General features: G+C 43.1%; 3 protein-coding genes and 3 long non-coding RNA genes across 9 annotated transcripts; 2 read left to right on the top strand and 4 right to left on the bottom strand.

Moving 5' to 3' along the window:
* Window positions 1–3,597: 3,597 nt before the first annotated feature.
* LOC134431798 (uncharacterized) lies at window positions 3,598–5,610 on the bottom strand. Its single transcript, XR_010031106.1, has 4 exons — window positions 5,528–5,610; window positions 5,096–5,405; window positions 4,638–4,755; window positions 3,598–3,978 (listed from the first exon to the last, which is right to left on the bottom strand). It is a non-coding gene; the product is annotated as an uncharacterized LOC134431798 (long non-coding RNA).
* Window positions 5,610–6,999, bottom strand: LOC134431799 (uncharacterized). Its single transcript, XR_010031107.1, has 3 exons — window positions 6,976–6,999; window positions 6,294–6,357; window positions 5,610–6,001 (listed from the first exon to the last, which is right to left on the bottom strand). It is a non-coding gene; the product is annotated as an uncharacterized LOC134431799 (long non-coding RNA).
* A 48,532-nt stretch (window positions 7,000–55,531) lies between these two features.
* Window positions 55,532–72,544, top strand: LOC134432063 (chromosome-associated kinesin KIF4-like). Its single transcript, XM_063180456.1, has 29 exons — window positions 55,532–55,664; window positions 55,743–55,857; window positions 56,511–56,701; window positions 56,944–57,033; window positions 57,991–58,157; window positions 58,323–58,417; window positions 58,600–58,719; window positions 59,723–59,898; window positions 60,370–60,431; window positions 61,387–61,522; window positions 61,961–62,019; window positions 62,198–62,303; window positions 62,942–63,007; window positions 63,275–63,457; window positions 63,840–63,943; window positions 64,149–64,293; window positions 64,765–64,857; window positions 65,317–65,400; window positions 65,972–66,085; window positions 66,262–66,417; window positions 66,993–67,087; window positions 68,122–68,251; window positions 68,936–69,106; window positions 69,449–69,556; window positions 69,732–69,809; window positions 69,892–69,990; window positions 70,624–70,773; window positions 71,540–71,656; window positions 71,814–72,544. The coding sequence occupies exons 1-29, from the start codon at window positions 55,542–55,544 to the stop codon at window positions 71,820–71,822; spliced, it is 3,342 nt and encodes a 1,113-aa protein (XP_063036526.1). The 5' UTR covers window positions 55,532–55,541; the 3' UTR covers window positions 71,823–72,544.
* A 1,107-nt stretch (window positions 72,545–73,651) lies between these two features.
* LOC134432567 (transcription initiation factor TFIID subunit 9-like) lies at window positions 73,652–76,394 on the bottom strand. Its single transcript, XM_063181409.1, has 5 exons — window positions 76,311–76,394; window positions 75,884–75,995; window positions 75,161–75,242; window positions 74,467–74,591; window positions 73,652–74,060 (listed from the first exon to the last, which is right to left on the bottom strand). The coding sequence occupies exons 1-5, from the start codon at window positions 76,392–76,394 to the stop codon at window positions 73,909–73,911; spliced, it is 555 nt and encodes a 184-aa protein (XP_063037479.1). The 3' UTR covers window positions 73,652–73,908.
* Window positions 76,395–76,889: 495 nt separating this feature from the next.
* LOC134431784 (uncharacterized) lies at window positions 76,890–121,870 on the bottom strand. Of its 4 annotated transcripts, none has more exons than XR_010031096.1 (5): window positions 121,521–121,870; window positions 109,921–110,017; window positions 95,821–95,933; window positions 94,798–95,112; window positions 76,890–78,024 (listed from the first exon to the last, which is right to left on the bottom strand). It is a non-coding gene; the product is annotated as an uncharacterized LOC134431784 (long non-coding RNA). The 4 variants fall into 4 exon arrangements; XR_010031093.1 differs by lacking the exon at window positions 76,890–78,024 and adding an exon at window positions 83,199–91,597; XR_010031095.1 differs by lacking the exon at window positions 76,890–78,024 and adding an exon at window positions 83,199–91,597 and having other exon boundaries at window positions 121,541–121,870.
* Window positions 121,293–143,139, top strand: MELK (maternal embryonic leucine zipper kinase). Its single transcript, XM_063179975.1, has 18 exons — window positions 121,293–121,361; window positions 121,505–121,775; window positions 122,281–122,382; window positions 122,661–122,746; window positions 123,175–123,291; window positions 123,806–123,949; window positions 125,465–125,533; window positions 126,622–126,714; window positions 127,776–127,874; window positions 130,769–130,837; window positions 131,360–131,458; window positions 132,461–132,547; window positions 133,907–134,035; window positions 137,379–137,604; window positions 139,376–139,469; window positions 139,903–140,071; window positions 141,653–141,756; window positions 142,857–143,139. The coding sequence occupies exons 1-18, from the start codon at window positions 121,293–121,295 to the stop codon at window positions 143,032–143,034; spliced, it is 2,205 nt and encodes a 734-aa protein (XP_063036045.1). The 3' UTR covers window positions 143,035–143,139.
* The last annotated feature ends 419 nt before the right edge of the window (window positions 143,140–143,558 follow it).

Raw genomic sequence — 143,558 nt, 5'->3', positions numbered from 1 at the left:
GCATTGCTGTGAGTGCAGTGGATGACCTTGTGTGCTGCAAGACATGGCAATGCCTCTGCTAGGCTTCTGAACAGCCTTGTGTGGGGGGGCCCTCAAATAAATAAATAAACACCCTTTCTCACCCTGCTGCCTGCAAACCTCCCTCCATCCATGATAACTCCTAGCTGGATACCTGCTCTCCCTCCCTCTCTCCATCACAATCCTCAACTCATCAGAAGCCTCAATCTCAAACATCATCTTGGACACTGGGCAGATGCCTCTTAAGACATGATGAATCTGCTGAAATTTGTTGTGCTTGACACTGTTTGGAATTCCAGGGAGTCTCACTCCTCAATTAAACAACAAGAACAAAAAAAAAAAAAAAACAAACAACAAAAAAAAAAAAACCCCAAAAACCCAAAAACACCTTAATCCCCACAAAAAAAAAAAAAAAATACAGAAACCACCAAATAATCAAAGAAAGCAACGAAAACCAACCAAAAACCCCAAAAAGAAAATCTAAGAAACCAAAAATTCCACCAAAAACAATCCAACCAAAAAAAAAAACCAGAGCAAAACCAAAAATTACAAAGGCACCTTACCACCCCTAAACACAAAACCCAAAATCACAAACCTAAATATTCCCTGTGTTCTATGCTGTTTTCTTCACAGAATCTTCCAAGCCTCTGTGCTTTAGGTGCCCAGAAACACCTGCTGAAAACAAGCTGAGACGAGCTGAAAGAGCCTCTTCGCTGAAATGAGAGGAGAGCTCTTACCCCAACACATCCCAGAGAGGGAATGAAGCCCCTCAGCCACGGCTGGGGTTAATATACCCCTGATGGTGCCTGCCTCTCGTTCCCATGCCACCCAGGAAAAGGGAGGGGGCTAATCCCACCAAGCCCTCAGAGCAGCTGCAGCTGTTTAGCTCTGACTCAGATTCAAGGGGAGTAAAGGGCTTGTTATAGAAGAAAACTCTTCAGAAAAATAGCAGTACTTTCTTTTTTGCAACAACTACTTGGAGCAGAAGAAGAGAAAACTGGCAAGATATAAAACTTTGTGGTAAGGTTACATAGCTGGATAAATTGGGTAATTGAGTAATTTGCTGTTACCTTATATAATTATTCTGTGTTTAACAAAAGCCATCTAATAAATTCACACCCAAAACTCCAGCAGCCCAACTGGCCCTACCAAATCTCTATGTTCATGCATACAGTAAACAAAACCAAAATCCCGGTAATACCGATCAGAAGTCTATGAAAGAAACCTATTGAAATTAATCCTACCTCAAATACAAAACAACCCATCCAAAGTTAGCTTCACTCAAAAAACAATTTACACAGAGTTAATAACACCAAGAAATAAAACAACACACCATATACCACCAATGAATACAACAGTGAAGAAAAAAAAAAACCACTTTTTTTTTTGTTTTTTAAACTAACTTCTTTTATTAGCTAGAACAAAAGATTTTGCCAGGACTGTAACAACAACTTCTTCTCCTTCTGAAATGTCCCTTCTTCTTCCCAAATTCCTTAAAACTTCTGAATTTACATCCAAGCAAAAAGCAAAATTCGTGCACTTGTGCATTTGATGCTCCTGTCAGATTCTCTGTTTCCCTCCACATCTTCTTACACTTTCAGTCTTCACGCTGTCCTGCCGTGATGAGTTTGACGGAAGAATTGGTAAACGTTAGGAGAGGATTTCCCTGCCTCCCTCCCCAAAGCTGGTTTCCTTAGTGCATTTCACTCAATCCCAAGCCGGCAGTGATGCACGCTCACCTCAAGGCTCACAGCTGCTCGGCTAAACTCGGCTGTAAACGGCTAAACTCGGCTATTGTCGGCTGCATTCGGCTGTACTCGCCTCTTCGGCGCGGCTCGGCTCGATTCGGCCGAACTCGGAGCCGCTCTCTGCGCTCGGCGCGGCTCGGCTCGCTTCGGCCGAACTCGGAGCCGCTCTGTACGTTCGGCGCGGCTCGGCTCGCCTCACTTCGGCCGAACTCGGAGCCGCTCTGTACGTTCGGCGCGGCTCGGCTCGCCTCGCTTCGGCCGAACTCGGAGCCGCTCAGTGCGCTCGACGCGACTCCGCTCGGTTCCCTGAGGGTGGGCAAGCGGCGCCGCCTCACGTTAAACTCGCCCGGCTCGGGGCTCTCCTGCTGCCGCGTCCCGCGGGCGGCCCAGCCATCGCACGGACACGATCGGGAGCGCGCCGTGGCACAGGAGCTCATTGGGCTGTGACCGCACTCGCGCTAATTAGCGCGCACGAGAGCAGCGGGCTCGGTTCGGCTGAGCTCGGCTCGGTTCAGGCAGCCTCGCAAGCCTGGCCTCGGTTCGCTCGAGGCCGTCAGGTTCCGCCGGTCTCGCCTTGGTTCGGCTGAGCTCGTTCCATTCGGCCGAAGGAGGCGTCGTTCGTTCGTGTTTTTATAAATATCTTTCTATATTGACTGTATATTTCTATATTTAGATTTATATTTCTATAATACTTCTTTTATTCAAAATAAAACCCCCATCTCTAGCCAAATAATTACAAAAAACCACCTTCTTTCAAACGATATTGAAATATTTTTATATTTAGTATAATTATATGCACATTTATATTTAGAGTCTCTTTTGATGCAGTGTATTATTAATTACATATAATATACATCAAATTCTAGAAATGGATTTAAATTATTATTTATGTATCATTTCTACTGCTACAACTAATTTTTTCTTGTTTTTAAACTTTTTATATATATATATATATCTGTATTTATTTATGATATATTCCTATACTTACATTTGTACCTTCATATTATTTGTATTTATAATTTTTATAATCAAAACCCTGCCTATTGACAAATAAAAAAAGCCTGTTTTATGTAACGATTTTAAAAATATTTTCATGTTTATAATTTTCATATTTATATTTATAATTTATTCTATATTACATGAGAACACACCTGCTCCTGCACCCCAGTGGGACTCCCTCTGCTGGGGACCTTGGGGCGCCCCAACGGCATCAGAGCCCCAAGTCTTCACCCCCTTCTCCTCTATTTGGAAACTACACTACCACTTCTTTCTGGAAACAAAGATATTACCTAAATCCTCTCCCAATGTCCCAGACAGATAGATATTCAGTTATTAGTTGGCTGGGCAGCAGTTTCTTAAATAGAATGATAAACAAGATGTGAACACTTTAGCTACAAGCAAATAGGCAAATCTGAACAAGGTACTGATGGTCAGCCACTGAAGTTATTTTGAAGCAATTTTTTAAACAATAAAATACTGATACCACAAAAATAAAGCAAAAAGCTAACTACTGGCTAAGAAAAAAGTAACTTTTGACAGCAACAACATTCCAACCACACAGGCTTTTTCTCGATGTCATACCTTATAACTACCTCTCTTGGGAATTCTCATCATGTATCCCAAAAGGAATAAATACCTTAGAGCGTCCTAAAGCAAAAAGTAGCACACATGAGCTCCTCACACTCCCAGGAGGCCGGCACAGCGTGCACTGAGTCTGCAATGAATTCTGCTCAGTGAGGGTCTGCAAACAAAGGTTCAACTGATGAACTGAACTGATTTTAAAGGGAGGTTTTCTAAGCACTGAAGCACAACAAAGAACAAGCAACAACAATTCTTAAAAAAATCTGCAAGTTTTATTTAGCATATATGCGACTGATTTCCACGCTGTGGCTTCTCACTTTGATTTGTCTGTAGGTTCAGGAAGATGACAATGCACACTCTGCCTTCCGTGAGCCCCCCACAGCAGCTGAGTGCTTCTCTGTGTGCTCAGATCATCAGGAACTGGATTACACATGCCTGGATGGACTGGAACTGCTCTGCTGCAGATTCAGGAGACGATGGCAGAGAGGGGCTGGCCGAGGCGTCGTCCCAATTCCATTTCTGTGTGACGAGAAGCGGTTTGTTCCCAACAGCTGCAACAATCCCCAGCTCCCTTCCACGGTGAGTACCGATGGCACACAAATGGCAGCCCGAGGAAATCGTGTTCTGGGCTCTAAGTGCTTGGGACAGGGTCTGATTTGTTGTTTTGTACCTGTATGATGATTAGTACAACAGGGCTCTGATGGATGACATGGCAACACAGAACTAAAAACTCCTTGACAGGATTACATCGACTTCTAGGAAAAGACAAAAGCTTAGGACCCTTCTGAAATCTACTTTTAATCCAAAGCACGGGGATTGTCAGCATGCTGCACCTTCCAGCTTTTCAAAGCAGCTTCCCTCTGAAGACCAGGAAACATTGATTTCTACAGAAACAATGGGCAACCCCCAGGCTAATCTCAGCACTACTGTTTAATAGGGGACCTGCCAGCGTGCCAGTCCAGCTTCAAGTGTGCTTTACTTCAGTCTAACATCCCCACAAAATTCTTCTCACATCTTCCAACCCTGAAATCTTATTTTCCCTAAAGCTTCTCTTCATTAGCAATTTCCAAGTAACACGGTATTTTTACAACATTCAAAAATGTCATGCTGGACTGTGCTAGAGAGTAATTTGCAAATATAAGCTTAGCAAACTTTGAATTGCCTTGTCCAGAGAAAAAACCTACAAGTGAACACCTACATCTGCCTACAAAGAGCTAACAAGCCCCTGGCAGCTGCCAGCATCAAAGCACAGCGGATGTTACTAATACAGGGTAAGGATAACAATATCACCTTCTGTTCTCTCCAGCTTCTTTTCCCTGCAGTCGTATTTTGCTTCTTATGGTTTTTGTAGTCTCTGTATCTTCTTGGACAGCACTGAGCCCGACGACAAGGATACGAGAGTCTTTCCCTGCCGGGCGGAGAGAACCAGGAAAACAGTTAAAATAAGAACAGGGCAGTTTGAAATTCATACTTGCAACGAGAAGCAGCGCCTAACCAACAGAACAAAAGTAAACAAAGCATGACACCTCCCTGAGGACAGAAGACTTATAAACTCTCCAGGATTTACAATTCTAGTGACCAACCCCTTCAGGACAGCAGCCAAGTGTCCCATGGGGTGGTGCTGCACCAAAGAACCATCTGAGAGGTTCCAAAGAGTGAAATGCACAATATTTTGCAAAGACAAAAAATCTTGCAAAATAACAAAAATACAATAGATGTAAACTACAGGGCAAGAGTACAAGTGTTACCTTTGGGAGCAGGAACCATCCAGGTGAGCACCTGATAACTGGATCCTCACCAGAGTTTGAACCCTTCAGGACACAGAAGGGTTTTCCCCAGGAATTTCACAGACTGAGTTTTGACAGAAGCACGCTCGCCGGATCCTCAGAAACGTTGCCCATTCTCCAGGTGTCTGGAGAGAACTGCAAATGGCTCTCACGTAGTTGGAGCTGGTTCTGTAAGGTCTCAGGGTGAATTTCACCAGATGCAACCAAATTGGGCAACTCCCAGTGGGACAGAAGGAACCCAAAGCTTGGGTAAGCAGAGCTGCAGCAAATACTGAGGAAACAAACATAACAGCGTAAAAAATAATAAACCATCCTTTTTTTTCTCTTGCTTTTGTTTTTTTTTTTTTCTTATTCAGATCAGCATAGCAATTAAAGAGAAGGTGGAAAACTCACCATTACTGAACATTTCATCATCTGTAAGCTGAGCATCCTTAGCAAAGAGGACTCCAAAGTTAAAATTCACTGATCCCTGGGAAATAAAGGCAAATATCGTATGGTAAACAATCAAACAGCAGACATAAAAATTTGTTTCCTCTAAGGACTTTCAGGTATGTATGTATCTTTGCATTACACATTAGAACATACACTTTATACCATCACCTAATACATAATAATTTACCTTTAAATTTTGATAGTATAGCATGAATTTTTAACTTAAACTGGTGATCTATTATTATTCAGTTGGTGCCTAAAGTTATTTCTGCTGTCACGTTCAAAAAAACATGAATTTTTTTTACTGGAATGAGCAATTGATTTCAAAGTCATCACAAGCCCACCAAAACACAAAGCTGGGTTCACTGGACGGGTCTGTGAGCTAGAAGTAGTTAGGCTTGTACTTCCCTCTTGTTCTTCCAGAACCAATAAATCCTGTCAACAAAACCAGGATCTTTAGCCCACTGCTGTGAAAAATTCTACAAGGATGATGGTTTGATTTGTGTTTAGAAGTTTTGATTTGAAATGGCCAGTCCAATGGATAAAGACAGTTTAAGTAGTATTACATTACTATTATTATTATTTCTATTATTATTTTTACTATTACTACTGCTATTTTTATCACCTGCTACTGGAAGAAACAAACCAGTAGTACCTATACTTAATTACTCTTATTTCCAGGAAATAATAAAGAAAAGGAACCAAACCAAAAAAAGTCACTTCCTACCTTTTATATCAAGGGATGAAAAATTTCTCTTGGGCTCTTCTCCATTTTATCAAGACTCATAGCACTGAAAGGCAAACAAAACAGTGCTTTATAGAAGGGCAAGTGCACGTTTCAAGGCTGAACCACCAACTGATTGCAGTGACAGCAGTTACAACATGAATCCTTCCTAGAGCCTCTGTGAAATGGAATGTTCTGTGGAACTGCCGTTTCTTTCCCAAAATACTAACTTCCAACACTTCCTAATCGTATTTTGTATTTTAAAACAAAAGAAGATAGTGAGGCTCTGTGCGGAGATCAGGTTTAAATTTATTTCCTTCTAAAGCACAGAGCTCTGTTCCATCACCCTTCCCTTCGGCTCTACACTGAACCATGGTGAGCATTTGAGGAGTGCTCAATAATCAATTCTATTTCTCTCTTTTTCTAGTTCTCTCTATTCCTAAATAATTCAAGACAAGTCAAATGAAAAATGACAAGTTCAGCATCCAAGTCACACTTTTTCCCTTGGTCTGCTCAAGAACAGGCTCTAAATCCACTTATTGCTGTCTTCAACGATTCAGACTTGCAAAACCATTTTTACATGTTTTACAGGTTTATCATAAAACCCACAGAACACAAGCTCTGAATTACAGGAAAAGGTACACAGGCAAATATGTAAAGGGATAACTTATTTGTAAATACATACCTTGATAGAGATCGCACTGAGAACGTTTCTGTGGGACTCTAAGGGACGCATGTTTTCTGAGCACCCTGTAAACAAGAAAAGCTACGATATATTACAGGACATCCCCACTTTTTCTACATATTCAAATAAGATTTTTAATAAAAACAATTCAGTTAAAAAAGAAGGAAGAAAACCAAGCTAATTTTACTCAGCTGTATTTACTGCCGATTTAGAGAAAAATGCCGGGCCACGTCGGCCGTTGTGTCACACGCCACGCCGGCAGCAGGGCCTGCCGGGAGTTGGAGTCTCGGGCTGGCAGCCACTCATGTGCCGTGATAGCCGTTGCATCACACGCTGCGCCGGCAGCAGGGCCTGCGGGGAGTTGTAGTCTCGGGCTGACAGCCACGGCTCCGTCCCCTGCCACCGGGAGCTGCAGTCCCTCCCGGGCATCAAACGGGTCCTTCGCCCCAGGGCGGGGAAGGACCTGAGGCAGCACCGCTCCTCCCGAATGCCCTCTCTTTTTCCCTCCAACTCTTTTTCTTTTTTTAATTCTGTTTTTCACCCCTTTCTTCCCTTCTGCTCTCCTGCTTTCTTTCCTTTCCTTTTTTTCTCCTTTTTTTCCCTTCCCTTTCCCTTTCTTTTTCTTGTATTTCTAATCTTGGTTTTCCTTTCTAGCTTTAGAATAAAAAAGCAGCAGTAGTAACTTTCAGGCTACCTGGGAGTAAAAAAAACCCCAAAACTATAATGATTGAAAGAAAACTATTTATTCCATGGGAGCCTGAAATTTTCTACTGCTGCACATGACACAGAGCTTTTTATTCCTTCTTATATATAGTTGATATTTTATACTCACTTTATACACCGCCCCCTGCCGTCTGCACCGGCGCTCTGCAGGCAGAGCGCTGCGACGTCGTTTGGTTCTATTTAAATAAACTCGGCTAAATTAGGCTTGGTTCGGCTTAGGTCTAAAATCGTTTCGGTTCGGCTTTTCGTCTAAATTCGGCTTCTCCGGCTCTTCGGCTGAACTCGGCCCGGTTGGGCTAAAGTCGGTCATATTTGGCTCTTTGTCTAAATGCGGCCAATGTCGGCTACACTCGGCTATTGGTTACACTTGGCTATCATCGGCTCTTCGTCTCAAGTCGGCTGTGTTTGGCTACACTCGGCTCTTTGTTTCAAGTCGGCTGTGTTCAGCTACACAAGGATCTTCGATGAAACTCGGCTGTTGTCGGCTAAACTCGTCTCTTTGGCTCAACTCGGCTATTTTCGGCTGCACTGGGCTCTTCGGGTAAACTCGGCTGTTTTCAGCCACACTCACCTCTTTGTATCAAGTCGGCTGTTGTCGGCCACCCTCGGCTCTTCGGCTCTTCGGAACAATTTGGCCCGGCTCGGCTCCCTCAGGGCGGGAAAGCGGCCGTGAGAGGACCCTGGCACAGCAAGGCGTTTACCCAGATGCCTGTCACAAACCCGCTGAAATACGCCCGCCCGCGGCGCCGCTGAGCCCGCGGCCCGTATCAGGTACACTTGAAACGCCGCAGAAAATACCACCGGGGCTGCGCCGGGGTCGGTATTTCCATGCAGGCAGTCCAGTTACACCCACCCCGGTCCTCCACTTCCCCGCCCTTTTCGCCGCCCTGTTGAGAAGGTCAATTAAAAGTCCGCGACATCTGCGACGCGCCACTCCCAAGGCGGCGGCCTCTCGGTGCAGGGCTGCAGTACCGCGCTCTGCCCACAAGGCAGCAGCACTGCCGCCCGCCCCAGCCGGGGGCGCAGCGCGCCTCGGGGCTGTGGGCAGGGAAGGCGGCCAAAAAGAACAGGGGCGATCCCCGCCGAAAACTGCTCTGAAATAAATGCCCCAAAACAACCAGGAAGAGGAAAAATAAACTTCTGCCTCTAATCTAATAGGATAAAACAAAACAAAACCCCAACAATTTCTTTAAAAAAAAAATTAAATATTTTAAAAAATGTTTTTTTTATATTAATGTTCACATTTCTATTTAATAATGTATATTGATGTACACTGTCCATTTATACATTTGTTTTTATGAATACATTTTGTGGAGAGTATTATTAATAATTGGTTAGCTGAGAAAGGCCACACTGACATAATGCCACTGGTTAAGCTGAAGGAGAAAAGTCAGTAATCAGCAAGCTGAAAGGAAGAGTCAGCAGTGACCTTGCTGCAACATGAGGATAGGGAGTTGAGATTAGTCCTGAATATATCCTAAGAATATGTAGAAAGTATCAAAAGTAGAACCATAGGAATGTAGAAGTAGGCGTAGGTGCTGATATGTAAGCTGACCAATCCTGAGCTCAACTTTTGCAATATGTATGAAGCTCATTATTAACTGTATTTAACCCGCCGTACTGATCAATAAAATCGAGCCTGTGATGATCAAATTGATGTCCTGGTTCCCTTCCGCCAACAAATGGTGGAGAATGCGGGCATAACCGAATCTCTGCCCTTTTTCTCGGATTAAAAGAAAAAGGGATTATGCCACGGTCGAGGAAGTTGGGTTTGGGTCCTTGCAGCTGGGATGGTGCCGGAATTTGAAGCACCCTTAAGGTTCACAACTGTGACTTAAGCCAATACGTGTCCGCCGGAGCCTGGAGAGCTGCAACAGGCGCGCTGATTAATAGGTATGGATAGGCAAGCGGCATATGATTTATTTACCGCCTATTTAGAGCGGCGTGGGATAAAAGGGATAGATTTAAAAAAGGAGTTACCAGGGTTATTAGCTTATGGCCATGCTAAGGGTATCTTTTCTAATCCTCATACAGTTCATGAGTTATCAGAGTGGAGAAAGTTTGGGGAAATATTGTGGGATACAGTACTAGACGATGATAAGTCAGCAAAGAAATTCGGGAAGTTATGGCAGGTGGTGTATAACACGTTACTTCAGCAGGTCTCTGAGAGAAAGGCAGCAGAAAGAGCAACAGAAGCTCATAAGAGGAATATAGGGTATGGTCGTGAAGATGATCCCCTGGCACCTTCTGTAACTAAGGTACTTATGCCTAAGAGTCCCCAGCAAAGTGGTGTGGAGGATTTCTCTATAGGCGCAGTGGAACCGTCTGCACCTTTCCTGTCAGAGGGGGAGGGCGAGTCGGATGGTGGGGGTAAGAGCAAACCAGCTTTGCCTCCGCCACCAGCTTCAGGCGGGTTGGATGGTGGGGGTGGGAGCAAGCCAGCTTCGCCTCCGCCGCCAGCCTTGCCTCCGCCGCTACCCCTCAGTGAGCCGGCTCCGGTTACAGCTTCGGTGGGGGAAGGGCCCATTTCCCCGCCAGAGCCGGCTCCAGCGGGGGGGCGGATTGCCCCCCGCAGGCCGGCTCCGCTTGAGTCGGCTCCGGTTTCACTGTCAGCTCCAGCGGGGGAGGGGGGGCCCCCGCTTCCCCCGCACGAGCCAGCCTCTGCTTCACTGCCTTCCCCGCGCGAAAACTCGGTGTCTGCACCGAAGCGCCAGCAGCATAGCACCCTTAAAGAGCCAGATCCCATCCCAGGGGCACACCGTGATCCATGGGGGGAGATGGCTAAACAGAGGACGGAAGCTTGGGCTGCTTTGGCGAAAGAAGTAATGCAAATGGGGGATGGTGAAGCGGTGGAAATAGCTTCTAGTCTTGCATGTCCAGTTACATACACACCACAGTATGATGCACAGGGGAACCTTACACATAATATAGCAGAATATACTCCCTTAGATTGGAAGCTGTTAACTCAGCTACGTTCTACGGTTAGTCAGTTTGGAGTAAAAAGTGAACCTGTTAAGCAAATGTTAGATTATCTTTTTAATACTCAGGTTTTATGTCCTAATGATTTAAGAGGAATAGTTCGGTTGATATTCACTCAGCATCAGCAGTTATTATTTAACGTCCATTGGCACGCGTTGGTAAATGAATCGGTTGCTGTACAACGAGCCCAGGGAGACCCATTACATGGGGTGACAGTAGAGGAGCTGATGGGCTTAGGGGCATTTTTATGTACAGAGGCACAGATGATATTGGGAGCTGATAAACTTTCAGAGTCTATGTGGTTAGTGCGTGCTGCAATAGACATGGTTAAAGAGCCAGGAGGGTTACCGGCTTATATGGGTATTAAACAAGGTAGGGAAGAATCATTTGGAAATTTTATCGATAGAACAGCTACTGCTATAGATCGGGCTGGTGATGCAGGGCGCTATTGAAGCAGGTGTGCCTTGCAAAATAGCAATCCAGCAACCCAAAGAGTGTTAGCTACTTTAGGGGCAAATTGGACTATTGAGGAAGCATTAGAGCGAATGGCATTAATGCCAACAGCTTCACAGGCATTTATAGCAGAAGCCTTAAAGGAATTAGGATTAGGGTTGCAAAAGCATAGTCTACTCAAAATCAGGTGTTAGCTGCTCTTGCTCCTCTCCAAAGCGGCTCACTGGCAGTCACGTAAAGAGGCTCGAGACCATTCATCAAGTGTTACCGATGTGGCAATGAGGGACAGACACAAGTTACCGCCGTGACATCGGAGACACCAGCTGCTGCCGTAACATTGCTGCTACCTCCTGTCTGCAACCCGCAACAGCAGGGAGCCTCGGCTTGGACTTATCAGCAGCAGTAGACGTCACACTAATGACGAACCAGCCTGAGAGGATACCCACTGGAATAAAGGGTCCTCTTATACTAAATGGACAAACATGTGGAGCATTATTGCTGGGACGTTCCTCTATAACTATGTTGGGATTATTTGTTTTGCCTGGTGTTATCGATGCGGACTTTACAGGGGAAATACAAATTATGGCTTACACCCTTTATCCTCCGATTAAAATTACAAAAGGACAACGCATTGCACAATTGGTACCACTGTCACAAATGACATCGGGAATACAATCATTTACTGGGCAAGCACGGGATGAAAAAGGTTTTGGCTCTACTGGTGTTACACTTTTAACTGTGGATTTACAAAATAGACCAAAACAAAAGGTTGAAATTACCTATGGGCATCAAAGCATAACCCTTTATGGATTATTGGATACAGGAGCAGATACTAGCATCATTTCTCCAGAAGCCTGGCCACAACATTGGCCTCTATTTCCCTCATCAAACATGCTCACAGGAGTGGGAGGATTTACATTGGCAAGCAGGTCGCCGTCTTTGTCTGTGTGCATTGAGAATCAACAAATATCTGCTGTGTTTTCAATTGTTCAACTGCCTCCTACAGTTTCCTGCTTAATTGGAAGGGACATTTTAACACAATTGGGAGTGGTGTTAACTAATCAGCACCCTTTGGGGTAATTGCCATTGCTTGGACTTTCCCCATTCCACTCACCTGGAAAACGGATACACCGGTGATGGTTAAGCAATGGCCACTAAAAGGGGAGAGTCTTATGCATGCCCATGAATTGGTACAGGAACAATATACAAAGGGACACCTGCGACTGTCCACAAGCCCTTGGAATACACCTATTTTTGTAATCAAAAAGAAATCAGGGAAATATCGTTTGATACATGATTTGAGGGCTGTAAATGACCAAATGGAACCAACGGGGGCCTTACAGCCTGGTCTTCCAAATCCAGCTATGATTCCAGAACACTGGCCACTTTTAATTATTGACCTAAAGGATTGGTTTTTCACTATTGGCCTGCATCCTGATGACATGAAGAGATTTGCTTTTACTTTACCAGCAATAAATCGTGGGGAACCAGATAAAAGATTTGAATGGACATCTCTTCCGCAGGGCATGCGCAACTCCCCCACTTTATGTCAGCTTTATGTTGATGCTGCATTACAGCCACTACGTCGTAAATGGTCAGCAACTATAATATATCATTACATGGACGATATTTTGTTTGCACAACAACAGCCATTCTCCTCTTTACAGATTAACACCATTAAAAATACTCTTGCTGCATATTCACTTGTTATTGCTGCAGAGAAAATTCAGACTACAAAACCCTGGAAATATTTGGGATGGACTTTGACGGATCAAATAATGATACCACAAAAATTGGAATTACAATTGGACATTAAAACTCTACATGATGCACAGAAGTTGCTGGGAGACTTACAGTGTCTGAAGCCTATTGTGGGAATACCAAATCACTTATTAGAAGCCCTACGGCCTTTGTTAGAAGGCGTGGACCCTACTACTCCTGTACACCCGACAAAAGAGCATCGTCTTGCCTTGCAGCAAATTAGTAACTGTGTACAGCAAGGGTATGTGTCTCGTCGACAACTCGACCACCCCATTGACCTTACTATCTGGAATAGCCCTTGCCACTTGCTTGGTGCACTCTCTCAGTTGCAAAAGAAAACGGGGGAGATACGGGTGTTGGAATGGTTATCACCACCACTACAGCATAAGAAAACAATATCTTCAAAAATTGAACAATTGGCTGCATTAATCAAAAAGGGGCGTCTCAGAATTCTTGAAGTGGATGGTAGAGAACCTGCTAATATTAGATTGCCTATGGAAAAAGAAACCTTGGACTGGTACTTCATAAATTCAAAGAATTTACAAGAAGCATTATTGATGTCACCTGCTAAAGTAGAGACTAGTAAATTAGTGCCTAGAGTTTTGCAATGGATGACAGAATGGAACTGGATTACTCGACCTTTGAGAGAAGAAAACCCCATAGAAGGAGCTATTACAGTTTTTACAGATGTGGGAAAGAAATCAAGGCGTGCTGCTGTTACCTGGCAAGAAAAAGGACAATGGAAGCATCAACTCCTCACAGCAGACCCTGCAGATAGCTTACAAACTTTGGAATTGTTAGCAGTAGTATGGGCGGTGTCCAACTTACAGGAGCCTTTAAATGTGGTCACAGACTCTATGTATGTTGCAGGAGTAGTCAAACGAATAGAGGAAGCAGCAATTAAGGAAGTGAATAATAAATGATTGTATGAGTTACTGATACAGTTAAGGAAAGCTTTACGGGAAAGAGCAAACGGTACCCTTAAGCAGTATATTGAAAAACATCAAGATTTGACAGATCCACAAGCATGTTTGGCTAAAGTTTTGTATGTGATTAATCATTTATGCATTTTTGGGGAAGATGATACCCCTCCTGCAATGAAACATCATCCGAGGTCAGGTCAGGAAAATACTAAGGAAACAGAGGTCTGGGTTAAGTATAAGAACCCAAGTTCAGGATTATGGGAAAAACCTGCAAAGGTATTATATTGGGGTCGGGGGTATCTTTGTGTTTCCTCACCTACAGGGCCTTTGTGGGTGCCTGCTAAGTGGACTAAACCTGTTTTTGATGCAGCCTCTGGTGGATCGCCTTACGGAGGAGGACAAGGAGCGACTGGGGAAGAAACTGCTTCTAGTCCTACAACCACTACTGTTTCAATTGAAGGGGTACTCGGAAGCAGTGGACAGAGCACTGACACGTCACTATCGGACGGCCCAGGAGTTGATTCGTTTCATTGACTCATTATCAACTTTTCATTTAACAGATCCAGCGAAACTACATTGCCTTGACTGTCACAATCCACATTGTGCTGCCTGGATAGCTCTACGTTGTGGGGGTTGTAAAAGAACTTTTTGGATAGAACAATCATTATTACGGGATTTGTGGTGTCATACTTGTGAACACGAGCATACGTGGGAAAAAAGCTGGCAAGATGAATTGTGGAGACAAACGGGGCAAAACGCATATATAGCTTTAAATCTTTATGAGTCTCCTGAACAGAAGGTTCTTGCTTATTATCGATGGGAAATACAATGTATTGTGAATAGAATTAAGGTTCAAAGTAAATCATGTATAGTTTCTATAAGGTGTAGGAAATTAGTGCCTTTAACACAGCATTCAGTTGTAGGACCCTTCCAAGGGGATCCTGATAGAGCATTAGATTGCTGCATTGATAAGTTGCAAAAATTAAGTTTGAAAGTGGCAGGACCAGTGAAATTAGGAGCAGCAAGATTGAAGACAGATAAGAAAAAGAAGGCAAAAAGGGAACGGTCTCATTTGAATAAGGGTTATTAATTTTCTATGATTAGAACACTTTTACAGTTGTGGGACCCTCAGGAGGATATAGTTGTTGAGGAGGATAACGAACAAGAACTACGATTACGAAATAAGATACACCTTGTGTTAAAGAAAGACCTTGAGCTGTTAGCCTCATATAGTAAAAAGGCTGAAGAGGCTTTGCGATCACCACCATTGAATTGGTTGCTTTGGATTGAAGAACCAGAATTTTATACTGGTCCTTACTTACATTCGCTTCCTTGTTATGTTTGCAAAAAGGATAAAGATAAATGCTATGCATGGGTAGCTTTGCATTGTGCAGATTGTAATCAGGTTTATTGGTATTCACAGAGGTCATTGGGATATTTATGGTGTACATCTTGTTTTGGAAAGTGGATTCGAAATCATATCTGGGTTAGAGATCTTGAACAAAGTACTGGCCTGCCAGGACGGACAGGATTACAGCTCTTTGAGAGTGCAGAACAAGTGGTTATAGCATATCTTAGGTGGAAGTTGCAGGAAGAACTTAGAATATTTGAAATTACTAAAGCCTCACGCATCATAGCAGCTCGCTGTAAAGCTGATTTGCCTTCAAACTTACCTCATGCTATACCTGTGAGCAAGGATGCTGATTTAGAATTAGATCAGTATATTCAAAAATTGACTCAGCCTTACAATAGACAATCTAGCAAACCAGGGAAAAGACAGCGAAGAAAGGAAAAACAACGCAAGCAGAAGGAAGAAAAGGAGAAACAAAGCAAGCAGAAAGAAAAATGAGGTTTGTTTTTGTTATACTGCTCAATGCTGTAGCAAGTGAAGCAGTAGGAGTAACACACTTTAGTCAACCAAGGGAAAATTTATGGGTAACACTTGCTAATCAAACTAACCAATCATCACTTTGTCTTAGTCTTGGAGGAGTCACTAACCCATTCCGAACATGCCTGGTGGGACTTCCGGTGTGGTCTCCTGGAGAATTTTGCAGTTTGATAAACAATCAAACCTTATGTATGTCTAACATGTCAAACATCACATTGCCGGTGCAACAAGGGTATACTGCAGGTCAGAGTGATGGCTATCGTCAATGCTTACTAATCCAATCACTTAACACCTCTTTGCATTCTCCTCCTGAAGAATTGGATCTTTTTGGAAGTACAAATGCCAGCATATCTAACACTACAGCTGGTGGATGGTTTAGCTTCAAACTTTCGGGTGCTCAGAATTTAAACCAACCTAAAGAAACATGGGCCACCCTAGATTCATCCCTGAATGTGAGTGAATTCTCTCCACAGCATTACAGTCAATGTAACGGCACAAATATCACAGCGCCAATGAAATTACCCACAGGAATATTTTTGATTTGTGGAGACAGGGCATGGAATGGTATACCAGCTAAACCACAGGGTGGACCCTGTTTTTTGGGAAAATTGTCATTGTTTCATCCTAATGTGTCCTTGCTGATGCAGCTGAGTCAAAATTCAAACAGGAGAAAACGTAGCATACATGACTTAGACTGCAGCAAGATAGGAGATCCACGGTTTTGGGGCACATTCAAACAGGTGGTGGTTTCAACTATCTTACCAGGAGGATCTGCCAATAAAGCCATGAATTTAGCAAAACAATTAGGATGCTGGGCAAGGGATGAGCTGAACAAGACATCACAAACTCTAGACATGCTAACTGCAGATGTGCAAAGTGTTAACCATGCTGTTTTGCAAAATAGAGCTGCTGTAGATTTTTTGCTCTTAGCACAAGGGCATGGATGTGAAGAGTTTGAGGGAATGTGTTGCATGAATCTGTCTGATCATTCGGTGTCCATTCACACTAAGATAAAAGAATTACAACAGGGACTTCACAAACTTAAGGAAGAAGATGGTTTAGGAATTGACGAATGGCTTAAAGGCTTGGGACTCGGACCGTGGCTGAGGAACCTTGTGATCTATGCTATAGGACTGCTGGGTGTAATTTTACTGTTTTTGCTTATTTTGCCTTGTATCTTTAACTGTATCCAAAACATGGTCAGCTGTACAATAGCAAAAACATGGCAAACTAATCTCCTTGCACAGGAAGAAAACGGGGGAAATGTGGAGAGTATTATTAATAATTGGTTAGCTGAGAAAGGCCACACTGACATAATGCCACTGGTTAAGCTGAAGGAGAAAAGTCAGTAGTCAGCAAGCTGAAAGGAAGAGTCAGCAGTGACCTTGCTGCAACATGAGGATAGGGAGTTGAGATTAGTCCTGAATATATCCTAAGAATATGTAGAAAGTATCAAAAGTAGAACCATAGGAATGTAGAAGTAGGCGTAGGTGCTGATATGTAAGCTGACCAATCCTGAGCTCAACTTTTGCAATATGTATGAAGCTCATTATTAACTGTATTTAACCCGCCGTACTGATCAATAAAATCGAGCCTGTGATGATCAAATTGATGTCCTGGTTCCCTTCCGCCGACAACATTTCTATTCCATATTGCATATATCCCTAAAATTTAAATTTATTTTTATATTTTTATACATATTTTTACATAGTAATTATATATTTCTGTTAGGATTTTTACTTCTGTAACACTCACAGTACTCAAAATAAAACCCCTGCCTCTACCCCATACATGGCAAATAAAACCCCCTTTCATTTCAACTGTATTGAAATTTTTTAAAAAAATATTTTTCAAATTTATATTTAAAATGTTTACTGATGTATGATCGATTTTGCATTTATATTTAGCGATTTCTTTATAAATTTTTATTCTATGTTACATGTGTTCCTATCACTTATATTTTTATATACTTTTATTCATATCTTTATATATTTATTATATCTTTCTGTGTTAGGATTTTTACATCTGTAACACTTACATTATTTAAAATAAAACCAAATTTAAAATAAATTAAAGCCAAGAAGAACCTCAGTCTTCTCAACTGTATTTAAATATTTTTTAAAATTCTATTTTTCAGGTTCATATTCACTTTTACATTTAAAATGTATACTAATGTATACTCTTATTTGTATTCTCCATTACATCTCTTCCTATTATTTATATTTACTTATATTTTGTGTTTATATATATATTTATATCTTGATTTTATATCTCAATATTTAGAAATATATAACAATAATATCTACATTCGTATTATTTAAAATAAAAACCCTGCCTCTAACCCAATAATAAAAAAGACCCCAACCCTTTCTTTTAAAAAATGTTTAATAAGATTTATCCTTATGTCTGATTTTTATATTCATATTTGTATTTATAATGTATATTAATGTCTATTGCTTACTTATACATTTATCTTTACCAATGTCAATTTATAAATAAATTTATATTCTATATTACATCTGATGCGACTCGTTATTTATATATTTTTATACATATTTTTATACATTGATTAAATATTTCTGCATCAAGATTTTTACTTCTCTAACACTTATAATATTCAAAATAAAACCCCTGCCTCCACATAAATGAAAGCCAAAACGTTCCCTTTCTTTTAAACTATATTTACATATTTTTATATTTATATTCCCATATAATGTTATTTATATTCTATACTACAACTCTTCATATTACTTACATATATTTATATATAAATTTATATTCATACTTTAGCAATTTCTCTTTATATATTTATTATATATTTCTATCTTAAGATCCACATTTCTATATTACTTATATTATTTAAAATAAAACTCCTGCCTCTAACCAAATAAAAACCAAGGACAGCCCTTTATTTGAACCAGATTTAAAATTTAGGAAGTAAATTTATTTTTCAAAATTATAATGATATTTATATGGATATTTTTATTTATTTTATTCATAGATATTATATATATTAGAGAGAATACCTTCTAATATAATAATAGATATATATTTTCTGGGGTTTTTTTTACTTATATTTATTTAAATAAATAAATATATACAAATATATATACAAAAACAACCTGATACGAGACTAAGAACTTTTCCAACAGATAACCACAATACTAATTTCAGACTTGGAAAAATATTTAGGCGTAATCACTACCACAAAATTAACCCAAAGTAGAAAAATTACCAGAAAACCAACAAAACAAGCTAAACTCATTTCTGAGCACCATAGTCCTTCCTCACTCACAATATGCAATTAATTCTCTCCTGCCATTTACATCCCCAGCATCATGCCATACTGAGCATTCCTGGCACCAGAAGTCACTCGGAGCCAATTAACATCCAACTTTCCCTTCCTCAGGACTGTGTGCTTTCTGTGTCTTTATGCACACAAGGAGCAGCTGTCAGACCCACCTCTCAGCAGCCTAACAAGCACTCAGATGTTCTCTCCAGGTTCAGGGGCTGCTCACAGTGAGGCAGCTTTCAATCCAGTCAGGATTGCCTCGCTTCTTCCCTGGCAGTAGCCTTGCACAATTACCTCAGCTGGAAGTCAGACCCCACTCCCTGAATTCTCATCTCTGCCTTCAAGTAATGCGTTGTGTGGAAGACTGTGCAGCAGTTTCTGAAAGAAAGTGATTTCAGGAGAAATGGGAAATTCATGGTCTCCAGTTTCTCAGTTAGTTGGTGAATGTCAGGGGTCATCTAATAACAGCACCATCAACAGTTTCAGCACTACCTCTGTGCAACCAACACTTGTTAGGACATGAAGTACAGTGCTGTCATGGCTAAAGTGAAGTGCTGTCATGGCTAAATGCTTTCAGGGATCAGGGAAATGGGGAGGAAGCAGGAAGGCAGGAGATCAGGAGTTTCACAGTGCCTCTCACCATAGCTCTGTGCCAAGTACTTGACACTGGCAGGGGTCTGTGCACAAATCACAAGCAGGGCAGGGCTGCTGGGAACTGCCTTGAGCCGTTTGATTTTCCAGCATCAGCCTCATTCCATGGTTACGGCAATGGGAAGATGCCACCAGCTCACATCCCAGGCAGCAGACCAAGAACTCAATGTCACAACTCACTTTATCAGTTTTTTGCCCAATCACACAAAGCAAAAGCACATTGACAGTAGCTCTATCCAACTACTGTAAGCACAGGTGCCTTTGGTTAAACAATGCTTGCTTATTTCAAATACAATACCTGCTTGTGAGCCTTAAACACAATGCACAGAGCTCCAGTATTAAGCCTAGAACTTCCTAATATCTTGCTAGATAAACTTTCTGTAGCTTAGGGAGTTATTCTAGGCAAGTGTTAATACACAGACCATTGTTCTATTTGTCCTTGCTTTTCCACAGTTTAAATAGTTTTTCTGCTGACCAATCTCATGGCTGCTGCTCAGCTCTGATCACAGTTCTGCTGTCTCTGAGGCCTGCCTTTTGCAGCTTTCCCAAACCCCTCTGATTTTACACATTCCCACAGTACTCAGTGCTGGATGAACCCTAGTGCAGAAACAGAGGAAGCAGGATTTAGAGTGAGTTTACTCACCCAAAGTACTAGGAAAGAAACTCCCTATCAGATGAGTTCTGCAGATCACAGACAGGAGGAAATGCAGTTACAATGGGTTACGCCTGAGAACTGTGCTCACATGCAGTTTCCCTGGGGGTTTTTGGCCCTGCTAGCAAACGTCACCCTTGGAAGCACATGAGCAGAAACAGATGGGTCCCCCAGCGAGCACCTTGCTAAGATAACACTCACAAAAAAACCATTCCATCCCCTGTGGTAAATTATAACTGCTGAACTGCCAGCTGATGGCATTGCTGCCCCAGGGCTCTGTGTTTGTAACTCTGCACACGTTGGGAGCGACAGCAGCTGAACTGACACCTTTCTATGGAGAAGAGCCTTCAGTTTGCACGTCCTTTTCAACCATTTCAAGCAAAGACACCGGCCCAGGGTTACAAGGAATAACAGCTGTGGAACTTCTCCTTGAAAATGCTACAGCTGAAATAAAGCTGCCAAGGTGTGCTGATATGGGCCATTCTTGTTTCTCACACAGAACCTGTCACAAAACTAAATGCTGCAACAGGGGCAGACAGCATGCCAAGCAGGCACTGCTGATCTGAAATGCATCCAAAATAACTAAACCTCCTGAGCCTGCAAATCCTGGCTTGAAATTCCATTACAATAAACTTTCCAGCACTGGCACTCTGGGATTTGGAAAGTAGAGTCTGTTCTCTTGGTCTTGTTAATTCCTTGATTTATCCTCACTTTTGTGTTCAGCCCCAAATAAGTCAGATTCTACTCAATTACAGTCTGAACTGGACAATATTTCCCTCCTCAGCTGAGTGGTGTTCCATCACAGTGAAATAAAAAAAAAGGCTACAAAGATGCAGCACAGGTCTTTTCTTTCCTTAGCTTGCTATGCCTACTTTTTTATTACTACTCCGTTTTCCTAGAAACCTACTTAGACTGGGAGAATACTACCAGTTACCTGCCTATCTGTGAAAGTTATCACAAAAACCAGAAGAAATAATCCAGATTAGGACCAAAAACAGCCCCCCCCCAAAATTGCCACATCTGCAGAAGAGAATTCCACCAATAAGCCTGTTCTGGTGCAGATATAGCAGGCAGAATTTTTTTCCAAGCAAAATACAGCTGGACCTTGACTAATCCTTCACATTGAAATGAAGTTGTATTTTTGTACCTGGGAAAACTCTAATAAGTATAGTGTTGCCTTCCGATGCAAGGCGAGGCGACCTGGTTCTGAGGAGACGGCACGGCGACCCACTGCCCAGGGTCACTCGGGCCAAGAACACACGCAGACACCAGTATGGTGGACGGTTCAAGACCTTTATTGTCCCGTTTCGTCGGGGTTTATACTGGGAAAGTTTTTTCCCTACGTCAGGGGGTCTTACTTTACTGTAATTGGTTAGTAAGGAGTAGAAAGTTACTAATGTTAGGGGGGACAACATTCTTGGGTGATCCTTTATCACTAGGAGTTAGGGGGAGAGGAGTTCTACTGCTTTCCGTAACATCGCGAGATTTTCCGAACGCCTGACCCTATCTACTACATCTCCCCCCACTTTTTTACAAATGAACGAAGTAGTCATACACATAGGTACTGGGATGAGGCATGAGGTTGTCTCCGGTCACAGCATTTGCTGCCGGCCTATGAACAGGATGTTGGCCCGTTCTAGGCGGGTCTGAATGAATGAGGCTAGCTTGTTCAGCAGGCATGGTCCGAAGGTGACAGTTAAAAGTAGCATTGCCAATGGACCAATTAGGGTAGAAATTAGGGTGGTCAGCCATGGTGATCGATTGAACCAGGACTCGAACCAACCCTGTTGGGCTTCCCTGTCTCTCTGTCTCTGAGCCAGTCTGCTTCGGAGTTCTGCCATGGAATCTCTCACGACTCCCATGTGGTCTGCATAGAAACAACACTCCTCCTTCAAGGCGGCACACAGGCCTCCTTGCTGCATGAACAGGAGGTCTAGACCTCGCCTGTTCTGCAAGACCACTTCTGAGAGTGAGGAGACCAACTTCTCTAGATAGGAGATGGATTTCTCGATCCTCTGCAGGTCCTCGTCAATTGTTGCCTGCAGCTGTGACAGTCCTTGGTGCTGGGTCACCAAGGCTGAGACTCCTATGGCCGTTCCCGCTGCTCCTAGGCCCAGCAGCATTGCGATAGTTATACCTGTTACTATTTCTCTTTTGTGGAGCTGGTTGGGTTCTTCAAAAAGGTGATACACTTCTTCATCTGCGTGGTACAGGACCCTAGGAACAATCAGAACTTGGACACAAAAGTCGTTAGAGTCATCGAATTTGGCAAGGAACACACAGGGACTCACTCCGGATCGCTGGCAAACCCACATCCCAGATGTGGATGGGACTGCCCACTTATTGTTTTTCCCGTCAGGTTTGACAACATCGGTACAGACGATGCCTTTCCGCCTAGCTAGGGTTGCATTGCCAAAGCATCTGCCCTGGCCTGTGACTTGACTCAGGGTGATTCCTTTGCGAGGGGTGTCCCATCTACATTGGCTGGGTGCATCGGCTGTGGAGTAACTGAAGGGAGTGTTTAGAGTGACCCCTTTGTAAAAGGGAGGTTCGACATCGTAACAAAGCCAGCAGGATTCGGTTAGGTTAGGGTTAGTTTCGTTCAGGGATACAAAGGTAGCTTCTAACATACGAAGGATTGGATCTAAATCCGACCCGGCTTAACGATCTATCTGAAAGGCTTCTACATGGCCGGTCGGGACATCAGCGACCCTTGTGGGCAAGGCTTTGGGGCGGGTCGCGTTTCTCCCTTTCGGCACGCTTTTAATCACTTTGTTGGGTCCGACCGCTCGGGGTGCTGATGGTTGGAGCCTAAGAATTCGCACGTTCACCTTTTCTTTTGACCCTTGAAGGACTACTATCCATGCTCTGCCTGTTGTCCAGCTGGGGTGATGTGGCTGCAAAACTGTCATGTTGTAGTCTGTTCATTTCTGAAATTCGGGGATTTTATGGCAATTTCGATGAAAGTTTCCGGGGAGGAAGAGGGGTGTTTTGCAACCGGTGGGTGCCCAGGTGAACTGTAAGAATTTGTCGGGCTCTTGTGGATCCCACCCAGGCCCTGACGGTCTGGCATCTGTGACAATGGTTTTGCAGCCCCAGTACCCACAATGTCCCCACCCTGGGTGATTGCAGTAGCTTTTCCCAGGGTTTGAAGCTGGGCACCAGTAGGATAGGTACATGTGTGTGGAGGGTGGGGAATAGGGTTTTACCCTTGGCTGTCCTGGAAAAAGGTTGGTGATGCGGAGCACAAAGGATGGAGCGTTCGGTGTGGTGATTTCTTTGAGCACCTTGTCACTACTAAGGTGTTGCATGACCCACCTGAATGGCTGATGGGGGTAGTGATCTGGGCTGACTTGCCCTCTGGCAACAAGCCCCAACAGCAAAATCACACAGAAACACCGTTGACACTTGGGTTCCACCCGTGCGGGTCTCTCGGGTGCTGCCTGACAGCTTGGTGGTCTGTCGTCTGTCTCTGGAAGGGGGATGTACGCATCACGAGGACGCCCCACGAGCATGTCCTGTAAACAGAAACTCACAACTCTCATCAGTCTCATTCTGCTCGCTATAGAGGTCCGGCTTAATTGACTTAAGTGGACACCACCTGATTTTGCCGTCCTTTTTGACAGCCGCGTACCCTCGCCCCGTGAGCATCAACCTCCAGCCCTGTTCCCACTCTCCTAGCTCGTTTCTGATCACGACCTGCGGGCCCTCTTCTAGCGTTCGAGTGGCCCAGTGTTTTTGAACGGGACTGTTTGTTTCATCTCCTCTAGGGAATTGGTTCAATGCCAGCAGAGCGGTTGCCAGCATACGCGCATGATCTCCTGGGGGAATGGCATTGGCAAAGCCCTCTGCTTTTGCCAACACTTCTATCTTTGTTTTAAGGGTCTGATTTGCTCTCTCGACTATGGCCTGTCCAGTACTCTTATATGGGATGCCTTGCACTAACGTGATGCCCCATTTCGAGGCGAATTCTTGTACTGGTTTAGAAATGAAACTGGAACCGTTGTCAGTTTTGATCTGTTTGGGGATACCAAGCCAGGCCATGGCTGTCAGCCAGTGCTGAATTGTGGTCTTGGAGTTTGTTTTGGGGTGCTGTGTGGCTACGATCGTTCCACTGTGAGTATCTACTGTTACTGCAAGCCATGGTCGAGGCTTCAGCAGTTCACACCAAGTGAAGTCCGACTGCCAGATTTCTGAGGGCTTGAGACCTCTCGGGTTGACCCCGTAGGTCCAAAGGGGTGACTTCTGGCAGTAAGGGCAGGTGGCTACCACATGTTTCGCGTCTGCTGTCGAGATTTCGCATCTCTTTGCCAGTGCTTTGGCTCCGATGTGGAGCGACTCATGCAGTTGACGGGCTTCCTGCAACGTCCATATGCCTTTTACTGCGGCGTCTGCTTTGTCGTTGCCGATCTGAAAGTAACCTTTGATTGGGTCATGGCTGTTGATGTGAATGACTGACACGGTGCCCTGTCGCGAGGAGAGTGCTTCTTCCAGCATTAGGGCTGCTGCTGATGTCGACACTCCTGGTCCTGCCATGGCTAGGCAGAGCCTTGCCACAAATATAGAGTCTGTTACGATGTTGAGGTGTTCGTCTTGGAAGAGTCCGCACGCCAAAACCACTGCTGCTGCCTCCAGCTGTTGCACTGACAGTGTGGGGTCACACGCTTTGACGCAGAGCCACTGCTCTCCTGCCAGCCACACTGCTGCTGCGGTTGAAGTCGTGGAGGAAGCGTCTGTGAAGATCGTTGGTCCTGGCTGCAGTCTGTCCTTGACCTTTGGTGGCGTGTCCATGTCGACTACGGTCAGCAGCTTCGTCCAGGGTGGCTTGGAGGAATAGGAGATTTCTCCTCCGAAGCCAGTGAGAGCAAGGGCCAGGTACTCTGATATTGTGGCTGACTCTGTGGTTGGTTGCTTGCGGAAAGGAAGGTGGATGCTTGTCGGCTCTGTTCCCAGGTGTCTCAAGGCGAGTTTCCTGCCCTTCATGATGAGGTTAGCAATGCATTCGATTCCCGGGGAAAACGCACAAGCAGGTCTTCCGAGCACCACCCATTGGATCGGTCTGGCCTTTTCAGCGAGTCCTTGAGCCAGTGCTCCCACTCCCCCCTTCGGTGTAAAGTGGACGTACAGGTCCAGTGGCATGGCTGGGTTCCACCTGGCAAGCGTGCCAGTGGACATCTGGTTTTCAATGAAGTCGAGGGAGCTCGCTGCCTGCGGTGTCAGCTCCTTGGGATCCCAGGGGTTCTTTCCTTTCAGGAGGTCATATAGAGTGTCCATGACCTCGGGAGGAATCAGGACAATGTTGCGAAGCCACTGCAGCGATCCCACCAGGCGTTGCACGTCATGGAGTGTTTCGATGTCTCGACAGACATTCGCCTTGGGGGGTGTCACGTAAGAGCTTGTGATCCCCACTCCCAGGAAGGTCACGCAGGGTCCTCTCTTGATCTTTGCGCTCGCGATCTCAAAGCCGTTGGTCTGAAGGGTCTCTGTGATTGTGGACACCAGGTGATCCACTTGGCTTGCTGATGGTGCGGCGACTAAGATGTCGTCCATGTACTGGATGATGGTTGCATCTGGATAGGAGTGTTGGACCGGCATCAGTGCTTTGTCTACGGTGATTTGGCATATGACAGGGCTGTCAACAAGACCTTGTGGAAGTACCCTCCATTGGAAGCGGAGGTTGGGCCGTTCGCCGTTTCGAAACGCCACAGAAAAGGCGAACCGTTCTCTGTCCTCAGGGTGCAGGGGTATTGAAAAGAAACAGTCCTTGATGTCCAGCACTGCGCACGGCTGCCCTTCGGGGATGGCTGAGTTCGCGGGAAGCAGTGTCTGGACTGGGCCCATGGGTCGGATTGTCTTGTTCACTTCTCTCAGGTCGTGGATGAGGCGATACCCTTCTCCAGACCTTTTGGGGATCACAAATACAGGGGTGTTCCATTGGCTGACGGAGGGTTCTATGTGACCTTTTTGCAGTTCACGGTCGACCAGTTTCAGCAATGCTGCCATTCGAGGCTCTGTCAGGGGCCACTGCTCAACTCATACAGGGTCTGGTGATTTCCAAGTTAATTTGATTGGCAGTGGGGGGTGCACGGCAGTGGCCCTCAGGATAAATTTGTAATCCGGAATCCTAGCAGGGAAAGAACATCCCTTCCCAACAGTGGCGGAGAATTTTGCAGAATGTAGGGGTAGATTGCTACTGTCTGTTCTGGTCCCTCTTTCGTGTGAAGTGTTAAAGCTACCAGCTGGGTGCTTTTCCATGCCCGGGACTGTCCCCCCACTCCGTTCACTGGAGAGACTTCTTTGAATTGCCAATGTCCGGGCCAATGTGCTTGGGGAATGATCGTGCAGTCTGATCCCGTGTCCGCCCAGAACTGAAACCCTATGACGTGGGGATCCTGACTGCTGTAAAGGCAGCATGTCCCCCACACCATCAGGGGCTCCTTCCCTATTCTCATGGCCAAGGCCACCCAGGGATCCCGCTCTGGGGCGCCCCCTGCTGGTCCTGTGGCACCGGCGCAGCTTGTGGCGGTGGGGGGTGCGAAAGCATTACTGGTGGTGTTGTGCAGTTCTGGCACTGCATTGTAGGTGGGGATGTAAAATTGACTGCTCCCTGTGGGGGCATGGGGTATGAGGGTCCCCTGCCCCACTGGGGGTTGCTGTAGCTGGGCCGCTGCACATTCCAGGTGGGAGGGGGCTGAACGCGGCCCGGCCACCCCCCCCCTCTGCCGTTTCCCTGATGCTTGGATCTGCATTCCTTAGCTAAATGCCCCTTCTTCCCACATGCCCAGCATGGTCCCCTAAGTTCTCCTTGGCGTGGTGGAGCAGCTGCTGATCGGCGCCTTGGTTGTGGGCAGTTTACTGCCACATGGCCTGTCTGGCCACACTTAAGGCATACCATCACATTGGTTATTGCGGTGTGAACTGCTGTTTGAATGGGAACAAGGTGTTCCTCCTTTGCCACGTGTCTGATCATGTCGGCTATGTTAGCCCCAGGTGGCAGTGATCTTAAGATGTCCTTGGTGGCTGAGTTGCATTGCTGGTGTAGGCAGTCTGCCAGCACAGGACCCTTCGCCTCTGGGGGTAACGCAGAGGAATCTATTGCGGCCTGAAGTTTGTCCACAAACTGAGTGAAGCTCTCACTCTCACCCTGTTTTATGAGAGACCATGGAGATGGTTTGGCTACCTCTTTGGAAGCGTCACGGATGGCTTCTCGGGCAGCACGGGTTGTTGTCATAACCTCATGGGCCAGCAAGCCCTCAGCCTGTTGCTGGGGGGTGACCATAGTAGGGTCTGTGCCCATTAGCCTCTGTATGCTGGAGCCGTGCAGTGGGTGGTCTGCCCCTGTTACCAAGGCTAGCTGTTTGAGGCAATTATCCTCCCATTCTGGTTTAAAAACGATCATCCCTGCACCATTAAGTATCATTCTACACGTCTGCTTAATGTCAAAGGGAAGCATGTCGTCCCCACCAAAAAGGCCATCAATGAGTGTGCAAACCATGGCAGAATTAATTCCCTTATCCGCAATCGCTTTAACAATTGCCTGCACATCTTTCAGATTGACCGGTGAATAGGTCCTTTGGTTTCCGCCTGCCCCCCCCACATGGACTGGGAACACTAGCTTAGCTGAAGGGTTGTACTCGGCGCAGGCTATCTTTATTTTTCGCCAATCTGTAAGCGGGGTCTGGTCTTTCTCTGATGACCCCTTCACACGTGCGGGAGCGCTGTGACTGGAGACCTTATATGTCCCTCTGTTAAGGCTAGAATCCGAATCGGAGCTCCACAACTCCCTCTCAGACTCGTCCCGGCTCGAGTCTGAGTCGGAGTTGGATGTGGAATGGCCAAGCACTTCTAGGCTGCTCTGCCTTTTTCTCGGGCTCCGACCCCTCCCCCCCTGGCGGGGGGCGGACTGTTCCCTCCCCCTGGGGTCTCCCCGCCTCCTGCTGGGGGAGGTCCTTGCCTTATACGGGCTTAATTTGAATAGAGCGCTCTGATTGGTCTCACCCTTCACCAGGGGGACCGCCACCCCGCCCCGCTCTCCCGCGCATGCGATGTTAAGCAGGCTGACTCCATTTCTGCCCTTTGTCCCCTCTTCTCTTCCGCCCTGACCATGCGGTCGGTCGCCATTTTCGAGCCCATACGGCGGCGGAGAGATTGTATCGATCCGGGCGGTTTCTGACCGTCCCGCCGCTTCCCGCACCTCCTCTGCCAGCCCCCTCAAAAAACACTGCGCCCGTCGCTCTGCCTCCTGCGCTGGGTCCGCGATCGGCGGGGGGGAGACGGGTAGAGGGGCCGCGGTTTTGTCAAGGGGCTCCGAGGGGGCGCTGGGATCTGGCGAGCTCCGCGGGGGGGTTGGGGGGTCTCCCGGGGGTTTTGGGCTCGGGTTCGAGGGGAGGTGGGACGCGCCTAGCCCCCGTGCATCCCTGTCTGTAATCTGATCACTTTCCCGGGTGGTCTGGGTCGTAGCTCCCACCCCTAGCTGCGGAATGGCTATTAAGCAGCTTCTGGCAGCTTTCCAGGTTTCTTGCTCTTCTCGAGTTTTTTGCCGAGCCCGGATGACTCTGCCCCACGATTTTAAGGCTTTTCCCGAGCCTGAACACATGGTATCCTTGGCCAGGGTTTTCGTACAGTTATCCCACACCTCCGCGTGTAAAACATCCACGGGGCTCTCTATAGCCCCCAGCTTAATCAATCTCGGCAATGCGAGAGTCATATCTTTAAGCTTACACTCGATACCCCATTGCGCATGCATTTCACTGACTACCTTTGCGATCGCTTCCATGATTCGAGGGCGTCCCCTCCACTGCACAAGGCCAGCTGTGCAGCCGCCGTCCTCTCTCCAGGTGGATTCCCATTCCCCGGGCACTGGTTCGATCCCGGGTTTTCGGCACCAGTTGTTGCCTTCCAATGCAAGGCGAGGCGACCTGGTTCTGAGAAGACGGCACAGCGACCCACTGCCCAGGGTCACTCGGGCCAAGAACACACGCAGACACCAGTATGGTGGACGGTTCAAGACCTTTATTGTCCCGTTTCGTCGGGGTTTATACTGGGAAAGTTTTTTCCCTACGTCAGGGGGTCTTACTTTACTGTAATTGGTTAGTAAGGAGTAGAAAGTTACTAATGTTAGGGGGGACAACATTCTTGGGTGATCCTTTATCACTAGGAGTTAGGGGGAGAGGAGTTCTACTGCTTTCCGTAACATCGCGAGATTTTCCGAACGCCTGACCCTATCTACTACAGTATAGTCAAAGAAACTATTCTGATAGAGAAGGGAAATACCTCCTGTATTCACATGTTAAAAAGTCTTGGATTGGTTCCTCAACATTTTGGAATTCACTTCCAGTTTTCTTGCCCAGCACAGCAATCACTGCCAGTCTCAGTCACAGGTGCATTGACAGAATCCTAAAAGATGCTGAGGACCAGTCCTAAATTCATTTATGAGTTCAGTTCTGTTATCAGAAGGATAGCATCAGTTTTCTTTGTCCCCATCTAGTTTTCTTCCTCGATTTTCAATTTCCCAGAAGGGAAGCCCCAGACTCCCACATTTGTCCTTTCCTCACTGGAAGCCTCCTCAGGGAAGATGAGGCATTATCAGATGTCATTTCTTCCCTTGTCCTGGGGACCCTCAAACACCACCACAGTCTGATTACTTGTTTAGAGACAAAACCATTTGAATTAGTGCTAGGAACCTTGTCCCACCTCTATTGGACCTCTAGTTCTGCTTCTCTTGTATTTTTATTTCACCAGACTGCAACTTGTTCAGATTTGTTTGTCAGCAAACCTGGCATGTCAAAAAATTGTTCAACTGAGAAGCTCCATCTCAAAGTGCTTAGGCTATCAGATAACCCAGGCAATGTTTTACTCACACCCTGATAGTTAAAACTATTAAACTTGCATCCCACCTAGCATGTTGACACAGCATTACCAGGAAACAAAGTTCATTTTGTCTACACATGCAAAAATCATGAGGTGAAAGACATGGCAGAGCATTTTGACTGATACAGCAAAGTTCTTACGACATAAAGTAGTGTGTGTGGTTTTCCTGGTTGGTTTGGGTTTTTTTTTGTTTTTTTTTTGTTTTTTTTTTTTTTGTTGCTGTATCTTTATTTTTTTTAATAATACACAAAGTTCAGTCATTTGAGAAAATCATCAAAGAGTAATTGCCACACCAGCGCTATTTAGCATGTTCCTTTCTCCTTTTTTCCCCTCACTGAAACCCACATCAAGTAATTACATGCAATTAAACATATTCTTTCCAATGCTTTTGCCTTGTTTTCTTTTTTCATTTTACTACAATTACTGTGAATTCTCTTTTACTCATCAACTTGCACTTTTCAAGCAAATTTTCATGCATTTTATGCATCAAAAGGGCCAATACCTCAAAGAGGAGGATCTTTGTAGCCTGCCCTGATGGAGGGCCATTTCATCCAAATCTCATCATTTTCATCCAAATCTGTTCTGCGCCTCATGAAGGCTCTGATAATGGGCTCTACACAGCAGAAATAGTCAAATTGCAGTTTGAACCAGAAAAATTTTTTTTATTTGCTGCAAAGTAGCAATTACACGAATCTTCAGCTACAAAAGGGAACGTCTCAAACAACAGTGCTGTAAATCAAGCAGTTTGTTCACTTGAGATAGGAACCTAATAAGAGAAAAATATTCTCCAAAAGAATTCATCCCATCATTGAATTTTTAGGCTGTTTGAGATACAGACTGTGTCTGGATGCCTAAGGGGGTCTTAAGAGCCACACAGGCAGTGGTATGGTGCAAATAACAAACACATGTGAGTCAGCACTGACAGACAGAAAGGGCAGGATCCCTGTCCTTTATCAAATCACTATGGACAGGATCTTCCTTGTCTCAAATATTTTAGGAGCACAAACACTCTTCAGCCTCCATTAAATAACATGGTATTGACTCCTCTCTATGCCAAGGATTGAAGAAACATGCTACAGCCTCACCTAGAGGACTCCCAGTCCTATGCACAGGTGACCTGTCCAATTACTAACTAAAACAGATTAATAACAGAAATATAGTCAGAGACCAACAGAACTAATAAACCTTCTTCTACAGAACATCATACTTGTTTCTCATCCTCTCCATGAACCAGTCGCCACCAAAAACATATTGGGAAACCAGAGAGCCTGAAGGAAACCATTCCTCCATGCACTCCATGTTCTTAGCAGTCAAAGCTCCAGGGAATTTTCCTTGAGCAGGTAAGGATATGGTGACAATGCACTTTGAGACTATTACTGCATGATGCTCCCAGGCAATCCATTCAAACAGACTGATTCACCTCAGCCCAGCTGAGCACACCACAGGAGCAGAATAACTCTGCTAGAGCTGGTTTCTGTATGGAACAGGCTGATGAGCTCCAGCCACTGTGCTGTGCCCAGTGATTCCAGCTCACCTCTCTGAATTTCTGCTGAAATGGGAGGGCAGGTTGACAGCACAGGCTGGGATTAGACAGAAGGCAGCACTGGAATCAGCTGGGGGCTCAGGACTCAGGAGCTCCCCACCTGAGAGCTCACATGTGTTTTGTTCTGCTGAAAATCCAATTTTGTCACTGGTCTGGAAAGAGGAGTGTTCTTGAATCATTTTCATCTGAGAAGCAGTTGAAAATATGTATAGAAATATATAGTATACATAGAAATATATGTTATATAGAATATATACTTTATATATAATATTATATCTATTATTATATATAATTGTATATTTTATATATTATATATTATTAATATATATTATGTCTAATTCTATATGTCTAATTCTATATGTCTAATTCTATATGTCTAATTCTATATGTCTAATTCTATATGTCTAATTCTATATGTCTAATTCTATATGTCTAATTCTATATGTCTAATTCTATATGTCTAATTCTATATGTCTAATTCTATATGTCTAATTCTATATGTCTAATTCTATATGTCTAATTCTATATGTCTAATTCTATATGTCTAATTCTATATGTCTAATTCTATATGTCTAATTCTATATGTCTAATTCTATATGTCTAGAGCTATATGTCTAGAGCTATATGTCTAGAGCTATATGTCTAGAGCTATATGTCTAGAGCTATATGTCTAATTCTATATGTCTAATTCTATATGTCTAATTCTATATGTCTAATTCTATATGTCTAGAGCTATGTGTTAAACCATCCATTTTTGCCTGAACATCAGTTCCCTGTCTGAAGTTAAAATCATGAACAGTGAACATGTTATGGACAGTGGAAGCTGAAAGCCAAACTAATTTACAGATGGATCTGGAAAACTCAGCAGAGTTAGACTACTGAAGTCAAAAGGCTCCAGTATTTTATTTTCTATTTTAACCTAAAAAGGATAGTCTGGTGACATTTCAGGTTCAAATTGAGGTTGGGATAACAATTACAATTGTAGAAGTTAAATGCCACAAGTTCTGTACATGACTGGAATCAACTTAGTCCACACAGCTATGAAGGGGGTGATACCAGCAGTAATCAATTCCTACTGTTGTTTCCTGTGAGTATAATGAATTTTATAAACATAAATGCTCAAGGGTTAAGTTTATGTTTGGATTCTTCAAAATACAAACTTTTAGGGATTATAAAAACGCCTGGCTTTTCCTTCTTCCTCAGAGAATTCTCACCTGGTATTTTGCTTTGACAATTTATGCTTCTATTCTGAATCTGAAAATAATCATCAGTAACTCAAACGGGCATAGGAAAATACATTATATTTTCCCAGTCAACCCATGATATCACTGCACAGTTTTGTGAGGGAAAGTTTCATTTGCCTTCCAGCCATCAGGCACTGGCCAGCATTCAAGCAAGCACATCCATTCAGATGAAGGACCGGCTTGTTGCATGACTGAGCAGCCAAATTCAATTCATCCTTGGAGTGAACCCAATTAATATTTGTGAAGAGAATATATACTTTATATATAGTATTATATAGATTATATAGAATTATATATTTAATGTATTATATATTATGAATATATATTATACATAATTCTATATAACATAGAACCATACCTAGAACTGTATCCAGAACCATACTTTACACATATCTAGAACGCACCTAGAACACACCTAAAACATACCTAGAACGCGCCTAGAATGCACCTAGAGCTGTACCTAGAACTGTACCTAGAACCATGCCTAGAACCTTTTACGACAGTCGCGCTTTGCGGCCCCTTTTACGGCCGGTTTTTCTTGCCCATCTTGAGTTCTTTCCTGTGTTTTTTTCTGGGTTTTTCCTTGCCCATCTTGGGTTTTTTTTTCTGGCGTTTTTCCTGTTGTTTTTTTTTTTTTTTCTTGGTTTTTTCTGGTCCATCTTGGGTTTCTTTTCTGGGATTCTTCTTGCCCATCTTGGGTTTTTTTCTTGGTTTTTTTGGGGTTTTTCTTGCCCATCTTGGGGTTTTTTAGCTTTTTTTCCTGGGTTTGCTCTAGCTCCTCTTGAGGTTTTTTCCCTGGGATTGTTCTGGGTTTTTTCTTGATTTTTTCTTGCCCATCTTGAATTTTTTTTCCCGGGTTTTTGTGGGTTTTTTTTTTGTTGCCAATCTTGGGGTTTTCCTGCATATTTTCTGGGTTTTTCTTGCCCATCTTGGGTTTTTTTACTGGGTTTTTTCGGTCTTTTCTAGCTTATCTTGGGGTATTTTTCTGGGTTTTTACTAGGCCGGGACCAAAAAAAAAAAAAAAAAACACCCAGGGTGGAAGGCGGCTGGGGATTTTTTATTCTCAATTTAACAAGGAGTTGCAAAACCTGAAAAGAAAAAGTCATATACACAAGGTTAAATCCAGTCAGCATGCACTCACACACACAGACATGAGCAGATAGACACAGCCACTTGCTCTCCCACACACTCACACACTCCTTCCACTTACACACTCGCTGCAGCCCTTACCTGAGATGCTGAAGAAGGTGCATTGACACATCTTCTGGCTGCCGCTCCTTGAGGTAAATGGCAGATCCTGGGGAAATCAGGAGCCTCGGGGACCTGTGAGACGACAGGAAGGGTCAACAAGTGGCTATCTGACAGCTAGGACTTGTCCCCACTCTGGACTGATAAATTTTCTACCCAAAATCCCACGAAAGACAGATGAACAGTAAAGTTGTTATAACTGTTCTACCTAACTGTGACTACAGGCCAGGGCAGGGCAGCTCCAATCATAAGTGGTACAGTGTAAGTACACACAATATAAGCTGACGCATACAGTGCAAGTGTACACAGAGTGTAAGTACACACAATATAAGGCGACATGCTTACAAACACGTAAGTACAGACAATATAAGGCAATGCACTTACATACAATATAAGCCAGCATAGGTACATGCAATGTAAGTACATACAGTATAAGCCAACATAGGAACATATATATATATATAATATAAACCACAACTTAAGATAACTCTCTGGGAGATTACTTATTGAGCCCTATACCCTTGGAGAAGATGGAACCTATAGAACTACTGCAGTCACGTGAGGAGGGTGTAAGATGCTCCCTCTAGAAGTCCAAGAAAATGGAAAAAAAGGCACTACCAAAGCTGGTAGTGAGAAGGAAGATGGATGAGAACATCTTGTCCCTGTGAGACATTCCCATCTCAATGAGTACAAATGTAAAGATGCTGGAATAAGGGATATCTGGAAAGGAATGTGAGTAGAACACAGCCTATATGGCACAGAAGAGAGCCAATAAAGCATTGAGATGTAACAAAGGCCTGTGACGTGGAAGACAATGGACACAGACTACGTAACACAGACACCATAACGTAGACACAGATGACATAACACAGAGACAAGTTGCAACTGCTTGGCACTTTCCCCTTAGGGACCCGAGAGTCCTAGCGCAAGACAAGCCAGAGGCCGATGAGGCCAAGGGAAAGGAAGCCCTATGACAACAGCACGTGATGATGAAATGCAACTCATTAAAGGAAGTTAAGGCCAAAGCAGTTAGGAGGATGCCCTAGAGGCTTGGCAAGCCTAGAGAAGGAAGGGGACTGCCAGGTGACTGCAGCTACAGCTCCGGACCTGAAGGCGAGCTCCTCGGGGGAAAGAGCCGTGACGATGCCGAGTCGAGGAAGGCTGACGACGCAAAGTTCATGACACTGTGGAGATGGGTCAGAACTGCCCTGCCCAGCAAAGGCTCTGGTGAGGCTGAGGAGAAACCCTCTCCCTTTACTTTCAGGGAGCCTGTCCCACTACAGACCTCTCCGCTAAGCTGACATGAAACTGCCCCCTGTGATAGTAAAGGCTTTTCCCGTTCTCCCAACCACTGGCCCTGACACTTAGCTTTTGGAAGACAAGCGGACAAAATCCATCCTCGGTCGGACGTGGATGTTGAGATGTTCTCAATGTGTGCGCTTCGGTGCTGCCGCTTCCAAGCTGTGGCTACAAGCCTCCCCAGGGTACCTAAGGCAAAACAGAAAAGGTGACTGTTGCCCTCAAAAATAGTAATCCCTGGGACTCCTCCGCACCCCTGCCCCAGCTCACCTCAAGTCTTGATTTGACTCCAGAGGCCGCCTGGAAGATACCTGCAAAAAGAAAATGTACACACTTAGCATGCTGCTGCATAACGCTCACCTAGGAATCAGCCTGCCTAAACCCTGAGTCACCTGCCCTCCTCTCTTCCACGGCATGCCTAGGGCAGCAACAGCACCTGGAAAGAAACAAAGCAGAAAAGCATGCTGAGATACTGTGAAAACACAACCTCCCAACCCTGACAAGTATGCCACACCAATACCTTAAGCTTGCACCCACCTGGCATGGGCATGCTGGGCTAGGATAGATGGCAAGCAGAAAGTCGAAAATAAAAAGAAGAATAATACATACTTAGAGCAGCACCAAAAACTGAGACCTCAGAAATAACAACAGCTTTGGTACCCTACTCAATGCTCACCTTGCCCACTCAGCCTTGACAGCTGTTCTCTGCCTTGACTTCCTAAAAATAAAGACAAAGAGCAGAGCTGAATCAGCCACCATTTATGCTTCCTCTGCAGAGACAAACAGTGACTGACCTGCATGGGAGAATCCCCTCACCCAGGATGGGTGGCTCTGCTCTGGATTTTATCCTTCTGCAACTAAAAGAAAGTTAGGATGAAAGTCAAAGGGCTGCAGGATACCTTATGGGCTCCAGGTATCCTGTGTCCATCTCCAAGTCCCATCTAGAGTCCACCTGCACCACACAGTACAAATTCCAAGTCCTTGGGACTTCTCCTATTGCACCAGGCTATGCGGCAGGGCAGAGCAGCTCCGGCACAAATGTGTGCTGACACCCGCGACACAGGACAGACAGGATGTGACAAACAAAGGGCACAAGACACAGACAGAAATCTCTTTGCAAGGAAAACAGCTGCCAGGACTGAGAGAATGCAAAAGGAGATGACCAAGGTGAGACCGATGTTGAGCTGATGAGCCTCGGAGAACCCTGGTGGAAGATGATGACAACTGAATGATCTCTTCCAAGAACTGCAAAGATTGATGCCTAGGAATCCTACAGTCAGGATCCTCTCCCTAACATCACATTCTTACAAGTCCTAGTCCACCATAATGGATCCAGGTGAGGCACAGCTGTCCATAGAGCTCAGAACAAGACCTGACAAGACATCTGACTGGATGCTTCTAAAGAGAGATGGAAGTCTGATACCTGTCTGAGCTCCCGAGTCAAAAGTTCTATGGCCTGGGTGCCAAGCCAAGGAATGCAGAGATCACAGATGCTAACAATGATGCCAGGGTTTCTGAAAGGCCCCTCAAAGGCCTAAGGAAAAAGACATGAGATAAACAACAAAAACTACACAAAAGACAAGTGACATGAGACACACCGGGACTGCTCTGCCCTGCAGCACACCTCAGCACTGTGACCAAAAGTGAGACTTAGCTTTTATGGGGCCTAAGGGGCCACTTCATGAACAGCCCCCCCTCTCAAATTGGACTCAAAAATCCCTCCCAGTAATTCCCAAACCAGCACCATGCCTTCATCCCCTCTGTAGGTCACAGCCCTCTACTTATCTCTCAGACATCTGGGGATGCTGGTCCCTGTCAGGTGCAAAGAAAGGCCACCTCGTCAGCTGGGAAGGTCCTACTGGCACCGGGCTGGTGTCTCTCAGACAGCTAGATTAAAGAGAACCAAACATCAGTGCCTGACCTTGGCACCGCATCGGCCAAAACCCCACCACTCTGCTACTCACCGCGCTCCTAAGGCCCGGCACCTCCTAACCCTGACCCTCTGCCACACATGGAATGCATCTGCACCTGAAAGAAAGTTACAACATATGTCAAACACCACCAGGGTAACTCAAAAGCTGCAAACACCTTATGTCAATCTAGGAACAGCATCTAGAGCCCAAGTACAGCCCACATTACAAGTTCCAACTCCCCAGGATTCTCCCATTGCACCAGGCTATGCACCAGGGCAGAACAGCTCCGGCACAAATATGTGCAGACATGACACAGAACGTGACAAACAGGGGGACATGAAACAAGACACATCATGCTTGTGGTGAGGGCCTCGAGGGGAGAAGGCAAAAGGGACCCCAGAGACACACTAGGGAACACAGCACACCAGACAACAAGACACAGACCAGAGCTGTTCTGCACTGCCCGTCTGAAAGCTGCCATCAAAAGTAGAGCCTCTCCCTTTAGCTGTCCTAACAGGCCCTTGGAGAAGATTGCTTTTCCCTCTGCTCTTTTTTAAATCTGTCCCAAGAACTTCCAATCTGCTACTCTCGCATCTCCAGGCCGATGTCCCTGATTTATCTTTTGGATAAGCAGTGATGGGAATCCATTTTGCCTCACCTTGGCACCGCATCGGCCAAATCCCCACCAGTCTGCTACTCACCGCACTCCTAAGAAGTCCTGGCACCTCCTAACCCTGACCCTCTGCCACACATGGAATGCATTTGCACCTGAAAGAAAGTTAGAACATATGTCAAACACCACCAGGATAACTCAAAAGCTGCAAACACCTTATGTGAACCTAGGAATAGCATCTAGAGCCCAAGTACAGCCCATATTACAAATTTCAACTCCCCATGGTTTGTCTTCTTGCAGGAGGCCCTGCAGCAGGGCAGAACAGCTGCGGCACCAATGTGTGCAGACACCCGTTACACAGAACGTGACAAACAGGGACATGAAACACGACACATCATGCTTGTGCTGAGACCCTCAAGGGGAGAAGGCAAAAGGGACCCCAAAGACACACCAGGTAACACAGCACATGGGACAACACCAGACAGACCAGAGCTGTTCTGCACTGCCCGCCTGAAAGCTGCCATCAAAAGCAGAGCCTCTCCCTTTAGATGTTGTAAGAGCCCCTTGGAGAAGATTGCTTTTCTCTCTGCTCTTTTTTGAATCTGTCCCAAGAACTCCCAATCTGCTACTCTCCCATCTCCAGGCTGAGGCCCCCGACTTATCTTTTGGATGATCGGTGATGTGGATCCACGTCACACCAGAAATGAGTCTGCCTCGGAGGGCCCCGTGATGGCCTGTTAGCCTCTCGGTCAGCTACAATAAAGAAAACCAAAACCAAAGTGTGAGTCCAGAGTTATGTGGGCCAAATCCCTGCAAGTCAGTTACTTGCCCTTTCCTGAGTGTGCCTGGCTCCTTCAGGCTGCAGCTTCATCCTGATTGCAAGGCTGTGGCCTTCATTAGCGGTGTCACCTGGGTTAGAGAAAGGCAAAGTTAAAGGCATTCCTGTGAGCGCAGTAGATGACCTTGTGTGCTGTAAGACATGGCAATGCCTCTGCTAGGCTTCTGAACAGCCTTGTGGGGGGGGCCCTCAAATAAACATCCTTTCTCACCCTGCTGCCGGCAAACCCCCTCCCCAAGAACTCCCAACTGAATACCTGCTCACCCTTCCTTTCCCAATCACAATCCTCAACTGACCTGAATCCTCAATCTCAAACATCATCCTTGACACTGGGCAGATCCCTCTTGTGACACGACAAATCTGCTGAAAAATTGTTGTGCTTGAGAGCTGAGCCATAACAACCACTTCTCTCCACTGCTCACCTTGACTGCTTGTATCCAGATTTACTTCCTAAAAAGAAAGACAAAGAACAGAGCTGGAACAGAGTCACCATATACACTTCTGCTGCAGAGACAAATGGGGCCTCACCTGCTGGTGGGAATCCCCTCACCCCGGATGGGGCCTGCTGGCACAGATTTAATCCATCTCAATCTGAAAAAAAGTTAGGACAAGAGTCAAACTGCTGCAGGATAACTGAAGAGCTCTAGATATCCTGTGTCCATCTACAAATCCCATCTAGAGTCCAATAGCACACCACATTACACATTCCAAGTCCCCGGGCCCTCTCCTATTGCACCAGGCTGTGCGGCAGGGCAGAGCAGCTCCGGCACAACTGTGTGCTGACACCCGTGACACAGGACAGACAGGACATGACAAATAATGGGCACAAGACAGACAGAAATCTCTTGGCAAGGAAAGTGGCTGCACGGACTGAGAGAATGCAAAAGGAGATGACCGAGTTGAAACTGATGGTGAGCTGATGAGGCTCAGAGAACCCTGGGGGAAGAAGATGCTAACTGAATCATTTATTCCAAGAACAGCAAAGATGGATGCCTAGGAATCCTATGGTCAGAATGCTCTGCCTGCCCTCACATTCTTTCAAGTCCTAATCCACCATAATGGATCCAGGTGGGACACAGATGTCCGTACAGCTCAGAACAAGACCTGACAAGACATATGACTGGATGCTTCCAAAGACAGATGCATTCCTGATGCCTGTCTGACTTCCCGGGCCAAAAGTTCTGAGGAATGGGCGCCAGGCCAAGGAATACTGAGATCATGAATGCTAGGAAAGGTGCCTAGGTTTCTGACAGGCCCCTCAGAGGGCTAACACAAGAGACAGGAGATATCCAGACAACAGACAATACACAAAACACAAGTGACACAACACACACCGGGACTGCCCTGCAGCACACCTCAGCACTGAGACCAAAAGTGAGACTTTGCTTTTATGGGGCCTAAGGGGGCGTGTCTGGGCTACCCTCATCTCTAGAGCCAACTCAAACACCCACCCCAGAGAGTCCTGACCCAGCACCCTGCTTTCATCCCCTCTGCAGGTCATCGCCCTCTACTTATCTCTCAGACATCAGGGGATGCTGGTCCCTGTCAGGTACAAAGAAAGGCCACCTCGTCAGCTGGGAAGGTCTTGCTGGCACCATGCTGGTGTCTCTCAGACAGCTGTATTAAAGAAAACCAAACATCAGTGCCTGATCGTGGCACCGCATGGGCCAAAACCCCACCAGTCTGCTACTCACTGTGCTCCTAAGAAGGCCCGGCACCTACTAACCCTGACCCTCTGCCATTGATGCAATGCATCTGCACCTGAAAGAAAGTTAGAACATATGTCAAACACCTGCAGGATAACTCAAAAGCCACATTTTAGGTCAATCTAGGAACAGCATCTAGAGCCCAACTACACCCCACTTTACAAATTTCAACTCCCCAGGGCTTCCCCTATTGCACCAGGCTATGCACCAGGGCAGAGCAGCTCCAGCACAAATGTGTGCAGACACCCGTGACACCGGACAGACAGGACACGACAAACAATTGGCACAAGACACGGACAGAAATCTCTGGGCAAGAAGGATGACTGCAAGGACCGAGAGGATGCCAAATGAGATGACTGAGGTGAGACTGATGGCAAGATGACGAGGCTCAGAAAACACTGAAGGAAGAAGATGCTAACTGAATGATTTATTCCAAGAACTGCAAAGATGGATGCCCGAGAATCCTATGGTCAGAATCCTCTATCTGTCCTCACATTCTATCAAGTCCTAATCCACCATAATGGATCCTGGCAGGGCATAGCTGTCCATACAGCTCAGAACAAGACCTGAAAAGACATTGGACTAGAAGCTTCCAAAGAGAGAACTTTTAACTGGGGAGCTCAGACAGGTATCAGAATCGCATCTATGACCTGGGTGCCAGGCCAAGGAATGCAGAGATCACAGAATCTAAGAATGATGCCAGGGTTTCTGACAGGCCCCTCAAAGGCCTAAGGTAAAAGACCTGAGATACCCAAACAACACAGAATGTGCAATAGACAAGTGACACGATACAAACCGGAACTGCTCTGCCCTGCGCACCTTGGCACTGTGATCAAAAGTGATGCTTTTCCTTTAGGGGGCCTAAGGGGCTGCTTCTTGGACATCCCCATCCCTGAAGCTGAATCAAAAAGCCCTCCCATTGAGTTGTGACCCAGAACCTGCTTTCACCTCCTCTGTGCATTGTAGCCCTCTACTTATCTCTCAGACAGGTGGGCGTGCCGATCCGTGTCCGGTGTGAAAGAATGCAGATGCACCATCTGGAAGTCCCTGCTGACACTGGGCTCTTATGCCTTAGTCTGCCAAGAAAAAGGAAACCAAACATGAGTGCACAATCTTAGCAGCACAGTGGCCAAAACACCAGAGTTTTGCTACTCACCCTTCTCCTAAGAATGCCTGGCTCCTTGGGCCACACACTTCAGGCTTGCTTGGAGGCCAACGCCATGGTTGCAGGGTGCGCCTGGGTTAAGAGGAGCCGAGGTGATTTGGTATTGCTGTGATCCGAGTGGAGCCTCGCCCCTCCTTCCTACCTCCTGGACTCACCGCAACTCCTCGGCCGTTCCTGAGGGCTACCCGGATGGGACCATGAAATAAAAAATTTGAAGGCTTCATCATCGAAGAGTACTGCAATACTTCCACAGGGCTCACATGTGCACGAAACCTGGTGCATCAGCCGGTTGGTGACGGGGGCTTGGCATACTCCAAGTGAATTGCCTAAAGCACAGAAACAGGAACAGATGCTTAGAGTTGCACCAGAAAGTGAGACCTCAGCAGTAACAAAGGCTTCTGTACCCTACTCAATACTCAATGCTCACCTTGCCCACTCGGCCTTGACTGCTGGCCTCTGCCTACACTTCCTAAAAAGAAAGACAAAGAGGAGTGCTGTAACACAGTCACCATTTACACTTCTGCTGCAGAGACAAACAGTGAATGACCTGCTCAGTGGAACTCCCTCACCCAGGATGGGGCCTTCTGGCACAGATTTAATCCATCTGAATCTGAAAAAAAAAGTTAGGACAAAAGTCAAAGGGCTGCAGGATAACTTAAGAGCACCAGACATCTTGTGTCCATCAACAAATCCCATCTACAGGCCAACTACATCCCAGATTACAAACTTCAAGTCCCTGATACTTCTCCTATTGCACCAGGCTATGCACCAGGGCAGAGCAGCTCCAGCACAAATGTGTGCAGACACCCGTGACACAGGACAAGACGTGACAAACAAAGGGGACACAACAGAAACAGAAATTGCCTGGCAAGGAAAATGGCTGCAAGGACTAAGAGAATGCAAAATGAGATGACTGAGGTGAAACTGATGGTGGGCTGATGAGGCTAAGAGAACCCTGGAGGGAAGATGCTAACTGAATGATTTATTCCAAGAACTGCAAAGATGGATGCCTGAGAATCCTACAGTCAGAATCCTCTACCTAACCTCATATTCTTACAAGTCCTAATCCACCATAATGGATCCTGGCAGGGCATAGCCGTCCATACAGCTCAGAACAAGACCTGAAAAGACACGTGACTGGATGTATCTAAAGACAGATGAGAGTCTGATGCCTGTCTGAGCTCCCAGGTCAAAAGGCTCATTTCCTCACAGCCTATTTTTTGAAGACACTAAAACTCTTCATTTTCTGTTTTTTTTGAGATGTTTTTCAATTGCATTTCATTTGATCCTATCTACTTTCCAGAGTGTTTGTAAGAATGATGCCAGGTTTTCTGACAGGCCCCTCAAAGGCCTAAGGTAAAAGACATGACACATCCAAACACACAGAACATACAACAGACAAATGACACAACACACACCAGGACTGCTCTGCCCTGCACACCTCAGCACTGTGATCAGAAGTGAGACTTTGCTTTTATGTGGCCTAAGGGGCCGCTTCGTGGACATCTATGTCTCCAAAGCAGACTCAAAAACCCCTCCTGGTGGGTCCCTGCCCTGTGCCCCACTTTCATCCCCTTTGTGGGCCGTAGCCCTCTACTTATCTCTCAGACATCTGGGGATGCCGGTCCATGTCAGGTGCAAAAGAAGGCGGCCTCGACATGTGGGACTGTTGTTCAACAACTTCCTGTTGTTTCTTCGTCTGCTACATTAAAGAAAACCAAATATCAGTGCATGATCTCAGCAGCACATTGGCCAAAACCCAACAATTCTGCTACTCACCTTTCTCCTAAGAAGGCCCAGCTCCTGAGGCTGCATGCTTTGGCCTCACCCAGAGGCTGATGCTGTTGTCACGGGGTATGCCTGGGATAAGAGGAGAGGAGGTGATGTGCCATTGCTGAAACCTGAGCGGACCCTCGCTCCTGCTCCCTACTTCCCCGACTCACTGCAACTCCTCGGCTGGCACTGAAGGCTACCCTGGTGACACCTTTAAACAGAAAAGGCAGAGGCTTCATCACTGAGCCCCGTGATACTTGCTCAGGGCTCAGGAGAGCAGCGAACCTGGTGCATTGGCCGGGGTTTGGCGTACTTGGAGTGGACTGCCTAAATCACAGAAACAGATGCTTAAGAGTTGCACTGGAAAGCGAGACTTGAGCAATAACAACTGCTTCTGTGTGCTGCTCAATGTTCACCTTGCCCACCTCACCTTGACTACTGATATCCAGCTTTACTTTCTAAAAAGAAAAAGAACACTGCTGTAACAGAGTCACAGTTTACACTCCCCCTGCAGAGACAAACGGTGACTGACCTGTTCAGTGAACCTCCTCATGCAGAATGGGTGGATAGATTTTGCCCTGGATTTTATCCTTCTGCATCTGAAAGAAAGTGAGGAAAAAATTCAAAGGGCTGCAGGATAACTTCACAGCTCCAAAGATCTTGTGCCTGTCTAGGAATATCATCTAGAGTCCGGTGACACCCCACAAACCGCGACTGCCCAGGACTTGTCCTACTGCAGCAGGCTATGCAGCAGGGCAGAGCAGCTCTAGCACAAACATGTGCGGACACCCGTGACACAGAACGTAACAAATGGGGGGACGTTAAACACAAGACATTATGCTTGTGGTGAGGGCCACGAGGAGAAAAGGCAGAGATATCGGACCAAAGGGACCCCAAAGACACACTAGGTAAAGCGGTACACAGGACAACACTACGTGAACCGGAACTGTTCTGCACTGCCCGCCTGAAGGCTGCCATCAAAATTGGAGCTTCCCACTTTAGCTTTCCTAAGAGGCTGTCTGGGTCCGCCCAAAATGAACGGGTGACAGATGATTTTTTGGTGCAAAAAATATAACCAACAAGGCACAGGGGTTTTGCAGTAAGCAATCAACAAAATGCAATTTTATTGATGATGACCACAGCTGGATATGTGTTGGTTAGTGAATCTGGGGAAGAGAAGGGTAAGACAAGGGGAAAAGGGAGGAAAGAAGGTTAGGGAGGGGCTATAGCTACCGAAATGTGATGTTTTCGGGGTCCCGCCGTCGAAGCTCACTGGTGTATGTCTCAGGGAGATCTCAAAGGACGGTTGAACTGCACCCCAAAATATACCGTTTTTCGTTGGGGGAAGGGTGGCCGAAATTAGGTTTCCATGGAGGGGGAAAGAACAGGAACAAGAGGAGGGGGGATGTTATTCCATTGTTTTCATTGCCGAATGCTCGCAGGTATGTTTATTCTGGGCAGTTTTTCCCCCCTCCCTGAGCTGGGGGGGATGGTCAGTCCCAGTCTCTGGAAGGGAGTGCCAAGGGGGTGCCAAGGGGGTTTCTTGTCTTGTCTTGGTTCCTTGATGAGGGGATTCGCATCTCTGTCCATCACGGTGGTTGAAGGCAGGCAAGAGGGGTCTTCTCTTGGAGGGGGGAGCCACCCCAAAGCTCAGACCAGCCATGTCAGGAGGTATTGAGAAAGTCCAGATCCATTGTTCAGAAAAGGGCAGCATGCCCCTTCGAGTTCAGCATGGCATGTTCTGCAAACATCACCTGTGAACACACTGAATAACCATAAGTCTTTCTTTTCCAAGTGGCTCAACAGTTTTTAACCTTTTGGTGGTCTTTTCTCATGACAATTGTGAGGCAAAAATGAAGGATTTTTGGATAGACTCTCACAGAGGCCCCTTGGAGAAGATTGCTTTTCCTTCTGCTGATTTTTAAATCTGTCCCAAGAACTCCCAACCTGCTACTCTCCCATTGCTGGGCCGTGGTCCCCGACTTATCTTTTGGATGATCAGTGATGGGAATCCACGTTGCACCTGAAATGGGTCTGCTTTGGAGGGCCGTGTGATGGCCTGTTAGCCTCTCAGTCAGCTACAATAAAGAAAACCAAAACCAATGTAGGAGTTTAGAGTTATGTGGTCAAATCCCAGCAAATCAACTACTTGCCCTCTCCTGAGTGTGCCTGGGTCCTTCAGACTCCACCTTCATGCTGATTCCAAGGCTGTGGCCTTCATTATTAGTGGCATCTGGGTTAGAGAAAAGCAAAGTTAAATGGCATTCCTGTGAGTGCAGTGGATGACCTTGTGTGCTGTAAGACATGGGAATGCCTCTGCTATGGTTCTGAAAAGCCTTGTGTGTGGGGGGGCCCTCAAATAAAGACCCTTTTTCACCCTGCTGCCTGCAAACCCCCCTCACCCCCTCCACTAACTCCTAACTGGATACCTGCTCACCCTCCCTCTCCTAATCACAACCCTCAACTCATCTGAAGGATCAATCTCAAACATCATTCTTGACACTGGGCAGATGCCTCCTGTGACATGATGAATCTGCTGAAAAAAGTGTTGTGCTTGGCACAACCTGGAATCTCTGAAAGCTGTGCTCCTCCCAAAACCAATAAAACAACAAAACCAGAACAAAACCAGAAATTGCAAATGCGCTTCACCACCCCTAAGCACAAACCTCAAAATCGTGAACTTAAATACTCTCTGTATTCCATGTTTTTTTCTTCACAGTATCTTCCAAACCTCTGTTGCTTTAAATGCCCAGAACCACCTGCTGCAAACAAGCTAAGATAAGCTGAAAGATCCTCTTCACTGAAATGAGAGGAGAGCTCTTATCCCAGCACATCCCAGAGAGGGAATAAAGCCCCTCAGCAAAAGCTGGGGTTAATATACCCCTGATTGTGCCCGCCTCTCGCTCCCATGATGCCCACGAAAAGGGAGGGGACTAATCCCACCAGGTATAAAAGCCCTCAGAGCAGCTGCAGCTGTTTAGCTCCTCTGACTCAAATTCAAGGGGAGTAAAGGGCTTGTTATAGAAGAAAACTCTTCAGAAAAATAACAGCGCTTTCTTTTTTGCAACAACTACTTGGAGCAGAAGAACATAAAACTGGTAAGACATAAAACTTTGTGTTAAGGTTACATACCTAGATAAATTGGGTAATTTGCTGTTAACTTACTGTCCTGGGGTGATGTTATGATGCTTGTATCCTCATTCATATGTTCTGTGCCTTTAAGACTGGCTCTGAAAAGTGAAAGTTTTGTTTGGGTTTCTCTTATCAGGGACACAGAGACTGGCAGTCCATAGGGCTGTTTTCACTTCTTGCTTTCGGCTTGCGGCTTTGCTTGCTCTCTTTCTGCTCTCGCTTCTGCTCTGCTTTGGCCTCTGCTTATTAGCTAGTTCCAGCTAAACAGTCCAAATTCCTTCCTGGACTGTTTCTCCTCTCCTTTTCTTCGACCATCTCAAACCTGCTCTGGACTGGGACCTGGGAACACCGAGGGTTTGCACCATTTGGCTGCAGCAACTGCCCCAGGGCTGGAGGGACTGAGAACAGAGCAACCACCCCCGAAAGAGACTTTCTGATTTTGTCATCTTTCTCAGAGCGGTGTCATCTGGTATTGTTCATTTTGTGTGCTGGGGGGTGCTGTGCCTGTCAAATAAACAGGTTCTTTCCACTTCTCTCTGAGGAATTCTTCCCGAACCGGTTGAGGGGAGGGGTCGTGTGCATTTGCTTTCTGGAGGGGCCCTCCTTTGCAGATTCTTTAACAAATTTGCCTTAAACCAGGACACTTACATAATTATTCCTTGGCAATTACTAAGTAGAACATCAAGTGTGACTAAGTAGGGTGGAGAACACTACTAAAGATATGCATAGTCTAAGTCTCCTTGGGACTCCTAATTAGGCTTATCTACATTATAAACATTATAAAAGATTAAAAAAAACCTCCTGGGCAGTGTATGGGTTAAGTACATGCCAGGCTCACCCTTCTCTGAGATAGCTGGTCGAAAGGCACTGAAAGAAGTGCCCATAAATGAATATTTAAACCCTTAAAATGTTGGAAAAGACAGAGCTTTCTTCAAGTGAACCAATAAAAATTAAAGAAAGTAGGGCAGTTAGCTCCTGATAGGCAGTTAGCTTGCTGAAACTGATAAAATGGCAAAAAAACCAATTCTGCCCTTTAATTTATTCTCCAAAAATATTGGAGAAAGAAGGGTTCTCCTCAATTTAAATCCCTCCAGCAATGACAAAACAGAAATTTTTCCCTCAATCAAAACCGTTAACAACAAGGGACAGCTGGGGAAGGTTTGCAGGAGGCACTTAAGACTCACAAAGCAGCCTGACTTTGCGGTGGTGGCAGCTTGTGTCTGGGAGACATCTGGCACAATGCACAATTTTCAGCACGCAGCCAGCCACTCTGAGCCACAGGCCCCTGAGCACCAGTTGTTTCCCTGGCAAAGAAAACTCACTATTCCAGGTTCCTGATGACAGTTTGCAGGAGGCACTTGACACTGCCAAAGGACCTTGAGTTGGCACTGGTGCCAGCTTGGCTCTGGGAGGCATATTTGGCAATGCAGAATTTCAGCAGGCAGCCTGGCACTCTGGGACACAGGCCCTTGAACAATAATGCCGGCCCTTTTCCCTGGAAAACAAAACTTACCAGACCAGGCTCCTGAAGTCAGATTGCAGGAAGCACATGGCACTGCAGCCTGACTTTGCAGTGGTGGCAGCCTGGGTCTGGGAGGCATCCTGCGCAATGCCGAATTCCAGCAGGCAGCCGGGCACTCCAGGCCACAGGCCCCTGAATACCAATGCCAGCCCTTTCTCAGAAGAAACTCACCACTCCAGGTTCCTGATATCAGATTGCAGGAGGCACTCGGCACTGTCAAAGTAGCCCGACTCGGCACAGGTGGCAGCTTGGGTCTGGGAGGCATCCTGCACAATGCAGAATTTCAGGAGCCATCCGGCCACTAAGGGCCCCTGGCCCTGAACACCAATGCCACCCTTTACACAGGTAACTGTAAGTGTCTGTGCCCATGGATGAGCTGGGCCTGGGTCCTCTGTCCTGTGTGTCTCTCCCGCCCAGCATTGTTAGTGATGTAATGAAATAAATCTACTCTATATGTTGGCTGTGATTTGGTGGTTGCCATGGTTACCTGTATGTTTCGATTCACACACATGCTGAGAGTTCCCCTTGAGGTATAAACTCTAACAAGATCTTAGTTTGACTTTTGAGTTAACTACAGAAGATAATTTTACTCTGAAGATAATTTCTTCATTTCTTTTGACACAATTTATCATGTATTAGTTTTAAAAATAATTAATTACAATACCTTACAGAGTGATTGACACAATGTGTGGTACCTGTCATCACTACAATCACGGCAGAAGGAACCCAACAGTGGGTGGGAGAATCAGTTTCCTCAAACTTTACCAAGGAAGGGAAATACAGAAAATAAGAAAATTAGAAATAAGATCTGTTTTCTTAAGTGCTTCCCTATGCAAAACCACTCCCACTGGTACTGAAATGTAAAAAGATCTGTGGTGCCTTGTTTGACAATTGGGAAGGCATAAAAGGATGGTATCATAAGGAACACTTGCTCTGGCCTTTTTTAGACTTAGCCCTACCAAAATCAAAATCAACCATTTTGTCTTATGTGGTTGATATTGTGCTTCAGAGTAGCAAAGTTTTACTATCTCTTTTTTTTTTTCCTTTTTTTCTTTTTATTTCTCCTATCCTTAAATGACCTTTAAAGCCTGTGCATTAGTCCATTGTCTAAACTGCAGCCTCCTCAGCCATTAGGATGGCTGACCAAAGAGGCTTCTGTGGGGAAGGATACCGAGGGAACTCTCACCCCCATCTTGCACCACCCTCAGTGTTCCTGTGTGAGACTGCTCATTTTTCTGGTTGCAAGAGCCTTTTTGCTGCCAGTACCAGTGGAGGACAGTGAGGTGGTCCCTGTGCCTCTCCCAGCTCTTCCTCTGCACTGGGGAGGAGAAGGCAGGGCTGGGTGGGGTGAGAATAGCTCCCAGTTTGTGTTTGGGACTGCAGGAGCTCCCAGCTCATGTTTGGGACTGCAGGAGCTCCAGGCAGAGTGGTCACACAGCAAGAGTGGGACACTGGAAGCTGCATCTCTGAATTAGCAGCATATAGGGACTCAAGGATGAAAGAGGGAAATTGACCAGAAAGTTCCATTTTGGTTTGGAAGTAGTTGCTTCAAAATATGGGAGAAGCAAACTGAAGGGAACAAAATCAGCAGGTCATTGCTGTGGTAGGGAAGGAGTTAAGGCTGGTGTTTCAAACAATGCTTTCAGTGGCCTTAGAGGTAGGAGAAGGGAAATGCTTGAAGTATCTAAACTGAAGCTGACAGTCTTAGAAAGTCCTAAGGAATTAATACTCTCATAGACTCCGATGGAAATACAGCTTGTAATATTATTGCCTTTAACTTCCCTGTAGGCTTGTGTAGAAGAGGTGCTGAAATGCTGAAGGCCAGATCAAAACTGTGAAAAATGCCAATCACTTGTTTTTAAAATTTTAAAAGTTTAATAGTAATAAAATGGTTATAAAAATATAGTATACTACAATTAGAGTAATAAAAATTTGGACAAATTGAATTAGGACAATATGAGACAAATACAAAGAGCTATGGATGTCTGGGTACCTTTTTCTGGGCAGCACAAGCTCATAAAAGGACCCCTGTTAACAAAGGATTAACCCTTAAAAGCAATAGCCTGTTGCATATTAATGCACTTCATACATGATGCATAAATTCCATTCAAACACAGGATTCCATCTGGTCTTCATCAACTTCTTCCTCTGAATCCTGACAGCGCCTTCAAGGTGGGAAGAAGTTCGTTTCTTCTGATAAGAGGGCAATAAATTCTCTTTCTCTGAAAGATTCAGGTGTCCTGTAGCTGCTATCTCACTGCAAGTCTTTAAAAAAAATCCTACATGGCATAGTTTCTATTTGAACATTTTTTATAACCTAAAACTATATTTAACACACTACTTAAGAGAATTAACACAGCATTACTTTCTAACACGACACATGTAATATTCATTTTAATATTTGTGAAAAGCCAATCATAAAATACGCATTTTTCACAATAACATTTTAAAATATTATCTTCTTTTTTTGCAAAATTACACATGCCATTTCTCTTATATTTAAATTAAATGTTTTGCATTGTGGTAATACCTAAACCTTCTGCCTGTTTTACAAAAGAACAAATAAATACAGAGATGAGATTTCAGAAAGGCAACCCCAACCCACACTCTCTGTCAGCTGCCTTTCTCTCACTCCAGCCCAGCCTCTGTCTCAGCCAGGCTGGGATCTTGCAGCAGGTGCAGGTCAGAGCTCCAGATCACACTTCTGGTGAGACACGGGCCCTTAAAGATGCAGAATGAATGTGTCTTCTAAAGCATGTGCAAGGTTTATTTCTTCATTTCTTTGCACACATTAAGAGCATGACATTTACACTTTGAGCAGTGGGACAGAGAGAGAAGCTGGTCTGGATTTTTCTTTTCTCCTGCTTTTACAGCCTTACTGTTTTCTTTACAATGTGATTATATGAGCAAGCAATTGGATTACTGAGAGCATCCAGCTCACATTTCCTCTTTTGGAAAGACCTGAGAAAATCTTTATACCTATGCCAGGAAAGAAATAGAGATGTCATAAAGTAAGTGTCTAGCCTGCTATCTCTGCAATCTGATTATCCATGTAAGCGCATTTATGTTCAAAAGCACTATATTTTCCATTTCTTTATCTAGCAGTTTCTCAGAAAGATCTTTCTATTTCATGTGTTTGAAATATCTGCTGGCGAGGGATGTCCTTTATGGCAAGTAATTAGCTTTGTGAAATGCTCTGCCTCCCTCTTCCCAGAGCTCTGTCCCTGGTTCCCCTCACAGCTGTCACACACATCCAAGGAGGAGCCCTCACATCATCCCTCCCTATGCCAGGGACCTGAGAGCTCTGCAAGCAGAAGCCACTTCATGGAGCACTGCTGTCAGTGTCAGTGCTGAGGGCAGTGAGTTTGGCTGTGTTCATGGATGGTTGTGTGTCTGGTTCCCCCAAAACACAGCAAAACAACAACTCTGGTATTTCCTGGAAATAAACTTATTTTGAAGGATACTACTTGAATAAGAGAGACAAAACCCTGCCAAATAACTAGTCACACCCCAATATGCTTTGAGAAGACAGTACTTTATCATGTTTGGGTATTGTTATTACCTGTTTTTACTATCCAATCAGTGCTGCCCCCACTTCAGAGGTTTCTTTGTTCAAGAGAGAGTAGTGGGCAGCAGTGGCCAGGGAGGACACTTGTGACTGAGAGGGTAGCAACTGCTCTGTGCCAAGTGTAAGAGGCTGAATGAGGGATGTGGGGCTCCAGGGGCTCTCCAGAATGCAGTTTATTGTATCCAAGGTGTCACAGCAGCCCAGGGCTGTGCCCACAGCTGTCGGCTCCAGCTGCAGGCAGCCCTGGACACCCTTAGTTTTGGTTACACTGCATTATACACTTTTCTTTTGGTTACAATGCATTATAGACTTTTCTGTGCTGAGCATCTTCATACAGCAGAACCAATCTATACCTTAACTCTTATCTATAGCCTATCATAACTACTGTAACTACCATGTTCATGTTACTGTTCCCCAATTACTAAAAGTCAGTACATTACAGTTTAAGCTAGAAGTTGTTTTTTAGTTTTCTTGCAGTGGAAAATTCTGAGACCTTTTTCCTACTTGCAACATTTGTTGACTTGTTTGCCTGTGCTCTCTTTCTGCTTGGTAAAAACATCTTCTTGTTTGGGGTGGGTTTATCCTTTGCTCTAAGCCATAAAACCCCTTCTAACTAACACACACTTTGCCTCCTTGGTTATCCAGTGAGACTGGCTCAGCAATTCTTCTATATCAAAACTGGCTTCCATCTCTATTCCTTCATCAGACTCTACATTTAAAAATCTTTCTGCTAAGCACACACATCTGTGAGACTTTCTTGTCAAGCTTTCATCCTTCCTAACAGCCAAGGCTCCAAAGGAAGCCTCCAAAGATGGGGTTGCTCCAAGCCAGCCAGAGAGGGGACTGGGAAAGCAGGGTAAGGATAGTAATGGTGTTGCACAAAAATCTGAATCTTGAGTGGTAACACTGCTGAAGATGACAGGATGTAAAGATAGTGGCACAGTAAATAAAACAAAAGGTGTGAAGATGAACAAAATTATTTCTTAAAAAGAATGTTGCTTCCAAAAGCCTGCTGAAAATGTTCAGCTTGCTGAAACAGAGAGCTGAGGAACACATAATCACAAATGAACAGTTTCAAGTTTTTTAAACCACATGATTCTTTGCCAAACTGAAATGAGTAATTAAATACAATGATAAACTGCATTTATCTGGGAGCCCTGGCCAGGCTGGCACCACCTGCCCGTGGGCAGGGGGACACAAGGGAGCAGCTTTCCCAGAGCTGTCTCCCACGGCCACCTGGTGCCACCTGGAGCGCCCAAATCCCCCAAAACTGCCCCAAAATCCCTTCCAAAATTTAAAAAAAAATCCCAAAAATTTCCCCGAAATTCTCAAAAATCTTTTCCAAAGTTCACAAAAAATCCTGAAAAATCCCAAAAATTCCCCAAAATTCCCCCCAAAAATTCCCTTTCAACCCCAAAAAAATCCCCTTTAAAGCCTCAAAACTCCCCAAATCCCTGAGATTGTCCCCAGCGTCCTCATGGTATCCAAAACTCCCAAAATATTGGGAAAATCCCATAAAAAACCCAAAATTCCACAAAAATGAGACTCGAAATTTATGGGAGGCTCCAATTTTGAGAAATCTCCACAAAATTTGGGAATTCTCCATGAATTTTGGGGAATCTCCATATGTTTGGGGTAAATTCCCCAAATCTCCCCCCTACTCACGTTGAAGAATGCCCAAATTTTGAAGGAGATCCCAAAAAACCTCCAAAATTGGCTGAGACTCCTCAAAACCCCCCAAATGTTAGGGACACCCTAAAATTGGATGAATGTCTCAAAATATCCCCAAATCTGAGGGAAATCACCCCAAATTTTGGGTTCCCCACCCCAAATCTGAGCCCTCAAACCCCCCCAAGTTTTGGGGTCCCCCTCACCTCCAGCTCCTGCAGGTGGCCGTACCTGAACCCTGAGTTAAGGAAAAATTTTGGGATCCCCCAAAAGTCTCCCCTTGAATTTTGGGGTGAACTCTGTGAAATACAAAGTTGTGTTTCGTGTCAGGTACAAACAGGTGATGTGTGTAGTTGTGAATGTGAAATGTGTGGACCCCGACCATGGGAGAGCTGTGAATTCTAATAATAACTGAGGAGAATAAAGCATGGAAAAAGGCCTTTGAACCTATCTTTTGTTTGTAATTAACCCTGGCTGATTTAGGAGCATTGGAATTAAAGTGTTAAAGATGTTGCTTTTTGCTTGCATTTAATCCATAAAGAGCTCTGCAATAATAACCTTTTGAAGTAGAATTTTAGAATATTACTTATATCCTTGAAACTATAGCTTTGGAATATATATAAAGGAAATATGCTTATCTCACGCCTTATTGAAGCACAGAAAAACAGCTTGAGCAAGGAAGATGTATATCACCTCAAGGATTTATGGTTTTGGCCAAAGGGAAGCTGGACATCACTGTTACGAGATTTAGAGTCTTTGCAATTAAAAGGTGGACCCACATCTGGGGAGCTGGACCCTACCAGATGGGATTGGACTTTCTTCTTTCAGAAACTGGACCATCACCATCTGGGGATACTCCTTTGAGATATATCCTGAGAAATTAAAATCACAATAGTGTATAGAATTGTGATGTAATAATTTGGAATAAAAATTGCTGATGAGTAAAAGACTGGAAATAGAAACTGCTGAAAAAAACCTGATGAGTACCCCTATAAATACTTGTAACCATCAATTATCGGTGTGCAGTTGGAGGGAAAACTTCCTCCACTGTACCCAATGTATTGCTCATACTTTACCATATTAAATAATAAATTAATTGCTGCTTGAATATTGGCCTAGTCAAGCTTCGTATTCATAACAACTCCCAGATTTGGGCACCCCCATCCCAAATTTTGGGCTCCACCCCCGAGTTTCAGAGTCACCCCCATTAACTTTACACCTCCAAATCCTTTGGGAACCCCCAAATTTTGGAGTCCCCCCAGTTTTCCATCCCAGGAACTCCCCCCTAAATTTTTGAGGACCCCCCAAAATTTCGGATACCAGCGCAGATTTCCCAAAATCTTCTTGACGTTCCTGTGGGGACACCCCAAAAATTTGGGGGGGGGGGGGCGTAACCCGTAAAAAAGAGCGGGAAAAGTGGCGCGGGGCATGATGGGAGTTGTAGTGCGGGAAGGGTGGGGCACGCAATGATGTGCTACGGGTGGCGCTGGGCATGATGGGAAATGTAGGCTCGGTTATACGGATACTCAATGGGGCGCGGGGGATGACGGGAGTTGTAGTCTCAGTTATAATGAGGCTCAATGGGGAGCGCCGGGCGGCTTCTTGAGGACGATGGTGCGGGGCAGGAACTGCGTGAGCTCGTTGTTGTAGTCGGGGTGATAAACGCGCTGCGGGGGACGCGCGGCGGCTCAGCCGGGGCCGGGCCGGGCTCCCTCGCCCGGCGGGGCCCCCGCCTCCCGCCTGACGCGCCCGCACGCGATTGGCAGAGCCCCACCCCTCGGCAACACACGGCCCCGCGATTGGCTGCGGCGCCGCCCCCTTGTGGTTCCTGTCGCTGATTGACCGTGGCGGCGCGCGGCCCGTTTTGAACGCCGGCCTCACGGCGCTGCCATTGGAAGGGGCAGCTGCCGCCCCGCGACACCGGGCAGGGCCAGGCCGGACCCGCTCCCGCCCCGGGGTCTCCGCTCCATCCCCGAGCCCCGGCAGGCCCGCTGCACCACCACCCCCCACCCCCCCCGCTCCCGCCCAGAGCCCCGCTGAGGCCGCTTCCCGCCCGCTCCACCCTCAGGCCGGACAGGGCCGCGGCCAGCCCCGCTCCGTGCCCCGGCCCCCGTCACGGCGCTCGTGTCCCGCAGGCTGGTGATGATGCAGGAGGACGAGAAGAGCATTCCGATGCGCGTTGCGCTGCGCTGCCGGCCGCTGGTGCCCAAGGAGACCAGCGAAGGCTGCCGGACGTGCCTGTCCTTCGTGCCCGGCGACCCTCAGGTGAGCCGCGGGGCGATCCCGGGGGTCCTGCAGATACCGGAGCCGCTTCCAGCGCTGTCCCGTCCCTCTCGCCCGCAGGTCGTGATGGGCAATGACAAAGTCTTCACCTACGACTACGTGTTCTGCCCGTCCGTGGAGCAGGAGGAGGTTTTCAACACCGCGGTGTCGCCTCTGGTCCGTGGCATCTTCAAAGGTTTGTCCCGGGTTTTGGCCATTTGGAGCACGTTCCTCTCCGCAGAACGAGAGGGGTGTGTGTTCTGAGGCAGTTTTCATGGAATGCCAGCGGAGTTTGGGTCGGAAGGGACCTTAAAGCCCCTCCAGTGCCTTGGGCAGGGACATCTTCCACTGTCTTCCACTGTCCCAGGCTGCTCCAAGCCCTGTCCAGCCTGGCCCTGGACACTGCCAGGGATCCAGGGGCAGCCACAGCTGCTCTGGCCCCCCCCCACCTCACAGGGAAGAATTCCTTCCCAATATTCCTCTGGCAGTGGGAAGCCATTCCCCTTGTCCTGTGACTCCAAACCATTATAAAAAGTCCCTCTCCCTCCTTAAGAATAACACAATGAATTGATAAATATCCTGTTCCAGGATGCTGCAGTGGACCTGGGATGGGAATTTGTGCTGTGTTTCTGTTTAGTTCTAATAAAACATCCAGTCTTAAAAATGCGCTGAAATAATAATTTTATCTGTGCTTTATGATGTTTTCGTTGCCCTTTTTTTGCTTCAATGTTCCGGACTGTGTTGTATGCTTAAAACTGGTGTAAGCTGATGATTTTCTGCAAGGGTGGTTTTCACAAATGCAGCTTTCAGTCTTCACGTGACTCACCCGGGTGTCTTTTGTCCCCTCAGGCTACAATGCCACTGTCTTGGCCTATGGACAGATGGGGTCAGGAAAAACCTATTCCATGGGAGACACCTACACTGCCAACCAGGAGTATGAGCCCAGCGTGGGGATCATCCCCAGGGTCATCCGGCTGCTCTTTGAGGAGAAACAGCAAAGGCACGATTGGGACTTCATCCTCAAAGTTTCTTATTTGGAGGTAAAAGTTTGGTTTTTATCAAGTTAGTAATAAAGGGAGCTTTGAGATCACCTCCTTCAGGTAACAGATACTGATTAAATCAACCCCTAATAGCCCAGGAGGTTTTGTTAGTCCTTTGTAGTCCAAGGTGTCTTTCCCTGAAGGTGAAATGCGTAAAATGTGATGCTAAATTAGCCTTAATTTCAGCATGACTGCTCCTTTCTTTGGCTGGTAACTCTAAGCTGCTCCTCTGCTGCCTCCAGATTTACAGCGAGGACATCCTGGACCTGCTGTGCCCCTCCCGAGAGCACTCCCCCATCAGCATCTGGGAGGATCCCAAGGAAGGCATCAAGGTCTGCAGGGCTGGGGACTGAAGGAGGGGTTCACGTGGGAGTTTCTGCCATCCCCAAAGCAGTGGGATGAGGCTCATCCATGTGTTGGGAGCAGCACACAGAGATCCAGGGGGTGGGATGCTCAGGGAAAGCACAGCTTGCCAAGGAGCACATCCAGTCCCTGCTGTTCATCCCCTCTCTGGTTTGTGTCCCTGGGAGCTGCCTCTGCAGTACTTTATTCACACAAATGCCTTCCCCATCATCCCCTTCCTGTGACTGGCACAGCTCTCAGCTCCCAGCTTTGCCCAGGATATCCATGGATTTGTCCCTGGAGCCCTGAGGAACTCTAGCTCCATTGCAGAGCCCAGCTGGTTCTGGAGAAGCCAGAGAAACCTGGGGGGTGTTTAGGAACAGCATCAGAATGTGATTCCGTGTTCCTAAAGTGAAATTTACAACCAGTTTTTCCTGGGAGTTTCCACTCCAGCCCCGTGGGAATGGGCTGGCACAGCCTGTCGCAGACATCTTTTTGTGAAAAAATCTTTTCTTGGGATTTTTCTCCCTTCTGAGAAGCTGTAGCCTCAGAAACTAATGTAAGCAATGGTTATCTGCTGCTGTGGAAAGTAACAGGTGGATACATGATTGGTCTCCTGTGGATGTTTGGATTTGCTGACCAGTTGCGGCAGAGCTGGCTATCTCTCTCTGCCAGAGCCAGCTGCCTTTGTTATAATTGTTTTCTTTCTGTTCTATTCTTAGCTTAGCCTTCTGAGGAACATTTTCTTTTCTATTTCTTTTTAGTATAGTTATAATGTAATATATATATCATAAAATCATGGAGTCAACATTCTTCTCTCTCTCTCTCTCATCCTGGGAACCCCTGTGACCACGGTCACAACAGCCTGAGGGGGAGGAAGATTTTTCTGATCCCAGGTGGGATGGAGAGGAAGCAGAGGATAAACAATGTTTCCTTCCTGGCTACAGATTGTGGGGTTGACAGAAAGGAATGTCACCTGTGCCCAAGAGACTGCGTCCTTCCTGGAGCAGAGGAACAACTCCAGAACTGTGGGATCCACGGCCATGAATTCCCAGTCCTCCAGATCCCATGCTGTCTTCACCATCTGCATTGATCAGAGGATGAAAAATGACAAGTGAGTGTCACTGTGCAGCTGATGAGAGTTACTTTGCCAAAATTTCCTCATCCTGGTCCTGAAGTGTGCTTCTCAAGGCAATTCAGGTTTTAGCTCTCTGAATTTTCATCTCCTGGGCTGCTCTTTCTCCACCTGGAAGAGTAAAACAGTTTCTTTCTGACCTAGGAATTGCAGTTTTCACTGCAAGCTGCACCTGGTGGATCTTGCTGGCTCTGAGAGACAAAAGAAGACCGAGGCTGAGGGAGACAGACTCAAAGAAGGTCTCTGGGCTGGGACTAGTGGAGTTTGGGTTTCTTCTTACTTGGGACTTAATAAAAGAGCAAAGCACTTCTGTAACACTTTAATCTGCTTTTTTTAACCTTGTTAAATTTTTAATAAGGGCAGGAAATGAGGAGTTTGGAGCTGTTGAGGTGGCTGTGCTCACTGTGAGCTTTGTCTGCAGGAATCAACATCAACAGAGGCCTCCTGTGCCTGGGGAATGTCATCAATGCTCTGGGAGATGAGAATAAAAAGGGAGGGTTTGTCCCCTACAAAGACTCCAAGCCGACCAGGCTACTGCAAGGTGAGAGAAGATGATGACACAGCCTGAATTTACAGGTGCTTTTTAAATAACAAAGCAGGAGAAATCCCCCAGCTCAGAGCTGCTGCTGCAAAGGGATTTGTTTGTTTAATTCCTCACTGAAGCCAGGCCTTTCCTGTACTCTTATTTTAGGTTGTAAATGCAGTGAGATGAGCTCAGAACAAGTCCTGGTCTCCTGCACTTTGTGTGACAGGAGGAAACAAGACAAAATCAGGGCTTATTTTTAGTGAGGAGAAGGAAGAGGAGAAGTCTGGGAGCAGAGATCTATAATTGTACCTTAATTATAGCAACTCCCTGGGTCATGTCACAGCCAGAATGAAGCTCCAGCTGTCTGTGCCTTCCCTGGGATTTGTTTTCTTAGTCTGAATATGTGGTCTTTATTTTTCAGTAGCTGGGATTTGTCTTTCAATGCATTTTATTTAAGTTACCCTTTAATTTGGGCAAAGCTTCAGTAATGAAATTACTGGGATTTTCATGGTAATTACATAATTTGCTGCAAAAGCTCTTCAGTATTTTCCATGTCTGAAAGTACCTAATTAAAACCTGGATTAGGCTAGATGTGAGGCCCCCTTTTTTTTTCTGATCAGTAGCTTTAAGAACCAATTTGTATAAAACCAAAGGATGAAGTTCCGTGCAGCTTTGTGATCTGTTCTTAGCCAATAATTCCTTAAATTGGAGAAAATTCTGGATCTTCATGGAGGTCTTGTTATTAGGGAGGGGCAAACCTGAAAGAACCAGGCCAGAAATGGCATAAAGAAATTATTTGTTAGGGCAACAACTGGGGCTTCTGGGGTGAAACCTTTGGTTTCAAACCCTGACTTTGCCTTTTAAAAACCCACTTTGAAACAGAACTGAGTGTGCAGAGGAGAAAGTAACTAGTGGCACCAAAATCCAGCTGTTTAATCTGCATTTTGGGGATGCACTCATGGTATTTCACTGTCATTGTTGCTCTGACAGCTTTGACATTGCTTCTTCTCCTTCCCAGATTCCCTGGGTGGCAACAGCCACACGCTGATGATTGCCTGTGTGAGCCCAGCAGATTCCAACCTGGAGGAGACCCTGAACACTCTGCGTTATGCTGACAGGGCCAGGAAGATCAAAACCAAACCCATTGTCAACATGGACCCCCAGGCATCTGAGCTGCACCAGCTGAAACAGCAGGTATTGGGGGAACCCTCAGCAAACCCCAGAGGAAGGCACAAAACCTCATAAGAAATGCAAAACATCCCTCATGTGCATTGCTCTGTCTCTGGAGGTGGTGGGAAGGGGATGTGTGGATTTTTTTGGAGTGTTTCTGCAGCCAGAGAAAAGTGATGGTGCTGCTGTAATTTAAATTTTGCCTGGTGAGCTACAGGCACAATCAAAAATACAGTAATGGTTTGGTGCCCTCCTGACATCTCCTGCCTGTGCCCAGCACGAGGGGAAGGGAAGAGCTTTCCCTGGGGTGATCCCAGAGGGAAGTGAAGAACTTTTTGAGGAATATATTAGAGGAATAAATAATTTGAAGTACAGTAACAACACCCTCCTTTCCCCAGGCAGTGGTAAAAGGGGAATTATGGAGCAGAGGAGTCAGGAAGACCAAGGGTCCGTGGAGCTGTTACATTTACAAGCAATCACTATTTGTCTTTGCAGCTCCAGCAGCTCCAGATGTTGCTACTCCAGGCCCATGGAGGGACCCTGTCTGTGGCTCTCAAGTAAGATTTGTTAATTAACATTCTCTGGATGTGTATTTATAACATTCCAGAGAAGTCTCTGGATCTCTTAGCTCCAGACAGTGCTGTGGAGTGAGGGGGAAACAAAATGGTTGCTTTTTCTCCCCTCTTTTTGTCATCCTTACTGGAATTCCATGGGATATTTAGTTTTGTAGCAAACACCTCATGATTGCAAAAATCTGTTGCAGGAAGTAAAAGAGGAAGCAGGAAACACCTCCTGAATAAATTCCTGTCTCTGAGACCCATCCATCCCTGTTCTCCTCACCCCTCTACCCCTAAATGTGTGGCAGTTCCACCTCCATTATCCTTAAAAGCACAAAATCTGGACTGTGCAGGTGTTGTGTTCTGGAAATGTCGTGGTGAGGGAAGATTGGACGCTCAATATGAGTGATTAGCAAGCTTCGTTTATTGAGAAGAGCATCAGACATTCATGCACAACAAGTAATAAGCTCATACATATTCTGTAAGCCAAGCAGTCTATTGTTATACTATAGATATCAGCTCTTCCTCATTCCTTAGAACTTATATCTCCTTTTTCTCATGTCTCTCTCAACCTTGTTATCGTACCACAGCTATGCTCAAGGCCACAGTGTTTTGCAGCTGCAGGGACTCAGATTAGCTGGGTCCTTGTCACACAGCTATTTCTCCACATGACATTGTTCCAAAACCAAGGACATGGAGTTCACAACCTCTCTTTGGAGGTTTTTCCTGCATTGTGGAGGTGTCCAAGGCTTGGACTGACCCTTTAGCAGCCTGATCTGTGGAAGGTGTTCCTGCCCATGGCAGGGTGGAGCTGGATGAGCTTTAAGATCCTTTCCTCCCAAACCATTCTGGGCTATTTCTTTTAAATTATTTAAGCAATAATAATAATTTTGGAGGTGAGTTCAGTGATGTCCCAAAGCCCAAACTCACACCCAACTGCTCCTTGCTGTTGCAGTGGTTTGGCCCCCTCAGAAAGCTGCCAATCCCTGATGGAGAAGAACCAATCCCTGCAGGAGGAGATCCAGAAGCTGAGCCAGGGGCTGAGTGAGGCTGCTGGGCAAACAGCACAGATGCTGGAGAGGATCATCCTGGTAAGTTCATTATCCCAGGAGAGCTCTAAATTGCTGGGAATGAATCAACAGCAGCTCCAGTATTTATGACATAGTGAGAATCTCTCTTAAGTGTTCCTTTCATGTTGATTCCAAACCAGTCAGAACGAAAAAGCTGCCTGAATCTGTTGGTCTTTAGTTTCCTTTTGGAAAAATCTTCAGCTGAATCTTTCAGCTCTTTTGATACTTTAAATATTTTGTTTTAATATTTTAAATAGCACTTGCACACTTGTGCTCTCCCTTCCCCACCCTGCTTTTTTCTTATTGCCTGTAGTGTCTATCCCTGAAAAAATGCTGTGAAATCCAATCTTGGCCTTGACCAGGAAAGATCTTTCAGTGCATTGATTTTCACACTGCCAATCTCTTACTGCAAATTAATCAGCTGATTTATGGCTTCTTCTACAATTCTGATTTCTCTAGACAGAGCAAGAAAATGAGAAGATGAATGCAAAACTAGAGCAGCTCCAGCACCATGCTGTGTAAGTGTCCCCACACCCTTGTCCTGGGATAATGTGCTTGGGAATTCAGTGTTTCCAGTGGGATAAACTGGATCCAATCAGCTGGAGTTTGTTCATCCAGAATTAATTCAGAGGTTGAGTAGGGAAGGTTGTTCTTCCCTGGCACAAACTCAGCATGGACTTGTTCCCATGTTTCCAGGTGCAAGTTGGATCTGCAGAAGCTGGTGGACACTGTGGAAGATGAGAAGTTAAAGGAAAAGGTGGAGGTGATCAGGAACCTGCAGCAGGTGCTGGCTGAGCTGCAGGTAAGGCTGAACCCAGGGAGTTGTGACAACAATCCCAGGAAATCTGGGATTCCACTCCAACATCTTCCCTCAAGGAGCCCAGCAATTAAAATGTGAAATGACTCTTGAGATCCACTTCAAAAATGTCCTGGTGTGCTGTACTGCTGCAGAAAGGCCACTTGTGCTGCTCCTGAAGGGAAGGGAAGGAGGAGTCTACATGGAAAAACCTGACACTGGAGCTTGGCATGGATTTACAGTCCCTAAATTGGATGGAGTGTTCAAACCTTTGTGATTTTTATGGACAATATAAATTGCAGGGCTCTGAAATTGTTAAATAGAAGCTTCCAGGCTTTTTTCTAATGAAGAAATTTCAGTTCTCCTTCACAGGACATTCCTCTGTTCTCTCCTCCTCCTCCTCTTCCTGTTCTCTCCAGTGCTGGAGTTCAGGGAAGATTTCAAGGAATGTTTTTTCCAACTACACATGGAGGAGTTTCCCCACATTCCTTGAGGAGGAGGATGATGGTCTCCTCTTTCCAGAGAGGTTCTGGCCAGAGGGGAATCACATTGTGCTTTGCCATAATGTGCCAACAGACTGTTATTTCCTTCATTTTATTTCGTATTTCCCTTTTCATCCAAATTTTCTTCTCTCTGTCCACCAGAGTGAAAGCGCTGCCTCCACAGAAGCTGCTGCTGAACTGCCAAACTCTGAACAGGATTCTCCAGGTGTAAGTGAGGGGCTCAGCAGTGCACACCTCACTGAGGCATAGTTTTATCTCCTCACCACTTTTATCTGCTCCCTCCTACTCATTTTCTAACTCAAATGCTTGATAAATCATCACCCTTGTCTGTGCTGTTTCAACCTCAATATGTTCACACTCAAGAACCTGTTCTCATTGATTTTTTTACATAAAAATGAATCTGAAGTGCTCTGTGGAAGTAATGTAATTCAGGAGCTCTGGACTGGCCTCTCCTCATGGCTGTGTCTCCTGCAGAGAGCAGAAGTGGGCCAGGAATCCAAGAGAGCCTCTCTCTTCAGCACCCAACACGCCCTGCGCCAGGCACAGCTCTCCAGGGAGCTGCTGGAGCTCCACAAAGCCCTGACTGTGAAAGAGGCTATGGCCAAAAAAATGTCTCAAAATGATACTCAGCTTGGACCCATTCAGTCCCAGTACCAGGTAAAGCTGAAATCCTCCTTGGTCAGTTTGTTTTCCCCAATGGGGAGGGAAGGGAGGAGGTCTGTCCTCAGGAGCCTGTTCTGATTTGGGTTTATTCCATAAGCTGGGTCCTTGCTCCCTTAGGAAGTGTTCCCTGCTGTGCTGGGGTCTCCCATGTCTGAAATGATTCAGTCAGGATGTTGCCCCAGTGACTCTGTGCCCACCAAAGCTCCAGAGTGTGCTGGGCCAGCCTCTGTGACCCTCACACTGCTCTGAGATGAGGTGGTTTAGCAGCCTGCTGTGAAGGAACAGGGTTTTTCAAGGTTTCTCAGTCTTAAAGCTTTGTCTCATGATGTCTTTCCAAGGTTTTTATTTGGAGATTTATTCTTCTTTTCCTTTCTAGACCAATATCAGGGATCTAGAATTGGAGGTCAGCAACTTGCAGGAGGAAAAGGAGGAGCTGGTTCTTGCTCTGCAAATAGCAAAGAAGGACATCAGCCAGGCCAAGTAAGAGGGTTCTGCCTGCAGCCTTGGGTGTTGTCAGTGTGTCTGAAAATTCAATGTCTTTCATTTCCATGATCTGCAAAAACTCTTTTTTGATGTAAAAGTGTTCCTTTAATGGGCCAGGAGCTACAGAGAAGCCTCCTGTGGGCTTTCAGCAGCAGCAGAGGTGGCAGAGGTGACATTTGGATTTGTTGCTGTTCCTCTCCAGGCTGAGCAAGCAATGCCGGAAAAGGCTTCAGGAGCTGGAAGCAGAAATTACTGAGCTCAAGAAGAAGCTGAATGAGCAATCCAAGCTCTTGAAGCTGAAGGAATCCACAGAGCACACGTTGTCCAAACTGAACCAGGAGATTAGGGTAACCAACAGGCACCTCTGACTTGAGCCAGTGTGGGCAAAGGAGCTCCCAGGCAGGAATCCCAGAAATCCCTGACAGGAGCCCCATTCAGGAATCCGCTTTCTGTTTATTCAGACTGAAAACAGCGGTTTTTGGCAAGATTCTTATGGTTACATGACCACAATAGGCATGTGACTAGTGAGATTTGGTAGGAAAATAAGTCCAAAGTATCTTCTGGCATTTCTAATTTATTGCCTCAGTCAAATTATTCGATTCCTCTTTGATTTCCCTAAATTGTGCCTGTGTTGGTCATCCTCTTATGCCAAAAAAAATCCCTGTATTTTAGCACTTTGAGAGTGTCCTGAGTGTGGGAGCACAGCAAGATTTCCCATCTTCCACTCCCCACACCTGGCAGGCACAGCGGGAAATGGAGGTTGAAGCTCTTTAGGATGTAAATCCTGGGTAATTCTTCCAGCCACTGGTGTCTTTCAGGAAATGAAGCAGCAAAGGGTGCAGCTGATGCATGAGATGAAAGAATACACTGAGAAATTCAGGCAGTGGAAGCAGCAGAAGGACAAGGAAAAGGTGAGCAAACAAACCCCTCACACGATTCCTCCCTCCAAACAGCTGCTGAAAGGTATCTTTAACTGGGAAGTGTCTTAGAAGAGCTGGGAATGCTTTGAAAAGAAGCTTGACTCATGTGGCTGCCATTTTAACCATTTGGACTTGTTTGTGGCTGGAGATCTTCAAGCTCTTGCCACAGCTGTGACTCTGCTCTAAAGCAGAAAGCAAAATTAGTCAATATTTTACAGATTTACAGTTAGAGGATTTGGCCTCAGCATGGGAGGTTTTTAAACTTCCAAAGGAATGTTGGCTCTGCAGGTCAATAACATTCAGCTGCTGAGTGCAATGGCCAGCAAACACCTGGAGTGCCACAGCAATTCCTGCCCCTCACTGCCTTGGGGTGCTCAGGCTGGAACTTTGGGGCTACAACCTTTCCTTTGTCATAAAAAATGTGACTCTTGCAGCTGTTTCTCCTTGCAGAACCGTAAGAGACAATATGAGCTCCTCAAGCTGGGGAGGGGTTTCCAGAAGCAGACCAATGACCCCTGGCGCAAAACAGAGGAGGTGAGGAGCCAACATCTCCTGGAAATCCTAACTAATCCCTAAAGTGTGCCAAGTGGGGCTGGAGGAAGGAACAGGATACACAGAAATCTGTGAAAGGAAGTTTAGAGGCTGGGAAAAAATAAATTCTTTCTGTAGACAAATCCCCATTTCTGCTTTTGAGGGATCCCAGTTAAATTTGCTCCTTAAGGGGCCAGGTGGCTTTGGGGGCCAGGCTCCTGTGGCAATGCAGATGCCCAGGGTAAGAAGTGGGGAATGAGTTTGAATGGTGGATCTACAAGGTTGCAGTTCAGAATCATTTCAGGATGGCTTTGTAAAAGAAATTAATCTTCAACCTCTCATTTTGGAAGTTTTCTTCTACCTTCAGGCATAGAAGGAGCCTTTCTTTTAAAGGAGGAATGGCAGCAAAGGAAATAAAGGCAGGAATCCTTGAGTTAAACCAGAATAACTTGAGATTTATTAACCTTGTGCTGTCACTGTCCCAGTGGTTGCCCTGGGCTGGGAATCCCTGGTGTTTCCAGCTGTAGCAGATGATTTGCAGTCCCTGTTCAGCTCCTTGTGGAATCTTTTCCAGGCAGCAGCTGCCAACGAACGTTTGAAGAATGCCCTGCAGAGGCAGAAGGAGGTGGCAGATAAATGGAAACAGAACCAAAATCAGGGCACGGAAGGAATTGCTGCACAAGTTGAAGTGGGTAACAGTGGTTTTGCATCCCTACACTGGGCAAACTGGGATTTGGGGTGGGTGCTGCTGGCCTTGGTGGCTGGAGCACAGCAGGAGGACCAGGAAATCCCAATGGGATTATTCAGAAGGATTCAGTCCTGAAGTTGAGCTCAACCACTGGGTTTTGGGGGTTATTTTTCCAGAGCTGGCTTGCAAGTGTAGTTGAGGTTCTTGTCAGCACTGAGGAAGCTCAAAGACACCTGGCAGACCTGCTGGAGGACAGGAAAATCCTGGCAAAAGAGCTCCTTCAGCTGGAAGAGAAGAAAGATGCTGGAGAAAACCCCTGTCCAAACCTGCGGGTAAGGTGGAAATTCCCATCCCCATTCCCATTTTCCCATCCCACTCCTCTGGCTGTTCAGCAATACTGGATTCAGTCTTCTCTCTCCTACTTGAGACCAACATGTTCCCTCAGAAGGTGGGGATGGATCCCATCCTTTCTGGCAGAAAGGGTTAATATTTTTATCCTCTCAATGTCAGGGACAAGAGGTGCTGAAAGAACTTGTTACTTAATGGAATTTGGGAATTTTTTTTCCCTGAAAACGCAGTCAGGCTTTGGGACAGGCTGCCCAAGGAAGTGGTGGAATCACCATCCCTGCAAATGTCCAAAAACCATCTGGATGTGGCACCTGGGGAGATGGGTGACCCATCAGTGTTGGGTGAATGGTTGGACTCAACGCTCTGGGAAAGTTTTTCCAACCTCAAGGATTCTGAGGGATGTGAGTAGCTAACTCCACTTAGCACAGGCTTTTGGGGAAGAACAATGGAACAGAAGCTGTGGGGAGATGCCTGTGGGGAGATTCCTGGCTGGAATATCTGTAAAAGTGTGATTTCCTCCCCTGTTGCTGCCCTGCATCCCTGTGTGCTGTGCTTCCAGAGGCGCATGTACTGCCTGGCTGACCTGCAGGCTCTGGACATGGATCTCTCTGTCTCCAAGCAGATTGAGTGCCTGCAAACAGAGATGGAGCTCAGGTAAGGCACTGCCGCAGTGCTCATCCACACAGGCTGACACTGCAATGATGAGGGAAAGCCTTTTCACTCAGTACAAGAGAAATAGCTTTGGTATGCTTATTTTACCAGCACCCTAACCCATCTAATTGTTTTAGAGCCACTGCAAAAGCAGATTGAGGTGAATATACAGATGCTGAAAATCTTTTTCCAAAGCTCCAAGATTCAAAATCATCTTTACAATCTGAGTCATACTGATGGACAAGCATTTTTCCTCTGCATCTGTGGTCTTTAATTATATTTACACTGGCTGTCAGCAAGGAAAGCCTTCCAAAGCTACATGGAGCACCTTTGGTGTTTGGTGGAATGGGTGGCCAACCTCTGTCTCCACAGATAAAAAAACATTCCCCATGGAAAATTGTAACTGAAAACAGAGCTGAGGTATAATTACACCAAGAATCTGCATCGTTATACACAAGGTGACATCTGAAGTTTTGTCTTTGTTTTGTTCCAGCCCAATAATGCCAAAATTGATACAAAAATCTATTTTTACAGAACCAAGAATTTCCTATTCTTGGGGTCCAAAGGATGCTTCAGGAAGAAATTTGGTCACAACAACCCATCCATCAGAGGGATTTATAGCAAACTGTAAAAGATGGAGGATGAGGATGGTTTTTGGTATTGGCCAAGTATCTGTTGGCAAACTGACCAAACAAGTTGAAAATGGCTTTTCAGGGGGTGAAACCCCCAAACCCTTTTCAGTGGGTTTTCCTGGCTGGAATTTTTCCAAAATGTGGGGAAAATATCAGGCATTTAGACTGGGTGTTTTGAGCTGTTAGTGAGCACCTCTGAGGGAAAAGCCTCCACTTTTATTTGGGAATGTGGAGTGGAGGCAGAACTCAGCAGGGAAGCAATGCAGGCTCCAGGTGCTCTACTGAGCAGCGAAAATCTCAGTTTATGCTATTTTACTTAATATTCTCGGAACAGTAACCCTAGCCCAGAAACCAGCCATGTTTCTCTCCTCTGTTGTAAACTCAAATCCACGGATTCTTCCCCAGGAGTGCCCAGATAGCAGATCTGCAGCAGAAACTCCTGGATGCAGACAATGGAGATCGGGCCAAGCAGTGCTGGGACAGCATTGCCACCACCCTGGAGGCCAAATGTGCTCTGAAGTATCTCCTGAGAGAGGTAAACCCTGCATTTTCCTTTCTTTTTCCCTGAAAACAAAGGCTGTAAGTCTGCTTAGCCACAAATAACAGGAAGTGACCAAAGGAATTTGAGTAGAGCCTTCTCGTAGTGGATAAGGTTTATTAAAGTCATCTATACTGGGGAGTGAAAAGCAGGGAAGAGGGGAGTGGAATAGATGAGGGTCTGGAGATGGCAGCTAAATGCTTGCATAGGAAAGGAAAAGGCAAGTGAAAAATGGACAGAAGAAAAGTGGAAGAGAAGGTAAAAGCATCAAAAATACTTCCTGAGCAAGCAGGGAAGCAGTGGAATTGGTGTTGAGATGGGAAAAAGAAAAATTGAAGTATTGTGGGATCAGAGAAAGAGTAACTGAAGGACAGAATTACCTGTTGCTCCCTGGTGCTTGGAAATCAAAGGAGAAGGGAGAAAGGAAAATACTCCAAGTGCTGCAGGAAGGGAGTGAACTCCCTTCAGAGTGTGGGGAGTTCAGAACTGTGAACAAGACCCTCAGCTCCCTGGTTTACACTTCCAAAGTGTCTGCCTTTGAATATCTCCTGGTTTCCTTGGTGCTGAGGGCTGGTCCGGTTCCTGGGGTGACTGGAAGTTACGGGGATGCTTCTCCACACTGCAGCACCTGTCCCAGCAGGGAATCCCTGTCCCAAGCCATGCCTTGCTCTTGTTTTCCAGCTGGTCTCCTCCAAAGTGCGGCTGAGCAAACTGCAGAATGGCCTGCAGCAGAGCCAGGCCAGCTTCTCTCATGTGCACAGGATGCTGATGGAAGTGAGAAACCACAAAGCAGAGATGGAGACAGAGTTCCAAAATCAGATTTTGGTGCAGGAACAGCAACACCAGCATAAGGTGAATCACAGTTCATGGAAACCTTTGAGTCTGATCAATAGGTCTGCTCAGAGAGAAAGGCAAAGGGGGATGTGCTGAAATGAAGCTGGTGCTGAATATCAGCTCAAATTTTGTTAGATTTTTGTAGATGGTTCATTCAAAGCCAAAGAAATCTCTGTATTTATCCTGTGCAAATTGGTTTATTCAGTAACGTTCCTCCTGTTCTAAATGAGGAGGTTACACCTGAGCAGAAGATCACTTTTCAAATAGATCAGGGTGGAATTGTGCTGGAAGTGGCAGGAAATTTCCCTGCCAAGTGCTCCTTTCAGAAATTCACCCCTGTTTATTCCAACTTGCTTTTAGGTTCTGTACCTGCTCAGACAATTCCAGCAAAAAGAAGCAGCAGAGAAGAGATTGGAAGAGTCCCTGAACGAACAAGAGAAACAACTGCAGGAGCGACTGCGGTTCCAGGTGCAGAGGCTAGGGGAGGCTGGGGTCCTTTGGGATTCCTGGAATTAGGAGAAGAATTGTGTATTCCCTTTGCAGAAGCCTGCCTGGAGTGGTTGCTGTGCAGGCTAGAATAACCCTGGGGGGTTTTCTCTTATTTATCTCTAATGAAACAAATTTCCTCTTGTCCTGCAAACAGGAGGAAGAGCTGGAAAAAATGAGGGAGATCTGTGAGAAGCACCAGGAACTCCTCCACGAAAATGACACTCTGAAACAGGTAGAGCCTTGTACAGACACAAGAGCCTCATGGCAACTGAGTTTGATGATTTTGCAGAGCTAATTCTTGTCACTTTTGACAGAAACTGCTGCTACTCCAAGTTGCCAGAGGCCAGAAGCTCCAGCACATCCAGCAAAGGCCACCTGAGTCTCCAGAGTCTCCTGATTATGTTTCACCCAAAGTAAGAGGCTGCACAGTTTGTGTTGCACCTGAATTCTTGCCAGAGTTCATCTTGACTATTGATAACGTGGTTTTCTTTCTCCTAAGCTGCTTTTACCAGGCACTTGATTGAAGTGGCCCCTTCAGTCCTTTCCAGAAGACTCAAATACTTTACATTAGTTTTTTGGTTAAAAAAAAAAAAAGCAAACAAACCCCCAACCCTGTTTCCTCATTGTAGTTCTGACTCTATATCCTCCTTCACAATCCAGATTGTTTTTCTGTAGTGTTCCCAGTCTTTAAATTATGGAGCAAGGCATGTGTTTCATAGCCAACTTTGCTGCTTTGCATGGAGCCAAATCTTAGTGCTGTGAAGAAGAAATGATTTAAAACTCTTTGGACAGGGGTGTGACACTTGTTTTTTGTCATGTGATGTGTCAACTACTCAGACTTTCAAGGATTTGTCATCAATAGTTTAAATTGAATTTTCAATCCTGATAATTAGATCGTTTTTTCCCTCCCTCACCCCACAACCTTCTTGGCCGTGAGTGACTCTGAAAACCCTAATAAAACCCTATTAAAATATAACAATTATTAATATTATTAATGAAATAGAGCTGATTTTGGTGGCCTAACCTCTGGTGCTCCTGTGTTGCAGCCCAAGCGCCGCTGGCAGATGATGGCCAAGCCCCAAGCACCCAGCCCTGAGGTGGATGTGGAGGAGATGCTCTCTGACCCGGGGGAGCTGGAGGGTTCTGACTGGCTTCCTGGAAAAGCAGGCAGAGGAACCAGGAGAAACCTCATGGGGGTAAGATCCAGCTGCCCTTGATCCAATGTCTGCTAGGGAAGCACTTGCTGTGTGCAGGGGGTGGGATGGAGCTGTGAGGTGTGGTGTCTCCACTGTTCTCAAAGTGGCAGGAATGGGTTTTTGGGTGCCTGGGGATATTTGGGACATTCCCGCAGACACAGCAAATGTTGTCTGCAGTCAGCAAGACTTTCCTGGACAGGTTTTCCCTGTCCAAGTCACCTTCTCCCATGTTCTGTCCTGCTGCCTGTGTCTGAGCTGGCCACTGCTTTAGGAACAGCCCCAACAGCAGCCAATTTTAGGGGGAAAAGCAAACAAAAAAAAAGGATGGCCTGTTGTGGATCCCTGTTTCCTTTGGGAACCTGCAGCTTGCAGTCATGACAGAGCCTCAGCTTCCATCTGTCTGTGTCAGTCTGAAGCTTCAGCCTGTGGCTCAAAAAATTCCTGAGGCTTTTGGGGTGGGGACTCCCTCTTTTTGTGGAAGTGTGGCACAAAAACTGGGATCCTTTGGCATAACCTCCAGTCAGGCGCTGAGTAGCTGAAGGTACTTATCCTGTAGCTCTTGAAGATGGATCTGTAGGTGGAAGGATTTTATTCTGGATATTAGGAGGACAGTTATTCTGGGATGTAGCAAAATGCAGTGAAATGGCAGCGAAATGCAACAAGTGGCAGCTTGGGGGTGTCCCCATCCTTGAGATGCCACAGCTGGCAGGACCTGGAGCCTTCCAGGAGCATCCTGGCCATTGGATTCCCCTTCCCTCCCTCACAGTGCTCGTGCAAGGGCCGCTGTCGGAACAGACACTGTGGCTGCAGGAGGCAGAAGTTGGGATGCACTGACGGCTGCAGCTGCTCCACGGCCATGTGCAGGAACAGGGAGCAGGGCCTGGTGAGTGCTGCTGGCTCTGGGGGGCACAGGGGCTGCAGGGCCTGCATTTGGGCAGGAGCAAAGCTGGAGATAGGGATAATTCCCCAGTTTGTCCAGGCCTCTGGTGGATCACCCCAGCTGTGACAAACTCCAGAGATTGTCCCTTGCTTTCCCCCAGGTTCTGTAGGACATCACAGAGCAGGAGGTGCTCCTGAAGATTCCCAGCACTGTTGCCTCCCTGCTCAGGAGGGATGAGGAGTCTCGGTAGAACCAGAACCCCTTTGGGAGGAAGACGAAGAGGATGCTGAGCAGAAACATCAGCTTCTTCTCAGGCTGCACCCCCTCAAGGAGTAGTTTACCTGTCCTGGAGCTTTTCCCATCCCTTTAGGCCACACTCCTGGTGACTTTTGAGGGAGTTGGATTCTCCTGCTGGAGTAGCAGCTCCTGCCCTCAGCAAGGGAGCCAAACTGCTTCTTTCTTTGTTATGTCTCTGTAAATATTTGTGTGTTGGGGCCAGGTGGGGGGTAAGAATTTTGTCCTCTGAAATTCCTGGAGTGAATGGGGATGATTTTCCAGGTGGGTGTTCCCAGCTCCCTCCCTCCTGCTGAGCTGTGAACGCTGGGTGCAGTTTCACCTGTAATCATGAGAGAGCTTTGTCTCTGCACTGGAGCTCTGCTCCTGCCTCTTCCCATGGAGCCTGAAGGAACTTTTCCAGCTGACCTGGGGGAGCCATGGAGTGAGAAGGCCCTGGCTGAAGTCTTAAACCAGCAGCTCTGAACTGCTCAGGCTTTCTGGCCCCTTTGGCTTCTGGGCCATGTTTATTCAATGAACTTAGAAACTTGACCTATTTGCATAATGTGGGAATTTTAAATCTGGTTTGTGATTTCAATAAAGGAGTTACTAAAGAAACCTGACTTGGTATTGGGATTATTGTGCACAACACCCCCCAGCCTCTCCTGGGCTCTTTGCACTTAAATTTGGTTTTGAAACCAGTCCAGGAGTTGCAGTCACTGGGACCTGCTCCGGTCTTTCGGTCCAGACACCCCAAACAACTTCCTGCTGCTTTTCCTTGCCCTCAGCCCTAAGTTATGAGTCTCAGCAGGAAGAGAAGGTGATAAATGTAAATTTTGTTAAAATTATTTTTCCTCTTCTGCCAGCGTGGGTGACCCAGCCCTTCCCTGGGACGTGCACAGGGATGTGGGTTTTGGGCAGCTTCCCTGACCTGACAATCCTCTTTATTTACCTGTTGGATGAGGGCTTTGCCAATTTAGGAACTCCAGGATGGTTGGGCTGGAAGGAACCTTAAGGATCATCCACTTCTACCACCCCAGGCTCCTCCAAGCTCTGTGCAAGCTGGCCTTGGACACTTCCAGGAATGGGACAGACCCAGCTTCTCTGGACATTCTCTGCTGAGGCTTTACTACTCACAGGAAAGAATTCCTTCCCAAAATCCCCCTCACTCTCCCTGCTTTCCAAGTCTATGAAGGCCCGGAGAGCTGTAAAATATTTCCAAGTGATTTAAATGAACTTGGAAGTTCTGAGGGCTTAGGCCCTAATATAAGATTGTCCCCATAATATTATGTAATAATATATAATAGTATATTATATTGTATGTTACATAATAATATATATTATAAAATATATATTATATAAATTTTTCATTATATATTTTACATTATATAGCATAGGATTATGTCATTGTTTATTTTAGAATGTGTACCTAATACATAAAATACAATTTATATATGAAGTGTTTCTGTGTATGCATAATTACCTACTGTGTATTCTCTCTATACACTATATTCTATATATTTTATGTATGTGTGCACACACATATGTACATTAATATATAAATATCTATGTGTATAGACAAATGTATATATATTAAAAAGTGAGTGGGAGAGTTACAGTGTACAAGGCAATTACATGTGTGTGTATAGGATAAATATATAACATATATATTAAACATATATAAAAACATAGGTATATATGTGTAGATATAAATTATATATTAATTTATGTAAAAATACATTTAAAAATAGAAAATAAATACATAAGAAAACCCCTGCCCCCTCCCCCAGGTGCACAAGACACCAAGACCAGGTTACAAACACTCTGCACTTTACCTCCACACTCCCAAGGCCCAAATGGGGCCTTCCTGTCCATTCCCACCCCCTGGAGTCTGTGTGAATCCCATGGGAAGGGCTCCCTGAATCCCACAGGAAAAGTTCCATGAATCCCATGGAAAGGCTCCCTGGATGCCATGGAAGGGCTCACAAGGCGTCGTAGTCGTCATCGTCTTCGTGCTTCCTCTTGAGCGGGTTGGGGTCGGCGGCGCTGGGCAGGACCGTGTTGGTGGTGATCAGGATGATCTCGGGGCCGATCACGGATGGGTTGATCAGGACGTTCTGCACCGTGGGAGTGGCTGTGGGAATCATGGAAAGGCAACACTGAAAGCTTGGAGCAATCCCTGTGTTATTCCAGGCTCATCCCAAGAGGGAAGATGGGGAAATGTTGCAGGGAGGGGTGAGAACACAAGGGGGAGAGGGAAACAGGAGCCAGGGTGGGAGGCAGCTGCCCAGGATGGCCATGTTCTGGCTGCCACTGGTGTGCTGAGAATGGAAATTAACACTGGAACTTTTTGGAATGAGGGAGAGGGGGAGAAATTTCCCCATCAGCTTGGCCAAGGAGCTGTGAAGTGTTCCAGGCCAGCATGGAAGGTGTCTCTGTCCATGGCAGGGGCTGGGACTGGATGAGCTTCTCCCTCGCAGCCCAAGAAGGCTGTGGCTGTGTGGTTATCCCTGTTCCAGCCCCAGGAACCCCAGGAATACCTGATTTCCCAGCGGGCTGTGAGGACGGGATCTGGAAAGTGAAGTACTGCCCCGCCAGTGATGCCGGCGCTCCCACCTTGGCTGACACCGACACAGCCTGTGCTGAGGGGGTACCTGGGTTCCACACAAACCCCCCCAAAAGGAATCAGAATAAATCCATAAACACTCCTACAACTCCCTCCCAAGTGGAATCTGTTATTAGGCACAGTGGGAATGCACAGGAACACAAGGACACCAGGTATAAGGATCAGATTTCCAGGCAGAGCTGCACATTTGCTCATTTTCCTACATTTACTCCAGCCCTACAGAACTCCAGACTACAAACACACACTGATTTTTAGGGCATAGCTGTAAATTTTAAGATCCTTTTAAAAATGGATATTTCCCACTGCTATTTACTTCAGCATCACACTGACACTGAGGAAAATAACCCTAAATTTAAGTGAAGTTCTTGAATAGTCCCTTAAATAAAGAATTTATCACAGATACAGAATATCTGTAATGCATTTACATTTAAATGTTATTGTAATAACAAAGATAAATTTATGAAATTTGCTTTCTGATGCTGCCAAACAATATAAGGTTAGGCAGTCCCTGACAGTCCCTCAGGGACTGGAAAATGTTTTAAATTATTCCTCTTTATTTTTCCTTCCTAAAAGGAAGGTGGGGAATCCCCTGTGGAGCTGTTTCCTACCCAAAGTGGGAGCGCTGGGCCTGCTGCTCATAGCGCCCACACTCAGGCGATGGACTGTGATCCTGCCTGCTGTGGAGGAGACCTGTGGGGAGAGAACCAGAGAATCAGGGAATGGCCTGGAAATAAAAGGGAAGTCCCCCTACATTGAGGCATTCAGGGCTTCCCAGAAAAGGAAATATTTCCCCCCTGAAGTAGAAACAACTGAGGTGGAAGTCAAAAATACTCTTTAATATCTACAGCAAAGTCTGACTTGTGCCTCTGACAACCTGACATTAAACCTGACAGTTCCTCTTGGACATGAGGAGGAATTTCTTCAGGGAAAGGATGGGCAGGCACTGGAAGGGGCTGCCCAGGGAGGTGGTGGAGTCCTCATCCCTGGAGGTGTCCAGGGAATGACTGGATGTGGAACTCAGTGCCCTAGCACAGACTGGATTTGATGATCCTGGAGGGCTTTTCCAGCCTCAGTGATCCTGGGATTCTGCAGTATTTCTTTAACACTACAATACTCCCATACCTTAAATTTTCCCATATCTTAAAATTTCTCGCATTGCAAAATTTCCATTTAAAATCAACCAGCAACAAATTGCAAATCCAGCCTGGAGACCTGCGAGATGACACACACAGGCCAATAGTCACCCCCACCTTTCAGAGCTGTGGAAAACTGCAATTTAAAACCCCTCCCAACCCCCGGGGGTGCATCCCCGATCCCTGAGCCATCCTCACCCTCTTCTGCAGGGATTTCAGGCGGTAGCTGGGGGCAGTCAGGCGGGCCTGAGTATGGCTTGATCAGCGGCAGCGGCGTCCGGTTCTTCTGGTGAGCAATGTCCAGCAGGAACTGCAGAGACACGGCCACAGCCCCGGGTCTGGGCACATCCCCGTGTCCTGGTGACATCCCTGTGCCCCACTGACATCCCTGTGTCTGGTCAGATCCCTGCGTCCCTGCCTCACTCCTGTGTCCTGGTGACATCCCCGTGTCCCAGTGACATCCAGGTGTCCCAGCCTCATCCCCACGTCCTGGTCACATCCCCATGCCCCAGCCACATGCCTGTGTCCTGGCCTCATCCCCGAGTCCCTGCCCAGCCCCATGTTCCTGTGCCCCCCCTGTGTCCTGTGCCATCCCCATGTCCCCAGCCGCGGTGGCAGCGCTCACGTCGCGGGGCGCGGGCGATGTGAAGGACTGGTCAGTGAGGCACTGGATGGCCAGCCGCACGTGGTCCGCGTCCACGCTCGACATCTCTGCATGGCTCCAGTAGATCTTGGCCAGGATGGTGGTGACGTATCCTGGGGGAAATGGGCTCTGGGTTTCATGAAACACTCCCCAGCCCCATCCTGCTCTCGCCTGGCTGGCACTGGAACCTCTGCGGGTACTGCTCAGAGCGCCCGAGGGCAGCGCTGATGGGATAACGGGAAGGAATTCTTCCCTGCCAGGCCCTGGCACGGGGGCCCAGAGAAGCTGTGGCTGCCTCTGCATCCCTGGAAGTGTCCAACGCCAGACTGGACGCAGTTTGGAGCAACCCGGGACACAGAAAGGTGCCCCGGCCCCAACCACGCTGGGTTTATGATTCTGTGATTAAAGAGTCACAGAATTAGAGCTGGAAAAGAGCTCTGCGGTCACCGGGCCTGACAGGGCAGCCCCCGCGGAAACACGGGCTCACAGAGCACTCCCTGCTCCGCACAAACCTTCCCCGCTCCACCGCGGCTTCCCCGCGCTCTTCCCGCCCGGCCCCGCTTACTGAAGGCGAACTCCAGCATCTGTATTGTAAAAGAATATATGCCCTGTACTTTAGATGTTGAAAGGTTCTTCTTCAAAGCCTCAGATGAGAGCCCCTGCATGAATGCTAATGCACACATTTTAATGTGCGAGGAATTCCCTGCCTTTTAGTGAATTTGTCTATGCTTTCTTGGGCGTCTTTGTGAAACCTCTTTTATTGCCTTACTGAGAAGTAAAGCTGGTTAATTACAGTTTTTTCCTGAAAAGCTTTATCCATCGTGGAAATACTGCTGAAAGGGAAGGCTGCTCACTTGGAAATATTCCTTTGGCACCGTTTGAATCATTGTTATTTATAAGACTGCATTTCAGTGTGTCACACTGTTCTCTTTTTACCTTCCATGAAAAGTATTTGATCGTTTTGAGATTGTTCGGCATTTTTTGGGGAAAAAAATATTTAGAGTCAAAAATACATAATTTTATGAAATGATGTTGTAAATATTTTTCTGATTAATTTTAATCAATGGAAAATTATGTCCTTCAAAACCAGAAAGTTATCTGGTGTGTACTGGAGCCTGGGAATCACTAAGGGAGAGCAATGCTCCACTTTGTGTCATATACCTTTCCAGAGGCTGGCTGGGGATCTCCAGCCCTCCACCAGCTGATGTTTAGGGACAGACCTACATTTAGAGCCAAGGTTTTGCTGTTATTCTGTTCAGACAAGGACTGTGATTTTAGTGAACTTGTGGCTCTGTTTTATTCTGCTGCACTTTTATTTATACCTTGTGCTTGCATTGCAGATTCAAATCTGTCATTTTTTGCAGGATTTTTTATTATGTTATTATGGTTCTGTTGTGGTGTCAGCCACTAACAGATGGCTTAGTTCTTTAATATAACAGTTATTTGATGTATGTATCTATCTAAACAAAGTACCCGATGGATATCTGCTACTGGAAAAACAAATTGTTATCACTGTTATTGAAGGTAATAGAAATATTTTAAAGCAAAATTTATCATGTGAGATTTGAATTTTTATACAATACAGTGACAGGTTAAAATAAAAGAGGCAAGCTAAAATAGTGAAACATTCAGGTGATTTTTCTTCAGATCTGAGCAGAGGCTCTTCTAAACACTGGTAAATGTTCCTGGTATATTTCTGAAAAAGTAAAAGCATGAGCACTATAATCAGTTGAAATATTTCTAATTCTCATCCAGAGCATGTCAATGCAAAAGTAGTGTATAACCCAAGAAATATGAGCTGTGTTCAGGCATTTGCATTGAAAAGAGTCAAGTTCCACTAGTTTGTATTTCAGAACTGCAGACAGCTGCAGTCATAGTACATTGGGATAAGACAATTCCATTATGAAACTCTCTCTTGAGATTTGTAACCATACTTGAAATTTTCTTTAAAAGTCAGGTTTTGATAAAGACGTGTCTTCTAAGCTTCATCCAGCTGACAACTTCTCATATTAAAAGCTCTTTCATCCTTCATGGTAATTGAAGAATGTTGTCCTAAGACAGGAAGAAACTACACACATGCAGTTCAAATGGATTCAGTTAAATTTTTTTGTGTGTGGACTAATAGAAGGAAGCATCTGGTCCTCCTGGTAGTCTGTGTGTTATAGACTCTTCAGTCTACATGAATATAACTTAAAAGATGAGGCATAAGTTTAATTGATGAGTCACACTGTAATGTCATCAAATGCGTTTGCTAGACCAGTGTTTCCAGTTGGCAATTCACCACTTGTTCCCAGTCTCTCTAGAAGATATTCTGCTCACTGGACCAGATGAGAAAGAGAACATTTTTTCTACCATTTCCATGGCCAGATAGCCTCAAGCCAGTTCTCTTACCACTAATTCTGATTGAAGCAGAAATTGCTGTCTGTGTCTGTCTTCACTATACTCTTGGAATTTTGACTAAAACCTAGATATATTATGTAATTGTTTCTGCCTAGCATCTTGTTCATGGAAATAAGATTATTGTGTGCTGACAATTGAACTGTAAGGGACAATCTGTGATAATATTTTAAAGTTAGGTTTTCTTTTTATTTCTAACATTTCAATGTGCTTTTTTTCTTCCCTCCCTAAGAAATTAAATGAAAGAAACAAAATTAGATGTTCCGTAGGATCTCTGAAAAAATAACATTGTCCTGTTTTCTTCTGAGCTGGTATTATATAAAGCTCTTTCTACTTTGCAATAACCATTTGGCCTTCCTCATTCCTTGCATCCCCTTCTGTCTCTCCTTGTCTATCATTAACACGTACAGAATTTCAAAAAAATTTAATTAGATCACAATTTCTAATGTATTGTTGGGAGTTACTCATCTGTTTTTACATTCTGTTCTGTGGAAATCTTCATGTGGAAAGATAGTCTGATAATCCAGTGTTGTCTGTAATATCCTTTAATTCCAGATCATAATCAGTCATTTCTCAGCCCTCCCATCTCTACAGAGACTTTCTGCTCAGTAGGAACTTCTAAAACCAGAATAATTTTGTCCAAAAGATTTAATCTTGGTTTTGTATCAATATTGTGAAACATTGATCCTTCTATCTAATCTAATGGTTCATTTGCTGAGACAAATGACCCACTTTCTACATGGGCCTGGAAATAATTTAACTCTTCTTATTAATAAGTTGAATGTAATTAATAGATATAATTGAGTAGCATGAAGAAGTGAACTATTGGATTATATAAAACTTTAAAGAAATGGTAGATCATAGAGAGCATCAGAGACTCACAGAATATGTTGAGTTAGGAGGGAACCATTAGGATCATCAAGTACAACAGTGTTCCTCGCAGAATTACCTAAAACTAAACCATGTGACAAAGAGCATCATCCAGACACTCCCTGAGCTCTGACAGGCTTGGTGCCGTGGCCTCTTCCCTGGGAGGCCATTCCAGTGACCAGATTCTCTCTCAGTGAAGGTGCAGCCACTGATGCACCTTCAATGCCTCTCCTTGTGTGCTCTGCTGGTCACCAGAGAGGGGAGATCAGAACTTGCCCTTGCTGCTCTCCTTAGGGCAGCTGAGCCCTAACAAAGCCGCCCCTCAGTCTCTTCTTCAGGCTGAACAGTGCTGTCCATGATGCTATTGCCTCTACTAGAAATATCTAGTTTTGTTTTTCATCTTTTTTATTTAATATGAGAAATGCAAAACTTGAAGCCCTTTGAAAAAGGAAGTGTTGAGTGTTGATGTTCTCTTTTATTTTTGTTTGTTTGGCTTTGGGGTTTTTGTGTGTGTGTGTATGTTTTGCTTTTTTTTTTTGTTTGTTTGTTTGGTTTGGTTTAGTTTTTGTGATTTAGTTACTTTATTTCACAAGGAATCAGAATCCAAAGTTCTCAACTTTGGAGTGAGAGGGTGAGTACCTTATCTTTCCACAGGCTTCTAGATCTATCCTTACTGACCCGTGTCACATCCTTTAGACTCATAAAGTTGTTGTCACCACCTGGTTATTTCTTTCCTTCTCAATTACTTTTTTAGCATTTTACACAGGCTGGCAAAGTAACAGCAGGAAACAAGAGAAAACCACCTCAGAATAATGGTTATGGGCATACTCCTGGGAGATGCAAGATATAGGTTCAAATCCTTTCAATTCATTGTGTGGCTCCCAAAGCCCAGATAAGTAACTGCCTAAAAAGCTAAAATAATAAAGCTTAAAATGTTTCCAATAACAGAGGAATGTGAAAGCAATTTGTGGTTTCAACAGTGATAACTTTACCCTGAATTTATTAGCAGATGACTTAATTCTCTGTGCCTGATATAGTTGTCTTTTGGTGATTTTACTGTTTTTTCAAACTAGTTTTTTTATTTAATTCCCAAACTTTCAAAAAACTACCCAAGCAACATCAAAGTATCTTGAATAGTCTTTATCTTGGATCAGCCTGAATGTTCCCTTAGGTATGTTCTCTGCAGCAAGGTCCTGTACACTGCAGAGGCTGTGGGTACCCAAGGATTAGTAATTCAGTCCCATTTCCTGTGACATGTCTTCTTTCAAACTCCTTACTTTAATCACAATTTTGACAAGACAGTTCTTTATAGGTTCCTGAGCTTGGAGAGGAATCAGTGGATTCTTTGGACCATTTCCTTGAAGTGAGCATTCACACAGGGGAAAGAGTTTTGAATGTCAAAATACAGGGTTTAGCAGGACTGCGCATTGTAGACACACTGCATCATAACTCTGAACTCTTTTTGGTACTGGAAAAGCTTAGAGTAAATTGAAATGCAAATAAGATGTTTATGAACAAAACTGCCCCATGCCCTTTTTTTTTGTCTTGATGGAGCAGTCTTTCTTTCAGACTGATTCCCAGCGCAGTAGTGTTCAGCTTTTAGGCTGCAGAATTGCTGTGCAACCCCCCTCTGTGTCCCAAGGGTGATCTTCCTGCGACACCCCAGCCCCCTGGCTGTCTTATTTCACCTAACTCCTCTGTGTCTGCCTCAGATGCCCTTCAGGCTTTCTTGTTCTTGTCTTGCCCTCACCTATCCTACTGGAAAAATGTTCCTCAGAGCCCAAGCAGCTGCTCTCTGTTGCAGGAACATTTTTTCATCTTGCAGAAGGCTGCACTGGACTGTGTGGGCAGGAAGCATTCCTCATAGCCATGGTCTATGCCTAGTCCCACAGCCCTCCCTGTGAGAGAAGACAATCTTTTTCGCAACAGCTCACAAGAAGTGGAAGTGATCTGTGATCAACTAAAATGGACACTGCCCATCACAGGATTTTTAAGTCCAGCAAGCAGAACAGTGTTCATTTACTTCTTTTTGTCATCCAAAAAAAGTTGTGGTAAACTTGCTCTTTTATTGAGGGGCAGTATCAGGATGGACTTCAGATACTTCTGGAGAGTCACTGAATTTACACAGGGATAAACAGGGTTCAAACTGGACTAAGGAAAAGTAAATAGAGAATCATGTAATCACAGAATCCCTAAGGTTGGAAAAGACTCTTAAGATTGAGTCCAGCCATTAACCTTATGCTGCCAAGTCCACCACTAAACTGTGCGCATAAATGCCATATCTACACCTCCTTTAAATATCTCCAGTGACGGTGACTCAACCACTCTCCTGGGCATCCTGTTCCAATTCTTGACAATCCTTTTGATGATGTAATATTTTCTGGTATACAGTATAAACTTCCCCTGGCACCACTTGAGGCAATTTCTTCTTGTTCTATCACTTGGTCTCTTTTCCCAGAACAGCACCCACCTGGCAACAGAATGCTTTTGGGTAGGTTATTTCAGGTATCTATTTCCCAGATATCTAAGCATGCTGCATTAAATTAACGGATAAGCAAAACCCCAAATCTGATCTGAACAAGTCAAGCACAACTGACAGCTGCAATAAAAAAACCCTATCTGCTAAATTAACATTATCCTCATTACTAGAGCTTAAAAACCCCAGAGGAGAAGCTCAAGTGCACTGAAGCCATTGTGCAACCACACAGTAAGAGGCAGCTCCTACTTCTGTAAGGCTGGAGTCAAAACAGATGAAACAGTGTTCCACTATCACTCTCTGATAGAAAGGCTGGATTGAACTGACAGATTTCCTAGGTGGAGGGCAGACAAGGATTAATGCAAAACGGGAAACCCAACCAAGATCTTCTGATCCCAGCCTAGTGCCTGAGCCAGAGGACAATCCTTCTAAACATGCATGACGTGACCATTTGTTTCCATACGCAGTGCTCTCTTTCATGCCAGTGCTTCTCCAACACCTTTTTGCATGGCATTCCATCTCTGCCACAGAGCTTTCCTCCTTTAGGTGCTTTTCTGGCAACATGATGGCTATGAAAGTAATCCATGTGCATCTGCACTCTTTGGACGCAGTTTTCAAAAAGGAAAGGTTTTGATAGCTATAACCTGCTCCAATGTACAATAGTCCTGCATATTTTTCCTTTTTTTTTTTTTTATAATTCCTATAATCTCATATTCCATTCTTTTTTCTTTGTTTTCTACATTTTTGCAATGTAAAATCTGTGCAAAGATGAAATGTTTAGAGCAAATTAAAAAGAATTCAAACATTCGCAAAGATAGGATGTAATTGCTACATAGACTATGTGATGATCATCTGAAATCTTCCTTCAACAAAACATTAACACAGAGCAAAGCAAAGCAAGGATATTTTTTAGATATGAAATTTATTTACTTCTTGTTCTGACCAAATTTTAGAAGTGGCACGTGTTCAGGCAGCGAGCACAGAGTTTACCTGTATGGACACCTGTGAAATTGTATTTGTTATCACTTTTTCTCATGAGGAGAGAACAGATGTTAGTTCAAAATAATCCTAGATCAAAACTTGCAGAACGAAAAAAAGAGGATCATTGCTTAAAAATTTTTGGGAGAGGCTGAAGTAATGAATTTGAGTGATTAACTACATGTCTAACAAGTATTTGTCTTCCTGTTATATAAATGTTGTAACAGGTTTTGGCCTAGGAAGGGAAACCTAAAGAATGGGTATCAGGAATCTTGAAAGGGACAAGCTTGATTAAATAAAATGAAAAAGAATATGCTTCAGTAGTTTCTAGGCTTCTTATTTGTTATGGGTATGTAAAACCACTATTTTGCTTTGCCTATAGTCAATTTAGGAAGAAAGGGGAGATGTTTTCAGAGGTACTTAAAAATAGCTGTTCCAGCAGAGATGTGCGGTGTCTGGGGACAGCTGCTAATCCAGTAATAACAGTAGAAAGAGCTACAGAAAACAGAGACAATGTCAGTCATCCTGCTGTCCTCCTTGTGTCACTGTTAGACCAGGGACAAGCCTTTCACAGAAACCTGCACGGCATCAGCCCAGGGAGGGGCTGCGCCCTCTGATGCCTGGCAGGTGAGGGAAGGACTGGCACATGGGGGACACATGTTCATCACATGCCCCAGAACTTTATTGGTCCAAAAATGTCAGGTTTGAAAACTGTCCCTAGAAAGGGAACGAGGAGAGTGTACAGAGATGTGCTCCACAGCTGAGATTGTGGGGGAATCCCAGCTGCAGGTTAACCACAGTAATATCAGACCAGGATCTGGATGGATCACCCTTCACAGCAACAAATGTTCGTGTCACAAATGTGTCACAACACATGCAGATATTTATTTGTGGATGTGATAGTAAAATTAAATGTTATTTTTCTGGTTACAAACAGAAAAGGCCTGCAACATGTGTTAATGGATTGGATCTTTGCATTAATCTTCCAGTAGACAGCCCAGAATTTAGTAAAGTATAGCATTGCCCTTATTGGGACTCTTCTCTAGAATTCAGTAGATCTGCCTGTTGCCCAGAATCCCACTCATCTATGCAGAGCCACTGGAAGACTTTTATCTTTTGGTATTTATTAGATTTCAGGCATCCAATCCATAGCATATTTGAATAATCAGTTTTACTGAAGAGCACTCTTTCAAGACAAACATGATCGTCAATAGTTACCAACCTACAAATTATGCAGCTGCTTTTATACACAACAAATTCTGAATAATAATCTCATTTCAGAAGCATGAAATCTAGCCATGAAGCATTCTTAGATAAAACTAAGGACAAAACCTGTTGCATAAATCAATTTCTGTAAATTAATCACCTCCTTGTTATCATACTGTCCTAAGTGTCTGTGATGGGGCTACTCACTTTATTTTGAGCACCAGCAGGCCAAGCAGTGTAAAAGTCATCTCAGTTGCCCAGGAAAATAAACAGTAGTCATAGCTCTTGGCCAGAAGTGTAGAAGACAATGCAAGTGGGATTTTGGTAAAGTATGGAGAAAATAGGCACTCTAACACCTCAGGCTGTTATCTATTATCCTGAGTAAAAGAATGCAGAGAAGGTACTTTCTACTCCGTCTCTCTTCACTTCTAATATGAAAGCTTGGTGCGTTCTTATTTCATAATTTTCAAAGAGAAGAAAGGCTAAAATCTGGTGTTTTAAAGTTGGTAATTGCACCAAAATCTTGTTTCATCTCTTTTTTCTACCTTCTTACCTAGGTCCTGTTTGTAAATACTTTGACCCAATTAAAATATGATATGGTCTCAAAGCATATGTTAATCAATACTGAAAATAGAGTAAGATTAAGAAGTGGTTAATACTGTTTTCCATGCAAGTGATAGAGCTTTGTGAGCCATACAACTGATTAGTAGAAGCATGGTACTTGCTTTGTTAGACATAAAATGGAAGTATTCTGCACAAGACTTCATCAGCCTCTCAGCAGTAACTTCAAATGAATATTTTGAAGTTGGTACACCCTCTTCTTCTTCCAAAATCTGGATGCTGGGGTGCCTCAGTGTGAAATGCCTTACACCAGAGTGGGAACTCTGCAGAAAGCCATGGTGGAAGATAGACCTTGTGCCAGCCAGGAGGCCAAGAGCAAAGGTAGATAATGCCAGCCCACACTGCATGCAGCTCTCGGAGTTAAAGCCTTGGCCTTTATATTTATATATCAGCCTGCCGTTTCCACACCCCTCTGTTACATTTTCTGTTATTAATAGTGTGCCTGTTGCCCTAGAATTTCACTACTCCCAAGCAGCAGCTGGTTTAGAATCACCCCCTTTTCAACCTTTGGCAGGAAGAGATTGGTTAGATGCCTCTAAACTGATTTGCTCTTCAGTAGTGTTTGTTGGAGAGCTGTTCTGAGGAAATCAGTAGCAACCTTAGGCTAAGTGCTAAATCTCTGCTCTCCTGGATCTAAGCCTAATCAAGTCAAAATGTTGCCCTCTTTTTTGCCTACCACTGTTTACTGACTTTTTAAAAAATATATTCCCTCCCCCATATCTTTCTATCTGGTGCTTTGTTGGCATGCTTCTGTTGTGAGTTGTTGTTGTGGATCTGATCTGGATGTAGTAATTGAGGTTTTGGAATTTAAATCAGGGCTGAGGGGTGCCATTCTTGGCATTAGAATTCAAGATCTCACTGTCTTCTTTATGGCTTACTTTAGCAAACAGCTTCTAGTTTAGGTTGTCCACTTTTGACAAGATGGGATAGCAGCTGGAAGAATTATTTATTTTATCGTGATGTTCAAAGGAAAAATAAAGGCTTTTTTCAGCCAATTTCTGGATCCTAAGAGGGCATCAGTAATGTTCATCTTTATTTTAAAGAGTCTAAGAGATCTTAAAATTTTACACCTTGTCTAGAAGTGATGCTTCATGATTAGAGATTACTACAGCCTTTCTGCTCAATGTTCTTCTTCTCATTTGCTAAAGGATTTCTCTGCCTCCCAAAACTAGTCTGAAATCATGCAAGATAAAGTAGTACATGTGCAAACAATTTCTGTGAAAGCAATGGGCAATTAATGGGAGGAAGGTTATGTGTAGTCTTCAGGGCTGGGACTTAATATCTTGTAATAATCAAAATCCAGAGAGCTTATTCATTACTTGTAAACACTACTGTGTATGAAACTAGCAGGGGATATCTTTGAGATAAGAGGGTTTACAGTGTAAGTTCTCTGAGACAGGCTTATTTCTTCCTCTATCTTTTGTGACTTATCTGCTTTTTTCAACAGGGCATGTGTAAAAGCGCGTTTGTAGAATTTGCACCATGTCTTTTTCAAGCACTTGCTAGCAAATAGTCTGTGATGTGCCTCATGCTGGTTTGTCTTTTAAAAATAAAATAAATGTTTTGAACAGATTTGATCCCATTCACTAAAATGTTTTGAACAAAATGTTACTGGGGTATGTAGGACACAGATTTACTGTCTGTTCATGCTATCTGTAATGACCCAGTGGACCAAAACATCTTTGGAAGAGCTGTCACAATCTATCAAGTCAACGATCTGTGAAATATAAATTCTCTGTGGAAGTTGTTGTGGGCCATTAAGTAAATAATAATACCTATTTTATAAACGCTATAATAACTTTATATTTATTATGGGAGATCAAATTTATATGATAAAATAAAAATCCGCCTGAGTCTCCAACTAAGTCTTAAACTTCTCCAATATTGAAAAAACATTCATTACATTCAATTTTGTCACACACATTCTCTTTATGAACATCTAGTGTGAAATTGGTATCAAATGCCAAAGTACCCAAACACTGTCATTTTCATAGCATTTTCAGCCTAGATTTTAGAGTAGGGTCCTTGTCTAAGCTGGCTTAGATAATTTAAAAAATTCTTCAACAGAGCTGGACAGGAAAATTCGTGAAATGTTCACGAGATTACAAAACACAGCAATTAACAAAACTAATTGCTCTGAATTCTCTGAATTCCCTGTAAGGCATGAATTTTGAGAGCTCAATTCCAGGAGCTATATTGGAACATTTTAAAATATTTAATGTGTTTTTCCCCCTGAGGTATAGGGCAGGACTCTGATCCACATGTTTTATGAAGGAGAATCTGAATCACAGAAGTTATAATCTATCTCTCCTAATAATAATGTAGAAGTTAGGCACTGAGCCAAACATATTCTCTTTGTAGGCTCTGAGGGAGGCCAGCATCCCCATTTGCAGGATTCAGCCAAACAGGGCTGTCAATGTTTGTGCTTCTGCTCAGAGCTGGGATTGGTTTGACAAAGCCTCTTGTCTCCAGTCTGTTCCTCCAGACCCTGCAGGTGAATTTCTCTCTACATGTGGCTGAGTTTCCTTGACAAATCCAGTTGCTTTGCTCCATAAGGTCTCCAGTGTATGACCCAGCATTACCAAGGTCAAAATCCAAGGACCCCTAGTTCACAGGTAAGGTCTTTAAACAAATGCTGCGTTATGCAGAGGCCTCAAGGTGTTTGGGGCTGTTCTGCCTATATCTGCTGGTAGGTTTGGGTGATAAATGCCACTCAGTATTTATCAGAGTTAGCACAAGTCTTACAGCAAACAGATGAGGTGCCCATGTCCGCTGCATGATCTACTTATGGTATTTAAATGTTACGTTTTCAATAGTGACCTTTTTTCTTTGGAACATCTTTCATTTGATGATTTCATAGAGCCGAAGTTTGAATCAAATGTCAGAACCCTGTATGGAGGGTTCAGGGGAACAATCATCAGAGGACTGAATGAAGTTTGAAGCAGTCATAGGAAAAGGTAAGGGAAAAATACAGCAAGTGATCAGTAACAAACAGAAGACTAGAATCAACTGGTATTTGCAATGAAAGGTGATTGCAGGTGAGTTAATGGATTCAGTAACACTACTGGGAAGGCTTAAATTTCTTTGGTACCAGAAGACTGAAAAATATTACCACTCTTTACAGAAGTGTAGGGGGCCTCTAAGCTTGATCATTTTCACAGGCTAATTAGTGAAAACTATAAATTATGAATGTAAACATGGAAATACATGACCTACTTGAGAAGAGTCATCATGACTCCTTTAAAGTTCATCTTTATAAGACTCTTGGCCTCCTTTGAAGGGACTACAAACACACATAAAATGAATTTATTAGTAAAGCCTACTTAATTCTAAGGGGCTTTTGGCAAAGGTTTGTTAGAAAACCAGGCTGGCAATGGATAGGATAAATTATCATGTATAAATAATCAGTTAAAAATGGGAATGAAAGTCAACAGAAAAAAGAGTTTTGCATGGCTGTCTGTTGCACATTGTAGCAATCGTCGTATTCTCAGAAGACAGAAAAAGGGATGAGCGGTGCCGAAGATACAAAGTTTTGTCAGAACAAGTTAAAACTGAAGGATTTTGCAAGACTGAAAAACCTGGCAATAGAATTGCACATTAAATTCAGTATAAAATGTGAAGGGACATAGTGGGAAAAGGCGTTGTGGTCTCATGTAGGAAATGGCGGACTGTGCGATGACCATTCACATTCAGGACTGAAATCTGGTGTTATGATACCTGTAGAAATGTAGGCATTTTTCATGCTGTGTAAATATTTTGTTAGACAGTTACTTCTTTTTGTTGCTTTTTTGTAATATATCAAATGACACTGCCAGTTTGAAAAATAAATCATCGTGTCTTTCCATCCACAGCACGCAAGTGGAATTCTGTTTAGAACATGACTGATTACAACTAAAATTGTATAGCATGACTCATCAGTTGGTAATTAGATCTCTCCTCTTACCATACCTAAGTCATGTCACCATAATCTATAATGATAAAGGAAAGAATTACTGATTTCATGCTCTTGGCAAGCAGAAGCCACAGTTTTCTAATATAGTCACAATAAGGAAATTGATAGGTTTCTCTTGTATTGACTTGCATCTTTTCACACCTTTCATTCAGAGCATTTTTGCTGTCCCTTAATTGATTTTTTTTCCTAATTTTCCCTTCAACTTCCTCTCTTCCATTCAGAATTCTCATCAGCAAGCAAAGACAAATGAGAATAAAGAAGGGAGCTATGGCTTCAGTATGGATAGACTTACATGAAAAAAATGCCAGAAAAGAAATTTACTGCCAGAAACCACACATTATTAAAAGTACTGCACTACTGTAAGCACTGTGTTGAAATAAGACTGGTAAATGTTGGGAGATCATGTGCTGTCTCAACAGAGTCAGGATCTAGAGTCTGACTAGCCAAAACTACAGATGAATTTAAATTTGGGAGTTGTGTGGATCTGCATTAATTTCCAAGAATTAGGATGGATAGTGTGGCTGTCATCCTCTAAACATTTTGCATATTTAACTTAGTGGGTTCTTTTTATCTCATTAGCACAATTAAGAATTGTAAGTAATTAAAAGATGGATGTTGATTTGTGGGCAAGTTTTTCATGTCATCCAATCTGTATTAGAAGCAGTGGACTAGCCAAATTATATTAGTATGTTGAAGTACTTAGGCAACACAAGCAATGAGAGTTAAATTGATGAATACTTAACAACGTCATTAGCTTTATGGCCTCTGCATGATGTAATCAAGGTGCAAATATTTTACACTGCTGTAAGCAGGAAGAAAGATGACCAAGGAGATGCCTTTTGACCCTACTTTCCTGTGCTTACTAAGAAACTAATTTAATCTAGTAGGATCAGTGTTAATCCTGATCCACATATTGTGTGCTGTGGGTCTGCTCTGAGCAGCAGCTGTAAGCACATGTAAGAATGCTTGGGAGAAAGGAGCCTTTGTGTTTGACTATACAGGTATCTGATCCAGTGGAAGACTGGAAGGAACATTAGGATTCCTTTGCATTTGACTTATAGCTCAAATACAGAGTCAGTTTTTGATAGGTTAAAAGCTTATTTTCAAAACTAACCTTCAGCTCTAATCCCAATACAAACTTAAAAGATGTATCTACACATTAATAATATTTTAATCATTCCCAAATGCAAATAGAGATGCATAATTTTTCCATAAACACTGTTATACACTTTATGAAACTGTATGTTCAATGCTATCCTCTGGAAAACTAATTAAAATTGTCAGTTCAGAAAGTTAATGAATGATAGTATTTCCCATGTAACACCTAATATAAAATATTTAGAAACTGAAACTAGTTCAACAAATACACGGAGAAAATCTACAGGTCAGAGTAAAAGTTATCCTGTAATGATGAAAAATGCATTCTTTTTATGTAAATGTGAGTAAGAGAAGAATAATGGATGTTTGTCATGTAGGAAAAGTAAAATATATTATGGCTTTTAATATTCACTGCTTGGGCTTTAAGTGCTTTGCTTTGTAAATGATGAAATAGGTAAGTACATCTGTCATTTAACATCCCGAGTATTTTGTTAGAACCAAGTTGTAGTTGTTTGCAAAGTTTAGAACTGTTTTAAGGACCTTTGCAGTTTGGATATGGTGGAAAATTAAATCTAGTGATTTTTTTGAGATGCTTTGAAACTTTTATTAAAACCTTCCTAAAGATCCTGACAGTTGAAATAATTGAAAGATAACATGTATTCCACTAGCATTAATGCGTTCCTTTGTGTATCTAACACCTACACAGAAGTATGAAGAACCTTGTGTGTTTTGTGTTTTCTGGGGTTCTTCCTGCTGGTTTAGCGCTTCAGGGCTGCTGCAAGCAGCATCCTCTCTTCAGAAGGCTAGGCAAGGGCAAAGCATATTCTTCCTCCTGGGATGGTAGTGTGTGTCATATTGGGTATTATTTCAAGGTGTGCACTGTAGGAAATGGAGACCTTCGCACGAAGGCAATAGTTTAAAAATTTACAGGTTTAAGATTCAACAGCTAGTCCAAATCAGTCTTGTGAACAATGAATGAGGGGAAAAAGCATATTCTCTTCTTTCTTCCTAGTAAGGAAAGTCTCTAGGGCTAGTCCTTTCTTTGTAAGTGCCTTGAAACAGACATGAATGAATGAATGAATGAATGAATGAATGAATGAATGAATGAATGAATGAATGAATGAATGAGTGAATGAAAGCTTGTAACTGCTTAAATGGGAAAGTCACTGGCTCCCTGTGAACTTCCAGAGAACTGGTATGGCAAGCTGTGACATCTGGGTGGGGAGTGGCTCAGCTCATGCAATAATCCCTTTTCCCCTTTTTTTTATTTGATATTGGAAAGGGATCACTGCCTGGTAAACTAACTTTTTTTTTATACATAAGCCTTTGGAAAACATCCTAGGTAAGTAATGGTTGTAAAGCAATCAAGCACCTTTCTCTAAACACTTCACGTTAACCAGTTTTTGTCAGGCTGAACAAAACTGCATTTTTTACTTCTGGTCTCGAATTCACACTGCCAGATGGTACTAAAAAGGAAAAAGAGGAAATGAATCACTCTCTCTAATAATTTTCATTGTTAGGGCAGCCACTGCATATCTGCTTCATCTAAATTAACGCTCCCAAGAGGAAACTGATGATCTCTAAGTTATTTCAGGCTGATCTTCCCTTCAGCCTAGTATTTCCAATCTTGATTCCACAAAACTGCTTTGTCCAGAGGTCCATGTAGTCATGCTGCAAATAAAATCAGTAGCTCAAAATTTGCTACCACATTTTCCTCCCATGCAAACTCTGATAAGAAATCTGACTTATTTAAGCACCTGACCCTGATACAGCCATGCTAAACTTCCTCTGTATTTAAGTGCTGTGAATTCTAATGTGAGGAGTCATTTTTCATGCTCAGGCATGGGCAGCAGGACATCAGCATCAGAACACCATTAATAAGATACTGGACAGTGCCTCTGTTTTTGGGAAGGTTAGCTATTCCTGCATAATAAGAGCCATGTTTGGTGACTATCTCATATTATTTAGATTTCCAATTAGAGTGATGATAAAACTTGCATTTATAAATTAAGGCCAAACAGTTGTCCCTTTGGAGCACGTCTTAATTTTCTTGCTGTTATTTTGTTCTTGTTATAAGTGTGGAAATACGTGCTGATACTAGGGGCAAAATTAAAACAATAACAAGATCCTCTTCATCCCCTAAGCACTGAAGCAGTGAAAGTTGCATTAATAGGAATTGAATGGTCTAGGCTGTAGGCATTAACCTCAAGAAAGCATTTCTCATAGCCACATGTAGCAACAGCCAGAAAGTTGGAAATGGAATTCAAAATCAGCATGTGAGACTAATCCTGCTCCCCAGAGCAAACTGGAAGGTCTCAGGTCTTCCTCAGAGCAAAACAAAAACCTACCTGAAAAATCCAATCCATCCTAGTCCATAAATTGTTGCACCACTCTTGCATGATGAAGATATAAATTCAGTAGTTATTATGAGTTATTAATTGAGTTTTAAATCCTTGACAGCCTAAGACGGTTTGGCCTTCCCTAACACAGTGCAGTCATTTGGGGAAGGGACATTTCTCATTTTACTCTTGAGCTTTACATTTTACTGGGGTCTGGAAGTCACAGCAAAGACTGATGCCAGAGAACAAGCCATTTGTAGTGACAAACACACACCTTGTGTGATTCCGGTTGTAGTTAACTAGTGTGTTTTTGTTCCCACTTTAATGAGGTTGTATGCTCTAAGTAGAAAGATAAAAAGATGGTATCCCCATTTCACAGGCATGGATTTCACACAGGTCAAAGAGCTGCCTCTGAAACTGGAGCTCTAAAGTCTAGTTGCTTCAGGATGATCCTCCCTACCCAAGTTTTTAGCCTCCTGTTACTGCCAGCAATTTCTCTGATGTCTTAGTTGCCTGCAGTTCCCTGCCTAACAAGGTCAGGCTCCTTTGGAAGTACATCGGGCAAAGGATGTTCAAATCACTGCGTGATCAGGTCTGCCTTCCTGTTCCAGCTGGGGAGGCAATTCTGAAACCATTGATATGAACACCTCAGCATGGTTATGTCTATAGGAAGAGGATGATCTGCAGTATTCAGTAACCTTCTTGACATTTTCTGACACTTGCTACTAAAGCATATTAGGCTAAATGCGCATATGTCTCATTTTTGAAACCCCTTCTCAAATGTTCCCTCAATAACACTTTCCAACATATTGTACTCTTGTGTGCTGTTAACAGCTGTAAATCTTTCAACAGCAGAACTGTCTGCTTCGGTGGTGCCAGGGTGTTTAATTAAAGTTTTTTGCTGGTTCTTGCTAAAGCTACAGACCTCCATTAGGGTGGGCACCAGCTTCCATTCTTTTGCCCTTTTTGGCCATATGTGATGTGCTGTCTTAACCAGTGCTCTGGACAAGATAGGTTGTGTTGAGACTCTTGAAGTGGAGCTGAGCAACTTTTCTCATTCTGCTGTGGCTGTCCCTGGAGCAGTAGGTAAGATGAGACTGAGAATTCTATGCTGTTATTTCCTCTTGTGCTCCTGCTCTGTACTGGCAATTGCCCAGTTGCATTTGCAGACCTACTGCAAGACTGAATGCATCTTCTCTGGTGTCTTCTTAAACCACAGTAGTTCATGGCCCCCGGTGATGCATCCTTAGCCAAAAGGGGAAGGATTGCTAAGAGGAAGGATTGAGCCAGCTGTATTTTCCAACTGTTTTCAAATGTTCCCTGCTCTTCTGGGGAGCTATTAAATGCCCCTGCCCCTTCCCCTCTCTCCCCATCCCTCTTCCCACCACCTCCCCATATTTCCATTTGCTCTAGAAACAAACCAGCCTGACTTATTTGCAGTCAGCCACAGTGCACTAATGTGCGGAAGTGACAAATAATGTCTGGTGTGTTCTTTACAGTGTGCATTCTCCTTTGAAAAGGTGAATGCAAGGTAGTTTCAATATTGTATGAGATCAAGCACCAAATTTTGAAAAATAAGCCTTTTTTCCTGTCTAGAATTCAAAGGCGAGACTGTTCAGAAAGCAAGTCTCACGTAAGGATGGGAGAAGGAGTGAATGGGAAGAGGGCTTGAATTTAATTTAACCATAGAATGAAGACTCGAAGTGATCATCCTCTGCTTTTTTCCCTACACCTGATGGATTTATCTGCTCAATGTCATTTAAAGCTGCAGCTACAAAAGCAGCAGAGAAGAGTACTGAGCTACTTGTCTCTGATGGAAGTGTTTTCCATCAGGGCAATTGGCCTACAGGAGAAACAAGGCACAAAATGTGATGCTAATGTCCCCTCTTCAGTTCATAAGTTGCTGTGACAGTCTTCCTTTCTGATGACTGTGGTGAGACACAGAGTGAGGCAATGGGACCATTTGTCACAGTCCCCTCATGTACCTGGGATGAAACCAGGCTTTGTTTTCCTTCAGACTGTGCCTTGGTAAGAGCTTTCAGATAAGAGCAGAAAGGAGGTGAATAATAAATATCTAAAAGGGATTGGAATAGAAAGACCAAGATGAGGGAGTGACAAGAAGGTGTATTTCAATTGAAAGGTTAAATTGCCTCTTAGAAAGCCATATTGTTTTGCCCATTTTAATGGCAAGTAATCAACAAATAGTCATTAAACTGACGAGGCTGCTTTCTTTAAGATCAAGGCATTTTTCAAGTGGAAGTGCTGAACAGTGTATTCTTTTAAAACAAGAATTTTGTTTTTTCTTAATGAAAAAAAACCCCCAGGGAAGGAGGCCATATAGAATGAATTATATAGTTCAGATTTCATAGGAATTCTTTAGAGCTAACACATGCTTTGTGTTTCAGATGGAATAATGGATCTCATGTGATTTAGTTCCAGCGGAGTTTGAGACCACTTCTGCTTTCCAGTGGTGAGAAGAGGGCTGTTGGTCAGAAGCACAACATTGTAATTTTGGTTGTATTTATTTCTTACCTCCCCTCAGCATTTTGGCTCCCTGCTTCCTGGTGTGCTGTATAGCACCTACTGGCATAGAAAGAGGAAAATAAGATGCTTGCATTTTGCTTGTCTACATTGCATTTACTCCACAAATGAACTTTTTCCTATTAAAAATTATTTTTCATAATTCCTGTGCTGTATACTCCTAAATTGGCTGGCTATCTTCCAATGCCAAAGCACATCCCAGGTTCAAATGTGTAGCAAGCCTGAGTTTATATTGATTGTTAGAGCAGGTTGTGCACTCTTAGAGAAAAATCTTTCAGAACCCCAATATCTTGTTAATGTTTTTACCTGTAGGGAAAGAGAATAGAAATCTGTGAACTTGTGCCTTGTAAACTCCAACCTCATCTCTATATTCTACCAGGTAATCAGAATTTTTATCTTTATTGTTTGTCCTTGTCCCCCAACACAAAGAAGTCAAGATACCAGGTGTGAATTTACCAGTCAGCTATTTCTACATCAGTTTTTTTTTGTTTGTTTGGGGGTTTTTTGGTTTTTTTTTTTTTTGCCTTACATTAATGGTATTTTCCTCTCAGTCAGCCTGGTTATCCAGTCTGGCTGTTTGATGACATCCTGGCTCTACAATGTTTGGGGGCTTAATCAGGTAACATGTCTTCACCTTCCTTTGTACTCCTGTGCTCTTTTTATACTCTCTATTGCTAATCACTCACTAAATCTGACAACCAGGGTCATCAACATGAAACAAAATGTGAGAATTTATTTTTCAAGCTAACACTCAAAAATTTCAGAACAAGTTATATGAATTTAGCTCTGGCTTGAATTTAAACTAATATCTTGTCCTGTGTTATTCAATCTCAGAATAGTTGATGTGAATTTGCCTGGGATCCACAAAGCAGAGCAACAGTCTGCTCACTAAATGAACCCCAACATTTATGAATTTCTTACACTTATTACATTCGTTCTAAATTTAGGGAAAAGAACCACAAATGCTTGTACTGCTGCATCTGTTTATGTTTATAAAAGTCAATAAGGCTTTACCTAGACACATGTGTATCATCTCTTCTGTGCTTCTGTAGCAATAAACAATTGTCATAGTTTAACCCAGCAGAGAGCTAATCACCATACAGCCTTGGTGGGACGAGGGAGAGAATCTGAGGAAAAAGAGTAAAATTCTTGTTTTGAGATAAAAACAATTTAATAGGAGTGAAAAAGAAGAGACTGTAATGATGATGATGATGATGATGATGATGATAATAGAATATAGAAAACAAGTGATGCACAATGCAATTACTTACTCCCTGCCAACTGATGCCCAGCCCGTTCCCCAGCAGTGCCCCTCTTAGCCAGCATTCCTTACAGTTTATACACTGAGCCAAAAATCCCATGGCGTGGGATATCCTTTTGGCCAGTTGTGGCCAGCTGTCCCCTCTTGTGTCCTTTCCCATCTTCTTGTTCCCTCAACCCACTGGCTGATGGGGCCATGGGAGAAGCAGAAAAGGCTTTGATTTAGTGTAAGCACTACTTAGCATCAGCTAAAAACATCAGTGTGTCATCAACTTTATTCTCATTCTAAATCCAAGACACTATTACAGATTACAGCAGCTCCTAGGAAGAAAATTAATCATATCCCAGATAAAATCAGGACAGGATAGCAACAATTTTTGACATTTTGAAAACTGCTGTCTAAAAGGCAAAAACAATTGAGCTTTTTGCAGAAAAAAAAAAAAGTTTTTCTGTAGTTAAAATGTAGTATGCTCTGAGCATCATCACTTGATTTCCAAAGCAGTTTAATGAAACACTTTTGTGAAATGCAAAAGAACTTTCTTGAACAAAATTAAACAGGAATAAAAGGCAAGCTTCCAATAATAAAAGCTAAGCTTCTAAGGAAGGTTAACCTCTACTTCAAGAAAAAACTAGGAACTGGAAAACATGCCAATTATAGGTATAGAAGTGCATAAAAAAGCAGATGTTGTATTGTGAGTAAGACTGAGCTTGGAAGCTCAGTTCCATGTGGACATGGAAAGAATTGAATGGAAAGGAAAAAAATAACTTTATTGAACTGATACTGGGACACTTAGAGTTGATTTTGTTGTGTGTATTTTATACAAGGGCTAGGACGTGTTTAAACATTAGCAATGATTTGTCTCTCTTTATGACAAGCTTTCTCTGAGTATCCAGCAGTTTGTCTAAGAGTAGTAGAATTGTCTCTGCCACACCATAAAAATTGTAGTTGTCTGCTTAGGAACAACGTATTATTCTAAGACTTTCCTACTAGTGTTTTGCTAGGGTTTGGCTGTTTGTGTATTCCGGTATGAATTATAAGCAGCAAAAGATAAACTTTTCAAAGTTCTTTCAGCTGTCATTTTGCTTGTAATGCTGCCAAAGGCCAGCACTCCTACTACCTCAGTATCCTGTCTCCATCATTTTCCAGCCAGTGATGAGCAGGACTGATGCTACTTCCCTTGTAAACTCTGTCTTGCACTTTTATTTTGATCTCTTCACTGCAATCATACTTCTGATAAAAAACCCAGAAGTGTTATTCTTGAATCCTCACTGCAAGCTACCAGTTATTTGAGCAACAGCAAAGTCATGTCTCAGCTTCACACCTCTCCCCTTTTTGGTAATAGTAGTCCAAGAGAATTTCAGACCTAGAAATACCCAATAGTTTCTCTTCCTGTTTGTGGCTAATTACAGCATCTTGCATGAATGATGTTGAAATGTTTCTGTCATTACAAATGAGGTAAAGTAATTTTAAGGACGTAGTGCAGGGCATGGTCCAAGAAGCAGTCACTAGCATTATTGATATTCGTGCAAGGTAAAAGATTTTGCAGTAGCCGGTGCAAGTTACTTTCAAATATCATGAGTAGACTAGAGAAAGGATAATTCTTAAACATTAGTTTGGTATCTTCAGTGTCTCTTCAAAGTCACAGATGGGGAAGATGGATATTGAAGAGGAAAAATGGGGTGTGATAGCGGGAGAAATCATGTTTTGTAAATTTGACCATCTGCTCCTCACCTTCCTATGTGATACCATGAGTAACCGGAATTATGACTCAGCTGCCTGGAGAATGGAAAGTGAAGGTTTGAGACTGAATGGGATCTGTGAGTAAGGACTGGCTTTCTTCAAGGATTTCAGAGTTTTTTCTTCATAGGTTTTTCTCATTCAGTTATTTTGATGCTACACTGTGTCTGTGTGTATATGTTGCCTATATTGTCCTACATATGTAGTATATGACAATACAGAATATAGTCCATGTACATGTCCATTAAGGATTTGATATCCATACCCATCCCAATGAAATATCACAGTTTTATTCACAGTTTTTTTGTGCCACTGTTCCGAAACAAAGCCTCAAATTCTTACTTGTTGTTAGCCTGAACATTTAGCTATACAAGTCATATTTCCCAGGAGCAGCAATATGTCATTTGAATGTAATAGTTACAGTGCTGGGAAATAACACATTGTGCAGATCCTAGTGTCTCCAAGACCCAAAAGCTTTACCAGAAAACAGAATGACAATTTGGTAGCTAATAGTTCATAATTATTTGTGGAAAGATTTCAGCAGTCATCAAATGCCTTAAATATCTCAAACGGTTCTGTGGTGACTTCCCTGGGGTGACTCATTTTCCTTAATCTTGGTTTTCTATATAAAGGCTTTTTCCATATTGTGGCAGCACCAAGTCACAGTGTGTTACATCTGGTTTTGTGACTTGGTCATCCAGGATTCACATTACCTACACATTAGTTGTGTTGTAGGTAGCAAAAGCAGAATATATTTGGTTTGTAGGGGGGACAATGAGTGTTTGTCCAAAACCTGCTATTTCTTTTTGAATTATGAATGCAGGGAAAGTGAAAAAAGTTTCATATTTTACCCAGAGAATTTTATCTCTAAGACTTTACAAGAAGTCTATTGGATTCTTTTCACAGTTCTCATCACCTTTGTTATGTTCCTGATGTGTTCTGGTACTGATGTGTTCTGGTACCTTGGACTGGCTACCTGGAACAGAGGCTAGACAGAGTCAGAGAATAAAGCAGGTATTTATTAAAGGCCTTTAATAGGCACACCTAGGGGAGCACAAAAGCCTCACAGAGGCTACACCCAAGACGGATGACAGTCATGAGTTTTTCAGATACAAGTTTGGTCTAATTGGATAACAAAGGTTAATTGTCCAGTTACAGCTTCAGGTAATGAAGTCACATTCTCCCAGCTTGCTCTTCCCCTATTCACCTCTGTTTATATTTTTTGGGGCCCGAGCTGTGATGATGACCTTGGTTCTCAGGCCTGGAAGGATTGTTTTGTCTGATCAAAGAGAGCTTACTAACACACTATATTATTGGAATACTGCTCCGCAACACTATATGAAGTTCAGAGTTACACACTAATGCTGTACAGAATCTGAAAAATATAAAGGTTAAAACTTAAGGTATCAGTACTCCCTGTCAAATATCTTCCTCCTCCATCTTCAGATTATTCCAGAGCAGCTAATATTTATTTCCTTAAGTGGCTATATAGGAATCCTTTCAAAAAGTATCAGTCTTCCCCAGGCTTCTGAGGGGGCCACAAGTGAACAATATGTGATTTTTCCCCTTCTGTAGCCCTCACATAAAGTATGTTCATTCTTCAGCATGCAGCTGAGGTAGTGTTGGCATCATTCCTATCTGAGATTGTTATTGATGCTCTGGATGTGAGGATTGAGTGCAGCCTCGGTCACTTCACAATGCCAAGTTGGGTGGGAGTATTGATTTATTGGAGGGCAGGAAGGCTCTGCAGAAGGGATTTGGACAGGCTGGATCACTGGTCAAGACCAGTGGTGTGAGGTACAACAAGGCCAAGAGCTGGTCCTGCACCTGGGTCACAGCAATCCAGAGAAGCCCGGCAGAAAAGGACCTTGAGGTGCTGGTCAACAGTGAGTCAACATGAGCCAGCATGTGCCCTGGTGGCCAAGAAGGTCAGTGGAGTGATTGTGCATTAAAGCAGGTTCCATATCTGTAGCTTTGTGCTTCTAGTTCTGAGTGGATTTCACTATACATCTCTGAGGATCGTACTGACACTTTTCACCTTTATAATCTTTCCTTTCTAAACTCGGTAGCTCAAGTCTGATCGGGAGCACCATACAGCTAGAGCTGAGGTAATGAGACCTGTTTCCTTTTCCCACACAGATTTTGTTAGAGAAAAAGGTCATGTCTCAGACAGAATTTAGACCTATACTCTAAGTACTGTCATTGTAACAGAAGAAACAGAAGAAATTATTACCCATAGAAAAGATCAGTACTGGCTGAAATTTATGGTGTTACATATGCTTGTGTAGTCAGACCATAAGAATAGTACATTGTTTCACAGTTTGCTTTTTCAAAATAGGAACAGAATTATAATGTTGAGGTATAAAAATGTAATTGCTAGTGACCTTTCATTTATATGTCACCTCTGCTTAAAAAATTTCAGTTAAAAGCATTTATTGTTTCGGAAAAGTTGTCCATATTTTCTGCTGGACTTTGTCTGAGGAGTAGCTCAAATATATTCAGTGTAGTAGGTGTAGAAATTCTGTCTCAGTTTTGAAAAAGACCAGCATTCAAAATCACATTTTATTGTAGTCACTGTGCATGTCCTGTCTTTCAAAGCAAAATTTATACTTCTAACTAGTTCAGACACTTTCAGAAATTTTGCCCTTCTTTTCACGAAGAGAAAAATCCCTCTGATAATTGTATGAGGGCCATTTCCAAACATCTGTTGGAGAATTACCTCATCATGCTGACAATGCTAGAAATGTCAGAAATATTGCCGTTTTCCCAAACTAGAATTATTGTAAAACAGTTTAAATATTTTGCAGTTGTGCCTCATTACACAGTAATTGCATACTTAATAATACAGGACGTACACTGCGACTTTCAAGGAAAGTTAATTCATTTGGATTTCTTTTATTTTTTCCCCATTTAAAAAATCTTTCTGAATGCTTCATAACTTGCATGTGTTTATTTCATACTATCACTAGCAGCCTTAAATCAGAAGGTTTGGCTAGGGAAAGTTTAGAGTATCACACACTTCATATAATTGACTTTTAAACAGCTCTGTGTGTTTCATTTTTCTTGGGACACTCCATGTTTATGTTTAATAGTGAAATGGACATTCAGAACAACACCCACTGATGCCTTAGGAGGCTACCTAGAACAGAGGCTAGACAGTGCAAAAGGAATAAAGTAGGTATTTATAAAAAGGCCTTCAAAGGATACACCTTGGGCAGTACAAGAGCCTGGCCAAAGTTATGCCCAAGATGGACCAACAGGTCACGTTTTCACATTTTTGTAAGTTTTGGCCCATTTACATATTGGGGTTAATTGTCCCATTACAGCTTCAGGTTATGAAGTCCCATCCTCCCAGATTGCTCTCCTCAAGTTGGTGTTTATACTTTTTGGGCCTGAAGCTGCAGTGGTCTCCTTGGTTCTGGGGCTGGAAAAGGATTATTTTGTCTAAGTAAACTCTGAGGAGGACTTGCTAACACTTTATATGAAGTTTAGAGTTATGTACTAATGCAGAACAGAATCTGGAAGATATGAAAGCTAAAACTTAAGGCATCACCACCACCAAAAAAGAAGGAAAAGAGAAGTCAAAGCAATCACTTCTAGCAACTATTGTATAGCCTTTGCAGCTGTTGCACCAAGAGAAACCAAGATTCAGGGTGATGTTACCCTGCTACTTGAACATCTATGGTTCTATGCTCAATAAAATATTTTTGATAGAGGGGTTTTTTTTCTACTTATAAGTCAGAAATTATTTGGTTTTTGGTTTAAGATAATTTGAAGTCATTAGGACTAAGCAGTTACTATTAAGCAAGTCTTTCAGTTGTCTTCACTAAAGGTAAATTGAAGTACTTTATTTTCCTGGAATGGACCCCAAAGCTCAGTTGGTGCCCCCCTCAGAATCCAATTAAATTCAGATCAACTTTCTCACCATATATTGCGGTGTCACCTGGGTCTGCACATCTGCCTTTCTAACTAGCACATGCCTAAAAACGTGAGTTTTCTTTCCCAGCCAAACACATGATACAGAATTTCTAGTGTTTGTAACCTCTGTATTCATCACATTCATGATGAAACTTTGATTATTTTGTGGGATTCTGTGTGCTTTAGCAGTCTTGTGAGTGTTTCTTAAAATATTACCTATAGTACTGTCAAGAAGCACTGAGACTATTATTTCTGGCTGTCCTGTGTCCTGGCCCAGCTGACCCAGCCTGCTGTGGCTGCTGTTTGTTTGCCTGGGATGAGTCAGCTATCTGTCCTTTTTTGTCTGTCATTGGAATTTGGGGGAAAATGCCTTTTTGTTAACTGTAGGGCTGTGATGAAAAGCTCACAAACTCCCATAGGCTTTCTCTTTTACTTCCACTTGTGTTCCTGACCATTGCTTTTTAAAGTGTTGCTGAGAATGCTGTGGCCGTTTCTGGGACCCCAAATCCAACTGGGATTTGTTTTTCTAAGGTATTTTCTAATTCATGTCTTTAGGGACTGTGATGTGAACATCTAGCACAATCCATTTTGGAGAAGACAGTATCAGCACAGGCCAAACTGCACTTTATTATTGCTCTGCAACTGTGTGACCCAAATATATGGTAGAGTTTGCCTTCTTCAGGCTTTTTTGCAAAACTAATACAGATTGAAAGTCTTTTCTGTAAATACTTCAGATGGGCAATAGCAGCTACCTGTGGTGACATGGCTAAATCTTCCTTCTCTGTAAAGTAATGCCCATTTAACCGTGTGCTGTGGTCAGATGTGGAGATAAGTTGTAGCAATAACAGTGTAAGGGAATTTCAGATGCACAATTATTTCTTTATCTGTAGAATCTACCTCTTTGCAGAGAGGGACAATATAACTCCTGAGAAACTCTTGATAGTATTTGGGTAGCTAGTTGAGCATTTTTATTCTCTTTGTCTGTTGCTTAGTTTTGCTGTTTTTGTTCCTGTGAGGATGGAGGAGTTGGGAGAAACAGAGGTGGGTGGGTGTTGATTGTTTTTTTGTCAATCAACAGTAACAGGAAATCTACACACTTTTTAAACTTTTTAATTTGTTTGGGTATTTTAGTTGAGTTTATTTTATTATTTTTTCTTGTTGGTACCCATGTTGATAACCTTCTGTTTAAGACGAATACTTGTAAATTAATTTTATGTCTTTCTAAACTTAACATGTTTTCTTCAATATATACTTAAAAAAAGTTAAGTGACTCTCAAAATAATCAAACCTAGTAAGTAAAAAGCACTAACATTGTTGATAAAGTATGACATGGAACCTGTCAAATTATTGAAATTTTAATTACTTTTCCCCCTATTTGTGACTTTGAATATAAATGAATTCTCCTAGCAACCTGGAAAGCTGGACACTTATGGGAAACAAGGCCTAAAAATTCTCATGTATTCTGGATAGCCTTCCTGGCAATACTTGACTTCCCTGCTGAGATAGAAGACATGATCCTGTTTGGCCAAGTGTTGGTTATATTAAGTTCTGGTTTGGTCTAGGGGAGGGGGAAGGTGTTTTTTTACCCTTCTGTTTTGTTCACCTACTGATTAATGGAGGTAAGATCATCTCTCTCTTTTACATGGTCATTCCTTCCTACCTGTATCTTTTACAACTACTTTTTCTTTTATTTCATTAATTACATTGGAAACCTTTCTTGACCTGAAATTAAAAGGGGCCTCATTGGTCATTCATACTATATTTACCATTTTCTTTGCTTCTTTGAAGCTTTATTATTATTGCAGTTTCCTGATGGGGTTTTTTTATTTGTTTTCCTTTTTAAATGTGTAGTATTGCTTTGCCTCCTGCTTTTTGTCACTGATCACCATTTGCAGACTTATAGAAATTTCAGTTCTTTTTAATTACTACTATTACAAACCTGATTTCACTTGGCTGTGCCAAAACTTGATTCTGGGGCTTCCAGCACAGGGGTTTTATCTTATATCCATCCCAACAGCGTCTGAGTTTCCTACAAAGAAGTCTGTTAAAACCCGTAAAATTGTAAGACATGTTTCTATACTTACAGTATTTTTCATTTAGAAACTGTCTCTCACCTCTCCCTTTATATAGAATACAGTTCAAATTTCTGTAACACAATTCCAATACAGCTTCTTGTGAAAGTTAACTGGAAACCACTACAATCATCAAGAGCTTCAGAGTCAATTATTGTCAGAAATAACACCACTCCTTTTTCTTTTCTGATTTTACCCACTGCTCAAAGAAAACGAGAGAAGCAACATTTAAGTATTTTTCACTTGCTTCCATGCTTCTGGAGAGTTTCAGTTCTACTGTTAAGCTTTTAACTGCTCTTTTTGTGGAGTCTCCTGTAGTTACAACTGCTGAGAAGAGTTTTTGTTCGGAAATTAGTTGCAGTGAAGGGAAATATAATAAGGCATCTTCTACTATCCTTGTCTCTTTCTGACTGGCCTTACCATTGCTTAACACCTGGTGTCTTCCTATTAAAATAACATACTTCAAGTTACTGAAGCTGGGATCTAAATTTGTTATAAAATCCACCAAAGTCCTAATCAACTTTCTCAAGGTGAATAACAGCAAGGCTCAGTCTAAACTACGATATCGCATGGAATATCCCTTAGCCATGCCATGCCACGCTTCTCTTCTTTTGTTAGACCTAAAGCACCCCCCAATGTCATAGGGAATCCATCCTTCCTTCTTGCTTTGGAAAAGAAGTTTTTTCTTTTTGAGAGTTTCAAAAAAGTTGGGATCCTTTTTCTGAGGAAACTTCAGAGTGCTGCTGTGATATTATTTCTGGAGGGACTGTATATGTGGACAGAAAAGCAAATTTTTCATACAATCTTCCAACTTGTTTTGTCTCTACAGATTTATAGAAGTAGTCTGAAACTAGGAACCAGCAAAATCTTATCACTTAAGATTGCACCAAAAATAACTGCCAAAAATAATACCGGCAAAATGTAGAATTAAATCAAAAATATTGTAAATTTTAGCTAGCTTTTCAGACTGTTCTGTAAAGTGAAAGACAGGAGAGGAGTAATTTGTCTTCAGAGAACCTATCATAACTTGAATAATGGAATTCAGAAGTAGGAAAATGGCTATTATATATGAATAATTGCAATGAGTATTTCCATTTTGCATATTTGATGCCATTTCAAAGTATATTGTGATGTAACTCAGAGGATCAAATATAAAAAGAATATTTTGAATTAGAAAAGTTTTTATTCCACTTGTGATAATGCCTATCAAAAATATATTTTTTAAAAATCTGCACTTTATTCAATTAGAAAGCTCAATTAATCAACAAGAGCCAAATGAGTTCTGTTCAAAGTAATGAAACATAACACCGTTTTACTCCCTTTATCCATTCATTTTTTTAGAGGTCAATTTTGTGACTGTGCTGCTGTAAGGCTATTTTAGTACAGAGGGTTTTTTGGTGGGATTTTTCTTTTTTTAATGCCTTCCAGTCCCAGCATTTAGAATGAATCTGCAGAAGAATTAGTCCATCTTGCAATTGGTTCATGTGCAGCCACCAGAGAGCCTGATAATAACAGCTTCTGACAAGATGGAAGGTTATTGAAATAGAATTCTATCTCCTGTAGAAATAGTGGGGAATCAATAAATTATTAATCTATAAATTATTAAATCTATAGACATAAGGTGATCATAAGTTCGGTTCCTTCTCGTCAATTAATTAAATGAGGACATACACTCATTGTTACCATCTGTCTATTAATTTAATAATTCATTGAATAATGGATGCTGCTAATACAAGGTTGAACATGACAATATCCATCTTCAGTGCTAGTCCAACGTTAATGAGCTTGACACTACATTAGTCTCCTCCACCTTTTTGGCAAATGTCTTTATTTGATATGGTGTAGCAGAATGTGTTGTCCAGATTTGTAACCTGGCAGGTCCTTAATTTCTGACAAATTTCTGTTCCACCAAAAATTTGGCTTCACAAAAGGCACCAGATTTTTTGAGCAGTGAGGGAGCTCTAAAATGGTGCCATGAAAATAAAGAAGAGGAAAGGAGCAAGACTGATGTGTTTAAATGGGTCAGATGAGTAGCCCCTTTTAAAATGGCAGCCCTAATGGGAAGAATTGACTAGCTTTTATTAGAATCACTTAGTAGATAATGTACTCTTAAGCTTGATAGTAAATTACAGATTTGTTATTAACTCTTTGCACAAGATTCAAAGAGTTTTCATAAGCTGTCTTAATGCCATTGTCCCCTGTTCTGAGAGGGGGGACTAGAAATACTCTCAATTTTTTTTTCAAACTGTTGCAGTTTGAACACAGTTCAACAGTAACACAGTTACTGCTGAATCTAACAGAAGGCATTGATGTTATTTTCAGGGGTCTGAAAACAACATTTTCTGGTGAAGTGGCATCAAGGTAGGTGTGCTGATGTACTGATGTACATCATTAAAAGCTAAACTAAATCAAACCAACACTTGCATATCCCTGTGACCTCCTCAGTTGTGTTGTACAGAGCTTCAACTGGCTCTTGCAGGCTATATTGATTATATATTATCACATACACCAAATGGTCTTTCAAAATCACATTAACTAGATAAATGGCCTAAATACATTTAATTGACTTCACATGCTTCTCTTCAATAAAATGAAGGAGTGTCAGAAAACAACTTACATTTGAATTTGTTTCTCTTATCTGTGATGATTAATTCAAAAATTGTTTTTACCACTAGATAATCACAGTTATATGGTCCTGGTGATATCAAATAGAAGATGATGTTCAAGAAAATTAACAGAATTCTAATTGGCTTGAACCTAAATGAACATGGATCAAAAACATCAAGCATGAACTGTGTAATTAGCTCAGTTATAACAGGCCATATTTTTAGATATTTGAATTTCCTTTGCTAAATGGAGACTTGTAATGGCTGAAAAAGAACAAGAAAGTGATTTAATCATACAGTCATTGTTATTAAGACTTTATACTGTTTCTTGTGCAAGGTATTTGCAATAATGAAAAATATGTTACATTTCTTTAGTTAGAAGATCTTTGATTCCAGGTCTATAATGAATAAAATATTAAAGCCTGCACATTTTATCCAACTAGGCCAAAATAAATATTTTGTTATTACAACAAGCTTTGAGATTTTTGGCAGATTCTTTGTTATTTTTATATGGATAAAATGAAAAAAAACAAACCCCTCACAAAAAATGCATTGAAATTGTTAGAAGACTTATCTCAAACAATACCTTCAGACAATTTTTGACTCCTCTCATATGGTGGTGCAATACCAAGTCTCAGATGGTGCCTGCAGATGTGACTAATGGCATATTCATAACTTTGACAGATCAGCAGCAGTGGCAACATCAGCATAAGTCTGGCCTTTTTGGCTTCTTGTAAGGCAAACTGTTATTGAGTACACTTGGTAGAAGTTTTTCCTGTAATGGCATAAAATTTTGTACCCTAATTTGGACTGAAGTGCAGCTGCTGGAGCCTATGAAAAGACTTGTAAAAATTTCTGTAGGAAGAAGGTCCTGATGTGCAGCAACATGTGAGGATTCCCCTCTTCCCTCAAAAAAAAATCCTATCCCCTCTACAAATTCAATCCAGACAACAAATATATTAAACTTATTACATTGTGTGTCACCAAAAAAGTGGATGAAACTGCTTTGTAGCGCCATCAACAGTAACTTCCATACAGACAGTATTTTTCTAGATGTGGCAACAGATCGCTCCACTTACTAAAAGAATACAACCTTATTCATATTTATATTCTCTTAGTCTTTCCTTCAAGCCAAATTCACTTGCAGCTCAACCCAACAGGGAAATTAAAGCACAGCCTGAGACAGCAAGACTGGGGATCCCAATAAAGGCATACCTGCATTCATAAGAGGTCCTTGCCAGTTCCACCCTGTGCAGAAAACTGCTCTAATACTTCTGCTGTTGGTTACCCCTCAAAAGACTATTGAAGTAGTAATGAAGTGGCACATATGCTTTCTGCTGTTATTTCAAAGAAGGATGAGTTTTATCTTCCTAGCAAATTGTTCTAAATATGTAGCAGAAATCAAAAATAAAATATTTCACTGAAAAGGGATTGTCTTTACCACAGCATATGCATTTTAGAACTCTAGAATATATAGGATGTGCCATACGAAATATCTGTTAATCACACATATATACACACAGACATATTTTATTTATTTATATGTAAAATAAAAAGTTAGGGAGAGGAAGATGAAACAGAAGTGCAGGAATAACACCCACCTATGTTAACCATGAAAGGATGGGTAGGTAGTAACATTGTGATTTATTGGAATAATGGCACAGAAATTGACTTCCCTTGTCATAAAGTTGTGGGCCAGCTCTTTTTCTCTCATGTTAATCATAAGTCACCATTTTGATTTTATGCTTGAAGAGAAACACCTCAGGGTACCTCGGGCAGTAACCAGAGAAAGAATGGTTTTCATCCAAAGGTCAAGTCTTAACCTTACCGGAATTTCCATTTTTATGCCATCTGGATGCAGGTAATACAGCACACTATTTAGATCCAGATCACTGTTGATAGCACTGGTGACAGAAACTCCCCTAAGGGTGAGAGTCTTTAACAAGGAAATGTCAATGCCCCACTCAGAGAGAAGTAATCATCTTATGTGAGATCTAACAGTGATTTAAGTGACCACCATTGGGCAGTCATGGTACAAGTGAGTGGTGTATCATCAATACTGCAAGCACAAATAAAATCTGTCAGGGAGAACTGGGAACCAGATAGAAAACACTGATTTACTCTAACTCCATTGACTAAAATGGTCTTGGTTAAAAGCCAGGAAATCTCACATAGTGCTCTGAAACAGAACCCTTGGCTGCTGTTAGCCCAGTTGTTGTATTTGGTCTGGATCTTGGATCCGTATCTGCCTCCATATCACTGATAGAGAAGATCAAGCAGGAGGTCTTGCTGTTCTGAAAATGCTGTCCAAATGGTCAGTGACACAGCTACAACACAGTGGATTTTGGATTGAAGCTGGCCCCATGTTTATTCCGTTTGATGTTATGGAAAATACTTGACATGGCTTGGGATGTTGCTGTGCTGTCTTACAGCTTCTTAATGACATTGCTGATTGTCCTTGCCTTCTGAAATGAGGATGAAATCACACAGAAAAGCACCTCTTCAACCTGCTCCCATCAGAGACTGTGTGGGGTACCCTGAGCCCTTCTGTAATAATCTTCTCAGAATTGCACCAGTCCAGTTTTAGATTTTTTTAACACTTTTTTTCCCCTTTTTTTTTCTTTTTCCTTCAGGGACTTTGAAAGACCATGAAATTCTGGAATTCTGGACAGCTCTGGGACAATTATGGACACTGCAGGTATGAGACATATTTTTGTGGTAACAATTTTAATTTATCAGGAACTCAAATGGGCAGAAAGATGAGAAAGAACCCACATAAAGATCACTGACTTTTATTTGAGAAACAGTCTTATTGATTAATCTTTCTGCTTCCACAGGTCATTTGCTTATAGTAATGATACTTTTTTTATATTTCTATGAATTCTTGTTATTGCTAATAAGCTGCTGGGTTAGCTGAATCCTCCTGGATCAATCACAGTTGGTTCCATTCACAGTGGCTCCAAATGCCCAATATTCTTGTAAATTATTCTTACCTTCTCATAGACTAAGAACAATTTTCTGTCCTATATACCACTGTTACAACTTCTTTCAGAGGAACTTGACTCAAGGTCACCTGCCTGCCCATTTTACATTACTTATTAAACTCCCATATAGCCAAATTTTTTTTGAAAAAGAAAAAAGGTTTGTGATAAGTTTTTTTTTACCATATGGAGAAATGTATGGAAACCTAGAACAGTAAAGCTGCAAATTGGTTTGTGTGCTATTCACTTTTACTGATGCAGTGGGATAGAAGAAAGTCTAATTTTGGGATGCCTTTGCTTTTCTTTTCTGGACTGCTGGATATTTCATAGTTATGTATGTAATTTCTTTTAAGCAATTCAGGAAACCACCTAGAAATTTGTTTCAGTTGTGAAATGTGAATTTTAGATGTCATCTGTGAACTCTGTGAAGAAAACTTATATTAAAGGAATGTAGCCCAAACTTGAGGCAGTGGAAGAGGATGTGCAGTCTGTGCCTATGGCTGCCCTCCTGTGTCTGATGCCACTGTGCTGCTCCTTACCTGAGAACTCCCAGGTGTGACTGACTGCTGAACTGTTATACCAGGATCTCTACAAATATCACTCGTGACTCAAAAGTTCGCACTGCCAGGAGTCCCTCTGGAAAAGGGAAGCTCTTATTAATAATAATAAAGAATAAAGAAATAAATGCAACAACAACAACAATAATAATAAATTAAAAACAACAACAACCAACAACAACTAGTTAATTTGAGGCTGGTATGTCTTGTGCCTAGCCCAGCTTTGCAGGAGGGATGAAGGAGCCAAGTTTCTTCCTGGAATCTGCACAGCCAGGTAACACATGAACTAATTCTGCTCAGCGGGAGGGAATCACAGAGGCGCTTACAAGCAAATATCCAGAGAGACTTACAGGAGGAATAAACACATCCTTTTCCCTTGTCTACCCCAGTCCAAACCAACTGGCTTTTATTTTTGGTGCCCCAGGCAGCTTCTGTGCTGCCAGCAGTCTTTTGCAGGAGGAACGTGAGGGTTTTCTGAGTGCTGGTGCCTCTGAGGGTTGCTTCTGGAGTAACAACAGTTTATGCTTTCCCCCGTATTCAATGCAATGTCTAAGGGCACCATCCAGTTAAGAAACAGTAAGAAGAGTAATTAAAGAGAATAAAACAATGCAATGTTGCTACTAACCATCATCTAAAATGATAATAGTCTGCAATGTACTGTAATTATCAAATTAATTGTACTAATAATCACTAATTAATGCATATTTTAAGAGATTGGAAAAATGTGCTTTCAAAGTGCTGCAATTGTCTGGCTGTATCTGTGATTCGACACTGAAAATGCTCACGAGAAAAAACACCTCTTGTCTGTAGCACAGCGATTTCCTGAGGGGCATGCAGAAGTCAAAAGATATTACTTTCCTGCAGTGACTAGACAAATCTTGAGATCACTTGAAACAGTGTTGGGAAAAGACTGGCATTTTCCTTTTGACCATGAAGATGCTCATCCTATTCATCACTTTCCAAATTTGCTCAGAAATGTTTCCAAACAATGACTAAAATGTCTCTGGAACAATGTGAGTATATAAGACTATTGAGTCTGGAAACACCACAAATATTTGCCTAAGCTGGAACAGACTTTTCATTTTTTAAAATCTATATTTATTAATAGGAAAATTTTGTGGTAGGCATATTTTTCTCATTACATGGGAGAGCTTCCTTCCTGCTTGAGTGTGTGTGCTTACTGCTGAAGTGCATTATAAATTCTGTGTTTTTTCTGCATAGAATGAGTCTTTCCTAAGTTTGCAAAATCCACAATTTCTACTCACGGAGTCGCAACAGTCTTGAGTGTGGTATAAAAACTATCCCATGATATTCCTCAGAGCCTTGAGTGGGGATGGCTGTCCTAAACCAGTCATCAGTCCAGCATGATTGTTTGTTCTCATGTGTGAGAGTCAGCTGGGAACTGTGTATTTTAATCTCAGTTATGCCATTGCATTGCAGCAACAGTTATTTCATTAGATGTCTATTGTCCTTGTCATCCTGTTCCCAGGGTAGGAGGGAAAGTAATGCATGGTAAGGAATGAATGATGCCTGGAAAGAAGTATTATGATTGTTTCTGAGTTATATAAATTATAGGTAACCTGAACGCTGTCATCACAAAAGGATGATGGAATTGACAATTTTTTGTGGATAGGATGTTGGAAACTTAGTTACAAATAACAGTTGTTCTGTACATAAACTTGAGACTTAATTTTTTTTTAACTATCTGTTGTGACTATTAGAAATCTGGGCTGAATTTGTGTTGAGTAGGGGGTCGTTTTCTATTTTCTGATTTCAAATTTCTCTGAAAAGTTAGGTGTTTATACAGTATTGAAAGTACTCTAAATAAAAATATTCAAAGTGAGCCAGCCTCTCCCTTCCCTATTTTTTCCACCTAATCAGTCAGCCAGTTGTAGTTGATTGCATCTTATCTATACTTGAACACACTCTATTTAATCAATATTAAACTTGCTTTTGCAAGTTGTAAAAATCTGTCAGTGGTAAAATTAGGAACAGTGTAATTTTTAGGTGGGGACTTTATTTACCAAAAGCCACAGAAAATGAATTAAACTGTTTATTAGATAGCAAAATATATTTGTGAAAGACAAGTTCTTTTCTTTCCCAAGAGCTTTCAGCTCAAAAAAACAATGTATAGGTTAGACTGATAGGAAGTGGGAAAACCAGAGGAGCAAAGAAACAGAACAGAGAATTTTATGTATATAAATCAGTAAAAAAAAAAAGAAGTTTGTTCAATAAACAGTTGAAAAGGTAACTAGATGCTCAGCTGGACTATGACTATAGATAAAGTTCCAAAGGAAAGAGAATATCATGAGTCTTAATGCTATTTTATTAGTCATGGGCCTTATATTTTTCCCTGATGTTAAAAAAAATTGCAAAGGAATCAAATCTGTATCCTCAGTAACAAAAAAATAATTCTTCTAGAGCAATTGTAATAATTCAGTAGAGGAGCCCTGAGTAATAATTTCTGGATTTCTGTCATCATCTAGATTCCTGGGGATGGGTAAACTGGGTTAATTAGGGAACTCATCTCCCTTGGGAGAACTGGAGAATCCTCTCTCCAAGCTGTGAGTGTAGCAGGGAACTGCCTTGCAAGCTCAGTGGCACCTGAACCCAGGACAGGAGGTTCTGGTCCCCACTGCTCCCACATTTCTGTTACTCATACATATTGGCAGGTTTTGGAATTTTCCTCAGGAAGCTGGGGAGCTGAAATACTGCAACACATAATCTTGTAATTCTTACTTAGCTGAGTGTAACCACAAGGTTAGAAGAAGATGGTTTTTATTTTCCCATGGAAGATTTAGAAAAAAAATTTTGCGAGCAAGTCGTTAATCTCAACACAATGAAGTTTTGAGCATTTTTGGAAAATATTCAGGACCACCTCTGTGCTGCAGTTTTTCCTCATATGGCTGGGTAAACCATACAGATAATCCTTACGGCAGCTCTGGCTTGGGAGAGAAAGGCTGTCCTGGTCAGGATGGGTCAGGCTGGCTCTTCCCTTCCTGCTGCTCTGAGTCCCAGGGTAGCTGCCTGTGGTGCTGCTTTATCCTAAGTGTCTGTGGCTGCATCAGCACAGGGCTCTGGGTCCAAGCAGAGAGGGTTTTGATCATGAGAAGCAAAGAATCAGAGAAAGGGGATAAGCAGGTTTGGTTTTTTTACTGTATATTTAACCATGTTGGGAAGAATGGGAAAATGGCTCTGGATTTTGTACTTTTAGCCTATAAATAATTGAAGTAGCTTTGAATTTTGCCTGGTGCTTGAATGGCTCAGGCAGAGGCTCTGTTTACCATAGCTCAGATATGGAACAGCTGTTAAGCTTCTGGATTTTTGTAACTTTGTTAATATAATTAGGTTGCATACAATTCACTGTTCCAATTTAATTTTGAAGTGATGCTGCTTTTGACATTCTGTAGTGAACATTATTATCCCTCTGTACAGTTGAAATTCAAACATCTTTTTTTTGCCACTGAATGATTTTCTTATCTTTTAGAGAAACATATCTTTTAAAAAATTTCATCTTGCAAGAAAGAACAACCCCAAAACATTCCTACTGCATACACATTCAAAGAGTTCTGTGTTCAAAAGCAGAAGCCTAATTGTTAGTGAGTCACTTTCAATGTCTGATTGTGTTAAATATATTGCAGATGAGATCTAGGCAAAGATAAAAGCAATTTTAATATTGAATAGAGGAGAGCAGCTTTACAGTAATAGCTCAACCACACAAGGGAGGAGACACTTTTGTGATTTGTATGAAGTTATTGTTTTAAAACCTCCTTTGAAAAGAACAGGGTTACTGTTTAATGTAACCCTTACTCCAGTAGGGTTCCATTCAGGATATTTTGGCTTTTTCTATGAAGGTGCAGTTTGATATTGACACATGCACAATGGTTCCAGTCTGTTACCCTGATTTTCTTTGTGTCCTTTAATGACCTGCTGATCCAATATTTCCTCTATTTTTTTCTTCCTGTGTAAATACTCAGTGACCTCATCTCATCTCCGTGCAGACTGCAGGGCAGCTGGCAGCCTTACACGTGATGCTCTTCTCTCCTCCCCTCCCCATCCCCCAGACGCTGGGGTCCGAATAGTTCTTAATGAAATTTACATATTCATGAAAATAAAGTCTTAAGCACAGGAAACCAACGTGTAGAGTTGCATTAATATTGTAAGGTCTACCCTTTGGGGTTTTTATGTGCAAACTGTTCCCATAGCTGTGTCTGTATTAGTCTAAGATCAGTCTTCCAACAACGGTGTCCTGGGTTGACTATATGATGCTTTTATCCCCAATCGCCTTGTTCTGTCCATGCTGAATAATAAGTTTTGCACATTTAAGCCTTGTTCCAGAGAGTGAAGGGGGAAGGGAAGAAGCACAGTTTGCTTTCAGACACTGCACTCACTCCTCCGCATTCCTGCTCCTGGACTGTGATGTCTGTGGATGGACAGACAGCAGGACAGAGCTCTCCTTTGCTTTAGTTAGTTTAGCCAGCTGAGGCAAAGAAGTTCCCTGGACTGTGGTTTTTTCCCTTTTCCCTTTTCTTTGGCCCTGTTTAACCTGCTCTGGACTGAACACCCAGGGAAGCACTGGCAGCTCACACCTGAGGCCCACTAGGCCGGGCCTGAGCCTGCGACATTTCCAGCACTGAGGGACTGAGCAGAGCCTGAAAGAGCTCAGCTGCAGCCCAGGGAGGGATGTTCTCAGTTTGTCATCTCTTTTGGAGCAGGAAGGGGTATTATTGGTTAATATTGTTTAGGGTTTATTGTTCAATAAACAGATGTTTTCCACTTTTCTCTAAGGAGGTGTTTTCTCCTGGACCAGTTGGGGTGAGGAGCTGACTGAATCTGCTTTTCTAGAGGAACCCCTTTGGGAGTTCTCTCCCAAATTTGCCCTCAACCAGGACACCTGTCCAGGCAGTTGCCATGGAAACCTGGCCCATTGGAAATACAACAGTGGGCAAAGGTTTTAGTAGGGCCTGTCACAATAGGCCGGGGGGGAGGGGTTAAACTAAAGGAAGGGACGTGCAGATACGAAGAGATAAGGAAGAAATTTCTGATGATTGGCATGGTGGTACAACAGGACAGGTTCCCAGGGAGATGCTCATTGCCCCATCCCTAGAAACATTCAAGTCCAGCTGGAGCAGAGCTCTGAACAACCTGATCAGGTGAAAGATGTCCCTGCTCATGGTGAAGTTTGGATGAGCACTGCAGAGCTCTTCCCATCCAAACCATTCGAGGACAGCATGGGGAGAAGGGGCTGCTCCGTGGACTCCATCCATTCCCTTGACTTGTCCTTGTCTCTGCTGGACCCCACATCCAACAGCCAAACCCAGCCCCTTCTCTGCCTTTCCTCCGCCCTGCCCCAGGGCTGGCAGAGCCAGTGTGGCACAGGTGACCTTCAGGCTTGGCAGGGCTCAGGCACAGCAGCCGTGACAGAGACAGGGCTGGGGTCACAGTCTGTGGGCTGGGGCAGAGCCCAGCCAGGAATGAGCCCTGAGGCAGCAGCTCTGCAGTGGTGGCCACCAGGCCGGGCTGCCAAGGGAGGCTCTGGCCATGGCCTGCAAGCAGCTGCTGCTGCCAAGGTGCCTTTGGTGCCTCAGGCTCTTCCTGGCACAGCTCCCAGCATGGCACTCTGCCCTTGTGCCCGAGCCCTTCCCTGTGCTGGGGCTGGCCTGGGGCTTTTCCTGCAGTGGGACCTGCCCTGCTCATGGCACAGGAAAGGCTGGAGCAGGAGGCTCTGCCTGCAATGGGCTCCAACAACTACAGCAAGGCCCTGTTGACTTCAAAATTGCTGCCTAGAGCACTGCATTCTAATAATTGTTATAGCTCCTGAACTGTGGAGTAAATGACTGTGGTTAAGTTCTTTCTTCTAATCATGATCAGAATCAGTCAGAGCTGTATTTATATAAATCTATCTGGTATTCCATCATTAACCTTGTGGGACAAATTGGGTTAAAGTTCAATTGCACCTGTCCAATCTTTTACACATAAACGTTTGATAAATTCTGGGGCTGGGATTGGATCCAGCCACTCCCAGTTTCCTCTCTTAGAAGGAATTTTAGAAGTGGTGGGACCCTGCAGGGGTTTGAAGATCCATGGTGGCTGTTGGGTGTCCTTTCTCCATCTCATGTCTCAGAAGGAGTGTCTCCAATAAAGAGATAAAGCTTTTGCCTGAAGCTCCCACTGTGCCCATGACAGGAACCCCTGTGAGTGTCTGGGACATCCCGGCTCTTTGGCAGCCTGGGCACTCCTGGGATGTCACCGTGGAGCCCCCGTGAGTGCCTGTGACAGATCGGTGCCTTTGTAGCACAAGGTGCCCTGGGATGTCTCCATGGAATGGCTGTGACTGCCGCTGACCACAGGGCTCTTTACCATCCCAGAAAGCCCTGGGAGGTGTCCATTGAGCACCTGTCTCTGTCTGTGACATTCCAGTTCTGGAACAGCCTGGAGACTCTTGGAAAGTCCCCATGGAACCTCTCTGAGGGCCTGTGACCAATCTGATCCTTAGCAGGCAAACATCACTAGTATTAGCGTTCAGAAACATAATCACAAAAATTATTATATGTGGGTGCTTTATTGAAGAGCTCTGGGTGTCAGGGGTAACAACCCAAATCTGAGTCCGACATGCATTCAGGATGAACATGTTTTTATATTCTATCGTTATATAACTTTCATGTTAATTATTAAACTTATATTATTCTATTGTACACAAAGATTTCAGCCAAGCATGGCTCCTTGTGGCCCTCCTTTAAATTTCTAACATAGTTTCTCATGATTCTTCTTATGATTATACTAATATATAATATATTAGTATAATCATAAGATTATACTATATACTGTAATATATAATATAGAATAATATATTATTATATATTAAATAATTATATTTAATTACTAAACAATCATCACGTCTAACAATGATATAATTTATCATATACTGCTTACGCAGGTGCAATGACTTGGCAAAACACAAAGCCTAACATTTTCAGAGTCTATCTTTAACATTTTCCCAGGACCCCACTATCACTAGGACCCTGTTGCTATGGTCAGTTTCCATGGCAACCATCACCAGCCCCCTGTTGCTATGGGCAGTTTCCATGGCAACCACCACCAGCCCCATGTTGCTATGCTCAGTTTCCATGGAAACTATCACCAGCCCCCCTGTTGCTATGGTCAGTCCCTTGGCAGCTCCATGGAGACCCCATGCCTGGGGTGGCTGCCATGGACACCAGCTCAGGCCTGCAACCAGAGCCCGTTGCCATGGCAACCACTGGCACTCCCATCCCCAAGCTCACGGGATGTTTCTTTGAGCCAAGCCCTATTCAGAAATGAAACTGACTGGTGTAATTACACTTCCACCAACATCTCTCGCTCTAATAATGCTCCATTATCATTACCAGTAACAGCGGTTTTTACTTGCAGAGACAGAGCTTGGGCTGCTATTCTGTCACATATTAAGGGAGGCCCCTGCAGTCTAGGATGACTCTCGCTGTTAGTACCCAACACATCCATGATTTCACAACATGGATTTCCACAGAGAGGGAAACACAGTATTCATGTGTTTATCCCTGACTGCAATAATAACCTCTGACTTTTGTCAGAGTGACTTCTGGTCTCTTACATGGTGTTGGGCTGCCTCCTTCTTTGTTCCAGTAGTGTCCAGAAAGCCACTGGGATTGTTAAACGGACTAGGCTGCCGGTTAGCACACCAATCTAATGCTACTTCACTTGCTTTAACAGGATTGTTAACTGATGTTAATTCAATCAGACATGCTACACTGCAAAATCGAGCTGCTGTAGTGGTTTGTTTTTATCCCCAATGGTTCCTTTCCCCCTGCATTGCTGGTTTAGTCTGAGTTGCACCCTCTCACCTAGTTGTCAATCTTACCCTAAGGCTTGCCCCTTGTTTTGGAATGTTCCCTGTCCCTCCTCTTACTCAGTTGTCAATCTCTCCTTGTACATGCCCCCAGCTCTGGAAATCCCCTTGGAAAACACCTAATATTCAAAGCCCTATTGGTTTGTTTAAACTGTTCCACTACCCCTGTGTTACCCTATTGGTTTGAGTGTTAAACCTCGCCTGCTGCTCCTCCCTGATCCTTCCCCTATTGGTTGAAAATTTGTACCCTCCCCTGGGTCCTCCCCTGTATAAAAGTCCCTGCAAACCAGGGCTCATGGTCTTTTGTCCCTGGATCCTTGCTAGAATAAGCCTCTTTGGAACCTATTAAATAAACCTCTCTCTCATTCTTCCCCCTGCCTTCGATGCTGAATCATCGATGCCATAGAGGTTAAGGCATACAGCTGTATCCTACACTGTGCTGCTTTCTGGGAACAGCCCACTCTTGGCTTGGTGCCAGGACCTGGCTGGGGAAAATCTGGCACTGCGTCAAGCTGCCGTTGATTTTTTGCTTTTAGCACATGGACATGGATGTAAAGATTTTGATGGAATCTGTTGTATGAATCTTTCTAATAATTCACAATCTATTCATGCAAGTAATAAAGCTTTACAAGATAATGTAGCCAAATTAGAAACAGAAGACAGAACTGAATGGTGTAACAGCCTTTTTAGAAACTGGGGGATAACTGGAATTAAGGTCAAGAATTTGAATGTTTGGGTTAAGGATGCTGTAAGTTATAGTGATATGCTTGCCATGCTTGATTCAATGTGTTCGGAGATTGATTAATAATTCAATAAAGCAAATAATGATTGTGGAAGATTAGACAGGCACAGAAGATGAGCTGGGTAGCACCACCAACCTCTTGGCCCTGGTACAGTGGAAGTCGTGGGAAAGATAAACTCAAGACAAGAACAAAGGTGAAGACATCATGTCTGGTCACTCTGATCAGTCTGACAAGAGAATATGTAATAAGGACATTGCTAGCGCAAAAGAATGTAACAGGGACTTGATAACCAAAAAGACTGTTTTACTGAGGGAACAGGGGCAAAGGGGTCTGAATGGAAAATTTTGTATGAAACTTAGAGAACCATAAATACTGGTGACTAATGTAATAAACTGTCTTTGCTTGCACAGCATGGTCGGTGTCTCTCAATCCCTGCAGGGACCTAGGGCTGGGTGACTGGAACTGGTCAGGTCCAGGTCTAGTTATGGGCACTGGTGATGTGGAGCTGGGTTATGGATGCAGGGGTGTCTGGGACTAGGTGGCAAGAGTTGATTGGCTCCAGGTCCAGCAGCTGAAGGACGGTGTCACTTCATGTTTCCAACATTCCTCCCTTAATCATTCTCAGATTAACAGCCTGGTACTGCCCTGTCTGTACCAGGAAGAGCCAGCCCATCCGCCAGCAATACAGGCGGCAGCAGTCCTGCACACACAAGGGGCCAATGTACCTGCAAGCTGCCTCCTCTGACAGCACTAGCCAGAAGCTGACTGCTTCTGCCAGGGGCAAGAGAATGGCCATCACCACAGCAGCAACAGCCACCTATCGCTTGTTCCCACTGCTCAGGGCATCCACAGTGAGCAGGGTACAGCCACAGATGTTCAGAGCTTGAGGGCTGCACCACACCACCACGAAGCCTGTGTTGCAGGTACAAAGGACAAGAACCAGACCCCTATGCATGACATCCCTCACATGAACTACATGTGGAGCCAGAGACACAGCAGAATGCTGAGACTGGGCACACAGCATGGCTACACCAGCTTCCCTGGGCAGAGATGCATGGACACGGCACTGGACAGAGCAGCATCATTTAATGCAACCTCAGCAGCAGGTCTCTGCTGTTGCACCACAAGACTGCAAAGGATCTGCGCACTGTGTCCAAGACAGAGCCTTCACAGGAAGTGAAGATGAGAGGCCCAGCAAAGCACAGACTGCCCCTGCTCAAGAAAGCCAGACACATTTTCCAGGATTTTGAAAAAATCATGAGTCATCAGAGGGTGCTAAAGCTTCTGGAACCAAATTTTCCAATCATGCCACCTTATCTGAGGAAGAGAAAGAATGGGAAGATGATGGATAGCAAAAGCTCTGCCAAGGGAAGACATTAAGGACAAAGAGCTGTCCCAAAATGAAGACAAGAGACCAAGAACTGGGTGAAAGGCAAGACAACAATGAGAAAGATCTGTCTCAAGGTGAACGCAGGAGATGAAGAGTTGGCACAGTGAGAAAAATACAGTGATAAAGAGCTGTCATAATGGGAATACAACAATGACAAAGACATGTCCCAAGAGGAAGATGGGAATGACAGAGATGTCCCAAGGCAAATACAGGAGAGACAAAGAACTCTCCAAAAGGGAAGAGGACAATGACAAAAAATTTACCCACCAGGAAGACAACGAAGACATGTCCCAAGATGAAGATCATTTTGACAAAGGCATGTCCTAGTAGGAAAATGACAATGACAAAGAGGTCTCCCATGGGAAATACAATGTCCCCACCGGAACAGGAGAAAGACCAAGACCTGTCCCAAGGGGAAGGCAGCAACAACCAAGAGCTCTCTCAAAGGGGAGATGACAATGAAAAAAAAAACTGTCTCATTTCTGTCTCATGTCGCAAGACAAAAAAGACCAAGGTCTGTCTAAACCAGAAGATGATGTCAGCTACAGCACCTGGGACAACTCCTTGGGCCCAGTGAACAATGAGGACCCTCACACTGCTACCCAGAGGAGGCCTAGCTGTCTCAGCAGCATGGTCACAGAGGTAGCAGGAGAGGCAGCTAGTGACCTGAGCACTTTTTGCCCCAGTGGGTGCCACAGCCTCCGAGCCAGCTTTGGCCAGAGCTCCTGAGGAAGGGGAGCACCAGGCATCTCTTGCTTCTGAGGAAGAACAGGCAGCAAAAACAGCTTCTCTGGCCTTCAGTGGGCAGGTGACAGGTGCAGGGGCAGAGAGCCAGGCAGCTGCACTGCACAGCCCCTTCTGCTCACCCAGTCCTTCATCTCGCTTGTTAGAAGCCCATGCCCACAGCACGCAGTGGGCAGGGACAGGTAGGGGTTTCAGTCCTGTTAGTGCCAAAGTCCAAGGATAGAGCCTTTGCCAAGGAGAAGGAAGAGTGGAAAGACTACTTCAACTAAGATCTGTCCCTAGAGGAAATCTGCAGTGTCTAGGGCCTGTCCCAAGTGACAAAAAGCTATCCCAAGAGTACAAGATCAGGTACTTCTACAGAAAAGGCACTCTAGTCCTGCCCCCTGAGAGGCACAGGCATTTTCCCTGCACAGCCAAACATCCCAGTCCAAGCCTTGCCTTGGCAGATGGAACCCTATGCCCTCAGCAAGCAGTGGGCTCTTTGCTGGCAACAGCCATCCCGCTTCAAGAGAGCATTCCAGGCTCCGCACAGACTGTTTGGTAGCTCTGCATGGTAGCACAAGGATGGGACAGAGGACTAGCACCTAGCTGCCAAGGCCACATCTCTGGAGGTATGGCTGGCCCTGAGCCTGTGCAGCATCCTGAGGGAGCCACACAGTCCAGTTCTGCTGTGGACATTTTGGTAAAAGTTGATGATCTTGCAACCATACTTTCCCCCATGTTTGCTGCCCATATCCCCTCACATTTGCCATACTTCTTGTGTTTTTTCGCGTGCACAGAGCAAAGCTGCAATACTGCATTAATGAACATATTGTCTATTAACAGTCATGTAAACATATACCTCACAACGGAGACTCCCACCTGCCCCGCGCTGCTCCGGCCCGGAGAGACACCGTGCCTCGGACAGGCCAGCCCCAAGATACCCAGGAGCGGTGCTGGGAACGGCAGCCACGGCCGGCCGGGGTTTTGATGGAAAAGCCCGCGGGGAGCGGCGGGAGATGCCCCCTCCTCGGAGCAACGGCCTCGGCCGCCATCTTGTGCCTGGGGCCAGCCCCTGCCGCGCGGACCCCGCTCCAGTCCCGACCGCTGCTCCTGGGTACGCGCTTTCTTGCGAGAAGCAGATGTTGTTTTCTGTCTCCGTAGGGATTGCTCTCGGCTGAGACTGCGCCCGTTAGCAGCCAGCCAGCCAGCCGGCCGGCCGGCCGGCAACACACACCTTCCCACGCCGGCAGCCCCCACGCCAGTCTCCCTCCCACCCGGTATACCGTGCCTTCCACGCCCGTTCCGGTTTGGCGGCGCGCGGAGATTGGCTTTTCGATCCCGGCGGCCGGAAGCGGGACATTTGAACGGTAACGGACTCTCCAGGCTGCTCCGCTGTGGGCTCGCTGCCGCGGCACGGAGGAACACTCGGGACGGCTCCTGCCGGCAGCGCCCCAAGAAACGGGGTTGGACTCGAGGGTCTTCTGACCGCTGCGACTCGGGTCGCCGGGGAGCCGTGACAGGTCTGTGGGAACAGCAGCCGCTCAGCCTTCCCCGGGGCTGCTGGTGAGTCGGTTCCTGTGCCCGAAAGCATGAGCGCAATCTGCGGTCTCCCCTTGCAGGTGCTGAGGAGAGCTGCCCGCGTCCTGCGGGTCGCAGAATGGCCGGAGATGACTATGAGGAAATTCTCAAGTACTATGAATTACACGGAACAGTCGGCACAGGTGGGCTCAGTCTGTGAATGCTAGCAAGTGTGTGTCATGTGTCCACTCACCTCGATGTTTGTCTGAGAGAGTAACTGCTACTTCAGAGTCTGCGGGTCATGTTTCTCGGTGTATTTTGCGGGTCACAATTGTGGAAGTGTAACTGGAAAGTAGTGGCAGCAATTGCTTCTTCCTCTAGCAATGATGCTATGTATCATGTTTGCTTCAGGGCGACTGAGATCAGGGTGAGAAAGCTGGTCACCATGCAGAGCTTTATACATTTCTGTTTCAAATTCCAGGTGGGTTTGCAAAAGTAAAACTTGCGCGACATCGTCTCACTGGTGAAAAAGTTGCAATAAAAATCATGGACAAGCTTGCTTTACAGGTAATGCAAAAGATACTTCAGAGGTGGTAATGTGCTGTTCCTGTGGACCTCTCAGGAGCACGCATGCAACCTGTCACTGTGGGATAGTGGTAGATGCTGTAAACTTGAAAGGATTCTACTAGCACCACAAATCCTGTGCCCTCATATGGAGAGGGCAATATTGCCTGGCTGTAAAACAGAGGCAGTTACAGCTTTAAATATTAAGTAACTAAATAAACCACTGCAAGTCAAATGGAGTGCTGTTGAGACTAGTAGCATTGTATAACTGCCCCCTTGGGTTTTACTGACCAGTGTGTGAGGAGGGCAGGTGAGCAGTGACAGAGCTGGTGCTGGTTTAAGTTTGAGCAGTTCTGATGTGCAGGCTTACTTTGAGGTACAGGCTATCAAACTACTTAGCAATTTCATACCTTGCTGTTGTGATCTTTTAGGATGACTTGCCTCGTGTTAAATTAGAAATCGATGCCATGAAGGACTTGAGCCACCAGCACATTTGCCGGTTGTATCATGTGATTGAGACACCCAAGAAAATATTCATGGTTTTAGAGGTAATGAATGGTGTTTCTGCTATGGCAACAATCTCTGGGTTTAGTCGTAGCAGTAGATGGTAGTAGAGTCCAAATGAAACAATTCTTAGAAAATCATCTCAATGATGAGTGTGTCCAAGGTGTTGTAGTTTAAAAATGAAGCTGCTAATGTGTTCTGTCTCATTGTAAAAGCCACTCTTCACTGTTTGCAGTAAAAAAACTGACTTTAATTCCCACCTCACACTCCAAAAAACAGCGCCAGCAGGATATGTGGGACCTGAGAAGTGCCACCGAATTGTCATGTCTTAGGCAGTTTCTGTCACCTGTGCTGGTTGTGTGGTATGGCTGTGGGAATCATCAGGCAAGAGTTGGGCTCTTGGTCTTGTTGGATCTGTTGCACACTGGCCTGGGTGCTGCTGGGATTAAGCAGAGAGAGAGAAAGAGAAGAGTGCCTTCCTGCTGTCCAGTGCCCTTGTTCATGTTTACATTTCATGACTGTATCCCAAATGTATTTTTTTTCTTTGCTTTCATGCAGTACTGTCCTGGAGGAGAGCTGTTTGATTACATAATTTCTAAGGACCACCTTTCTGAGGAGGAAGCTCGCATATTTTTTCGTCAGATTGTTTCAGCAATTGCTTATGTGCATAGTCAGGGATATGCCCACAGAGATCTCAAACCAGTAAGTCTGAACAGTAGTCAAATTTGCACAAATAATAATGAACACCACTTTTATTTCTCTGAGTGGAGCTGGTGTGAGTTGTCTTCTCTGTTCTCCTGTGCTTAGAGCTGTTTAGTTAACATTTGCTGAAAAGCATTATTTCTACTTATTGCTTTGTTCCTCAACTGAGCTGGATGTAGCTGTATCTGAGGAAGGATCTTCCTCTGGAAGAGGAACAGAATAGTGCACTCCAGTTGAGAGTGGAGCAGACACAGATTTGATTTTGACTGTTGGTTAGGCATTTTTGCTATCCCCTTTATTCCAGCATGTACCCAGGGAGAGTTGTTATGGTTCCTCTCTATTGTGCAAACTGTTCTGTTCTGACATTCAAAGGAAAATGTTTCTCCCATACTGTAAACAAGTAAGGACAGAGGAGGGATGTGCCACAAGACTGATCCTGTGGCTTTGCTGTGACCACAAGATTTGAGCATGGGCTTAGGAAATGGAAGCCTTGAGACTATTTCTCCTAGAAGGGGTTAGAAGTTTGCATGTTCAGAGACACTGATAACTGAGAAAAGCAAATTCTTTGGGTACAAGCGTTTTACTTGGCAGCTCAGGAAATCCTCGTCTCCAAAGAGCTTCTCTCCAAGCAAAGCCTTGTGTGTCCCTCTTGGAAAGATTTGGATTGTAGCTGCAGACCTGATGGATTCATAGGATTGTGAGATAACTTGGTTGGGAATTGACTTCTAGTGGCTTCTGCTTTTATCTCCTGTTTAAAATAGTGTCAGACCAAACTTCTTCATCCAGGCACATCTCGGACCTTTACCTAGGATGAGGCGCCATAATTTGCTGGGAAACCTGTTAGGCTCTTCACTTCCTTTTTTATGAGAAAAAAGTTTTTTTAGTACAGTCTGAATGTCTCCTGAAGCTTGTTGACTGCCATCATCCCACCTTCCGCTTCTCTGGAGGGGCTGGTGCTGTCTTTATGCCCCCTTTGTAGGAATGAAAAGGCTGCCAAGTGGTCTCCACTGAAGCTTTGTCACCTACAGGCTGAAAAACCATCACTCCCTCAGTGTCCTCATGGAAAAAGTGCTCCAGGACCTTGGACAGGCTGGTTTCCATCCACAGAGTAGACCTCAGTTTGCTGTCTTTCCTGTGCTAGATGGTGGGCAGAAACTGAATGTGCTGTTCTCAGTGTGGTGAACAGAGGGCAAGAGGCTTTCCCCATTTTGCCAGCTCTGCTTCTTTTCACACCATCTGTGATATCACTGGCTGCATTTTCTGCCAGGGCAGGCTGCTGCCTCGCAGTTTTTGCTTTCTGTGTAGCAGCCCCCTAGGCCTCTCTGAGCAGGTAGGAGCTTGTATTCCATGTCTGTAATATAGGATATATTCATTAGTAACAGACCAAAATCTCCAGAGGAGAGCTTCAGGTAAATTAGGGCTGGTAATGGCAAGAAGAAATAAGGTGAACAAAAATGTGGTTTCTTGGATACCTGGCATTATGTAAGAATTCATTACCACTTTCTCTTTTACTAGGAAAATTTGCTGATTGACGGGGAACATAACCTGAAGCTGATAGACTTTGGACTTTGTGCAAAACCAAAGGTAAGGGTGTCAGTTGCTATCATAGCAGAGCTTAATTAGTTACAGCTTGCACATAAAAATTGCCGGCATACCTTCAGGGTGCAGTGCAGAGCCTTGCCCTGAATTTGGTGTAGTTGTCCCACTGCTAATTGCTTGGTAGGGCCTTATCAGTGTGAAACAGTTTTTGTGCAGAGAATATCAGTTTTTCTCCTCCTGCACTTTGTCTTTCATCCCAATATAAGGCACATATTGCCTTGTGTGTAGAGTATCTACTCCCACAAAGGCCTGCACTGTAAAGCTTATGTTGGTGTCCATTTGCCCCCAATAAGTTTCAATAGCAGATGTCATTTTCATAGGATTTGTCTGTGTGTGGAGATTGTGGATCAAATCAAATAGATTCCTCTTACCTTTACAAAGCCTCTGGATCTACGTGGTGGTACTGAGTTGTTTATCAAGTTTAAAATTCGTTTCTGTGTTGTTGTTCTGTTGGTCATCTTCACATATGAGATGGGCGCTGGGAAGAAGGAATTTAATGGAAATAAGATCTTACATATCCAAAGTCCACAGATTGCTTTATCTGAGTCAAGTTAAAGCACCTTGCAGGAAATCAGGAGTATTGGACCACAATCTTGGTGATACAATGTCATCTCACTCTGATCTGCTTAAAACAAAGCCCAGGCTAAGAAATAATACGTTTTTAATAAGGAAGCATTTTAGTGGCTCTTCATGAAGTTATTGCCTTAAATATTGGTATAAATATCCAACCAGCCTCCTGCCCAGTAGGTCCTGGATTGCTAATTCCCAAATTCATCTGCTTTCTTTCTGGTCACAAAGGGAGGAATCCCTGTCACAGGAGGAGCTGCAGAAAGGCTGCTGGGAGAACATATGAAGGGGCAGCTTGGGGTCTCAACATTTATAGGAGTCTTCTGGTCTTGGACAGTTTTTGCCTGGTTAAGCCATATATTAATTATACCAAAGCAAAATGTTAGGTGACTATATATAGAGAGCATTAGAAAATGAAGTTTCTAAGGCCTTTAATATGTTGTTGCTAGAAGACGCCATTTGCGCTATAGCAATGCTTCTTTGTCATCAGTTTTGTCTTATTCTAGGGTGGCCTTGATTACCATCTGAACACCTGCTGTGGAAGCCCAGCCTATGCAGCACCAGAGCTGATTCAGGGCAAAGCATACATTGGCTCAGAGGTAGGTGATAAAATTGTAGGTTAGGGTGGTTTTTTCCATGCGCACCATGTATTTAAAGCTGGTGAGATTCAGATCAACTCCCCTGGTGTCTTTCTTCACTGGCATGTTGCCTCAGTGGCCCTCAAAAGCTGTGTGACTGAGAGCACTCACAGCCTGGAATAGCTGCTGACCAAAGGTTATGCACCTGGCTTCTTCATCTCTGACTAATCCTTCACTGTTCCCAGGTGCTGCTCTACAAAAAATAACTGTCTTCTACCACATTATTTCAAACAGCAATTTGTTCTGTTAATTTTCCAAGTCTTGTTGCAAATTCTATGCAGTCTCAGTATCTTGTGTACTTTGCCTTTGAAATCTTCTATGAAAACTTGCTCTTTTTACTGTGCAGTGTAGTAAAATTAAAGACAACAAAAACTGTAGCATTTATTCAGCTTTGATTCCATGTCTAGAACATTAGGGTCTGCTACGTGCCCTTGTCAATCCATTCAAAATGCTGCAATTTCAATCATCTTCTCAAACTTTCTTACCGTCTGTGCTGTTGGATGGAGTCAGTCTTTTTTCCTTTACCTCCTTTGCATTACTGTCCCTGACCTCTAAGTCTTGCTTTCTTTTAGTTTTTCACAAAGTTGTGGCTTCTCAAACCTCCTTGATCTTTATGACTGAAGTGAGAGTTGAGTATGAGGCATGTAGACCTTGTCATGTCTATACAGAAAAGAAACAGTGTGACTTTAAAGACAATTGTTACTGTACTGACAGCTGTCATAATCACAAGCACTTTTGAGTACAAAATCCCTTCAGATGAGTTTGATTTCCTTTTTGTCACTGAATTCCTTGTACATTGAAGGTAATGCAGCAATTTGGTGACCTAAGAACAAGGGTACTGGTTTTACTAGTGCTCTGGTTTCAGTGAATTGAAAATTGTGTGCTTCCACAAGTTCTGTCCAGAGTTAAGGAACCTACTTTCCACAGGTTTCGTGTGGGCTTTGCCAAAAGGAGACAATGTGATCAGTCTCTAAGCCATTTTAAGCAGATGAGGTTTGTGAACTCTCACTTTTATTTTTCAGGCAGATATTTGGAGTATGGGAGTACTGCTGTATGCTCTGCTGTGTGGCTTTCTCCCCTTTGATGATGATAATGTCATGGCTGTCTACAGGAAGATCATGGTATGTGTGGATGACACTAGAATACATGAGGAACAGGAATCACTAAGCATTATGGGAAATTTTTACTTTCTGATTTGAGCAAAAAAAGCTTATCTGCTGAATTTTGTTATATTTTGCTTCTCTTTTGATCAGTATTTTGTGGATTTGTTTCTGTTTTCCCTCAGCCTGTACAGTACTCTAGCTTGGTCCAATGATACAGTAGAAAAATGAGTTTCAGGAAATGCATTTTCTTGCTAGTGAGCTGGACTTTTATATCTAAGTGTTTATCCATCTTCTCCCTAAAAATTACTGAAAAATACTCTTCTTGAATGTCAGCCACTCTCATGTGTAGGAAAAGCGGGATTCTGCATCTGCTATTATACTTTCCTCTTCCAAAAGGAGTTCAATAAATAGTAAGTGGTACGATTAAGACATTGATTCTTTCCCTCTAAACTCCTCTTGATGTGGCTAAACAGCTGTTGTTCCTCATCACATATGCATCTCTGCCAGCCACTTCTGAGCTGGCATAAAAATCTGTGTTAATGAAGCTTGGTCTCAGTTGGATGATGAAGAGCAGTGTGTAGTAATGGCTTTGTATTCCTCTACTTCATTCTCCTCTCACCAAGAGTCTGATATGTCTTTAAAAAGACAAAAAACCCTTCTTGAGAGTATTCAAGGACTACTTTGGCAGGGGGCAACTGATGCTGGTTTGCACAGGAAATGTTTTCAGGATGCATAACAGTCTGAGCTCTATGAAGCACCTGATTATTTCAACAGAGAGTGGATTTTTAATCTGGAATTGGAGTACACTTGAGTACCTTGACAGAAGGAAGTACCTTTACAAGGAAGCTTAGTTTGAGTTATCGAAGAGAATGTTAAAAAATAAAAAAAAAGGAAAAAAAAGCAAACACTATCTAATACAAAGGGATTGTGTAAAGGTGCTAGTGTTCAGATGAGATGCCAGTATTTTACATGACTTCCCAACTCATATAGTAATAGAATATCTTGAGTTGGAAGAGAGCAAAAAGGATCATTAAGTCCAACTCCCCGCTCTTTGCAAGACTACCTGAACTAAACCATGTGATTAGGAGTCTTGTCCAAATAATGCTAGCAAGCACTTGGTTTCTCAGTGAAATTGCCATTAAGTAACAGGGTTGTTGAGCTGCTTTTCCCTCTCTGCTTGTGATGTGAACTGTGTTGTCTACCCTAAAGGTCAGAGCACATTGAGAACATGTCCCCTTATAAGCATGCTGTCATAGGATGACAAAACCCTTTATGGTGCTCATTACACCACAATGCAGAGCCTGGTAAATGTTCCAACTGCTTAAGGCATTCACTGAGCTGAGAACTCAGATGTGAAATGGAGATCTTAATTAAGAGTATCAAAAATTATTCTGTGTAGTTACCATAGTCAAGACTGGACAGGAACTATGAACTGAGTTGTTTGGAGCAACACGGTGTCTGGCAGTGGAATGAGCTGAAGTGAACTGAAACAGCAAATGAGGTTTCAAAGCTTGGTCTGGGAGCAGTCAAAAACTAATCATGTTAAGATGCATACTTGCTATTTCCACTCTGAAATTGTTTCATTTTATGTGGTTGTGAATTGAAAATTGTTTCAAATGAGGACACCCACTATTACGGAATTAGTTTCACACATTTTAAATCCTGAAATTTATTGTAATCTCAAACCTGTTGCTCCAAGTCAAATCTGCTGCTTGAATTTAAATAAAATCATATGCCTTACATGCAGCGTTTATTTCCTGGAATGTACTCTTCATTTTTAAATCAGTGGCTTGACTTTTTGACTGAAAAAATAAGCTGTGGCATAACTACTATAAAAAAGGAATTACTTCTGGTATGACCTTATGTGCTTGGCAGATGTCATAACCTGTTTACTATCCAGTATTACCCACAGTACAACATATCAGAATTGCTCTTTGTTATGTTGGTGTTCTGTACCATTATACTAAAGCCAAAATGTAGATTAACTGTGTTACTTAGTTTCATAGTAAAGCTATGTTATAAGGCAGCCTACAAAACTATTACTAAATAACTTACTAGTAGTGTCTGTAAAGATGTAACTGAAAGTTGTTAATCTGTCAACACAATACATGCTGTACTTAGAAATGTGGCTGCATATGGTACCAACTGTTTTGTTATTAAGGCATTTGTCCATAGAAAGAAAAATGCCATTACAAAATGATAGTTATGTTACTTGATAATGACTTTGTATTGATTTTCTTTTTATCTCCGTCTTCATTCAGAAATTATTCTTGGTGGTGAATTTGGTTTGGTTTCCAGCTACTGTTATGCCTCACTTCTGGGAGTTGTTTTTTCAATTTTCTTCTAATCAAAAATTAAAGAAAAACAACTGTAAATTATTATCTTGAAAAAAATCTCACTTGCTAGATCTGTAACCTTTCTCCTGTCTGCTATATGAGATTGAAAGTTTAGCATTAGATGTAACCTATTCAAAAAAGAATATCCTAATACTGAGGATGGTGTAATTAAAGTGTCTGAAAAGTAGTGATTTCAGGGAATCTTCACATTGCAAAGTGCTAATATCAGTCATTCATAATCCAGGATGTTTGCACTTCTAGAACTTCAGTATGAAGTTGATAGCATGAACCAAGGCAATGGAGAAAGGAGCAGGTTAACTGCAAAAGTGGGTGGAAATGGAAGTGTCACACAAGCAGAGTGGACAAAAACTGCAGCTGGTGATTCAAGCATTTTCCTTACTAATGCTGCTGGGTTTTAGTACTGCCATGACATTTATGCAAGTCCTTCTTTAAACAAAGTTCACATCTTCCTGCTGTTCTATTTTTTACAAAGTACAGATGTCACTATTGTCCAAGTAATTTAGTAGTTCCTTTTGAGGTTCAGTGTTAGTTCTAAATCCTCTTATTTTTTTGCAGAGAGGAAAATACAGTACTCCAAAGTGGCTCTCTCCTAGCAGTACACTCCTCCTTGACCAAATGCTGCAGGTAAAGGTTATTGTTTCTGTTCAATAGATGTATAAAGTACTATGTAATTGGTTCAAAACATTACATCAATGAAATATTTAAAAATATTCTGTGTTTAAATAAAAAGTTTAATTCTTACAATTTTTAAAGAAAACATTATGATTGCCTTTGGCAAAAAAATCTTTGGGAAAAATGTTTGATTTCAAAAATAATTAGCAAAGTTTACATGATTTAAGAGTCTTCAAACAGCATGCATTTGGTTTTTCATTGTGTGCTATAAAAACGAGAATTGTTTTGTAGCCCAAACACATGTTTGGACTACACCTAAGGAATAAAGCCAATGCTGCATATCCCCTGGGAGGCTCCCATAACTGCTCTTCACAGCTAAGATCTTTGAGTGTGAGCCTCCTTTTGTGAAGCTCTGAAAAAGTACTCGTTTCTGGTTTTGTCCCTAATCACCCTAACATTCTGAGTGGAAGATAAATTGTTTCTTCACTTTTTCTCCACAATTTAAGTATCACTTTGATTTTTATGGCACACCAGGTCGACCCAAAGAAGCGAATTACAGTCCAACACTTGTTAAGTCATCCTTGGCTCATGCAAGGTTTTTCTGATGCTGTTCAGTGGCAAAGTAAATACCCAGTAAGTACTTTGGTCAGATAGATACTAAAGCATTTCATGTAATATTTGCTGGCTTACTACCATCCTCACAGTGCATGGTATATGAAATTGTTACAAACTGAGCTTTGAGATGGTTGTGGTTCTTTTCTGATTCTTTCAGCTGTCAACATATTTTTACTTGGTTTTGATTTCTCTTGAGGAGAAATTTCAAATGTGTTTTCCTTATATTCTTTAGCTGAATATGCAGAATAACTGAGTGAAGTCCTTCCACATATGAATGACCAGCTCCTTCCCTAGGCTGCTTGATCAGTACTTTCTTTAATGTGTAAAACACAAATACTCAGAAGGTCATGCTAGATGTGGTAATAGTTTATCTTTTATGTAGTCCTCAATGAAAATTGGAATTTTCAAAAATTCCAATGAAAACAAAGGAAATTTTAAATTTTCCAATTTTTAATTGGAAAATTTAAAATTTCATTGAAAGAATATTCATCCTGTCTCTCTGTCACTTGTTTTAATTATGTGAGAGATGAACACAGTATGGAAAAGAGGAAAAGAACCAAAATAATCTGGCTGTCAGCAGAACGTTCCAAGTTCCTGCATGTTGACAGCCAATGCCACTAGATGCCACTGTTACCCCAAAAAAAGACACTTTGTGCTCACACCATCAGTGCAACCTGGCTCTGGTAAAGATGGGCATGGCTCATAGCTTTGGATATTTATAGGCAGATGAAAGCATACCTTCCATTCTAGTAAAAATCTTACTGGCTTTTGGGTGGCTTATTTGAATTTATAAACTCTCACCTATGAGGATCGAGGCTGTGAAGTTGTTGAAGTTGTATGATTTTTTCAGTGTGTTTCCTACAGTGTTTAGCTGTGATACTAAACATTTGAAATACAAGGTCTAAAATCATCATTGACTGTTGACTCAGGCCAGTGGGTTTCACAACAGTGTCACTGTCAGATATGGATTAGGGGGTAAATTGAAAACCTCACATTTCAATATCCATTGTGTTGTTGCAGCTGGGACATCTTGATGAGGACTGTGTAACAGAGCTTTCTGTGTTTCATCAGCAGAGCAGGGAGTCTATATTGCAATTAATAAACGAGGTAAGAAGTTTGTCAGTGATTTACAGTAATTAAATACAGTAATAGAGTAAATAAATTTACTGTGTTATCAGATCAATACTCATATATTCTAAAGTATGATATTTTACATGCGTTTCAGATTTAAGGAGGCCCTGCAGAACTCTGGAATCTGGCTGTAGCTTATAACTACAAGCCGCTACTCCGGAAGATCAAATTTATTTATTTCTTTTTCTCTTTTAATTGTGATCTTCATGTTCCCTAAATCTTACTCTTTGCTATATCCTACCACAATGGTAAAATCCTTCTGAATCTCTGAAAGTCAGAATAGACTTGTAGAAATTTATAGTTGAACAACAGATGCCATTTGCTGGGTTAACTCTTTGCTTTGAAATTGTTCAATAAAGGGTAGGAAAAGAAAAAAAAGTAGAAATATCAACAACACCCAAGCAGTCTAAAAAATACGGAGCTTTTTGAGTTGCTATTCACAGATTTCTAAAAACAGTGAGTATGTTTAATCATTTTTGGTGACAAATTACAAAAGTTGAACTGAATACTTCTGGAAGAATTGTGCAAATGTTAGCACTAACATTGCAGGCTGTTGAAAAGACTTAAAACATGATGTGTACTCCAGCTTTTACCTGAATCTGAAAATTCTTCATTAAAACTGAATTTTCTGCTTCTTTGTACTTCTTAGCAGTGACAATAGTTTTGGGTTTCTGAATATACTTGGGTTTTCCACATAACTGTAGCAGAAACAGACTTTTTAAATGTGTGTGATACTTACAACAGACTTGTGGAGTTGATACTTTTTGTTCTTTAGTTATAGCAAATAATCAGAATAACCTCTTTACAGAGGGGAAAGTCCTTCCAAATAAGTTTATGATGTTTACATAGTCCTTTCCTGGAAGACTTATAATCCCTTATAACTTATTCAAACTAACTACATTATGCTGCAAGCCCATCAAGTGTGGTGTCTGTGTTCCTCACGCACACAGAGTTGCTGAAAATCATGCAAAAAGTTGGCGGTTACAAAAGAATGAGCAGGAGTTACTTCCAAAAAATTTATACTCTTGCTGAAGTAAACTGAATTACTAGCTTTGCATTCAATTCAGTTGATCTTCACTCCAGCATTTCCATGCTACTGCATGAACTACAAACTAACTTGCAAACAACCAACATAGTGCCTTTTTCTTGATTTCAGGCACATAATGCAAATCACTTGAAGTCTGAAATTACAGTTATGTGTTATTAGGGTTGCATGTCAGGTAGAAAAACTTGTAGAGACATAGAAATACTCAAAGGCTGTGCTTGACTTGTACTTGCAATGTTTCTAAACAGGAGATTAAAATACTTTTTCTTTCTTTCTCCCTGACCCCACAGTGGAAATACGACCACATGTCAGCAACATACCTCTTGCTTCTATCCAAGAAGGCTCGTGGCAAGCGTATTCGTTTAAGGTTTCCATGTCTACCAGAGCATGCCAGCACCATGATGTCGACAGTCCTTGAGGTAAATTTGAGTTCAGCAGGACAGCATCTTGCTTAAAATCCTGCTCTGCATTGGCAAAGCTCTGCTGGAGAGACATTCTGGTGCTCTAAACGTCAGGAAGAGAGCATGAGCCTGAGTTTAGCTCAACTGGTTAGAGCATGGTGGTAATAACACCACAGGGATTTTGATTTTGTACCGCCCATTCACTTAAGAGTTGGATTTGATGATCTTTGAGGGTCCCTTCTAACTCAGAATATTCTGTGAAGCACACAGGCAAAGTCTTGGGCATTAAAGAGTTCAGCGGTCTCATTAACATGATTTAGCATGCTAGGCTGCTTCTCTGGATTGACTTCACTGGAATAGCCATCTATGAGGATTTGATGCATCAGGTGTTGCAAAGAATCCCTCCTTGTTAATGGGCTCAAATCCCCTCTTTTGTGGCCTGGATAATTCCAGATCTTGTTCTGTGATGAGTAACTGCACTCTGTCTCTGTTTTTTGCTACCTTAAGGGCTGCATTTGGTAGGGAAAATCTTTTGATACCTCATGATGTGTCTCCTGGGGAGTGTTCTCTGAGATGACAAAAGCACTATGGGAACTGGTGATTAAATTAGAGGGAGTCATCCCTTTCTCATCTGTTTCACTTGAGAACATAATCCTAGAGAGGAAGTTGTTTACTTTGAGTAAAGGAAATGTGTTGCTGCTGTTTTTCTGATGATTGAGATTCTGAAGTAGTTTTGTTTTTCCTAGGCAAATTTCTATTCCTATAGTTTGGCACTGATAGGGCCTTTCAGAACATGGCTAGAGTTTCTAAACCCCTTGTAATATTGTATATAATATGCAAATATATGTGACATCAGCGATATTAGTCTGTTTGACAAATTCCAAAGCATTCAGTGGAGTTGCAGACTTGTATAAGCTGTTTCCCCTTGAGACAAAACATCTGTGAAATGGTCTGAGTGTGCTGCTTTGTGTGTTAGAGGTAAGCACTCAGAATAAATACCTTATGTATCTGATTCAGTTGTGTGTAAATCATTTCAGTTCACCTATACAGCTTTTTTGGTATGAGAATTCTAGGACTACTAGAGCTGCATAAGAGATAATGAATCGTAAGTGTTCCTGATTATACAGAATGTGATTTCTGTGATCATGGTCGTGGCTTAGCCTTCTACACTCTTGATGATTAAGGCAGAGGTTCACTAAGTTCAGTTTTTCTCAACTGTTAAGCTACTTCATCTCTAGTGATGTCCAAGGTAAATTGGCAAATGCTACTAATTAACATATGCATTATGCCTTCCCAGATGATGGTGAAATTCATGCCTACACAGTACAGCAATCTCTTAGTCCTCCTGCAGTGCTCAGAACACATTTAACTTGCCTGTGTGTAGCTTCTGGGTGAATATCAACTTAATTTGTTGGAACACCCAGCTAGCAAAGCTCTCTAGCTGGACCCACTCTAATGCAAAGACAACAGGGCAAACAGAAGTTTTACTTAGCCATTTCTGAATTTGGTGGCACAAGCTTGTACATAATGCTGCTCAACTTCAAGATGTTTGATATAGAAGCATATTGCAAAATAGTCACCGTGCCATGGATTACATCTAGAACACAGCAGCTGAGATATCCTAATCATGCATTCATGTTTAACAGAATGTGATTTCAACTACAGTATCAGCTTCTTCTGGCTAGCAACCCTCTGGTAAGGGCTTTTGTGTAAAGTATCATACAAGCTCTAGAGCTTATCAGACAGCTCTCTATTCCAGTAGTAATGAGAGGTCTGCTCATTGTGATATCCTTTATCATGGGACAACAGAAAGTTACCTACCAGCAGAACATAAGTTACTAAAATGTCATCCATTCCAGCTTTTTATAATAGTGTCCATTTCAGCCAAAGACTGACAATTTAAAATGACTCTGTAGAGTTTTGCTGTAGTGGTATGAAGTAAGTCCTTGGGAAGAGTTTCCTGTAAGTAGCAAAAAGGTCTTAGAGACTAAGGATGCTTTGATATATACCTGCTTGTATGTGATGTGAACCATGAAGGTTTGCAACCTTGGCTGAAGTTACAAATCCCTTGGTTTAATAACTGACAATTTTTGGGAAGAGCAGAGCTAGCCATCAGATGAAGGGCTCCAAATGCTAATTCCAGTTAGTGTTGTGGATTCAGCAGTCATATGTTTTGGATGTATGTGTTTACCTTTATCCTGCCCCTTTTAAATGTTACTTCATTCTTCTCTTGGATTCTTTCCAAATTATTACTAGGACTTTTGGTAAAAGGAGGTTTTGGTCCAAGCCTTGAATTCAAACGCAGCTATTTTTGTGAGTTGCTTCTCTTCATGACTCATCAAGAAAGATGATTTGTCAATGGTGCTTTGCGAAGAGTTTCACATCTGCTTTTGATACAAATGACAAATCTACAACAACATTAAAGTCATATAAAACCTAGGTCACCATCATGGGAACTTTCATTATTAGGAACTTAGAAATAAATTATATTTAGACTATAATGGCAGTCTTTTCTGATGAAATCTTACTTTTAAGTGTGCAGTCGAAGCTCAACTGAATATTTCTTTCCAGTCTGAAAAAACTGTGAAGATCTGCCAGAGTGCAGTGAAGTGCTATGGGCATTTGCATTCATGGAATTTACACATACAGCTTCACTGTTTGAAGAATCTCCATTAGAAAAATTTGACATAAATACTCATGGAATGCAGCAGGTGTTAGATATGGTGTTCTTAATCCAAAAGTTCTTCTTTTCATTATACATAAAAATTACTGGATATGTAAATGTTTGGTAGAATCTAGTCTAGTGGAGTTACAATTGGAGGAAAGAAGTGTTTTAAATATATATCTAACATACATTGTGCCTTCTTCTAGCTATAGGTAATTTGACTAAAACTTGAGCTTTGATCATCTAGAAAATGAGTAAATGATGGTTTTTAAAGCCAACAGGAAAAAAATAAGGTGCAACAAACAAGGTCTCAGACCTAGGCTAGAGCTGGACAAGTCTCTGAAGAAGTGCAGCCTCTCTATATTGGACAAGAAAATCAAATGAAGCAATTAAAATTTTACAATTAAGCCAAAGGGAAGTTCCTAGCTGTGCTTAGATGAGCTGGTGAGGAGTAGCCTTAAATGTGCGAGCTAAAGAATTTAGAAGAGCTGGTAAAAAAGCAGCAAATGACTTGCAAACCTCATGAGCGAGTTGTAGAGGGAATCAGAAGTATTGAGGAGTTTTTAACTATTGCTCTATAGTCAATCATTGTATGATATTTTTACCCTGCTTCAGAATTTTCATGTCTGTAATGTTCCTGAATGTGATCAGAATACAGCAAGAATGGCTTTTTTCTGTTTGTTACATCTCTTGTAGCATTCGAGGCCTGATGCCCAACTGGAGGATACGGAATTCACACTGTCAACTCCAGTGACAAGAAAAGTGCCATCAAAGAAGCATAAAAACAAAGAGAATGTTGAGACAGTGTCAGCTTTAAGAAATGAAATGCCCTTTGTACTTCCTACTCCTAAGACTCCTCTTGCAAAGAGTCAGATTGAGACACAGGTACAAGCTGTTCCCCTTAAGGCAGCTGCTTTCAAAGGTATGTAGAATGTAACTAATGAAAGCTTAGAACATATATGTTGCTTGGGAATTACTGAAACTCAAATATAAGCACAATATTTCTTCACCCAATACATCTATTCTGGAGCACTTAAATTTTTTTTTCCCTATGTACCACCCAGTTTCTTCTAAAACTAATGCAGCACCCTACCAGTACATCTGGTAGGGTGCTGCATTAGTTTTAACCATCCATCAGGGCATGTTACTTGTATTGCTGCTCACAATTATCTGTGAGCCCCTTTTGGTATACCCAAACAAGGAGCCAAGCATTGTGATGTTAAGTCTTGCTCCTAGTTCCACTTTTCCATGAAAATTGAGATTGCAGTTTCCTCAACACTGTTTTTCCTTTGTGATTACCTTGAATGAAAATAAAAGCATACTTTTAAAAATTAAAGCATACTGCTTTAATTGCTGGTTCTAAGAGGAATATAGGTTTTGAATTTCTTATGGTTGCATATCAGTATTTTCATAGGGGCCATCCAGTATAGCGGTGAAAATGTTTCTGTTAACAACATGTAGGTCTTGCAGCTATGCAATTGACCACAGAAATCTGTATAAATTATGTCAGCTTTTCTGAGTTACCAGAATTTTCTGTCATCAGCCTGTCTAGTTATGTACATATCCCATATGTTCATTACCATTTAGTTCAATGATTATCATTAAAGTTTTGGTGTTGATTCTGTAAATGCTAACTCTGTCCTTCAAATGCCAAAGGCTCCTTGCAATAGGAGACTCTTTCATTTCAGGTGCTAAGAAGCATTGTTCAGGAACAGTAAGTTTTTGCAGGATTTGAGGAATAAGGGATTTTGAATATACTGCTATTTAATGAGATCATTCATAAAGAATAGCAATACAAAAACTAGTTTATGAGTTTGTCTTAAGATTGTACATAACTTGAAATGTCTGACATCTGTGTATGTCTAAAAATCAAAGAGATACTACCCAAAATGGGAAATGTAAAAACACTTCTAGCTCATTTATTTAGTGACATTTCTGAGGATTAAACAAAGAAAGCTAATTCTTTGCTGCGTTGAAAGATCTTTGATTCAGGAAATAGAAAAGTGGAAGAATCCACTGGAAATGTTGAGGTTGTTTGTCTGGAGCTGGGTGCAATTCTGTAGAGAGCTGAAAATTTGAACATTGAAGTTGGGTTTACTTGTGACAACTAATTTGCTGACTGTTTCACTTAGTGTTTTCTCCTGCGCCTTTAAAACCACGCTCTGCAGACACTGACTTTTTAGATCATTGTGTGGCATGTACACTGTATATTAAACAATGTATTTTATACTGTTTTTATATTATTTTTCTACTACATAATATGCTATTGTATATTATGACTATATAAACTTACACCCCTCATATAAGGCAGACGGATTACTGAAGAACACAACTAGTCAGTGCAGCAGATTGCTCCATATTTATTCATGGACTTGCAGCAGAGCAAGAAAGCAATTCTAGTCCTCAAATTTCTAATACTGAACTGCAATGGTTACTCCTAAGGTTTGACTTGTAGAGCCCTGGGGAAATCAGTGATAGTTTTAATTTGAAGAGTAGAGGTAGTATTAAGAACATATTTTATAATACCCAAAATATAGACCTGAGATAGAAAAGAAGGTCTGTTGTTAGAACTACAGAATTATAGAGAACTGTTAGAACTGTTAGAATTATTAATAATGAGAAATCTTCAGTGAAGAAGAGAAGATCCTTTTACACAAAGACATATCTGTTTTGGCTTGGACATTTTTTTTCAGAGAGTCAGTTCACTGCAGTCACCCCAATTAAGAAACCTGCTACCCCAACAATTGCAGATGAATTGACAGTGGATGAGATTCTTCCTGAAAGAAGGTAAGTGTCCTGCTGTTTGTGTACGTTCCTGATTTGGAGCAGGACTACCTTAATCCATGTGCTGCCTGGGAAGCCCTGTTACAACAGCAAGCTGCTGTTCCTACTCTTTCAGTAAAAACCTTCCTAAAACCTCTGTTTACAATCACAGAAAATAATGAAGGTCGAGAAAAATTTTAATACTACATAACTCAATATAATCTATTTTCTATAACATAGGTGCCTTCTTATTCCAGGTCTCCAAAGAACTGCAATTTCTAGATAGATCTCTGGGTTTAAACTTCAACAGACTTTCAAATAGAAACTCCTATATTACATTGCATTTGATTTCATTTTCTTTGTGTTGTCATGTGTGGTAATGTTTTAGTGACATCTTTGAAATAATAGGTTTTTAAGACTGAGGGAAAAATAACAGATTAATTTGTTCATGTAACAGGTGTCAGTCAGTGGAATTAGATCTCAACCTTGCACATGTGGATAGCAGCCAAAAGAAGAGAAAAGCTAAAATATTTGGAAGTCTTGAAAGAGGCCTTGATAAAGTGATCACGATGCTTACACCAAGCAAGAAGAAACGATGCACTAGAGATTGTCCAAGGAAACTTAAGGTATGGTTGCTGCAAAGGTCTTACATAAAGCAAGTATTATTATAATATTAAGTAATTATATTAGTTACGTATTAATTGTTATCTTACAATAATTATGATTGAAAACATCCAGTAGCTTCAGAAACGGTTTAGTGAAAGCTTCTGTGACCTGTCTTGCCTGAATTCTACAGTAAAGTGCTCGTACAGTATTGCTGATAACACAACAGTGCCCCAGTTACCACGTTCAGTTCGTCTGGGGTTGAGGCAGCAGATCCAGGGAGGAGTTTGGCTCTTGCTGCTTATAGCCCATCTAAACCAAATGTGAAGGAAGCAGCATGGTTTGAAAGGAGAACTACTGGCTAGTTTTTAATCATGTTATTTGTGTAGACATTGCTCACTAAAAGCCTTTTCTCCTTCTGCTGGTGAAAAGGCACAAAGCATGCACAGGTTGATGGCCAGTTGTGACAGAGGGGTGAATAACAAGAGTCAGTTAACAGGCTGTACTGAATTGAGGGGCATAAAATAACCTCATATTTAACCTCAAAATAAGGAAGAGTTTCTTTCATTGAGGGTGGCAGTGCCCTGAAACAAGCTGCCCAGGGTGGTCATGGAATCTCCCTCTCTGGAGACATTCTAAGCCCACCTGGATACATTCCTGTGAAACCTGCTTCAGGGGATCTGACAAGGGGCTCGGATTGCATGATCTACAGAGGTCCCTTCCAACCCTAGTGATTCTGTATACATTGTTCAAATGCAACTTAATACTTCAGAAGCTATACAAGAAAAAATTTGTACTTGAATCTTTAGGCAACATGTTTGAAAAACATAATTACCCTGAAAGAGGGCAGGTTGTTTATCAAGGTATGAGCAGTTGTGTCGAAGCAAATGATGTGTCCCTTCAACTGACTGGCTGCTGGGATACCTACTACACACTGAGAACTATCTGTAATCATGCACATTCAGGACAAGATATTGGGCTACAAACCTGACCTGCCAATCAGACAGGAGTCTAGACTGTGCAAATAATCCAGGAAGCTGAGCAACTGGAAGCTGTATTCTTTCTCTAAATGCCTTTAGTCTCCTGCCTCACTTTCTCGTGTCCATAGTCTTTGCAAAATTCCTGAGGCGTGTTGAGAGATGCTGGGCTACAGTACAGTGTTACAGCAGTTATGTCAGAGGGTTGTGTACATTTAAATCCAAATAAAGACCACAAGAAGCACTCTTCAACTGACTTTGCATCCTCATCCTATGTTAATTTTTCAAGCTTTTTTTTAGTCTAATTTTCTCTTGACCACTTCTGTGACTTCAGTAGGACATGTTGTAACCTCTTTTCTTTATACATGAAAAATTGCCTAGTGCATTGCCTGCATTGCCTGCTCCTTGTTATCAGAAGAACTCTGTCTCAGCTTTTGGCCATTTCCCAGCTCTGGACTATACAGCAGGGTGGTAGTTTTGGGATGTTGAAGCGTTTGTCACCATAGTTAGCTGATCTGAAATTTCCTTAGTGAAAATTTTTTGCAATGTCTTCAGTTTTAGGAGAGAGATTTTCATATTTTATTCCTTGTTTCAACAAGCCAATGTTACTCTTAATGTTACTTTTAGGCACACTGTAACATTACCACCACTCATCTGCTGAATCCAGACGAATTGTTGAATGAAATAATCACTGTTCTTTCAAAGAAGCATGTGGAATATGTTCAGAAGGGGTAAGTGTAACATATGATTAGTTCAACTTGTATTTGTCTAAATGGTTGCTAGTCCAGTCCTTAAAAAACAAAGTATTTAAACTTAGTTTCTTGACCCTATTGTAAAATAATCTTTATAGAAAGTGTACAAAGCACTAAATATATGTGCAATAAAACATGCCCAAACAGTGCAAAACTATGTCAAGTGTCTTCTAGCAAAGTTCTTTTACCAACAGGTATAAACCAATAGTAGCAGGGTAATGCTTAGGAAAAAAATCACATCAGCCATCTCATGTGAAATTTTAAATACCAAAAGTTGGTTTAGGTACAGTCAATGAACAAATGGGACAATTTTGGAAAATGGTGTAGATACCTTTTAACTCTCAGTCTGGGCAATTAAAAGACATTAGCCTTTAGGGAAGAGGTCAGTACATTTTAAAATGTGTGCAGAAGCCACACAGCTTTTTGTGGATTATTTGAATTTGTACTGTTTACTAGCTACACTAAGCTACTGATTGCTTAGATTGGTTCTTACTTTTGATCAAACTGAAAGACTATTTCCTGAGTTCCCAATGCATGAAATAACCATTGTGCCAGCTTTTCAATATGTATTTCCTCAAGTTGTTGAGTATTTCAGTGTTGGGTATTGGTAGAACATCAGGGTATACATGAATCCTCTTATGCATTTCCAAACTCATAATATGGAAGAATGCTGGATTGGACAGCAGCACCTGCCTCCATTGTAATAGCTCAAACTCTGCATTCAGTTTTTCCTATTTTCACACCAGCTGAGCTGCAGCCAACAGAGTGTTCTTGTCTAGGAAAAACATGGGAACTTTCCATTGCTCCAGCTCTGAGGAGAGGGGCCGTTGGCTAGCAGGGGTTCTTGTGGCAGTGTGGGGCATTGATGCTCCATTGGTCCTAGGGCATAATAATAAATATGGTGCCCTGAAACTCCAGGATTTACAAAGCTCTCAGGTGACTAAATTGTGGATTGTTTCACAATATTCTGAACAGCAATGGGGTATTTTATTTAAAGTGTTTCTACTGATTTAAAATAGCATTGCAAAACAAAAATGAAATGGGTCTACAATTATTCTGTTTTTTCTTCTGTTTTGCAGTTATTCCCTGAAATGTCAAACACGGTCAGATTTTGGTAAAGTAACTATGGAGTTTGAGTTAGAAGTATGTCAGCTCACTAAGCCTGAAGCCGTAGGTATCCGGCGACAACGGCTTAAAGGTGATGCCTGGGTCTACAAGAGGCTGATAGAAGACATCTTATCTAGCTGCCAAGTGTGAGTGGCAGAGTCTTTTATCACGATGTTTTAGAAAGGTCTTTTCAGACAAGTAATTCTTTCTTACAGTCACAGCTATATGTGAAAAATATGTCGTCTTGGGTTTTTAACCATCCCTCCTTGTACATATTCCTTTTGTATGCTTCCTTTACTATTAGGTTTATAATAAATGTTCTGCAACTGCAACTTTTCAGAAGCAAAATTCTGTAAGCTGTTCCTTTGCTTACACACTTTTCACATATCTGGATTTAAAAAGTACTCATTTTATGTGCTGAAGCTTATAATGGGATGTCTTCAGTTATCAAGTGCATGGTGCACAGTAATAGTCATTTGCATAATTCTCTTCCTGTCTCTGCTTAAGTAGGATTTATTGAGATCATTAACTAAGTCACAGCTGTGGTTCCCAGAGTTACACTATATGCTCAGTGTTGTACAAAATAGGACGATAGGACGGGCTTCAGTAAATGTGAAGTCAAGAGTGCTAAGATTTAAACTGATCCCATATAAAGCATTGCACTATCTTGTTAT

Source organism: Melospiza melodia, chromosome Z (assembly GCF_035770615.1).
Source record: "Melospiza melodia melodia isolate bMelMel2 chromosome Z, bMelMel2.pri, whole genome shotgun sequence".
Lineage (NCBI taxonomy): Eukaryota > Metazoa > Chordata > Aves > Passeriformes > Passerellidae > Melospiza > Melospiza melodia.
Note: the sequence above shows the minus strand (reverse complement) of the source record. Positions and strands in the feature narration are given on the sequence as shown.

Coding starts and splice junctions, on each gene's coding strand:
- MELK (XM_063179975.1), top strand. CDS start 121,293: ATGGCTGGCCCTGAGCCTGTGCAGCATCCTGAGGGAGCCACACAGTCC. Junction 130,838..131,359: donor TCCTTGACCAAATGCTGCAG/GTAAAGGTTATT, acceptor ATGGCACACCAG/GTCGACCCAAAGAAGCGAAT. Junction 140,072..141,652: donor ATTGTCCAAGGAAACTTAAG/GTATGGTTGCTG, acceptor TGTTACTTTTAG/GCACACTGTAACATTACCAC.
- LOC134432063 (XM_063180456.1), top strand. CDS start 55,542: ATGATGCAGGAGGACGAGAAGAGCATTCCGATGCGCGTTGCGCTGCGC. Junction 62,020..62,197: donor CAGCTCCAGCACCATGCTGT/GTAAGTGTCCCC, acceptor CCATGTTTCCAG/GTGCAAGTTGGATCTGCAGA. Junction 70,774..71,539: donor CCAGGAGAAACCTCATGGGG/GTAAGATCCAGC, acceptor CCTCCCTCACAG/TGCTCGTGCAAGGGCCGCTG.
- LOC134432567 (XM_063181409.1), bottom strand. CDS start 76,394: ATGTCGAGCGTGGACGCGGACCACGTGCGGCTGGCCATCCAGTGCCTC. Junction 75,243..75,883: donor TGAAATCCCTGCAGAAGAGG/GTGAGGATGGCT, acceptor CTCTCCCCACAG/GTCTCCTCCACAGCAGGCAG. Junction 74,592..75,160: donor GCCCAGCGCTCCCACTTTGG/GTAGGAAACAGC, acceptor GGGGGGGTTTGT/GTGGAACCCAGGTACCCCCT.